This window comes from Molossus molossus, unplaced genomic scaffold (genome assembly GCF_014108415.1).
Source record: "Molossus molossus isolate mMolMol1 unplaced genomic scaffold, mMolMol1.p scaffold_m16_p_10, whole genome shotgun sequence".
Lineage (NCBI taxonomy): Eukaryota > Metazoa > Chordata > Mammalia > Chiroptera > Molossidae > Molossus > Molossus molossus.
Window position 1 is genome coordinate 67,231,633 of NW_023425345.1, and position 144,179 is coordinate 67,375,811.

Sequence of the window (144,179 nt, forward strand, 5' to 3'; positions counted from 1 at the left end):
GTTAAAGTCTCTAATACCCATGTGCTTGGGTAGGGTTCTGAGTTATGAAACTAATATTCAGGAAGTAGAAATTTTTTTCTATGTTAGCTCAAGTGGCTCTTTAGTTACTTGAACTGAAACATGTTGATTTCCATTTGGTGTTTTAGGACTCATTTAAAGGCCTTTGGCATTTACAGGCACTGCACCTCTGCTCTTATTTGAAATGCAGTATGAGTATCATAAAAAACACCAGACATGTACCTTGATGATGACAAATGTGCAAATAAGATGTGTTACTCTTGAGTGTGGGCCAGCATGACAAATTTTTAAAAATTGAAAAAGCTGAAAGGGATCTTAGAATGTATGTAGGCAAATCCTATTGTTTTTTGTTTTTTGTTTTTTTTTAAATATGTTTTTATTGACTTTTTAGTGAGAGAGGGAGAGAGAAAGGGATAAAAACATCAGTGTGCCAGCTGCCTCCTGCACACCCTCTAGTAGGGATCAAGCCCCAAAACTAGGCATGTCTCAACTGGGAATCGAACCAGAACCTCTCAGTCCATGGGATGATGCTCAATCTGCTGAGCCACACTGGCAGGGCCTATTGTTTTTTGGGTTAAGAAAATGAAGCTTATAGGGTTATATTATTTTTCAAAAGTGTCTCAACTAGTTTGTGAGAAAATTAGGCTTAGAGCCCAGGCATCCTAACTTCCAGATCAGGATAAGAGAATCTAGTCTGATTGGAACTCTATTTAGGTCTCTGGCCGTTTTTCTGGTTTTATATCAATACTTTGTTGATTTAATACTTCCGTGATCTCACTGAACTTTAAAATAACCCTACTAAATGGCAGGTGCAAGTTATCATCATTCTTATTTTATATAGGTGATAAAATTGAGGCATGGAGCTTCAGTTACTTCTCCAAGATTACAGAGCTAGTAAATGGAACAGTACTAGGGTCTTCTGAATCCTATTTAATGTGTCTTTCTACAATTAGTCATATCAGGAGAAATCTCAACAGAATAAAAAAACACTTTTGTGTTGCACACCAGTTGGAAGACAAGGGGGACAATCTGATGATGGGAAATGGAATGCCTGAAAAAATAGTAACTAACAGTGTTGCCATAGTAGCAAAACTGAGCAATTACAGGCATTGATGCAAATTTCTTTCAACAAAAAGAATTAAATTCCATGAAAGAAGATAATTTTTGGTCAGTTTTTACATAGTTCCAAAACACCAACTGCACAAGTGCAAGAATGAGTAGATTTGAATTAACATCAGTTTTTGGGTGAGATGTGGGAATTTTCGTTCACTGCAAACAGAATGTGATCCAATGTTATGACACCGCTGCCAAGAAAGCTGATGCATTCCTAGGCTGCACTGATAGAAGATGTATGGAGTAAACTTCACTGGTTATACAAAAGTTGGATCATTATGTTCACATCTTGGTGCCACATTTTAAGAAGGATGATAAAAAGCTAAGCCTCATAGAGAAGGATAACCAGAATGAAAGTCTGGAAGCCATTTCCTCGGAGCAACTTTTGAAGAACTAGGGAACTAATTTGAAAAGAGGGAGAATTAAAGGTTCTTTAAATTTATTCATTCACTCAACAAAAATTTATTGAGTGCCCACTATATGTCAGAGTAGGTAGCGTTTAGGTGACTACAAAGAGCTTGCCAAGTACCTGGATGTGTTGGGGAGCCATGTGGAGGACCTAAGGTAGAGGAGTGACAGTGTCTCAAGGATGTTTTCAAGGATCATTCTGGGAGTTGCGCTGAGAATAGGCTATTGGGGGTGTGGTAGGAGTGGAAGCATGGAGATAAATCAAGAGGTTATTGCAGTAAGTCAGGCAATGGCAGATGTTGTCTGGACAGGGTGGTAGCAGGGGAGGAAAAAAGAAGTAGAATTTGGATATATTTTCAATGTGACATATATTTGTACAAGTGATGAGAAAATATATATATTTTTTTAAATAGGTTAAACTTAATTTAATCTCAGTTTTTTCAGAGGATAACACCAGAACTTATGAGTGGTGTGGGGTAGGGGAATAGGAGCAAGAGGAATCTGCCAGTTGGTAGATCTTTCTTTTTCTTTTCTTTTTTAAAAAGAACAGTTGATAAGATTGCCTTCAGTCTTTTTATTTTTTAATCCTCACCCAAGGATATGCTCATTAATTTTATAGAGAGGGAGGAAGGGGGGGGGGGGGAGAGAGAGAGAGAAAGAAAAAGAGAGAGAGAGAAACCTCAATTCATTGCCTCCCCTACATGCCCCCAACTGGAGATCAAACCTGCAACCTAGGTAAGTGCCTTGACCAAGAATTGAACACACAACCCTTCAGTGTGTGAGACAGTGCTCCAACCAACTGAGCCACACTGGCCAGGGTGGTAGATCTTTCAATGGTAGTGGGAGAAAATGGATGGGGGTTAGGAAGAGCTGGAACATAGCTCTCTTCCTCCAATAGCATATCATTTTGACTCAGTGTCAGTGAGGGAGAAAAAGCTCATAACTGTCCCAAGTATTATAGAATTTCAAATAGTTCATGAAATTAGCAATACAAATTGTAAAACATAAAACTACTATTATAGTTGTTATACAATAGTGTAAAAACAACACAATTTTTAAAAAATATAAAGAGTATAACGAAAGCCTATGCCCTACCACTTGCTTCAGGAGTCACTTAGAGTTACTACTTCCAAGTAGGCTGCATGACCACCACCACCTCACATCCCCTCCTATAATCATTTCTTGTGCTCTGCAGCTCCAAAAGAGAAGAAGAAACTAATAAGAAAATGAACAGCAAGGCTAAATATGGACAAATATTTCTACCTCAAAATGGTCTGATGGGAAAGTAATTGAAATTGAACTCTGAGGACATAAAATCATTCCTATGCCATTTGGGGAAGAATTGGAAATATGGACTGAAAGCAAGACTAACATAAAAGCAAAGGAGCGCTCCAGCTATTAAAAGTATCACAATAATGGGCTCATTTTTTGATACTGAATATTCTTAGTTATTGATAGAAATAATTTGGTATTATCCTGGCTGGTTTGGCTCAGCAGTTATAGCATCGGCTTGGGGACCTAAGGGTCATGAGTTCAATTCCCAGTCAAGGGCACGTACCTGGGTTGCAGGTTCAATCCCTGGCCCTGGTTGGGGTCATACAGGAAGCAGCCAATCGATGTGTCTCTCTCACATTGATGTTTTTCTCTCTCTCTCTCCCCCTCCTTCCCTTCTACTCTATCAAAAATCATGGGAAAAAATCCTCGGATGAGGATTAACAAAAAAATGTAAAAAAGAATAATTCGGTGCTGTAATATAAGCATGAGTTTATGATTCAGTCAGTAATAGTGAGTTAAGCTGCATCATTGTTGTTATACATTTGTATATAAACAGAATTATGTTGTTGATGTAAGAGATAACTTATTGATTCTTTAATATTTATCAACTGTCTTCTATGTGCCAGGCAATGTGTCAGGGATATAATCTTGAACATGACAAACATTATCCCCTGTCCTCAAGTGGTTTATAGTCTGGCTCAGTAGTTCTCAAATGTTAAAGTACTTGAAAATCACCTAAAGAATTTGTTTAAAATGCGATTGGCCAGTTCATTCCACTCTTGCCCCTGCAAGGAATGCTGACTCAGTAGATCAGAGTGAATCCCAGGAATTGATCTTCATTTGAAATAAACTTCCACAGACATCACTTTGAGAAATCCTGCAATGTGGCACAGAGCCACTGAGAAGAGATTAGATTTCCATTAACCTCTGAGGAGCAACAACTATTGACTAGAGTTGGGATGACTACTTACAAATAAGCAGGTATCCTTTGGTGAGAAATATTATTCAGCTGCACTTTTTCAAAGTGTCTGGCCATGTTGGGATAACTTACCCATCAAGAGCATACTGGATCAATCAGACAATTTACTAGGTACTCCAACTTCACCTTCTACCTTGACTTGCCACACGCACTGTATATAGTGGGATATACAATTAACCTGCCCTTAGCTTTTCCCTAGCTGATTTGACCAAGGGTAAATAACTAACCCAGCCAGTAGGTCAAAGATGAATTTTTTTCTCTTTTAGTTATTTGAACTAGTCACTTAATTGTAGAGTAAGCTAAAAGGTCATGAACAGTTGATATGAGATGGTTAAACAGAAACCCAGCAAGAACAAAGAAATATATATGTAGAAAATAGTAGTGGAGTCACAAGAGAGACACAAATATGAAGTAGAATGCTTGACCCCTGAAAGTTCAAAAGAATAATCACAGTTCCTGACATTGCATTTCCCAGTTCCACTTCCCCCAGACAGTCTAATTTTTGTTCTTAATATCTTGAGTATTCTTCCAATAAAACTCTCATTTTTTGAGTAAGCTAAAGTGGATTCTGTCCATTGCAACCAAAGTGTCCCAAATTGACACTTCAGGAAAAAAAAAAGAGCTACCTACCTACTCATTCATACGTAGTGTTTTGGTTAGATTAGAATTGCAAGCAACAGAAACAAACTCTAAGATAATTAAACTGTTGAAGGCTATTGAGGGTACTTACAATTGAGATTAAAGGACCACATTCTGAAATGAATGATAACCAAGGTAACACAAATTGATTTGGAAGCATAAAGTATAGCCACTGTTTCATAACTGAAATGTATAGTTGGCACATGACCTCTGTGCTGAATGACCTCTAACCACTCCTATTCATGCCACATTCTCTCAAGATTAAAAAACTAAAGAGGGCCCAGCTGGTATAGCTCAGTGGTTGAGAATCACCCCATGCACCAGGAGGTCGCTGGTTTGATTCCCTGTCAGGGCACATGCCCAGGTTGCAGGCTCAATCCCCAGTGGGGGACGTGAAGGAGGAGGCTGATTGATGTTTCTTTGTCATGAATGTTTCGCTCTCACTTTCCCTCTCCCTTCTTCTCTCTGAAGCCAATAAACACATATTACAAACAAAACAAAAAACAAAAACAAAAAACCCACAAACTTAAAGGGAAAGTATATGACTAGCCACACCTAGGACACATACCTATGCCTGGTTTTATGAGGGCTACGAAAAGAAGGATGTGCCCTCTCTTTCCAGAGTGGGAAGCAGGCACACAGATCTCTGAAAAATAAGTAGTAAGAGACTGTATGCTTACCCTTAGACAGAAAATAATTACAGAGAGATGATCCTGTATTCAATATAAAAAATAATGTTCTGATGATTAGACAAATGCAATAGCCAAGTTTATGAAATAATGAACTTCCTGTCACTCCAACTGTTCAAGCGAGAGTTAGATAACCATTAGTCAGTAACATTGAGGGGATTTCTAAATTGGATGACAAATGGGCTCAATGACTTGTCTGACTACTTACAGTTCTTAACAGTATATGAAGAAAACACAATAAAAGCCATGTGTCTACATTTCACATCTTGGCTAGTGAGTGCCATTGAGCTACTAAATGCTTTATGAAGTAGATCTGCTTTGAAATTATTCTATTAAAATTTTAAACTGCCCTCCTTATTCCCCTGTCCCTGTATCTCGCTAGTTGTCATTGCTGAGAGACCTTCACCTTGAGCTAAAGGTATAATCTTGCCCTGTGCTTTGGGACCAGATTTAGGGAATAAGAGGCTCACAAGAACCCCAGGATAGAGGTTTACCAACTCAACACACAGGCTGCGTTGCAGCACAGCCTATCCTGACGTTGATGTTCTGGTCCCCTGATAACTAGGGTAGTGCATTGTTGTCTTGTGACAGAGACTTTGTCTGGCACACCTATCTCCCCAAGGACTTAATTTCTGGTCCCTGAACTGCCAGTTGCTCTCTATTTCTGCTGATTAAGGCTTTAATGAATTTCGGTCTTGACTGTATCATGCAGCATTCAATGCTGGAAACAAATACCACTTGAAGTATTTTAAGCAGGAATGGGTTTAATACAGAGAATTAGATAATTACAAAATCACTAGAAGATGGCCCTGCCGGTGTGGCTCAGTGGATTGAGCGTGAACCCATGGACTGAGAGGTCCTGGTTCGATTCCCGGTCAAGGCACATGCCTGTGTTTCGGTCTCAATCCCCAGTGCGGGAGTATGCAGGAGGCAGCTGATCAATGTTTCTCTGTCACATCAATGTTTCTATTTATCTCTCCCTCTCTCTCTTTCTAAAAAATCAGTATTAAAAAATCACTAGAAGGGCTGGAAGATTGAGTCACAAGCTGAGGTCCAGGAACAACTGACCCCTGAATGCCATGAAAAACTGCCCTGCCAGTAACAGGAAGGTAGAGAATCAGGAGTCTGCCACTAGAACTATACATGTCAAAAGCACACAAACAACCCTGGACGGGTGGATCAGTTGGTTGGAGTGTCATGCCATGAACCAAAGGGTTGTGGGTTCGATTCCCAGTCAGAGCATGTACCTGGGTTGCAGGTTCAATCCTGGGTCAGGGTGCATATGAGAGGCAACCTCTCAATGTTTCTCTCTCACATCGATGTTTCTCTCTCTCTCTCCCTTCCTCTCTTTCTAAAATCAATCAATAAATGCAATGTCCTCCAGTGAGGATTAAAAAAAACTCATACAAACGAAACACTGGAGCTGCAATCCAGAGGTCAGGAAACTGGTACTATGGCCACTGCAACTGTCTCTTGAAAGCCATGAGACTACAGAAAAGCCCACAACTGTGTTTGTCATCAATGAACAGGCAAAAGCAGCAGTAAGAAAGCCTCCACTTTAGCTCCGTGTTTTAGAATGTGTGTAGATGCACCTAATGCATCTACTTGGTGGAATTTAATCACACGTAGGACTCTGATGGCAAGGAAGTCCGGAAATTTTAGTATTTTGATTTTCCATCTACTTTAGCCCAGAAAGTCACACTAGAAGGAAGCGGCAGTAGATGCCAAGTGCCGTGTCCAACACATCATGCCCACATCATGCTGGATGTTCTAACCAGTATATTAAAACAAGAAAAATAATGAAAGGCGTGCAGTCAGGAAGGAAGGAGTAAAATTATTTTTATTCACAGATCTTATGATTTATACAAGAAAAATTATCACAAACCTACCAAAAAAAAAAAAAAAAAAAGAAGTCTAGAAGAATTAAGTATCTATATCAAGGTCCAGGATATAAGGTTAATATAAAAAAGTTCAATTGTACTTCTCCATATGAGCAATGAGCCCTTGGAAATTTAAACATTTAAATACCATTTTGCTGGCATTTAGAAAACATGAAATACTCAGTGATGGATTTTATCAAATATGCATAAGATTTGTACACTGAAAACTCTAAAATATTGCTGAGAGAACTGAAAGAAAACCCAATTAAATGGAGAGTTGTATCATATTCACAAATTGGAAGACAATATTAAGAGGTACATCCTCCAGAATGGCCGCCATCAACAAATCATCAAACAACAAGTGTTGGCGAGGGTGTGGAGAAAAGGGGACTCTAGTGCACTGCTGGTGGGAATGCAGACTGGTGCAGCCACTATGAAAAACAATATGGTGTCACCTCAAAAAATTAAAAATTGATCTTCCATTTGACCCAGTGATCCCACTTCTAGGAATATACCCTACGAAGCATAAAACACCAATCAGAAAGAATATATGGACCCCCATCTTTGTAGCAGCACTATTTACAATCGCTAAGATCTGGAAACAGCCCAAGTGTCCATCAGTAGACGAATGGATCCAAAAGCTGTGGTACATATACACAATGGAGTACTACGCAGCGGTAAGAAAGAAAGATCTCTTATCCTTTGAGACTACATGGAGGGACCTTGAAAGTATCATCCTAAGTGAAACAAGCCAAACAGAGAAAGACAAATTTCATACGATCTCACTTATTTGTGGAATATAATGAACATAACAGTTTGAGGAATGGGGTAGTCCCAGAGACACGGAAGCGGGGTACAGACTGACAATCCCCTAAAAAGTGGGGAGGTGGGGGAGGGATGAACCACAGAACTTATACGCATGTATGCATGAACAGTGGACATGGACAACAATCTGGGGAAGGGGCAGGGAGGGAGAGGGAGGAGGGAATCAGTGGGGGAAAAAAGGAGAAACATCTGTAACAAAAATTAATCAATAAAAATAAATAAATAAATAAATAAATAAATAAATAAATAAATAAATAAAGAGGTACATCCTCACCCTAGCCGGTTTCTCAGTGGTTAGTGCATCGGCCCACAGACCAGAGAGTCCTGGGTTCGGTTCCCGCTAGGGGCATGCACCTCAGTTGCAGTTTGTCCCCTGCCCCGGTTGGGGTCATGTGGGTGGCAACCACTCAATGTGTGTCTCACATATCCATGTTTCTCTTTCTTTCTTCCCTCCTCTCTCCCTCCCGCTCTATCTGAAGATAAATGCAAACATGTCTTCGGGTGAGGATAAAATAAATAAATAAATAAATGTACATCCTCCTCAAATTGAAGTTTAAATTCAATGCAAGCACAGTTAAAATCTCAGCAATTAAAAAAAAAAAAAAAAGACATCAATAATTTGATTTAAAAATGTATATGGAAGTGCAAAGGACCAAGTATAGTCAAAGCAATGTTTAAAGAAACACCGCAAATGGCTGACTTACACTAATTGACTTAAAGACTCTTTTGGGTTCCTGGACCTAATTCCAAACTGTGGGGGATGGAGGAGGGGACAGGGATTGGGGGGTCCCACACAAACCAAGTAATTCTCTGGCATCAGCAAGGGTGTCTGAAAATTAACTCAATTCTGACACTGTCTACCCAGAGACAGCATCAGATCCCACACAAAAATAACTCAGTCCCACAAGACTGACACTCTACCCGCCCCCAATACTTCCAACCACTGGCTGTAGATTAGAGGTTCCCAAGATCTCCTCCTTGGGTTTGATTCATTTTCTAGGGTGGTTCACATAACTCAGAAATACATTTCACTTACTAGATCACTGTTTTGTTTTTTTAAAAGGATATAACTCGGGAACAGTTAGATGGATGTGATGCGTAGGGCAAGGTATGGGGAAAGAGTGAGCAACTTCTATGCCTTTTCCAGGGGAGGGACTCTCCCAGGATCTCCGTGTGTGTACCAACCAGGAAGCTCTCCAAATCCCATACTTTGGGGCTTTATGGAGGCTTCATTACATAGGCAGGACTGATTAAATCATTGTTGATTGATTCAGCCTCCAGCCCCTCACTATTGGGAGGAACTGACTGGAAATTGAACCCGAGATCTTTCAGTATACAGGACAACACTCCAACTAACTGAGCCACAATGGCCCGGTCATTCTTTTCACAAATGGTGACAACTATGATATTCATAGGGGGAAAATGAAAAACTGAATCCATCTTTAAAGCATATAAAAATGAATTTGAATGGATTGCAAATACAAACATAAAGCTAAAATAGAATACTTCTAGAAGAAAATATAGGAAAGTTTTCATGACTTTGACATATGCAAAGATTTCTTAGAATACTGCACAGTTTTTAAGATTCAAAGTATTAGCTCTTAACTTCCATATTACTGCCCTAAACCTCTCATTCCAAGAAACCAAAACCCATCACTCTTATCGTTTAACCTTGCCCTAAGCTCTCATTCCAGAAAACCAAAACCCATCACTCCAGTCAGGCGGAACGGAATGGAATGATGGAACCACCCTAACCCACTCAAAACTGTAAACGTTTGCTGGACAAGAAAAACAAGTTTCAGGAGACCCCAGCCCCCGACCAATCAAGAACTGGGGAGACCCCAGGCCCGACCAGTCAGACGACCATGTCGCCTCCGCTGAACGACCACCCCCCAGCCCTGAGTTTAAAAATCCTTGGTCTGTACAAGCCGGTTGCTACTCTCCCATTAGAAGTAGGCCGGCAGGCTGATTCCCAATAAACCTGCGCTCCTGGAGACCCTGCACCGCCTCGTTCCGCCTCGTTCTTACACACAGGGCTCTGGAGTCAAGTAGACTTGTGTTCTGCCACTGATCAAATTTAAGCCTGTAATCTACTTATTTTACTACTCTTAATCCAAGTTCCCTCTTCAGTGGGGCTTTTTATACAATTTAAATGAAATATTGTATATAAAGTATTTAGCACACTGCTTATTACAGAGTATAGACCCACGAAGTAATAGCTATTAATATGAACAAAGGTTTTGGTCACATTCATCGACTTTTGTAAGATTTGCCCAGATTCTAGTCCAATTCTGCAATTTTGAAGGATCCCAGTGAGTAAAAGCAAGATAAAAAAATTGAAGCTAAGAGTTGCATTTTCTTAAGTTGAAGTTCCTAAAGTTCTGGTCATTTTTTTTTTTAAGTGACAAATTGGATGTTATTAAAACTAAAAACTTCTGCTCTTCGAGAACATTAATAAAATAAAAAGGTGCCCTGGCCGGTTTGGCTCAGCGGTTAGAGCATCGGCCTGCAGTCCAGAGAGACCCGGGTTCAGCTCCTGCTAAGGGCACGTACCTCGGTTGCAGTTTGTCCCCGGCCCTGGTTGGGTCGTGCAGGTGGCAACCACTTGAAGTGTCCCTTTCACATTGATGTTTCTCTCTCTCTCTCTCTCTCTCCCTCCTACTCTATCTGAACAAAAAATGGAAAAATATCCTCGGGTGAGGATAAAAAATAATAATAATAAAAAATAAAATAAATAAATAAAAAGGCAATTGGGTTATTTTGTGGTCAATTATATTTTGCCCTATTGAAGAAAAAATAACCCAATTGAAAAATGGGCAAAATATTTGAACAGACACTTGTCAAAAGAAGATATACTAATGGCCAATAAACATATGACTGTAACTCAACATCACTAGCTATTAGATAAATGCGAATTAAAACAACAAAATGCCACTACACACCTCCTATAATGGTTGAAATTCAAAAGGGAGACCGTACCAAGAACTGGCAAGGATGTGAAGTGCCCATTACTTTCCTACATTGCTGGTGGGAATGTGAAATGTCTGTGAGGTCCAGAAGAGCCATCCTAAGATGCGCCTCAGTGGTATGCAGGTTACTTTGAGATAAAGGTGATTTTAACTTCAGGCTAAAGAGAAGCATTTGCCCCATTCCTAACTACCTAGAAAAATTTAAATTAAAGACCATAACAACAGATTATCAGAGATAACTTTTTTTTTTTTTACCTATTTATAGGGCAGGGCATATTTCTATTTACTAAACATCTGTTCTTCTTATCACCCTGCAATGACTCTTCAAAGCCCCCAAGGTGCATTACCTCATCCCTAGCTCAGAATATGATATACTTCAATCCCCCTTTGTATCTCTGAACCTCTGGTACATGTGGGGTCTCTGACTCGCTCATGTATGTGGGGTTCCTGTATGCATAATATTAAATTTGATTTTCTCTTGCCAATCTGCTTTCTGTTGATTTGATTGTTTAATCATCCAAAAAGAACCAGAGGAGGGAAAGGGAAATTTTTTCCCTTCCCCACATGGCACGCCTACTTCGGACTCATATAAAGTTAAACATACATTTACCATATAATCTAGCAATTCTACTCCTAGGTAGTTGTCCAGGAGAAATGAAACATATAACTACACAAAGATTTAAATATGAATGTTAATAATAACTCTATTCATAATGAGCAAAAATCTGGAAACAGAATCTACCAACAGGTGAATGTTAGCAAATTTTAGTGCGACTACTAAAACTGAACTACATTGGAACTACTTCGTAATAAAGAATGAACTACTAATACACATCAATCTGGAGGCATTTCAAAACCTTTTTCTTTTCTTTTAAGCTAAAAAGCTAGACACAGAAGAGTATGCAGTATATAATTCCATTCATTTGACATTTTAAAACAGAAAAAAGTTAATCCATCGTAAAAGAAAGCATAATAATAACATTTGCCTTTAGTGGGGGTGAAGAGAAAGTGACAGCAAAGGAACATGAGTGAACTTTCTTGGGTGATAAACACTTTTACATTTTTGTTAAAGCTTACTTGGCAGTACACTTAAAAGGGTGTGTTTTATTATATGTAAAGTATATAACAATAAAGTTGACTTAAACTGTAAAAACCAAAACTATATAGTATATGTACCTCTGATCATAAAACGAATTCCCAGTTTACACTCCCTCCCAGGAGCACATAACCATATCTTTTTTTCCCTACACTGATATCAACACTGGAGATGATAAATCTTTAAAAATTTAGTTCCATTTTGTTATGCTAAAAAAGGTATCTAATGGACTTGAATTACTCAGATATCAGTGGCTTGTCTGAAATGCTAACTTTTAAAGGGGCAAACAAAGGAAGAGAAAGCAATATGTAAGAGGTGACAACAAAACCTCTTAGAGAGAGTCTCTCTCTCTCTCTCTCTCTCTCTCTCTCTCTCTCTCTCCTGGTTCTCTCCTCTCTCTGAGTCAACACTTTAGAAGCTATTTTTGTTTTTTTCCTTGCCCTGACCAACAATCATTTGAAGGTCAATTGCTAAGTCCTTTATAATAATTCTTGCTTCAGCATCATTTCCCTCCTCCCCATTACTTCTGCCACTTTATTGCATTTGCCCTCTTTCTACTCTATTATAAGCAGACCAACTAAGTCCTTCCTCTAGGCTCTCCTTCCAACCTACTCTCATGTCTGTAGTTCATTTTCTTGAAGCACGTCTCCATTATGGTGCCCACAGCATCAAAACAAGAAACAACAACAACAAATTTCAATGGGCTGCTTACTAAATAAAATCCCAATACCAGCATTCAAGATACTCCAGGATTGGGCTGCGAACTGCATTCCTATACTTATATTCTATTATTTTCTTACATCTACTCAGGCTGTACAGTGTAGTGGCTGAAAGCTGTTATTATTATCTCTGTATTAACAAAAGCAACATGGAAAGCCAAATGTTTTTACATAAGCTGTATGCAAAGAGAAACCTCTGGCACTTCATCAAATATTCAGAAAGACCTCATTCATATGCCACAGATGTTTCTGAGGTCTGGTTTTCTTGCAAAGTACATGTTTCCTTCAGGTCTACCACCATAAAAATGGCATGTGCCTTTTCTGTGTTACTTGGAGACGTATTTAGCTAGTCCATTCTCTAAACAAAGATTCATATACAGAAAATAGCTCTTTGAACTTGAACAAGTCCTTATTTTGCATAGCCAAAGAAACCTTGGTTATGCTTTCAGAATGCTTTTTCTTTGTCTTAAATGATACAATCTGTATTAAGTCCCCCAAATATGAATTGAGGACGCACTGTGAAATATGCAGTACCAATAAGAGCCTACTAAAAAGTAAAAAGTGAGGAGGCAAAGTCCCTGAAGCCTCTTATGATCTGGTGAAAGGTCAAGACAATAAATCCTGAAAATCTTTAACTTAAAGCAAAAATGTTTTCATTGCTACTAGAGGCAAAGTTCTGTAGGGGCTCAAAGAAAGCACATCTGGTGTGCGAATCAGGGCTTTGACAAGGAGAGTAGGTAGGATTAGGACAGGCAGAGATGGTTCAAAAAAGCTTTCTGGGCAGAAGGAATACTAAGGATAAAACCAACGAGTTCAGAAAGTGGTTGGGGTATTCAGGGAGGAATGCCTGCCAGGCTGGGTGATCCATCGTGTCCATAAAGGGGGCAGTTAATGATGTAAGTTAGACCCAGTCGGTAGAAAGCCCGGAGTATCGGGCTGAGGAGTTTAGACATAAGACCAAAGCAAGGAGCCTGTTAGGAAGTACATGATAAAGGCATGATTGGCACAATGTTTGAGGCGGGTTAACCTGTAAGGATAGAAGAAGGGAGAAGTCAGAAACTTAGGAGGAAAACTAGTAGTATAACTCAATACTGGATAAAAGTAATACCTTGGGGGAAGGGAGTCATAAAGAGAAAGGTAAATAGAAGGGGCATTTTAAACAGTTTTTACAGGGCTTAGCAATGTACTAAAGGAGAAGGAAGAGGACTAACTTTGAGCAGCTACATGATGCAGGTACTGGGCTCCACTATCTTGCTGAGGGAATCGGACCAGATAAGAGGAGCAGCAACGGCGTCTCCAAGGTTTCCAGATTGTGGAACGAGGAGAATGGTTGTTCCAGTAAAAGAAATGGAGAGATTAGAAGGTAGTTTAATTTGGATGTGTTGAGCCTGATGTTCTGGTGGAATACTCAGATGGTGATCTTTAATAAAAATTGAAAATAAAAAAAAGGGAGCCCAGGAGCAGTGTCCAGGTAGTTGACACTGGTCTGAAAGTCACCCAGGTAGTAGTGACAGTGAAAGCTGAGGATAAGCTCATCCAAAGTGTGCTTGTGAGGGGAGAAGGGCTCTATGTCAAAGGATAATAATATTGATAATCCTCAGCATCATTAAAAACACTACTGAGTGAGTAGTATCATGCTGAACACTTTTAATGCTTTAGCTCACTGAATTATCACAATAAAGGAATCTGTGAAAGCTATCTTTATGACAAATTATTAATACATAATGTAAAAAATTAATTTTTAGCCTTGGCCGGGTTTGCTCAGTGGTTAGAGTGCTGGCCTGTGGTCCAGAGAGACCCAGGTTCGGTTCCCGCTAAGGGCACATACCTCGGTTGTGGATTGTCTCCGGCCCTGGTTGGGTCGTGCGGGAGGCGGCCACTCGATGTGTCCCTTTCACGTCGATGTTTCTCTCTCTCCTTGCCACTCTGTCTGAACAGAAAATGGAAAAATGTCCTTGGGTGAGGATTAAAAAAAAGTAATAATAATTTTTAGAAGTAGAATCCCAGATAATTTCAAGATGCCAAGGGGTAAAGAGGGGGTCATAGAAGAAATAAGGAAAGAACACCAAAGTTCAGTCTTCTTCAGAGGATGCTGATTCTCTCCAGCTGTTAGTTAGTAAAACAGACACTTCATGTGAATTAAAACATGTTAAAAGGTTATAGTATGTCCTCTCGTCACTACAAGGAAAAACATAGAATGTAAAAGACAAGTGCCTATAAGGTCTTTACAGTTATGAAACTTTATAATCTAACAACATAGCTTCAGAACATACTTTTAATCTGTTAGAAATAGATACGTACAAATCCACAATCGTAGTGAAAGCTATTAACAAATCCTTTTATAAAAGAGGCTGGTTTGGAGGAAGAGGCTTATATGTATGGCAGCCTGAAACACAGAATGAGGCACACCTGCTCACCCATCAGAAACACATCAGAATAGCCGAGGCCTCCTCACAATGGACCCAACGCTATGGCATAATGGAGCCGACCAAAATGTGGGTTTCCTATGACGAGATGGCTCTCGAGGAAAAAAGGGACAACTGAACTATGTTCGTTTCTTTTCTTTTCTTTCTTTCTTTTTTTTTTGTATGTCCATTTCTTATCCTAAGCAGAGAAGTCACTGTCTTCTTTAGGGAAATTTGAGGAGCTGTGCAAAGAAACAGGATACGTAAGAAAAATCTTTCTCATGAAAATCAGAGGAATATAGATGATGTATATCCCAACTAACTGGATCAAAGTATGCTAAGGTTTTGTAGGATACACTCTGCCAGATGACCTTCCTACAGGATTTTAGCAAATCATTCGTACTAACTGCTAAAGAGGTATGAGAGTGGCCAGTTGACGGTACCTTTGACAGGTGTGCCAGCCACTGCCCATTGCCTGTGCAGTTTCTCTTTCCTCTTTTTCTTGTGACAGATTACGATTGGAGGGTGGCAATGTGCACTGCTTATAAATTCTCAGCCTCCCTTGCAACTGGGATGGCTACGTTATACACTTCTTACCTATGAGATGAAAACCAGACATCGGTCCGTGATTCCTAGAAAGTTTTGCTTTCTTAATTTAAATGCCATCTTTCTTCTCCCTTCTTATTCCTGCCTGGGACACAGAAGTGGCGTCTGAAGCTGAAGCATCCGCCTTGTACCCAGAGGGAGAGCCACAGAATGAGAACAAAACAGAACTGTAATCATTCCTTGAAGACATTATTCAGCGGCTACATCACTCCTGCTGCGTCTTCTCTGTGGATCATGCTCTTTATCAACACAAGGGGACATTATTTCTAGTTAATGAATTCAGCTTTGAATTATATATCCTGTATATTTTACATATCTTTCTTTTAAATAACTCGATTTTATTTTTCCATTCCAATCTGAGTTTTGACTTTTTGCTAGAAGAATTAAGCCAATTTACATTTACAACCATAATTCTTACAGCTATGAATTTGGTTGGAAGATGTAGAAATTCATTTTGAATTAGCTTAGGCAAGATGGAAAGTCAATAGCTGCAGACCCGCCGAGCCAGAGGCAGAGGCTTCATGCACCGTTCTTTTGCCCACACATACCTAGCTGTATCTTCAAAGTAAAAAAACAAAAACAAAAAACTCTCATGCAGGCCCAGCCGAACAAGCCCCGGAGGAGGAGTATGATGTTCATAGTTTGCACAGATGCCTACGTGCCTGTGTGCTAGACCGGTTTCCAGGGCTGGGCGGTGGCGGGTGGGGATGGTGCAAGTCTAAAACTGACCCAGCTTAAGTCAGATAGTCACGTCCAGATAATCTAGGCCAGGTAAGTAAGATCATGTCAGATGATGGTATCTCCACTTAGAATCTGTAGTTAGAGGGGGGTGGAGGCGTGGGACTATGCTCAGAAAAATGCAGGTGTACTGTACAGAAAAAGAGGTAAACGACCATTTTAATTGTTGCAGAAACAAAATGTCTTATTTTATACTACCTGGGTTTTAATCCCTTTCCTATTTCAGATATAGACTGTTTAGTTTGTGCTTATTCTCTGCAATATTTAAGAAGGAAAGCATCTTGTTTCAGTAAAACCATTCTTAGACCTTTGTCATCTAATTATTAACATTGAGAGAAACTAAGAACTTTACTCCCCTTTAGGAAAGATGCGAAACCCAGAACTTGAATTTCCCTGGTGAAGCTTCTTCTTTCCCTTCTGTGTTTATTTTTCTCTTTAATTTAGATTGTAGTCATAAACTGCATCATTGTCTTTGTGTTAAATCATTTGTTTCAAGTAACTTTATTTCAAATTTATACACTATTTGTGTAAATTATATTTAGCTCTATGTATTTAACTTACTGCTCTAATCCCTTCAGCTACCACTTTTGTTTTCTTGAATCCAAATCTTTATTAATGTGTTGGGGTTCTGAAGCAGACCATTAGGACATTTATTTGGGAAGACGGTCTGGTTTCTGAGTCCTTGGACACCTAAACATGTCATGCTCTGGCTTTCCCTTGATAATAAATGGCCTAGGTATCTCAGAATGGGTGGAACATCAGCGCCTTTAGTCACTGAGTCATGGTCACTGTGGCAACAAGTAATGAGCAAGAACAAGGTTCTTCTATTTTAGTCCTACTTCATAGACAGATAGGCAGAATTCTTTTGTTGCTTAACAATATCAACAATATCTGACTATATATTTTTATTTTACCATATGTTCATAGAAGATTTTCCTTATTTAACATATATTTGCTGGTTAATTAAGAGGGAATTTGGGAGAGATTTATTTTTTTATTATGCTCTTTTCACCATTTTAGCAGAAGGTGTGAGTAGTTCTGATTCTACAGCTGGGTTTGGCAGCTGCAGGGCATGAGCAAAGAAAAGGAATGTTAGAGTTTCTAAGCTTGGAGTCTGGCAGATAGGTATGGCACAAGTTTGTACACTGATGAGAGTTCAGCCTAGTGTTCAAACCCGAGCTCCACTGGCGAGCTGTGCCCAGAGTCATACTGGGTAGGAAGGCAAATGAAGCTGCAGCAGGTAGATATTCTGAAAGAACAGGGAAATGTGAAGAATTGGATTTATTATTGGACAAACAGTTAAGCTCAGAAGGATACTGTGATCAGAGAGGAAAATGTCAGAATTGGAAATCTCATTGCATCTCAGCTGCTCATATCCCGTAATTCAATGTTTCCAGTTTATCCTACATTCACATTTTATTTGGCCAATGAATGTTTTTACTTTTTTTTTTTTATCCTCACCCGAGGACATTTTTCCATTTTTTATTCAGATAGAGTGGGAGGGAGAGAGAGGAAGTGAGAGAGGGAGAAACATTGACGTGAAGGGACACATCGAGTGGCTGCCACCGGCACAGCCCAACCAGGGCTGGGGACAAACTGCAACCAAAGTACATGCCCTTAGCGGGAACCGAACCCGGGTCTCTCTGGACTGCAGGCCGACGCTCTAACCGCTGAGCCAAATCAGCCAGGGCCATTCACATTTTATTTGAATGCCACAGTCATTATCAGTTTGATGCCATTGGCCCATTATTGGGTTGCCTTTCTTTTAATTGTATACTTTTTAAAATAATTTTTTCTCTGGCTCATGCAAATGTTGTATTTGTTGCTTATTTTACATAAGTTAGATTCCTAACCAGCCTTTTGAGCTTTCTTATCTCCTACTCTAATTAAGAGTCAGGGATAAGATACCCATTTTCCCCTCTAAGAATAATAATGCCACCTCTGTTTTAGCCATCAGCTCTGGTTTTCAAATTTTCATTCTCAATGTAACCAATATGCCAAAAACATTTTGTAATTATGCATATGCAGGAGAACAATGTGTGTCTGCTCTGAAGCAGAGAAGAGTTAAAAGGATAGGCTGATGTTAACTTCGACTTGGTAAACACAGACTTGTTATGCATGACACAGAGCATTCAGGCTGATGAAAAAGCTCTTTATGATTTCCTGATTATATAATTGGGCTTTATAATTGATGTTCTACTACATACCCTGAGAGAGATTTCGTGAACTGCTTAATTGTGGTTGTGACAAAGCCCAAACTCCAACTCTGGTGTTTAAATTCCAAGTCGTGTCCTTTCTACTATTTCATATTGCATCTTTATTTGTGTCTTAGGTGCTCTCAAAGACTGTCACTTCCTTGAGGACAGGCACATTTTAACAGATGGTGTGAGTAGTTCTGATTCTACAGCTGGGTTTGGCAGCTGCAGGGCATGAGCAAAGAAAAGGGATATTAGAGATTTCCTAAGCTTGGAGTCTGGCAGATAGGCTATGGCACGAGTTTGTACACTGATGAGAGTTCAGCCTAGTGTTCAAACAGGAGCTCCACTGGCGAGCTGTGCCCAGAGTCATACTGGGTAGGAAGGCAAATGAAGCTGCAGCAGGTAGATATTCTGAAAGAACAGGGAAATGTGAAGAATTGAATTTATTATTGGACAAACAGTTAAGCTCAGAAGGATACTGTGATCAGAGAGGAAAATGTCAGAATTGGAAATCTCATTGCATCTTAATTGCAATTCCATTGCTAGGATATAATTCTTAAGCACATTTTATTTTATTAAATATAATAGAATTTAAATTAATAAATATAATGCAAATATTTATATTTATATAATATTAAATGTAATAGTAATACTAAAACCTACTGGAAATAAAGGAGAAAAAATTTAAATTGGAATTACAGCTGTGGTTCAAAACATTCTATCAGAAAAGTATAAATATACCAGCAAATCAAATCCGCCTCCAATAATCTATCTATATAGTAATAGTCACTTGAACTACTCTGTTTCCAATTTTCACCTCAATTTGGACCTTATACCAGGCACATCCACACATAATTACAAAATTGAAAACATTCTCTAACTAGATTTTATATCTTAGTCTCACTCAAACATTGCATCTTTAGCATTCCTTAAGTTAGTCAATGTAAGTATGCAGTTAGTCACTCATAACTGCAATAGTTTATCTTCCCCTGTTGTTGAACATGTACTTGTTTCTAGTGTTTTTGCTATTGTAAATTACACTGCAGAGAACATTCTTGCACCTAAGTCTGTGTCTGTATCTTCGATCATTTCCCTGGGATAAATCCCTACAACAGCCAGAATTTTAGCAGGAAATTGCTGGCATACTCAAAGTGTGTATGCCATCATACACACTTTCAATCCAGTGCACATTTCTTCGTTTAATAAAGGAACTAATCACAAGCTGTGTGGGCAGGGTTACGGGAACCAATAAGGAATGGGGAAGTACTGGGGAACTGGCAAACAAGCTGTTGCTATTCCTAGAGCTGAGGGAGAAGGTGGCCGTGGGGGCTATGGTATTTGTGGAACTCAGAGAAAGCCCCAGCCGAGCGATACCAGTTGCCCCACTGTGGCCTTACAGCTGTGCTTCTCAAATTGTGGTCTGTGCACCAGCAGCATCAGCAACACCTGGGAACCTATTAGAAACACAATTCTCAGGCCCTACCCCATCCTACTGAATCAGAAACAAAGCACCCAGATGATTCTGATGTGCTGAAGATTAAGAACCACTGGATTTGAAGAACAAACCACGGATAAAACCATGGAAGCAGGAAGGGAACAGGTGGTGGGAAGTAAATGTCCCCAAATTTCCCTTCTTCTGCCCTCTTGCTCTTTTCAGTGTCTTCATTGGCTAAACCCAACTAGAAGCTAGAAAGCAAGGCAGTCCAGGGATCTATTGCATGGATGACATTGAATAGGATCAAGAGGGGTGGAGCGTGATATGAAGGAACAAAAGAAGAATAAACAGCTCAGTCCCTGAATATAGAAACACTGGATCAAAAATATAAACATTTTTATACACTTTAATAAATATTAGCAACTTATTTTTTATTTTTTTATTATTATTATTATTTTTTTATCCTCACCTGAGGACATTTTTTGATATTTTGTTCAGATAGAGTGGGAAGGAGAGAGAGAAACATCGACGTGAAAGGAACACATTGAGTGGTTGCCACCCGCACGACCCAACCAGGGCCAGAGACAAACTGCAACCGAGGTACGTGCCCTTAGCGGGAACCGAACCCGGGTCTCTCTGGACCGCAGGCCGATGCTCTAACCGCTGAGCCAAACAGGCCAGGGCAGCAACTTATTTTTTATTTAAAAAAACCTCATAAGGCCCTGGCCGGTTTGGCTCAGCGGTTAGAGCGTCGGCCTGCGGTCCGGAGAGACCCGGGTTCGGTTCCCGCTAAGAGCACGTACCTCGGTTGCAGTTTGTCCCCGGCCCTGGTTGGTCGTGCGGGTGGCAGCCACTCGATGTGTCCCTTCACGTCGATGTTTCCCTCTCTCTCTCTTCCTCTCTCTCCCTCCCACTCTACCTGAACAAAAAATGGAAAAATGTCCTCGGGTGAGGATAAAAAAAAAAACAAACAAAACAAAAAACAAAAAAAAAAAACCTCATAAGTACACGCTTTTACCAGCAGTGACTGCCAGTCTGGTGGAATTCTTCCTAACTTTGAGTATGAGTTTGAGAAAAAAGTCCATTCTGATTTTGTAAATTTAAAATGGTATCTCAGTCTTAATTTGCATATGAGATGATTTTTTAAAATATGTTTTTATTGATTTTTTTTAGAGAGAGAAATAGAAACATCGATGTGAGAAACATCAATCAGCTGCTTCCTGCACGCCTCCTACTGGGGATCAAGCCTGCAACCCTGGCATGTGCCCTGACCGGGAATTGAATCGGGACTTCTCAGTCCATGTGACGATGCTTAATCTACTGACCCACACCGGCCAGGCAGAGATGACTTTTCAAATCATATTTATTGCCACTTGCATTCTTCCTGGGTATGATCTATTTATGCCTTTTGCCCACTTTTACATTGGGATGCTATTTTTTTTCTAATTTTAATGCTAGGGTAATTTCTTCTCTCTCTGTCCTATTTGTCACAAGCATTTTTCTCAGATTGTCACTGGTCTTTTATTTTGGATGTATGGAAATTTTACATCATCAGATTTATTATTCTTATTATTTTGCTTGGTTAGCCTTTTCCTCTTTAAAAATTATTTCTTTGGACCTTGATGATGATTCATAACTTGGCTTCTATATCAGTTTCCTATTACTACCTCACAATTGGTGGTTTAAAACAATACAATTTATTATGTTACAGTTCTGGGGGTCAGAAGTCCAAAATGGGTCTCACTGGATACAAATTAAGGTGTAAGCAGGGTGTGTACCATCTGGAGGCTCTAGAGCAGAAACAGTCTCCTTGCCTCTTCCAGCTTCTAGAGGCTGCTTGCATCCTTGGCATGTGGTCCTTTCCTCTCTCTTCAAAGTGCATCCCTCTGAGCTCTGCTTCTGTCATCACATCTTCCGTAATTCAGACTCTCCTGCCTTCCTCTTTTACTTATAAGGACACTTTTGATCACATCAGGCCCACCTGGATAACGCAGGAAAATCTCACCATGCCAAGATAATTTAATCACAATGGCAAAGTTTCTTTTGCCATACAAGGTAACATATCCTCAGGTTTTGGAGATTAGGACATGGGCATCTTTGGGGGCATTATTCTTCCTACTATAGCACCTATTACCCCAATCTAGCCTCCTGCCCAGTATGGTCCAGTGTGGAAACCCACCTAGGCACATTACTCTTACCTCTTCCAAGACATATTTTGTAGGCACTCTTTCCAGAATGACAGTACCTTTTGCTAAGAACCATTTTATCATCCCCCACCCCCACCTTTTTAAAAACCACCCATAGAATATTAAACTATTTTGTTGACAATGTGACCCCATCTTCATAGCTTATTGTCCTTTATATTTACCATTTGGCTGAATCCCATGAACTATTTTGTATATATACAGCTAATTTATTTGTGAAGCTAAATATCTGTCAACTGTCACAGTCTCTTATACTTATGGTAACTTCCAATTTGCATCACACTTAAAGCATAAAGCCTCAATTTTACAGGAGTTCATCATATTCAAATATGCATGATTTAAGAAGTATAACCCTAGTCACTGGAATGAACATTTATTTTTTCATTCACCAACACTGTGCTTAATGTTGAGGATATAAATAAAAATAGGATATCATCTGCCCTGGCCGGTTTGGCTCAGCGGTTAGAGCGTCGACCTGCGGTCCAGAGAGACCCGGGTTCGGTTCCCGCTAAGGGCACGTACCTCGGTTGCAGTTTGTCCCCGGCACTGGTCGGTCATGCGGGTGGCAGCCACTCGATGTGTTCCTTTCACATCGATGTTTCTCTCTCTCTCTCTCTGTTCCTCTCTCTCTCCCTCCCACTCTACCTGAACAAAAAATGGAAAAATGTCCTCGGGTGAGGATAAAAAAAAAAAATAGGATATCATCTTTGTACTCAGGTTAAGAGGCAAACATGATTTCAGTCACCTTTGTCATATGTTTTCAAATAAAAAACAAAATAATAAGTTCATATGTTTGTCTTTTTTCTTAACATGTAGCTCACTGAGTACTTAGAATCCATGTCCTATATGTGTATTAGTATAGGCGTGTTTATAGATGCAGTATATATTCTGAAAAGAGACTGTGGTATAGTGAGTTTATAATAATATAAGTATTATATTGGTTCAAATCTTGGTTCTACCACTTATTTGCTCCTTGATCTTATATGAGTATTTAACTTCTATGAACCTTAGTTTACAGATTTGTAAATTGTGGGTGAGAGTACCTACCTCACTGATACTTTGTAAGGGTTAAATAAGATAACATATGTAAAAGCATTTAGAATAGCCTGGCATATAATCAGTCCTCAAATGTGTGGGTGGGGTCAGAGTGTCAAGTAGAGATGGTTTCCTTATATTGCAGAATGTTTAATAGCACGCACTCTACAGCCAGGATATTTGATTTAAAATCCCAGCTCTACCATTTACTAGCATTTACAAGCTCTGTGACCTTGACTATAAAGTGGGGCTAATAATAATTATTAGAGTCATCACAAAGATGGTATGAGTTATATACTGTAATGCATGTAGCATGCTCAGAAAAGTGCCTGTCAACTGGTAAATGCCATATAATTGTTCACTATAATTAAATAGTTCCCTAAACTTAAAGGTTTCTCAAAATAGGATATCAAGGATATACTAGTTATATTAACTAATATAGTTATATTAATTTTATTAACTAAATATAGTTTCTACAGTGTGATACAATGAAGAGACCGGTGTCCTGGGTTGACCCACATTTATAAGCAATGCTGAATAAGGCATGACTGCTGTGAGCTGGTGTCCTCCTCTGGGAAATGGCAACACTATTCCCTGCCTAACTGCGGATTCTTTTATCATCCACACATTAAGACATGTAAGTAGAAGTTGTACTGCAACCCTGTTTCCCCTCTCCCACAAGACCTTGCGCTCTTCCTTTCCAGCTCCGGTCAGCATCGTCAGCATCGTGGCTCCTGCCAAGAAGGGTGGGAGGAGAAGGGCCGTTTGGCCAGCAACGAGGCAGTGGCCAGAGAACACACCATCAGCATTCACAAGCGCATCCATGGAGTGGGTTTCAAGAGGCGTGCCCCTCGAGCACTCAAGGAGATCCGGAAATTTGCCATGAAGGAGATGGCACTCCAGATGTGCGCACTGACCCCAGGCTGAACGAAGCTGCCTGGGCCGAAGGAGTAAGGGACGTGCCGTACCCGGTGCGCTTGTCCAGAAAACGTAATGAGGAGGAAGATTCACCAAACAAGCTCTGTACATTGGTCACCCATGTACCTGTTACCACTTTCAAAAATCTACAGTTAATGTGGATGAGAACTGACTGTTGATTGTTGAATAAAGTTATAAAATTGCCTTTGGGAAAGAGAAAAAAAAAAAAGAGAAATGTAAGTATCACAGATGACCTAGGTTTAAATCCTGATTACTGGGTATTTTATCTTGAATGAGTCACTGAACCTCTTTTTTTTCTTCCTCTTCATTATCTATGAATGTTTTTAAATGGAGGAAAATAATTTCTATAGCCTGCATCATAGTTCTTCCTAAGATGGGGGGAACTTTTTAATTTAGAAAAATATCTCAGCAGTGAGTTGAAATACAAGTGGAATCTAAGAGCATCTATTAAAAGAGGAAATTTAACTAAACTGTGCTTAATGGAGAAATAAACAGACATTAGGGATGAAAGAAAACATACGAGAAGAAAGCAAGGATAAAAGGGGCATGAGAACATGGCTGGAGGCTGGAATCCGGAGAAAGCTAGCTAGTAGAAATTCGGGGTAAATAAAGAACTTTTAGGAAAGGGCATGTCAAATATTCAAGGCCATGTTTGCATTTCTTCCATGTAAACCCCCTTTTCCTGTCCCAGACGTCACTGAAGTCTAAGGTGTCTGCACTTATCTGTAAGTGGGTAAATGGGGAACAAGGAGTCAGCAGGGGGAGTGTTGCCTACCCCACATTCACTTCTTCCTGACACCGTGTGGATCTCCGAACATCCTAGAAGGACAACAGATTGGATTGCAGGTGGCAGTGAGGAGCACATTGCATGGTGGTCCAGAGCACCACCTCTTCTCTACCATAGCAGAGGGGGAGTGATCTTAAGAGGCTGAGAAACAGTTACAAATACCTTATTTCCTACTGTTGTGGTAAAGATCAACTGTGAAATAGCTCAAATATAGGGTTGTCTAAATAGGGTTGTTTTGTTTTTGGTTTGTTTTTCTCTTCATTGGTTTAACAAAGAGGCATAAAGTGCCCAATAAATGCCAGGCATTATCCTAGGTCCTGGGGATACAGCGGTGAGACAGAACTTTTGGGGGAATGCTGAGATGGGGAGAAGAGAGACTGTTCCGTGCATAAGAAAAAGATTTATCGGCTGGTGATACCTGCCACCAATCGGAATAAAGCAGGGAAGGGAGATTGGGAGTATCAGAGCAGGGCGAGGAGAGGGTATGATTTAAAACAGGGAGGGACAGGAAACCCTTACCCCAAAAATGAACTTAAGGAAAGACCTAAAGAAATGAGGGCGCAAGCTCTGTGGATGGCTGAGAGAAATACATTTCAAGAAGAGGAAATAAGAGATGCCCTGGCCTTGAGCTGGGAGGGGGACTGATGGGCGGGAGGATCAGTGAGGAGCCCGTGTGGCTGGAGGGAAATGAGCCAGGGAAAGTTGAACAAGAGGTCAGAGGGGTAGGGGTGCACGTGCTGGGGAAAGCATGATTGCATAGGCAGAGATTCTGAACCCTGACTGCTCATCAGCATCATCGGAGAGCCAGCTCACATCACCCAACCCTGATGTAATTGGGCTGGGATAGGACATTAGCTTGGGTGGGTTTTAAAAGAGCCCCATGTGATTCCAGTATGCAGCCAGGATTGACGACCACTGACGTAAGCAATGTAAGCAACTGAAAATATTCTTCCTGAGAAGGAAGGGGACTTCCACATGGTTTGAAGCAGAGAAGTAAATAATATGATCGTATGTTCTAATTTAGACTTTACATCCCTGGCTTGAAAATGTATGCCATCCAGTTATATTTAATGTATCATTTAAACCACTTTAAAATCTCTTTTGAAACAGCCAGGGTAAAAATTTAAACAAATATAACTGTGTTCGAGTTAATAAAAGTACCTGGCACATGACAGTTGCTAAATAAACATTAACAATTACCATGTATAAGTGTTTTGTTACAGTCTCATAAAAATATGATATCAAAATTATAACAAAAATGCTGTATGTTTACAGTATATTTGGTAAAATTCTGTTTAATATTATCCTTCATTTTCTAATGGAAAGTTGCTGAATGATACCTAGTGAATCAGAAAAGAATATGCATAGACATATTTTGTCTCTGACTTCTGAATATGAGAATAATAGCTGAATGCTTATCTACAAAACCTTGCCTGGGATTGGAAATAATGCCTATCTGTAATAAACTGTGTGAAACTCCTATAAGAATGATAAATAACAATCATCCTTGTTATTTATCAGGACAGAAGTTAAATGACAAAATTTTTTCTCTACTGAGCTAAATGCCATTTACAGCAATTCTCTGTGAAATGTTTTATTGTCATGTAAATTATATGCCATTCTCAATCTGGCAGTGTACAAATTGCTTCCTCTTTTTTGCTAAAAAAAAAAAAGGAAGAAAGAAAAGAAAAATATTCTGTTAATAATGGAAAACATTCTTTTTTGTTCTGAAGTATTTGAAAAAAAATAGCTGTAAAATGTGAATTTTAATACAGTGTTTCAAATATGTAGTAACTCTGGGAACTCTATAAAACTGAAATCTGCTCAGAGCTTTCGAGAACCTAATATCTACTTTCATTAGGGGAATTATTAACCTTTCCTATTATCCCCAGGTATCATTATATAATACATATAATCATGAGACAAATTAAATGAATAGAAAAAGAAAAAAGGAATTTTGTGGTTTGAGATTGGTAATACAAATTCACAATAGAAGCTATTTTTGTTTCAAAATGGGTAACTGAAATAAGTGATGGGCATATTCAGTCTATACAGAAAAAAACACTTTTAACACATATTTCTCCTCTTTCAGTGTGTAGTGTTTTGTTATGAAAAACGTCAAGCATATTCAAAAGTACAGAGAATAGTATAATGAACTGCCGTATAACCATAATCCAGCTTCAACAATGATCTCTGCTAGTTTTCCTTGCCCTGAAATTAACTTTCTCTGATATTAATAAAGTTTCTCCAGCTTTATTATGAATAGTATCTGCTACCCTTTTACTTGTAACCTACCTGAGTCTTCATATTTAAAATACTTTTTCAAATCGGTAGCACTATTGAGTCTTTCTTTTTTTTAAATCCAATCTAACAACTCTGCTATTGAAATGGAATATTTAGACATTTATAGTTAATATAATTACAGATATGGTGAGGTTTAAGTCTACTATTTTGCCATTTGTTTTCTATTTGTTACATTCTTTCCCCCCTTCTTTTAGATTGTATATTCCATTTTCATCTCCATTATTAGCTTATTAATTATACCTCTTTGTTTTATTTTTTAGTATTTTTTTTCTAGGATTTACAGTATTTAGCTTTAACTTAGTACAGTCTACTTTCAAATAATATTGTACTACGCACATATAATGAGGAACCTTATTGCAATACACTTCTGTTTCCTCCTTCTTATTCTTTGTGCTATTGCTGTTACATCTTTTACTTTAATGTATTATACACTCCCCAATGCATTATTATTTCTTTGGTCTTAAAGAGTCAATTATTTTTAAATAAATTTTTAAAAAGAAAAAAGGTTATTTTGTATTTATCCACATACTTAGCATTTCAGATTTTTATCTGGTATAATTTTGCTTATGTAACTTCCTTTTATATTTCTTATAATGCAGGTCTTCTGATGACAAATATTTTTCAACTTTTGTTTTGGTAATTTTTGTTTCATTTTAATTTATTAAAGGACATTTTTAATGATTATAGAATTCTAGGTTGACTTTTTTTTCTTTCAGTCAGTAAAATCCATTTACTCTGACTTGAATTGTTTCTAAAGAGAAGTCTTAAGCTTCTTTTTCTGTAAGTAATGTGTCTTTTACGCTCTACCTGCTTTAAAAAATGTTCTCTTTATTAACTTGTTTTTAGCAATTTGATTAAGATATGTTTTGGTGTAGTTTTTTGTTGTTGATCATGCTTGGGGTTTTTTGTTTTTTGTGTTTTTTTTTAGTTTCTTGGATCTATGACTTTATAGTTTTCATCTAACGAGGTATTTTAGACATTATTTTTCCAAATATTCTTTTCTTTCCCCTCTACCTACCTCTTTCTGGAACTCCAATTACATATATGTAAGTCTGCTTAATATTGTTTCACAGATCACTGAGGGTCTATTTTTTTCCATCTTTTTTTCCTTCTCTGTGCTGTTGGTTTAGAAAATTTCTAATGCTATATCTTAAAGTTTATTGATTTTTTTTTTCTGTGATACCTAATCTGCTCATAAGACCATTCAGTGAATTTTTCATTTCAGAGATAGCACTTTTCAGTGTAGAAGTACGATGTATCTTTTTTATAGCTGCCATCTCTCTATATTCATGTTTTCCTTTATGCCCTTGAGCATATTTAAAGTAGGTGCCTGAAAGTCCTTATCTGTGAATTCCAGCATTTCTGTCATTTCTTTATCTTTTTCTATCGACTCATTTGCCTTCTAATGTATGTATTATCTTGTTTTTCGCATGCCTAGTAATTTTTTATTGGAAGCTAGACATTATAAATTTAGGTTTTAAATGTCTGAATTTAATTTAAAAAAAATAGTGCTGAATCTTGTTTCAAAGGGAATTAGCTTACTTGCATATTAGCTTGATCCCTCTGAATCTTGTTTTTAAGCTTTGTTAGAGTACATCTAGGGTAGTCTTTACTCTAGAGCATGTTTAACCCTACCATTGAAGGATTATCTTTTTAGGGTTTCTACCAAGTGCCTTGGGTGTTCAAGTTCTCATCACTTGATTGGTGGAACTCAAATGCCTCCTGGCTCTGAGTGAGCTCTGGAAAATGTCCAGTTTATTGTTTGCCAGTAGTTTTTTTAACCAGCCTTCTAAAGTTTCCCGCTATGAGTTTTCAACTCAGTATTTAGAAACAGACTCAAGGGGACTTCTCTGAACACTTCTTCTTGAACTTTTTTTTTTGTCATAATCTCTCCTCAACATCCTTTGCTCCACAAATGTCAGCCTCCTCAATCTCCCCAGCCTCTGTCTCCTCAGAAACTTACCTTGCTCTGCTTATATTCCCTCTCCTTGATCCATAGTCAGGAAAGTGCCTTCAGAAAAAAAAAAAAAAAAAAAAAAAACCAGAGTAATCACTGGGCTTAAATAATTTGTTTTCTCTCTTTTAGGATTTACAAACTTGCGATTCCTATTGTTCAACATCTTAAAACATATGCTTCTTATATTTTCTCCAATTATCTAGTTGTTTGCAATGGGAGGACGAGTCCACTACCAGTTACTTTCAGAGGGAGGTTCAGTAATTATCTACTCATGGCCAATCTTGTTTCTACACCTCCAGCTCCACCCCTACTTTTCCTAAATATGTCACAGAAACTACCAATTTTAAATGGATGGTGGGTGGGAGGATTGCAAACTCAATTGTGAGTAACTACTTGAAGGAGTCCTACTGGAAAGTAGAGTGTGTGCCACAGATGCTAGAATGTGCAGTCTGGGCATCAGTACCTTCGTCTTGCCTTCAAATCTATGGTTCAGCTGACAGTCAATAAAGGTGCATTAAAAATATATATATATTTGAGCCCTGGCCAGTTTGGCTCAGCAGTTAGACCGTTGGTCTGCAGTCCAGAGAGGCCTGGGTACGGTTCCTGCTAAGGGCATGTACCTCGGTTGCAGTTTGTCCCCGGCCCTGGTTGGTCGTGCGGGTGGCAGCCACTCTTTGTGTCCCTTTCATGTCGATGTTTCTCTCTCTCTCTCTCTCTTCCTCTCTCCCTTCCACTCTACCAGAACAAAAAATAAAAAAATAATATATATATTTGAACTCACTACAAAGCAACTTATTACAGTGATATTTATTTAGTTCTTCTTTTAGAAAGCTAGCATACTAGATTTAAATTACAGACTCTCAGCATAGGTATCAATTAATGATTATATTCTTGTTACTTATTTATGTAGCTTAATTGGTTGAATAGCTGTTAGGCAAGAAAATTTAAGGAACTAATAATTAATCATTTTGACACCTATTATTTGGGTATTACCCAAATTAAGGCATTTATTAGTTAATGTTTCTCCCTTAACCATTTTAATTGCTTACAGTAAGTGAACTAAACATTTCTACAAGTTAAAATTTCCCAAAGTAGGTTCAGAAGGCTGCAGAATAAATACTATAAATGGCAAAAAGCCTTTAACACCCTAGCCAAAACACTGACCTATTGTAAACACCTTATAAAAAAGCTAAGAGACGTATTTTCTGTCAATAGAAGTGATATTACAGTACACTTTTCTTCTAGGAATGTAAATGATGTTATTAAGAAAACATTTTTTTATTTCTTAGTAAATTCAGGTGGTAGTATAATATGAGCACTGGTATTTTATTTTATTTTACTTTAGAGGTGTAATACCGGCAATGAACGGGAAAACTTAAGAATTCACAGAATTCTTTCATTTTAGCACAAAACTAGTAAGGTGGTTGTAGTAAAAAAAAAAAAAAAAAAATCAGTAGAATTAAGTGGCTAGGTTTTAATCTTAACTGCCAATAACTTGCCGGTTGAGATGTAGTTCATTTATTGTCATGAATTTTATAAAAAATGTTTTTCTCTCGACATATCTGACCCTAACCACGGGAGAATTATGAGAATGAGTAGTTCAGTCACTAGGGATGTGAACGGTGTTGTGGAGACACGATGTCATCAGAGGTTTCTATGGCCTAGCTAGTTCATTGGTTCTCAACACTGAGACCCAACACTACCATTTTGGGTGTATTTCTTTTGTATTTTATTTGTGTTTCCTCCCACTCCCATGTTTTTAAACATTTAAAAATTAGCTTTGTTTTTGGTGTGCATGTCTATAAAGCTTGACAACTGCATTGAATCACATAATCACAACCACAGTCAAGATTCAGAAAAGTTAACATTTCTCTGCCCCCCTCCCCTCTACCCCACATTCCTTCATGCTGCCCTTTTGTAATAAACCTTCTTGGGAACCCCTAGCCTCTGGCAATCATTGATGTGTGCCCTGTTCTGTAAAGATTTTCCAGAATGTCACATAAATGGAATCGCACAATATATAAACTTTGCAGACTGACCAACGCTGCCTTTTAAAAATAATAGTTATTCTGTTATTCCCACTCTACTATCCTCAAATAGAACCCAAACGTAATATTATCTACTCTGATACATATAATCTCAAAATAATAAATATAATGCTCTAACATATATAAGAAGAGCAAAAAAAATCAACTATAAAATAATATATATTCAAAATGAAAATGGTCGAGCATGGCTATTCTTGAACTTATTAAAGTAATCAGATGCCTGCATCTACTTTAATGAAAAAGTTTGGTTTTAAGGGAAGTAAGAAGATCAGAAAAGTACAGGGAAATGTAAAAAGCAGAGGTGTGATTTTTCCAAAACGTGAATAATTCTTGGTAAAGATCCAAACAAAACCAAATACAATCGTACCTCTCACAGAATCTTACTATTCCCAGTAGTTGCATTTCTGGAAAAGTCAGTGTATATTAAAAACTGTGTGTTTCTATGTAAAATGGAGCTAGGTTTCTAGGTTTATGTAATTATAAATGAGTTTTCATCAGCCTGAATCTCCAGTGGGGTAATAAAAAGATGTGTACACTGTGGGACAATGCATGTGTGGTCCTGTCTCGTGCATTGGAAGATATCTACCATCCCTGGCTTATACCCTGTAAGAGCCTAAGGTACCCTCCAATTATTGTAATAACCAATAATATCCCCACTCATTTCTAAAATGCCTCCTAGTGGGTGGCTGTGGAAACTCACTGGCTAAGATGAAGTAACTCTCATGCCATCCAATCCTCTCATCTGGTATTGTTTACCAATTACCAATTTAATTCTGCACACACCTTCATACCAGGAAAGGGAGGTCTTGGAGCGCTTGAGGTCTTTCGCATTCTAGTCTCCAGAAATATATTCCCCAGAACGGAGATTTAAAAAGTATTATTTTTATTTAACCCAGTTCTGTTTTGAGTTTGCTTAGCCTGAAACAGTCCCTGAGATCCTGATCAATTTGAAAGAAACAAAACTGAGATTTGTCTGTACAAACTTAACTTCCTATTTTGCGTTAACTCTGCCAAGATATTGCCCCCTCAATAAGTCTTACTTTCACAATTAGCTAATCGACCTTGACATTTTAAATGTGTTCTTTTAAAAATTCATGAGTGCACATTTTTAAGGTTACTATGGGCACAAATGGTATTCAATATTTTACTTAAATAAAGCTAGTCACATAATCTGGCATTTTAAAGTTTTGATTATTCCCACAAGTAGAAAGAAAGTGTATCATGTTGAGACAGTCCAGGGAAGGATGCCTCAGGAAACATGAGTATTCTCCAGAATGAGTGCAAGACGGGGGAGGGGAGTGGAAGGGCTGGGAAGAGATTAACCAGAGAACATATATGCATACATGCATCACCCAAGAACACAGACAATAGGATGGGGAAGGTCTGGGTGGGGAGGGGGCTGGGTGAGGAGGACAAAGGGTAGGGGAAGTGAGGGACATCTGCAATAGTGTCAACAATAAAAAAAAAAGAATGAGTGCAAGATAGAAGAATACAATTCTCATTGTGGTTTTCAGTTATCAATAAGGCAACTTCCACAGTATATATTATAAAATTCTTGGTAGAAGTTTTAAATTATAAAAGCTTTTATTTGTGTATGGGAAGAATTTTTTGAGTCACAGCACTCTCTGAGATTCTAGTTGTGACTGCTAGGGTAGCAGGGATGATGAAGCTAGACCTTTGCCCCCATTGTCCATTAACGGGAAAGTTTTTATTGCAATATCCAAAAGGCAAAGCAAAATTTCCTCCCTGGAATACATTATATTAGTGATGAATGTCCAGGGCATCCATGCCATAGAACAGTCTGAGTTAAGAGTAAATTTTTGCAGGCTGCCTGTAGTAAGTTGGAAGAAGTTAGTAATTTATAAAAGGGAACCAACCATAGCCATTTGGATCCAAATATTGCATTGTCTTTTAATGTATATCTAACAGACACTTATGAAATTGCTATTATATTTCAGGCACTTTAAAGCCAGAAGTATTACTTACACTGAATCTGAGTTGAAGTAGCTAAACAAAAAAAGTGACCTCAAATACATGTACTCAATTGACAGGGGTGGGGGTGGCTATGTTGAGTCCACAATTTGCATTCTTTCCATTACACTACAATTCTTCCCAAATGGTACTAAAAGCCTAAAGAAAAAGAGAAATTTTGTGGAGACATAGTAAACATAGTAAACAAGGCTCTAAACAGCATGCAATTCCTTGGTATTCTTGCAAAAACCGAGAGAGGTTTTTATAAAACTTGATTTTATCAAGCTCATTGATAGCTAACCTTTAATAATGCTATTGCAGATTCCAAAGCAGTCATCATTCATGGGGGAACATGACATTTTGCTTGAAAAACAAAAACATATTAAATACCTTTCAAACAAAGAGAAAGAGCTTTACTACTTTTTCTTACTAATACATGTTTATTGTAAAAGATTCAAATAATATAACCAAATGATATAAAGAAAACAGTGAAAATCTGGCGTGACTTTCACTAAAATTTAACCATCTAAAATTAATCACTGGTCATATAACTAGCGTCCAGATATTCACCAAGTATGTTAAGATACATATTCTAAACCACAGTGTATTTATATTGTGATTATACCACAGTCATTCATGCTGTTCTGCAGCTCTTTTTAAAATTTTTATTTAAAATAATGAGGACTTTTTGCCCTGGCAGGTGTGGCTCAGTTGGTTGAGCATTGACTCATGCACGGTGTGGGAGAGGGACTCAGCCCAGGGACCCTGGCAGCTGCCCCTTCAGCTCTCTCCCTGGAGCTACAAACCCCAGTCTCTTCTCATACAACTCTAGTCCACTCCACCTTCCCTCTGCCAGAGCCCTGGGTGAAAGGCTATGAATGAGATTTTGTGTGCTGGCTCTTTAAGAGGCCACTAGGGTGTCTAGTAGACTCCTGTCTCTCCCTGTCAGAGAGAATCCCCATTGATTTTCACAGCCAGATGTAATGTAGGTGCCTCTTCCCGGCTTTGTTGCTCTGGGCTGAGGAGCCTGGAGTGAGGTTGAGATCTCATCTCGGGGGAAACTGCAGCTGAGATATCCCTGTGGATTCTCAGTTGCTACCCAGTCTCAATGGGGCTTCTTTGGTAAATCCTTGGTTAGGATAGCTAGTCTTCAGTTGGTTATTCAGGGCGATTGTTCTACATTTTAGTTGTAATTCCAGTTTGGTCTTGGGAAGAGGTGAGTGTAACTTCCATATATTCTGCTGCTATCTTGGATCCCCTCAACATATACTTTATCTTTTAATGTTTCTTGTATCACTGAACATATAGAATATAGACATATAGATACACATATATAAATATCTAGCTATATGTATACAGAGACCATATAAAGAAAAAGGAAGAAGGAAGGAAGGAAGGAAGGAAGGAAGGAAGGAAGGAAGGAAGGAAGGAAGGAAGGAAGGGGAAAGAGAGAGAGAAAGAGAGAGAGGGAAAGTAAGAAAGAAAGAGAAAGAAAAAGAAAGAAAGAAAGAAAGAAAGAAAGAAAGAAAGAAAGAAAGAAAGAAAGAGAGAGAGAGAGAGAGAGAAAGAGAAAGAAAGAAAGAAAGAAAGAAAGAAAGAAAGAAAGAAAGAAAGAAAGAAAGAAAGAAAGAGAAAGAAAGAGAACACATGTATCTTCTGGTATTTTTCTTAGAAAAATTGCCAGATACTCACTTAAATTTCTTTTTAGAATGTTTGTGAACCATCACATTTAAAATTTTCTTTTCCCAACTGGTATATACATAAATGCCTTCACCCCACCCCTCAGGTCTTGCCATCCCTCAGCCTCACCAGAGAGAGAGACTCGGGAAAGGAGGGAGTGCAGGTCATTTGGCGGAGGGAGCAGTCACATAGATGCCAAAACAACCTTCTCAAAAGGATGGGTGAGGACGCTGGGCGGCTCCTGCTCCAGGCAAAATGGCCTTATCAAAGCGACGTCCAAGTTGTCTTGCTGGTTTTGTGAGGCTCATTCTGAATTACGCTCCTTCATAAAGTACTTCCCTAACTCTTGGAATTTTCCAACGCTTCAGGTGTCTGTGCTCTAGGATGTTCGTGTCTGTGATAACTTTCTGGATGTAGGAATGGGTGAAGGACTAGAACTCAGATTAGTGAGTAAGTCAGCGAGAAGAATCCGGGGAAGGTTCATAATGCTCTGGAGACTTCAGAGGTCAGCGAGCAGAGAAGGGCCCCTTCCACTGCTCTGTTTTGATGGCTTCCCATGCACAAATGAAGGGGCAGCTTCATACATCCCGAGTCAGCTATTCACACCGCCGCTTCCAGATCTCATAAAACACCAGCTACGGGTGGGGCCTTGCAGTTTGCAAAGTGCTTTCAAATGAATTGTGTAGTCATTACTGAAATGATACATTTGTATTCTGAGGTTTTTTTCTTATACATTTGCAGAGTTTCTTTATATAGTCTGGATAAGAGTCCTATATATCCAAGGGTCTTCTCCCACCCTATGACTTCTCTTTTCACTCTCAATGCTTTTGATAAAATGTTCTTAATCTTGCCCTGACCGGTTTGGTTCAGCGGTTAGAGCGCCCGCCTGCGGTCCGGAGAGACCCGGGTTCGGTTCCCGCTAAGGGCATGTACCTTGGTTGCAGTTTGTCCCTGGCCCTGGTTGGTCGTGTGGGTGGCAGCCACTCGATGTGTCCCTTTCACATCGATGTTTCTCTCTCTCTCTCTTCCTCTCTCCCTCCCACTCTGTCTGTACAAAAAATGGAAAAATGTCCTCGGGTGAGGATAAAAAAAAAAAAAATGTTCTTAATCTTTATATAATTCAATTTACCTTTTTTTCCTTTTATGGTTAGTGTTTTTGTGTCCTAATGAAACACCAATATTTTTTATTTCTTTAAAAAATTTTAAAACAAATTTAGTGAAATACAGTTAACACGTATGATTTGGTCCAGCCAGTGTGGCTCAGTGGTGGAGCATCGACCCATGCACCAAGAGGTCGTGGTTCAATTCCTGGTCAGGGCACACGCCCAGGTTATGGGCCCGGTCCCCAGTGGGGGGCACACAGGACGGCCAATCGATGTTCTATCTCATTGATGTTTCTATCTCTCTCTCCCTTTCCTTTCCTCTCTCTCTCAAATCAATAAAGAAAAAAATAATAAAGTGTATGATTTGTTAAAGTTTGGGAAATGATGGACTGTGTACATTACCTAGGCTGTGATGATAGTTTCATGTTTAAGTACATATGTCAGAACATCAATTTTAATAGTTCACTAACATTTCCACCTATGAAGATGTTCTAATTTGTTTTCCATTCTTCTATTTTTTGTTGTTGTTGTTGTTCAGGTGGAGTGGGAGGGAGAGAGAAGAAGAGAGAGAGAGAGAAACATTGATGTAAAAGGGACACATCAAGTGGCTGCCACCCGCACGACCAACCAGGGCCAGGGACAAACCGCAACCGAGGTACATGCCCTTAGCGGGAACCGAACCCGGGTCTCTCGGGACCGCAGGCCGATGCTCTAACCACTGAGCCAAACCGGCCAGGGCTCTATTCCTCTTATTTTTGAGCAACAAAATTGTTTTCCTTTCCCCCCATCATAAAAAGTACCCCTTAAGTGTCAGAGGGGTGCAACAGCATGGATGAACAGGAAATAACGGATCTGGTCTGTGGAAGACAAGATATGTGTTAGGTTGCTTGGCAATACCATCATGTGAGGAAAGAATAGCGAGAGTGCTGCATGGGATGATGAGGAATACTCAGGCTGTGCTGCGCTTCAGTAATGAGCTGTCATGTGCTGTGATGTACCGTTCTCAAGTGATAAAGTATGCAAGCGGCATAGCAAGAGGTGCTGGCTTAGGGTGGTGACAGCTGCCTACTTCGGGAGAAACTGACTGAAGTGGGAAAGAAAGAACCTGTCTCTTCTTAAAAATGGCTTTTAATTACATCTTTAAAAAAAAAAAAAAAACAGAAAATATTTGTGCCGAAAGTGAAATGTATTCTGTAGTTCCAGGTCACAGTCCCCATAGATCACTCCTGGAATTATTTTGGCATGTAACCTTTTAGACGTTTTCCAAGTATAGTTTTGTATACATATAAACTATACACACACACACACACACACACATTGTTTTTTAAAAACAAGACTGCGTTGAAAACAATGCTTGGCTGCTTGCTCTTTTCACTTACTATCTTCTGGCCCCTTTTCCATGCCAGAGTGCTACAGGGGGGCCTGCTCCCCTTCTTCTCAAAACACAGCTCACGGTGCAGCAGGTAGGTCTCAGTCTCAGTCTCAACACCTGTAGTGACCAACACAGCGCTGGCTGAGACCATGGTGCAGAGTGGCTGGCAGAAATGGCACTGACTAGATCCCCCTCTACAGCAGGCCTCTTGCCTTTGTTCCCACACAATGCCTTCCAGCCTCCTTGGCTTCTTTCCCCTGCCTGTCCCATTGCTTCTCTTCCAGGCCACAACTCGGAAGCGATGCAAGTCGAGTCGAGTGAAGAAGGCTCCGTAGAGGAGTGCTGTAACTGTAAGAAGTGGAGAGCATTAGCCCTGTTTGAATGGCAGCCCCTACTCACACCATCACTCACACACATCCCCTTGTAAGGAGGGGATATTGCCAGAGCTCTAGATTTTCCTTGAAAAAAAGAAAAAAAAAGCCATGAGAAGCCAGAAATGGCCTTGGGAAACTAGAAATTCAAATTTTTACGAGAAATCCGCTTTTCAAATGTCAGCAGCTGTTTTGAATGTATCTAGGTATTCATATTTTATTTTTAAAATAAACTATTTTTTAGAATAGCTTTAGATTTACAGAAAAATGGCAAAGATAGTATGGAGAGTTCCCATCTACCCCATACTCAGTTCCCTATTATTAACATTTTAAGTTAGTATGGTATATTTGTCACAATTAACGAGCCAATATTAATACACTATTATTACTAGTTTATTCAGATTTCCTTAGTTTTTATCTAATGTCCCTTTTCTGCTCCAGGAGCCCATCCAGGATAGTATATTACATTAAGCTGTCATGTGTCTTTGGGAGCCTCTTGACTGTGATAGTTTGTCAGACTTCCCTTGTTTTTTATAACATTGACATTTTTGAAGACTACTGGTCAGATACATTGTAGAATGTCCCTCCACTTGGCCTTTTTGATATTTTTCTCATGATTAGACAGAGGTTTTGGGTTTTCAGGAGGATGCCACAAAAGTAAAGTGCCATTCTCATCACATCATATCACGGTACATACTATCAACCTAACTTATCACTGTTGATGTTGACCTTGATCACCTAGATGAGGTAATGTTTGTCAGGTCTGTACATTATAGTTACTCTTTTCTCCTCCTTTCCATACCGAACTCTATGAAAGGAAGTCTCTAGGCACAGCCCACACTTAAGGAGTGAGGAGTTATGCTCCACCTCCTTGAGGGCAATGTCTCTCCATGAATTATCTGGGATTCTTCTCAACACAATCTTCCATAACCTACCTACCTACCTTTTCAGCTGCATCCAGCCATTCCCTCTCTCCCCTACTCCAGGCTCATCATACTGAAGATCTTACTTGCAGATCCTTGATAGTAGCATTCTTTCTCCAGTCTCTTTGTTCCTGCTATTGCCGCTCTCTGTGCGTGGACATACATCCCTGCCTCGTCTCCCTCCCTTGCATGTTCAACTGCCCTTCAACCTTCAAGACTGCTCAAGTACCCTGCACGCTAGGAAGTCCTCCCAGAACACAGTCTGCATTAAGAGACTTTCTTCCGATTTCCAAAATACTCTGTATATGTCCCCATCGTGGTATTTATTCCTATTGTTCATTCTGAGCACTCTTGCCTCTTAGACGGAGAATGCTAGAGCAAGGGCTGTCTTTTTACTCACCTTTGCCCTGTGCCTGTACAGTGCACACATCAGACACTTCGTCAATGTTTTTTTGAATGAATAAACTAAAGAACTTCCAGAATCCCAGATATGAGATTTCTTCTTTGAATTTCCAGTCCATCTGGTTAACAATCACCATATTCTGCCTTATATTATAGTTACTTGGGTTTTTCATGTAGTTTCACGATGTTTTTTACTGCCGTTGTCTTTCTTGTTCTTTCTAGGACAGTGTTTTGCACAGAATAGGCATTTGCTAAATCTCTTTGGAATGAACGAATGAGTTATTAAACAAATAAATGAATCTGCCTGCAAATGTAGTTATGAGAATAAGTTACACAAGGAAAGGAAGAATAATGGACCGGAAAACAAATGGTCAAATTTCCAAACTAAACTAAATTGATTGGTAATACATTATTTCCTAGCACATTCTATCCAAATTTTTATCATGTGCAAATAAATGTCATTATATTTTATTTGAGTGGAGAAATTTAAAAGCACGACTGTATTCTAAGTGGAAAAAAAAAAAAAAGGCCTCTCTCACAGCTCCTTAACAACAGAAAGGAGAGTCAAGCCAGATTTAGTTCTTAGATGGACTTTCCCCGCAAAAAATAACTCTGTTAATCTTGAAAATATCTGGCCGGTGTATAACATATGTTCCTTCCCTTTAAAGATCAAAAGGGTTCAAATCCAAGATTTTTTAAATAGTATTTTTCTCTATAATAAAATATAAGTTTTCTAATTGTACACTGTTGGGGAGAAGTGAACAGAGACCAACCATTCTGGAAGGAAAGATAATTCCTTACAGCAAGATATATTACCATTATTATCAACACCAAATTCAACTGCTGCAGAAGAACCCACTTAGAGGAATTTGAATTAGGAGGAAATTAGTACCTCTTTTTCTCTACCAAAAAAAGACATTTCATGAAGGATTTTTTTTCAATTACCAGTGTTTGGTTAAAATAACCTGTAGAGGGCGTCCTTGCACCAAGAGCCATAGGTACTTGAGCAATACTACGGAAAAAAACGTTCAATTAAAACCACACTTTCTGGAGTCAAAGAAAATGTCTATTGTGTGTGTGAAATTATCTTTAACTGGGAGGAAATTGGCATTACAATACTAAAGTACTTTAAAGATTGTCCAATGTATACGAATACATTATATAAATGAATTTTCTCTGAAATAAAAACTAGTAAAATTTTTGAAAAGCGATTAACTATTTTTAGTTTAAAGGGAGAATAGTTGTGAAGCTTTGGATTCAGACTTAACTATTATTTACTTATCAGTATGAGTATAGCAGCTAAGAGCTTGGGCTTTGAAATCAGAGCGCCTGGGATTTGAACCCTGATTCTGCCACTTACCAGCTAGGTAACCACAGTCAACTTACTGCACCTTTTTGAGTCTTGTTTCCCCACCAATAAAATAGAAATAATTATAGCACCTACGTAAAAGAGTTGTGAGGATTAAGTAAGCACTTCAAATAAAAGTACTTTTAAAATTAAGACACTGCAAGTTCAAATAGTCATAGGCTTATCTAATTCTCTTCAAAGATCAACAATTGTACAGCTGAAAATATTTCATAATTGAAACCGCATATTGTTTTCAGTAACTTCTCATGACCTAACATTTAGTTAATTCATTGTATGCACATGTTCAGCTTCTCTGTTGTTTCTATTTGTTTTTCCCCACTACTCTACAAAACACTGAGTGAAACACCACCCCAGCCCAGACACTCAATCCTTGGGACATTTGTCGCAGCATCTGGGTGCTAAAGAACAAAGAGAAGTAAACAATCGTTTTCTGAGTTTGAACTCTTTCTTTAAAAATAAAATAAAATAAAATAAAGCCCCCAAACCTTTTGCTTCTGTTTTCTTTGCTCATCCAAGGGATTCTGTATGGAGAAAGTTAAATCCTTTCTGCTGGGGTCGGGTGGTGTGTTAGGTTGTAGCTCATTGCCAGCCAACTACTCTTTCCACAGGCAAGGCCAGAGCCTTGGTCTTGTCCTCGAGGCGCCTTGATTTCAAGTACCAGCGCGCGAAACACCAGCAAATATACAGATTATCACAACTTTTTGAAGCCCTAAGGGGTCAGGGACTCCTGTCATCCAGAGCCCAGGGAACTTTTCCTGGCACTACCAGGTTAGCAGAGAGAAGGGCTTCCCCAACTGTTAAATTATCATCCACAATGTCTGACAAGTGCAGAATAAAATTCCTGCGCCTGGAGTCAAACTCAGTGCCAGCACCACTGGACTCTGGAGTCTCAGGTTTTTAATGCATGGGAACTCGCAAAATATCAGGGTAGCGCGAATCAGAGAGGATAGAGTTTGCAGAAAGAAGAATAATAGGAGGAAAGGGAGAAGTGGAAGAATATGTGCCTTCATTTAGCACCAGGGTAGAAATGGGAGTCGTCGTCATCGTCATCATCATCATCATCATCAATATCATCATCGGTGTTCAGTAAAGCCCTGAGATATTAGCTCGCCCCATTTCCCTCTACCCATGCCTCGCTTGGCTGAAGTCACAGGGGAGGGCAGTCCCAGGGGTCCCTACAAAACCTCCGCCCCCAAGCGCCCCTTTGCGCGCGTTAGCTCTCGTCCCACCGCGTAAACGCAGCCTCCGGGGTCCCGCGCCGCGCCGCCCCGCCCCCGCGCGCCCCGCAACGCCCCCCAGTGGCGGCTGGCTGGGCCTCTTCACTCCTCGCACGCACCCCCTCGGCGCCCGCCCTTCCTGCTCTTCCTCTCTCGCTGTATTTAACCCTCTGACTGTTGGTCTCGCCGTGCGTGCTGGCATCTGCTGCTTTGCCAGTCTTGCATCTCTGCTGTCCCTTCTCGCTCCTGCGCCCCTCCTCTTGCCCAGCTCGCGCCGCTCTTTCCCTCTCTCCTCCGCTCTCCCAGGCTCACTCGCACCGAGGGGAAGCTACGCTCCCAGCCGTCTAAGCGGGAACAGCTCCGGCGGAGGAACAACTTCACCGCTGCAGGTTGGGGTAGGTGCGGCAGGAGGAGTTGCAGCGGCGAGAGCCACCAGCGAGGAGCTCCCGAGTAGCATGGCCCAAAGAAGCGCCTTCCCTGCCGCCGCGCTCGGGCTCTGGAGCATCCTCCCGTGTCTGCTGGTGCTGCGGGCAGAGATCGGGCAGCCACGGGAGGAGAGCCTGTACCTGTGGATCGATGCTCACCAGGCGAGAGTGCTCATAGGTAAGGCTCCAGAGCCCAGCACCTTCCTCTGCCTGTGTCTTCTTCACTCTCTTTCCAATTCTTGCATTAAAGAAGGAGGGAGGCTTGCATTTGGTATGTTTTTAAAACTTAATTACCAAGGGAGGTTGCTCCCCCTTCTAATGAGCTATTTTCCATCTGAAAGCATATAAACTTTCTCAAGAAACCTCAGCTGATTTAGTGTCCTGATCATTGCTGTTGCTAGTTTCTACAACCGTCCGTTTTTAGGTGGACCTACCATTTGTTAGCACCAGTTAACTCCACGTCCACTCCTCCTGAAAGCATGTGCCTGTGGGCATCATTCTTATCACATACAGAGGGAAATTAATTGGTACCAAGGCAGGTGCTTTGTGAAAAGTGATGACCCATACTAAGTCTTTGGTGTTCTTCTTGCATGCAGTGCTGATTTGGATTCTTTTAAGTCTACCTAGTTTGATAGTTTTGTTTATTTTTTAAAACCAGGATTTGAAGAAGATATCCTGATTGTTTCAGAGGGGAAAATGGCCCCTTTCACACATGATTTCAGAAAAGCGCAACAGAGAATGCCAGCTATTCCTGTCAATATCCATTCCATGAATTTTACCTGGCAAGCTGCAGGTCAGGTAAGTTCTGATAACCAGAAAGGGTGGAGAAAATTACCCTCAAATATTCCCACTGCCTAATGGCAGGTAGAAATAATATTGTATAGTGTGTAGTCTGAGGGTACATTTTTATAATTTTTAAGAATAATTTCTCATCTGATTTTCAAAGTAAAGAAAGAATTAACTCCTATTTATTTAAACATGTCACATAAATTAAGGATTCCCAAAAGAAAAGGGTAAACAATGTGCCTAAAAGCTCACTATTTTTATAAGACTCTGTCTTCAGGCTTTGAATATAAAGACCTCAGATACCAATATCAATTCTTTCTGTGATTATTACCATTACAATTTAACATAATATTTAAAAGGCTTCCCCACCATAGCATACACTAATCACTTATGACATTTATACTTTACAATCAATTTTAAAGCCTATAAGTATTTTTGACATTGCGCATTTGAAAATATCAATATGTTGAATGTTATTCACTGGAATGATATGAATGCTATATATATTTCTGGTGGAAGTTCACAGACTCAAAAAATGTTATATAAGAACATTTGTAAGATATTGCAGACTATTGACTTTTTTAAAGTTACCATTTAAATACTTTTTATAAGGAAAAAGAAAACTGCAATATATTTTTATAAAGAATGTTTCTTTTTATTTCCTAGCACATTAGCATCTTTTATATGTTACCTTTTGTACAGTTTCAGTATCACATAAATGACCTCTAATCAAATGACCTCTAATGACACATGGTAAGTAATACATTATTTTGCTCATTGGTTAGTAAAATGTGTCTACTATGAAAATCATTGTAATTTTAATTAAAATCACATTTGCAGGTTTTTTAAAATTCTAAAATAACCTAAATGGATATTTTCATGAGCATATGATCCAGAAAAGCACACTTTATAAAAAGTAACTATTTTGAATTGAGAAACCACATTGGTTCCCTTTAATTACCTGTTATAGTACAGGCATGACCATTTCCCTCAGAGCTGTCTCTTTTCCCTCAGATCTATTCTCTCATCTCTCTTTTCTAAAATAGATAAAATCCAAACCCTTTGACACTTCCATTGTTGCAACAACAACAAAAAGAAATGAGAGAGATGTTTCGTGTCCACTGATGTTTGTAGCAAGAAGGCCATCTATTCTGAAACCCCCATTTTGCAGATGATTTCACTGAGGCTCTTACTGCTCTATAGGGAGATTATTGTTTTTCTTCATACAATTCTCTCTTTATAGATACTTTATGGACAATTAAGTTTAGAATATTGTGAAACCAGTAATAAATCAATAAATGACCTTTTTATTATCTTTTTGTTTCACCTGAATCTGTTTACTTGTGTTTGACCAGTATCAGATGGGATCAATATTAATTCTGTGTTTTTAAAAAGAACATTTTCCTTACCTATACTTTTATGGACTCATAAGAACCATTATAAGGTAGCTTGATTTGTACCCCTCCCCAGGTGAAAGGGTTTGGTAACTGTAGGAGAAGCAGAAAATGTCAACAGCTCTTATTTATTTATTATCTACTTATTTATTTTTCATCTGAGTTTGTCTTCCAAAGGTTGGAATTTGAAGCAATGACTTGAATTTGGTTAGCTCCCTTGTTGCTTTATAGCATAGTGTGTGTTTGCAGACATTGGCATACTGTTGAGTACAAAATGGATTGCATGTCAAACAACCTCAGGAATATTTCTTGTAGGAGATTAAAGAAGATGGTAGAACTGACATGGAGATGAAGTGTCTAGCATCTTTTTCTCTCCTGTTTGGGTGTTGATTGCCCATGTGGATTATTTCATTATGAAGGACAATGTCAGCACTTCAATGAAATGATCTAGCCCTCTGTGCTCAATCTGCTCTGGACAGGGTACAACAGGTAACTGTGAAATCTGGCATCTATTTTTCTTAGGGAGGAGGGTAGTGACAGGGTAGAATCTTTACAATGCCAAACAGCAAGATGTTTGGAAATATTATTTAAATTTGACCCATTTTACTCAATAAAGTTGTGTGATTCTAACACCACAGTTTTTGAAATGCATGGAAATTTTGAAGGTGGGAAAAATAATGACTTCAATATGAATTAAATATTTTGAAAGGCATCTCTGGCTAAAGCCAAACCACATCAAAACAACTACATGAAAAATGAAAAATTTATTCCATGATCTAGTTATTTTATCCAAATAATGTCAAACATTTAGGGATTTCAACACAAGCAAAACACATAACTGGTTAATGAAGATTTAAACTTAATATTTAAGTATTTTGGCAATATATGAAGAAAGTTAAAGTAACTTCAGGATCCAAGACCTAGCAGAGGCAATAGGTGTTAATCTACTTCCAATAAATGATTAGGCCGATAACCCAAGATGTTCTTGGGGCCATTTAAAATAACTTTCATGTTCTATTTCAAACAAGAACAAATAAAAATTACAGTGATAGTCATTTCTCCACATCAAGTTGGTCAAGTTTTTTTAAAAGTGTTTTTAACATGTGGAGAATTGTACATACTCATATGCGTCTGGTGCGTGGTAGCCCTTTTGCAGAGCATTTAGAATCTGATGGCAAAAGATTTGGTCCAGACCCTTTGACAGGGAAATTTTACTTCCAGAGGTTCATCCTTAGGAAATAATCATGGATATGAGTAAAAATTTAAGTGCAATACTGTTACTCATTATGTTTTTTATAAAAGTAAAAAGATAGATGGAACCTGGAGGTCCAGGGACAGTGGCAGGAGAATACAACCAGGCGTTAATAAGAATATTCTAGACATCCACTCAGTGCCATGAATGTTCTTGACACATTGTCAGTAGCCCATAACAGCATATTCTTCTGTTTGATTGCATCACAGAAAATATAGGCAGACAAAGGAAAAACACATTTGATACATGTCTGATCCTCTAGGGTGTAAACATCAGCTACATTTGCATATGTTACATCAGTTACATTTGCATATGTTTCTTCCACAATGAACATGCATTGATTTATAATTTAAAAAATTACTTTACATTACATGTGTGTAAAAAGGTGTACTATAGGGTTTTAAGTTGTATGATGTTCTGTATTATAGTTTACGCATGTTTATTATCTAGTATCATTTTTTGTTAAATCCTCACCTGAGGATATTTTTCTATTTATCTTCAGATAGAGTGGGAGGAAGAGAGAGAGAGAGAAAAAAAAACCACTGATGTGAAAGAGACACATCAAATGGTTGCCTCCTGCACAACCCTTACCAGGGCTGGGGATGAACCGCAACCAAGGTTTGGGTCCTTGACCGGAATCGAACCCTCGACTCATTGGTCCATAGCCCGAAGCTCTACCGCTGAGCCAAACCGGCCAGGGCTCTAGTATCATTTTTACACAACCTATCACTCAACAAAGTGATAAAACAAATGGTTTTCATGGCTGATCATAAATATAGATCCCAGAGAATTCTTTAATGCTTATCAGATCATCACCAGTACCTTTTGAGATCCCTGAAAATATGCTTTGGAAGGCTTTTCTGCCTGAAATCAAGTTACCTGACCTCTTCCTCTTCCTGAAATCCTCATTTTCCATGGAAAAACCTGTCTCTACTTTACTGTCCATTTAAAACACTCACTTTCTGTCATGCCCCTTCTCAAGATTTTTCAATGAGAATTTCTACTAAGGAAGCTTAAAGGATTTTTAGTAATTAAGGAAAAATACTCTTTGTTACTATACATAACTTTTAACAGTTGCTATTTTTCAATGAAGCATTCCTTATTCTAAACTTTCCCTGATTTGAGACAGGTAGAGGCCATGAGCAACCATTTTAGTTTTCTAAACTACTCACTAATTAAACATTTTATTTGGAAAATAACCCTTTCTAAACCTAATAGGTTGCCAATAAAATTTTAATGAGAAGTTTTGTTAGACAAATCTGAATTCTAATATTAGGACACCACTGCTGATTTCCATAGGAACCAATTCAGTATAAGGCCAACATTTTTTCATTTATATAGATCATACAATAAATGTGTGTTTAAGAAAATCTTATAAAATTTGTAAAGATCATATAGACTTGTTCTTAATAACTATAATATATTTTATCACCTGCATTACAATGCTAAGGTACTGTGAATCTAGAACCTAGTTAATAGGGCATCTCGCTTTTTTAAAAAATCCTTGTCTGATGATATTTTTTCCATTGATTTTTAGAGAGTGGAAAAGAGGGAGGAAGAGAGAGAGAAACATTGATGTGAGAGAGATACTTCTATTGGTTGCTTTCCACATGTACCCCGACCAGGGCTGGGGATTAAACTTGCAACCCAGGTATGTGCCCTTGACCAGGAGTCAAACCCAAGACCCTTTGGTGTGAGGGCTGGTGCTCTGACCACTTAACACACTGCCCAGGCTAGGGCATCTCGTTTTGTTTTGTTTTGTTTTTTAATTTTAATTTTTTAAATTTATCTTTATTATTGAAAGTATTACAGATGTCTGTCCCCTTTTCCCTTCATTGACACCCCCCTCCCTGCTCCTGCCTTCCCCACACTGTTGTCTGTGTCCACTGGTTATGCATATATGCATATACTTTCTTTGGCTTATCTCTTCCCACTCCCCTCCCCCATTCTCTCTCAGGTCCCTCAGTCTAACAACCAATTAGTACTTCTTAATCCCTTTACATTTTTCACCCATCCCCCAACCCCCCTCACATCTGGCAACCAACAAAAAGTTCTCTGTATCTATGAGTTTGTTTCTGTTCTGCTTGTTCATTTTTTTTTTTTTTTATCCTCACCCAAGGACATTTTTCCATTTTTTGCACAGATAGAGTGGGAGGGAGAGAGAGGAAGAGAGAGAGAGAGGGAAACATCGATGTGAAAGGGACACATCGAGTGGCTGCCACCCGCAGGACCAACCAGGGCTGGGGACAAACTGCAACCGAGGTACATGCCCTTAGTGGGAACCGAACCTGGGTCTCTCCAGACCGCAGGCGGATGCTCTAACCACTGAGCCAAACCGGCCAGGGCTTGTTCATTTTATTTGTAGATTCAATTGTTGATAGATATGTATTTATTGCCATTTTATTTTTCATATTTTTGATCTTCAAGAAGACCCTTCAACATTTCATATAATACTGGTTTGGTGGTGATGAACTCCTTTAGCTTTTTCTTGTCTGGGAAGCTCTTTATATGCCCATCAATTCTAAATAAAAGCTTTGTAGGGTGGAGTAATCTTGATTGAAAGTCCTTGCTTTTCATCACTTTGAATATTTCTTGCCACTCCCTCTGACTAGGGCATCTCTTTTTATGTCAGTGTTTTTAGCAGTGGTAATGGATTTATGCTGAGCCATCTATACTAGTTTCCCAAACTCCTTGTGACCAAATGACTGGATTTCTCAGATGGTTGGCAAGGGCTGGGGTGAAATTGGTATCTGTGAAATAGATATTCTCTGGGTGAAGATAACTGGGCAATATTAACTTCAAACCTACCACCTGGATTACTAGCAAGTTCTAATCACTTGTGCCACCAGATCCAGATCTTAGAATAAGGTTTTTGTCATGTATAGGGGTCAAAATTCTTATCACCACTAGAAGTCAGGGATATAGCTTCACTTTATTCAATTTCAAGATGTTTAAAAACAAAAATCAAAAGTATTACTATGGGTACAGGAAAGGAAGAACAGAATTCTGTGCACTGTCCCAGGGAGGTGGGTGGTCATGTGTATACTGTAGAAGGATGGATTTTATGGGTTAAACTGCAGAAATGTGCTCCTTTGTTTTATGTATAGCCTTTGACAACAGAAAATATTAGATATGCTGAAGATAGAGTGTATCAGTAAAACATTTCCAGCATGTAAGGTTAATTATAAATGTGTTCATAACCCTTGCAAACTCCCTATCAATTAAAAACAAAACTTCCTGAATTATTGAAAACTGCCAGAAATTGTACCAAGAATAATAATACAAAATCAAGGCTAAAGAAAGCTTGAGAACTTTGCCTGGATAGTGGTGTCCTTGTGCATGATTCCTGTCAGTAGTACCCTAATTCAGCTTTAAAATGAGGAAAATTCCATTGGGAAAAAAAAAAGTCACAAACATGCTATTTTTCTGACAACTGACTCACATTTTTTTGCTGATTAAAAAAAAAATAGAATCACTCTATTGTTTCTCGAATATCAACTGGACATATTTCTGTAATATCAACTGGGTAATCCAGTTCTGTCATTAAAATGCCTGTAAAGCCCAGATAGCTTGTTTTTGCAATGTAGTGTTTGATATGATGTAACACTGGTCCCATTAAATAAGCTGCAGTTTGCAGTCTCAGATTTCCCATTAGACTGGTTGAGTTAAGGAGACCTGTATTAAAATACTCTTTCCCCTTCCCTTCTCCCCATGACAAAAATAAAAGAAAAACAATAGTGAATTTAAATTCAAGTACCTCCTCTCCCTCTTCAAAGAAACTGCCAAATACCCTTAAACACCTCCTTTCAACTCTGAAGTTATGGTAACACTTATTATTAGTAGTATTATTTAAATCCCTTAATGTATACTGTCCGCATTTTTTCCTAATGGAGTTATGATTGTTTTGGTAGTTCCAGTCCAAGTGGCTGCATACCTCTGCACTCCTGGGGTTTGCCGGCATACCTTCGCTGTGGTTTTATATCACCAAACGGAGGAAATGCCTTGTTTTTTGACCTCTGTTCCATGGTTTCAAAGTGGGAATGTGAATATGTTTACATACCGTGGGCATGATTTTTTTTTTTTTTAAAGAAGGTACTCATATCAAAAGCGTAGCTTTAAACCTTTCATGTTTAGATTCTGCTATGCGGTGGTGTTTTGCATTGTGGTGTTGTGGACATGCCACTAGGGATCAAAGAGTAATTCTGCAGAGAGCCCATTTCATTTAGCAAAGCAGGCATGTGCCAGCCATCTGTTGTATCTGCTGATAGAAAACAGCAGTAAGTTTCTCAAACTTTTGCCAGAAAAGGGGAGGGGGGCTTTATTGCTTAGAGGAGATGAGTTACAAGGTACCTTGTAAGCAACATCTGGTTCTATAGCGATTTACATGGCATAAATGTAAACTCCACTATGTCTTCCTTACACAGTGGTGTAAAGACGTGTAAACAAACCCTTTACCGCTATCCTTCGTGTTTATTCCTGACTTTAAAATGCTTGCACAAATAAAAATCTTTTAAATGGTTGTGGTGAAGGGAAAGGTATGATATTCAGTAAAGCATTTTGTTTTGGATTAAATTCATTTAATTTAAATGTCCCTGATGAATAGGATGGGTGCTGTGAAGGAAAAGCTCGAGGGATTAAGAGTTTAGTGAAAATGCTTCATCGTGTATCTGGAGCTCTGTCTGATCAGGTCTTCTTTTGCTGCAGTAATTAAGCCAGCTTGCCCCGTTGCCAACATGGGAGTAATTTGGTCACGTTCCCTAAGTGGATGGGGAGCTGTTTTCCTTGCACTGTTTCTGCCTGCCTCAAGCACTCAATCAATAAACACAGACACTGCGTTAGTCACAGATGGGTACTAAGAGGAATAAACATGGTCCTTGCTCTCAGGGAGCTCATAGTCTGGAAAACAAATATTCATCAAACTCACTGAAATAAGGTTGGAAAGTATAGGATTGGCCGAGAGCACAAAGAAGGACCCTCTTCTCCCTGCCTGGAGGAGGAGGAAGGGAGCCAGGAGCTCTTCACTGAGCTCACCGAGCAGGTGTTGTCTGAAGTAATGCCTGAAGGTAGCATAAGCATTCATCACACCAGCAAGGGAGGCAAATGCCTTCCAAGTGGAGGGCTCAGGATGTTCAAGTGCATGGAGGTCTTAAAGGGGAAGGCACATTCTAGGTAATCAAGAGGGGCCTCAGATCTTAAGGGAGAGGTAATGGAAATTCAGTGAGGGGGAATTCAAAGTCAAATGATGGAGAAAGATTCTGGGGGGAAGACAAGAAGACAGAAACAATTCAGGGAGGTTTCTCACTTCTCTGCTGTGAAGAGAATGGACTTAACATTTTGCAAGTTTGTCCCAGGGGTGTATTAAGTCAGTCTTTGGTTTATGTGTTGGTGGGACAGGGGCTTTTCCATAACCATTATTTAGCTCTTCTTTTTTACTAAACTTTTGGAAGTGTTTGTGATGAATTTTTTTTTTTTTTTTTAGATGGAGTGGAAGTGTGGGAGGGAGAGAGAGAAACATCGACGTGAGAGAGACAAATCGATTGGTTGCCTCCCACGCGACTCCAACCAGGACTGGGAATCGAACCTGCAACCCAGATACGTGTCCTTGACCGAGAATTAAACCTGTGACATTCTGGTCCTCGAGCTGACACTCCAACCGCTGAGCCAAACCAGTCTGTGATGATTAATATCAGCTCCAGATTAATTTTTTAGGTGACTAGGACATGGAACTATAAAAATCGCTTTTTTTTTTAGTGCATAGGATTTTATAAAAAGCAATTTAAGCCCTGGCCAGTGTGCTCAGTGGTTAGAGCATTGACCCGTGAACTGAAGGGTCTCGGGTTCAATTACCAGTCAAGGGCAAGTAACTGGGTTGCAGGTTTGATCTCTATCCCTGGTTGGGGGCACATGTGGGAGGCAACCAATTGATGTGTCACTCTCACATTGATGTTTCTCTCTCTTTCTCCTTTCCACTGTCTAAAAAGAATAAATAAATAAATAAATAAATAAATAAATAAATAAATAAATAAATAAGAAAATATCCTTGGGGTGAGGATTAAAAAAAAAGTCAATATAATTTTCCAATGGAACCTAGAACTTTGAACTTAAAGTAAAACAAAGCTTAAATAAGGGAAATAATATGTTAATTTGAAAATGAATTGACTTAGCATCTATTCTGAATTCCTATACTGCTCGTTAAAGTATCATGAAAAGTAAAATAAAGGTATAGAAATTACTTTTGGCTGGGGATCCTTTAGTTTAAATAATCGGAGATTGAACATTAGAAATGGATTTATTTAAAACAAGCTTCAAGCTTCCTTCTTCAAGTATTCTATTTTCCTGCCAAACTATTAATTAAAATTTGAAAGTCACAGGACAATTTCTGTTCTTTCCTGTTTTTCTCAGGTAGACATATGGACGCCCAGCCTTCTGAGCTGTACACTTTGTCTTCTTTTTTAATTTTATGGATTAATCTGATTAAAGAGTGTTAGAAATTTTCAGGCGTCTTTTGAAACCCATTCACCTAAACAGAATATCACAGGGCAGCTGTGTTTGTGAGCCTGGAATGAGAGAGTGAGTTTCTAGCTGGCAACCCTAGAAAGGAGATAAACCCAGTCCTTTCTTAGCTGCGCTGGGCCAGAACTCAGTTCATACCCTGGGGGAAAAACATGATTAAGAACCAATTGCCTACCCTTGAGAAAATTAGAAGCTAATGGGAGAGGCAGATGTATATAAGCAGATCACCTTAATAATTCCTGTTAAGTGGTATTGAAGTACTGAGGCATTGCCGGGTTATAATGAGCGCAGAGAAGTAACTCCAAGCTGAGTCTGATTTGAGTTAGCCAAGCAAAAACCTGGGAGAAGGAATGATTTTTAAAGAATGAAAACAGCTTGAGGCAAGGCATAAAGTCCAGAAGTACATTATTTGGGGAACTAGTACTTTGGTGTGGCTGGAGCGTACATGCAAGGTCCACGAGGCAGAGACTGGGTCCTAAAGGACTTTGTCCAGCATTAAAGCACTTGGGACTTGCTCTATAAGCAATGTTAAGTCAATCCGTGATAAGTGTAACACAGAGAACAATAGGGTCAGAATCACATATTTAGATCAACTTGTCAGCAGGATGGAAAATAGTTTTGAGGGGAGTTGACTGGAAGGGGATTATGAGATACAAGATTAGGGGAGAAGGGAAAACTGGGTTGGGGAAACATTTAGGAGATAAGTCTTGGTGCTAGAATGAAGGAGGGCTTTGTTTCTTCCACTGTCTGCTTTACTAACTTGGCAGTAGTCCTGTTAGCCTTCCTGTCCCCCCACTCTCCAAACTCATCTTCCTGCCTCAGGGCCTTTGCACGTGAAGTTTCCTCCACCTAAATGCACTCCTGCCCGATTTCTGTGTGGTTTGCTCCTGTATTTTCCCCATGTCTGATCAAATGTAACCACATTTAAGAGACTTTCCCCCTCCCTAGCCATTTTGGCTCAGCGATTGAGCGTCAGCCTGTGGACCAGAGAGTCCCGGGTTCAGTTCTTGCTAGAGGTATGTACCACAAAAAAAAAAAAAAGAGAGAGAGAGAAAGAGAGACTTTCCCTGACTTCCCTCTCTAAAACAACCACCCCCTCCCATCACTCAGAGTCTCCTTCCCTACTACCTTTAAAAAAATTTTTTTATGGTACTTAGTATAATAACACTTGATTACATTGATTTTAATTATTTGACTCTCCCATTCAGTGTCAGCTCAGGAGAGCAAGGACTTTGTCCTGCTAAACATGTAATGCTGGCTCCTGGAACAGCTCCTGACACACAATAAGCAGTAGATAGCTGTTTTTTGAATGAATGAATGAATGAATGAATGAATGAATGAATGGATACATGAGGTAGGTCCCATTATTATTCCCATTTGCTAGATAAAGCAACTGAGATGCAGCAGCAAAGGAATCACAGGTAATGAAGTGGCAGAGCTGGAATTCACACCTAGGCAGTTGGGACTCAAACCTAGCCCTCGCTCTGAAAAGTGCTAAATAGAGGTGTGAACACAGTGAACTCTGGAAACACAGAGGAGGAAGCAGCTAATTTTGATGAGGGAATAAGGGGAAGGCTTCACCAGAGAAGATGTAACAGTGGAACCAGGGCTTGAAGGATGCGCTGGAAGCTGTTTGTTCAGCTGAGGCGGGAGTGAGGCCCAGGAGGAAGGGCTGTCCCAGGCAGAGGCGAGGGCGTTGTGAGGGTGCATGCTGGGAGAGGCAGATGGTGCCCGAGTCCGGGGCTTGATGTGTGGAAGGAAGAATACAGGGGGCCAGGCGGGGGAAGGTGAGGCTGGACCCTTGGTAAGGGCCATGGAGAAACACTAGAAACCATAAAAGGTCATGTAGCTCAATTCTTTTATCTATAAGAAAAACAGTTTGGATTACCTCCAAACTCCTCCCAAATTCTAAAATAGTATGATTCTATTTCTTAAGTAAACATCTTCAATCATTTAACATTTATGGTAATATCCTTATACAAATTAGAATATCTATTTCTATGTTTTTATTTTATTTTTCTTGACTTTAGAGAGAGAGGAAGGGAGAGGGAGAGAGAGAGAAACATCGATGAGAGAGAACATCAACTGACCGCCTCCTGCATGCCCCCCACTGGGAAATGGGCCCACAACTTGTGCATGTGCCCTGGCCAGGAATCGAACCGGTGACCTCTTGGTGCATGGATTGACATTCAACCACTGAGCCACACTGGCCGGGCTATTTCTGTTTTTAAAAATCAAGACAGAAAGATTCTTTCTCCAAAATTGTCTTGTCAAATTTAAAGAGAGTCATCTCAGAATACTCCTGTTTTTTCCTATGTTAATAATAATAATCAATACTTACATAATGCATGTGCAGGGCTGGGCACTCTTCTACACACTTTCAGATATTATCTCATCAGATCTGCACAGCAACCCTGAGGTAGGCACTATTTTTATTCCTAATTCATAGATGAGGAAACAAGAACATAAGGAAGTCAAATTACTTGCCCAAGACTTTATAGCTAAGAACGCTTACGTACGTGTTTATTGTACACTTTGGAGTTCTTCCTTTGATAACCTTTTAAGTATCTTTTCATTTAAAAAAAAAAAACAATTCAAAGAACATTTATCAATGCTTAGTATGTCGTAGGTTCTGAGAATACACATTTTAATTGATCTAACTGCCTTCCAGGAATTCATCAGCTAGTGATGAAGACTGTTGCATCAGTAAGGCAATCATAATAACTGTGATGTATTCTCAGGGCCAATACGTACAGTTGGACGAGGTCTTTTGTTGTATAAGGGAACCTGACCAAAACAGCGAGTTCAGCCCAACCAAGTTGAAATCCAGCCCACACTTCACTTGTCAAATCTTTTTTTTTTTTAAATGTGTTTCTATTGATTTTTTAGAGAGAAAGTGTGGGAGAGATAGAAACATCGATGAGAGAGAACATCAGTTGAATGCCTCCAGCATGCCCCTCACTGGGGATCAAGCCCACAACCTGGGCATGTGCCCTGATCAGGATGGAACCAGGACCTCTCAGTCCATGGTATGATGCTCAGTCCACTGAGCCACATCGGCCGAGCCATTTGTCAAATCTTACACCTGGACACAGAGCTTCACAGCTCAGAGGGGACACTTCTACCTAATTTGCACAGAGCCTTCATGTGGGCTAACTGTGGCCCCTATTAAATACCCTAAGAAAAGTCCTATGGGAGCATAAAGCCAGAGAATTTGCCATTGATCAAGTAAATTTACAATTATGTGTATTTTGGAGAAGATATAATAGAGGAGGTAACATCCAAACTGGGTCACAAAAGATGATCAGTAGGCAGAGAGTGGCCAAGGCAGGTGGGGATGAGATGAGCATTCTAGGTATACTGAATGACCCATAGGCAGGTGCACAGGAGTCAGAAGCACTGGTGTAGTTGGAAAATGACAGTTCAGAATGGTTGGACTAGACCTGAATAATACAGATCTAAAAATGTACGTTTGGGAAAATTATGAGAACCTCTGTATGCAATAGTTGACTTGTCTGATAGAAAACGGGGAACCATTGAAAGTTTAAAAGTAGATGGTAATATCATATCTGTGTGAGGATAAGTTTCGTGGCAGATAGAGGGTAAGGATGATGTGCCTGGCGGAGGACTAGGAGCCAAGTAGGAAGTTCTTTAAGACACCGCACGAGATGACAAGGGTGTGAACTAAGACAGCAGTGGGGAGGGAGGAAGGAAAGACTCTAGAGCTGTCTGTCGGTGTGGTAGATGGGACTTAGTGAATGTGGGTATTTTGGAAATGAGATAATAGAGGATGACTCTGAGATGATTGAGCAGATAGTTATGTCTTAACCGAGAAATTGATTATGGGAAATCAATTACAGGAACAGTTTGAGAATCAAAGATAGTGGGATCCATTTAGGAATTGCTGACCATGAATTTCTGCTCAACATACAGACAGACGGTCAAGTCTCAGATGCATTTGAAAATGAGTCTAGAGCTAAGACATAAAATGTAAAATAAAAGTACTGATTTTGGAGACTTTGGATCCTTCTCTTCCTTCTTTTGATCTCAACTTCATACATGTTTATTGAGGGCCTGCCTAATGCCAAACAAAGCCCGTGCTGCAGGCTAACAAGCAAATGTAAACTGTGTATGGCGCTTGCCCTCCAGGAGGTTACAATAATACAATTTTGACTGTGTCGTCGTTGCGGTGTGAACACGGCACTGTGAAAGTGCTGAGGAGGGAGCAGCAACTCTGTTGGGAGAAGAGTGAATTATCTGCACAGAGTTCCTGGTGTTGTTCAGGGTGTAGCCTGAGAAATGTGCACCTAAGACATGCACACTTGGAACAACTTTTTTGCTTAACTTCATGGCTTTTATGTACTTGAGACAGTTTGGCCTGAAGTATTCTGCCTTTCACTTGCGTTTTTTGGAAATGAAGTGACACTATACCACTAGGTGACAGAGCAAGTCAGCTCTCCCAAATTAAACATCTGAAACTACTCTCGGGAAACAGTCTGTGGGAGCAGAAGGTAGGCTTGAATAAGCCTACATGGTATGGCTTGTTAGGATGCCTCGTTTCCAAGGGCTGTTTCAGTATTAGTCATGAACGTGGCATTGGGACAAGTCACATCTGAAGTCAAGTCCAAGTAGGACATCTCCTATTTAAGGCAATAACCAGATGGATCCCCAGTAGACGTGTAAAATTACTCTGTTATTTGGTTTTTGAGTACTTAGTGAAGCGATTTGATTCCTATGATTTGGAAGTTCAGTCAACATTCCTGTTGCCATTTGGAACTTGATTAGGATGTGAGATTATATTTATATTTCTGCCACTTATAGCAGCAGCCAGCAGGTGGCAATGTAAAAGTTACTTCTTTGTGAAATTTTCCAATTTAACATTTTTTTAAAGGCTGTGGGGGTGCTCTCTAAGAGACCCATTTATGGAGTACTGTGATCTTTATGTAACTCATTTCAGTAGACCATTAATATATCCAGTAAATCAGAAAATAAACTTTTTCAAATTCAGTGCCACTGAAAGCATCAAAACTCATCACATGTTGGAGAGTTCATCCTAAGTAACTAAGAATGTGAATGACTTCACTATAGACCAATCACCTGTTTCTTCCTATTAAACAGTTGCTCGATTTCATGCAGGAATCAAGCTTTGAGTTATTTCTGCATGTCCATCTAATTTTTTTCTTTGCCTTCTCTGGCTGTATTTTTAGATAGAATAGCAGAGTTAGAAGAGATCTCAGAGTTCATCTACCCCATCAAGCCCAATCTCTCTCTGAAGCATCCATGAGTTATGCTCAAGGGCAAGGAACTTACTAACCTAACAATTTATTTCATAATTTTGATCCTATTAGCCATAGAAAGTTGTTCTCTATCATGGGTCAACACCTGCTTTCCCAGTGTAACTTGAATATCTCAAGACTACCAGTCTAGTCTGGCCAGTGTGGCGCAGTGGTTGGGCATCGACCCATGTACCAAGAGGTCACCAGTTTGATTCCCAGTCAGGGCACATGCCCAGGTTGTGGACCCAATCCCCAGTGGGGGGCATGCAGGAGGCGGCCAATCGATGTTCTCTCTCATCAATGTTTCTATCTCTCTCTCCGTCTCACTTTTTCTGTTTCTCAAATCAATAAAGAAAAATAAAAACTACCAGTCTATGGACTCACGTTTGGAGAGTCCTACCTTGCATTTATACCCTAAAGTGGGCTGATTCATCACTTCCATTGCTGACATAGGGCCTCTGGTTCATTTACTCCTGCTAGTCCTCTAGCAAAGACCAGCTATTTCCCCGAGTTCTTAGAAGGGCTCTCTACATGCCATCCTGGAGGGAGCATTGACCTCTGCCGCGGCAGTGGGGCCCTGGCGAGGGGCTGCTTCTCCAGGACAGGTGCAGCCTCTCCATGCTCCTAAGCTGTAAGGACTCAAGGGGCCAAGCTGGGCTGTGTTCTCCACAAGCCTAACAGCTTCAGAGCAGCTTGGTGTTCTGTGCAGAAATGAGGAGTCTAGCCCTTTCCTCATTTTGGCATTGAAATTTGTCACTTGGTGTCTAAAGCAGCATGGCTTAAGACCTTGACCCCAACTGAAGACACCAACATTAAGTTTCTGCAACCCATGTCCCCGTAGAAGTTAGGCCTGGTCTTTAGGGCTAGGCCTTAGAAGTTCTCAGTACAAATGTGCATCTCTGCCTCCCATCCCCTCACTCCCCAGGCAACTGCATAAACGAATGCCCTATTAGCAGGTCCCCCAAACCCCATGCATGCCAACGGGTACCGCAGACCACCAGAGACACAGCTGAACCCCAAATCCCAATTGAGGTTTTACTGGAATGCCTAATCACATCTATAATTCCTGGCCTCCATCCCCTCCCTGACCTCTGGAGCCTGTGGGAGTATGGCTTAACCTCTTTTTGGACTGGCAACCAACCCACAGGCATTTGAGGGTAGCTCACATCCCCTTCACACTGTCCTTTCTCTGTGCCAACATGCCCAGTTTCTTCAGCTACTTTACATAAGCAGTTCTGTATTTCTTCCAACTTGACTCCTAAATACTTATCAAATGTATAAAATTGTCAGAGATGAAATATACTGGTAATTGACTCTGATAAGGAAAGAGTTCATTGCTAAATTAGAGCTTGGCTTTCTTACTTCTAGAATTGTGGAATCAGTTACCGGTCTATAAGTCTTGTGTAGTGAAGAAGAATGAGAAGAACAAAGAGGAAAGTCGCTAACACTTACTGAGTATATTCTACTTGCCAGTCATTGTGTTAATCACTTTTCATTGCTATGTAGTTGAATCCTCACAACAACCCTTTGAGAGAAGAACTGCTACTATTCTCATTTCACAAAAAGGGCAACTGGGTCACCAAAAGGTTAAGCAACTTGCCTAAGGTCACACAACTAATGGGTAGAGGGGCCAGGATTTAAACTCGGGTGATTTGACCCCAGAACCTATGGTGAAACTGCAACTTGAACTCTGAAATAGAGATTTTCCTGAGCCTGCCTCTCTGTTATTGAGACATTTCATCTCACGCAGACTGCATGCCATGGAGCAGGGGTTAGGTAAGGACCCTGACCAATAGGAGTGTTCACTGTTCGAGGACATTAAAACAGCACTCTTTACTAAATGTTAGGCCGACTCACTTGACGTTGTCATTTTTATTTTTATTTTATTTTATTATTTTATCCTCACCTGAGGACATTTTTTGTTCAGATAGTATTGGAGGGAGAAAGAGGAAGGGAGAGAGAGAAAAACATCAAAGTGAAAGGGACACATCAGGTGGCTGCCACCTGCATGACCCAACCAGGGCCAGGGACAAACTGCAACCGAGGTACATGCCCTTAGCCGGAACCAAACCCAGGTCTCTCTGGACCGCAGGCCGATGCTCTAACCGCTGAGCCAAACCGGCCAGGGCGACATTGTCATTTTTAGTAGGTCGAATTGGTTGAATTTCATGTGCTTGAAATAAGAATGGACGTTTATTGGACACTTACTGTGTGCCAGCCATTCTCAGTAATTTACACAGATGATCTCTTTTAATATTTGGACCAATTTATTGAGCCGAAGGTACTATTTTTATCTCCATTGGAACATGTAAGAAGACTGAGATGCAGAGAAATTAAGTAACTTGCCCAAGATCATACCTTGGTCACCTGTAGAGCCTGGGTGTGAGCCCTGGCAGTCGTCTGGCAAAGTAGGCATATGTATGTGTATATTATTTCACCTCTGTGTTATAAAAGAGTAGCCGGTCTGTCTATCCAAGTCAGTTTTTAAAGAAGAGTTTCCTTTAGAGAATGAAACATTACAAAATAAATATCACATCATCTTAGTGTAGGTACAGTGCAGAAGCCAGAGAGAACGAATACAAAATCCACTTGACTCCAGGTTGGGGCTGGATGTCTTCGGTTCCCAAAGTTGGATCATTCAACTTACCTGATTTCTTGGATATCTGCAGACTTGAGTTCGGGGTTTTTGAATGTCCTATGTAATCCAGGATTTGAGGGGCCATTTACCTGTGGACTGAGGTAGAGAGTATAAATCAATATAGCTCTCTTGACTTGGAGTAAGAGTTGTCCTCTATTCTGCTCAGAGCGGTGACACCTTCCTGTATTGCACTTAAAAGTTTAAAACATGCTTTCATTTATTTATATTATCTCATAAGGTTCATTGAGCCCTTGCAATAACCATGAAAAAGCATGCATTAGTGAAATTGTAGATAACAAAATATGAGGAATAATTGTATAATTTGCAGTGAGTGGCCTTTTGCCAAAAGTAAAATAATTCAAACCTGATCTTTAATAGCTGTAATGCACAAAAGATTTGTGTGTTTGTGATTTTATAGAAATGCTTTTGCTTTTCAATAAAAATAAATAAGGACCCATTCAACAAATACTGTTTAAATTATAAGGAAACTTTCAGTGGAAAATATAAGTGGATTGCCATTCCATTCCACAGTAAGCATAGAGATAATTACCCTTAGTCTGTTTTCATACTTGGCATCTCAGATATTTTTTTGCCATCAATTCCTTGAGAAACTGGGCATACCCAGGACTCTTCTAGAATGGTATTTACATGATTAGAGAAAGTTTTTCCCCAGTATAAAACACTTCAGGTTCAGAGAGGTGATTGATCCACCCCTTTGAGTGGGACACGGCGCAGGGCTCGGGTGAGACAAGTGAGGTAGTCCGGTGTCTGTGTGGTGCCTCTGTAGGTTTATGTCCTGGGTGCCCTGCTTGCGTTCCCCAAGCCCAGGCCCTGAACATACTGGAGAACACGACGCGTGATGGGTAATCTTATGTGTCCAGACATGTGGTCAAACATTATTCTTGATGTATCTGTGAAGGCCTTTTGAATGTGATTAACATTTGGCTTGGATGGGCCTCACCCGATCAGTTGAAGGCCTGAATAGAACAAAGGCAGACCCTCCCAGGAAGAAGTGAGAACTCCTGTCTGACCACCTACATACCGAAACACTGGCTGTTCTTGGGTCTTGAGCCCGCCTGTTCTGAGACTGGAATTATACCTTTGGCTCTCCTCGTTCCCAGGCCTCTGCACTCTGATCAAACTACACCACTGGCTCCCAGTCCCTAGCTTGTCAACTACAAATCTTGGGACTTGTCAGTCTCAATAATCACATGAAGCAATTCCTTATAATAAATCAATCAATCGCCTATCTATCTATCTATCTATCTATCTATCTATCTATCTATCCTATTGGTTCCTTTCTCTGGAGAACTCTGACTGCTATACCATGTTTTCTGTCTTAGCTGCCTAACAGCGGAAGTTACTATCAAACAGGCAGACGGCAGCAAGGGACCAAATCTAGATCATCTTTAACTCTTGGGGGCCTTGATTTCTTCAAGTACTAAAAGGAAATAATTTGCTGTGTACAGCAGCAGCAAAATGCACTTGCATAATACGTACAAAGTACTTGACACATAGTAGACACTGAAAAAGTAGGGTCTTTTCTTCCCTTTGTATTAATGAGCTGTTAGTGCTAAGTAGGAGCCATGAGTCCAAAGAAGGGGAGTCTGCCAGACCCCAGGCTGGGGAGCATGCTGGCAGGATGCCCAAATTCCACTCTAAGTGATGGAGTCCCATTCTCTGAACTCAGTGTCACACTGAGTTGGCCTGAGGAGACCGGCTTCCGGCCCGGCTCCTACACCATCTATCTGGGATCTCAGACAAGTATTTCATTTTCTTTCTCATCTGCAAACTAAGGAGGTTCCTTTTGGATCTAAAAGGTCTGTGATTTATTATTAGTCATTATCATTTCCGCATTGTTCTTGGTTTTGTGTTTGACTTCAAATCACAGAAAGAAAAATGGCTTGGACAATGGGGTTAATTGTAACAAAAAAATAAAACAAACTTTGGCAGATTAACTTTTCAAAATACCATTTGCCCGAAGAATGCTAATAAAAGCTACTAAAATCTATTTTAGGCAACTTTTATCTGATTTTCCTATTAGCTTGGTTTCAGTCCATTCAATTTGACTAATAAACTGACTTTAGGACTTATCCTCTGAGGCAGGTAAACAGGACAGCTATATTACTAATATTTACCCTTTAAGACTTTCTCCAAATAGTAGCTCCTTTGTAGATACTTAAAACAGTTATTCCTGGCATGGCTCTTTACAAAGAACTGAGGAGTCAACTCTGAGATTTTGTCTTTCTGTTGCAAATTGAGGTTTTTCACATTTTGAGCTGTCTTTGTAGTAATTATAACTTGCGAAACTCATTACTCACTCAGGAACATAAATTGGACTTCATTAGAGTTTGCAATACTTAATTTCCTGGGTATAACTATTTCTTTTTATGAATCCTTACAGACTTTTATTATAAGTTCATTACTTTTTTCCATCATAAACTAGTATACCCCTAAAACTTTTTGAATAATATAGAAAAAGAGAAAGCAGAATGGGAGAAGGTAATTCATGCATAGTTAACACATGTAAAAAAATTTTTAATTTTGGTGCTTTTCCATCTAGTATTTTTCCACTGACGTAACAATTCGTATCCTTTTATTTGTTTGTTTGCTTAAAGACAGTGGCACAGTTTCCCATGTTATTAGATATTCTATAAATGATTTTTTAACGGCTGCACAATATTCTGTAGTTTATTTAAACATTCTCTTATTTAGATTATGTCTTTGGATACTTTTTCACTGTTATAAACAACACTGTGAATAGCAACTTGATGCATAAAACTTTTTCCACATTAGGGTTACTACTTCCTTAGGACTGAGTTCCACAAGTGGAATTTCTGAGTCAAAGCGTCTGATCATTGTACAGACTCTTGGCACGTATGTTATTGCTGCATGGCTTGTAATGGCTACTCCATACTCCCAACAGAATTATACAAGGATGTCCTTTTTGGTATTCTTTTGTGGCTTATTTCTAAACCTTCAAGTGAAACTTTCCAAATGGCACTGATGATTGTCGATTTGTGCCTGCATTTTAAGTTCTGACGGGTTTATCTTAGCAGGAATTTCATACTGTAGGGGGCAGTGGGGGATTAGTAAGTGACTCTCCTCCCTTTCTATACGGGGTTGTTGAGGTCCCTCACGGTACAAAGTTCTGCATGAGGATGATTATTAATTGTGAGCAGAGGACTCTTCAGATAGATATTAATTTATAAACTATATTTCTTGTCCACAAATACAGAACTAATGGGTGATTTCTAAAAAGTGCAGTAATTTTTTTAACATAGCAAGAAAACACATTTTCTAAATTTTAAGTGAATATGAATAAATATTTATGAGTTTCTCTGCACATATCTAGATATTTGTCCAGAAATATTTTAAAATAACAATGATTGAAACATTTTTTGCACATATATTCTTAAAAACTTTTACATGTTTTATACACATATGTAGATATAGTATCTAGAAATATTTTGAAATAACAGTGATCAGAACATTTATTTTTGCACATATATTCTTTATTAAGTAACTTATTTTCTATATTAAGTAACTTATTTTCCCAACACTCAGTGGTGTTTTCTCAGTTTTCATAGGAGCAAGGCAGACAGAGATTAGCAAATAGAGAGTTATTGTCATCAGTGGCTAGCACATAGCACTTTCTAAGAGGAAGAATCCTGTATTTGCTACATTTATCAAAATAAGGGCACTCTGAGCAAATAAACATACTGTATGGGTGTTCTGTAAAAAGGGGAGACATTCATTTGCTAATCAGAGCTCCCAGGGCTGTACCTCCAAGTGGACGAAGGGGAAAGAGTAGATAGATATAGGGACATCTTCAAGAGAAAGTGCTCAGGCAGCCTACGGGCTGGTTTTGCTTGAACCAGCAGTCTTGATATCTGAGTAAATACTCCCCATTTTAGCCTTTGAAGTGTCTGTTAACTTCTGCTGAATATGCTCTCTGTGGAATACAGTGTTTCAGGGGTAACAAAAGCCTGGCAGGTAGACACAAGCCATTGTAGACGGCTGACCTGTCTGCTGCAGAGCACCTTCTGAGCCACCTGAAAGGCAGCAGCCCTCGTGTGCTGCTTCGAGCAACATCTCCTGTGGGGAACACAAGGCAAATGGAAGGGAAATAGGCAGGTCTGATGGAGGGAAATCATGCTCACTCTCAGTGATCTCGTCAATTGGTTATTAAAATGCATCTCTGCATTTTTAAAATATCAGAAATTAATAAAGGCAAAAGTGTGCACCCCAGGATGTCTGTGCAGCAAATTTCCAGGTTTGCGTATGTTTCTGCGATTACTCATTAGGCCTTAGATCACTAAGAGCACAATACTAATATACTGAGACTTTAATACTGAGAACTCACGCTTTACTGAGCCTGATTTTCTACCTAATTATCTATACAGAATGAACTGTATTCTTCACAAATGCTTGGGACTGTATATTAAGCCTCGGATTTGTCAAGGGCTGACTGCACTTAGAATCAGAAACTCTTAGGACGGGAGGAATCGTAGAGATCCCTTCACCCACCTGACTTTTCAGATGGGAAAACCAGGACCTGAGAGGAGGACCAGCTCTCTGAGGATCACTGAGAGGTAGCACCAGAACTGGTGAAAGAGCCCCTATCTTCCGACAGCCAGAGCCAAGCTTTGCACTCTGTTTCAGTCTGAAACAACATCCCCACGTCACAGTTCAACAGTACCGTAAAGTGTGGAAGGAAAGAATTGCCTATAACTTTCTCCCAGAGTGGAGTATAGGAAGTCTGTTGATCTGTTATCCAGTCTAATTCTCTCTCTCTCTCTCTCTCTCTTTGTCTCTCTCTCTCTCTGTAATGTTCAATTTTTTTAAATCTTCACCTGAGGATATTTTTCCGTTGATTTTTAGATACATTGGGAGGGAGGAAGGGAGAGAGAGATGTGAGAGAAGCACAGCCCAGCCGGTGCGGCTCAGTGGTTGAGCGCTGACCCATGCACCAAGAGGTGGCCGGTTTGATTCCTGGTCAGGGCACACGCCCAGGTTGTGGGCCTAATCCCCAGTGGGGGGCATGCAGGAGGCGGCCAATCGATGTTCTCTCTCATCGATGTTTCTCTCTCTCTCTCTCCCTCTCCTTCCTCTCTCTCTAAAATCAATAAAGAGAAAAATTAAAAAGAGAGAGAGAGAGAGAGCGAGGCATATCTATTGGTTGCCTCCCCCATAACCCTTACCAGGGCCAGGGATCAAAACTGCAGCTGAGATATGTGCCTTTGACTGGGAATCAAACCCATGACTCTGGTTCTCAGGCTGATGCTCTAACCGCTGAGTCACACTGCTCAGGGCTAATGTTCAATTTTGAGGTAATAGCTAGATGGGATGGTCATAGGCACTGCAGTCCCAGCTATGATACATTTCTCAAGGCACAGTGCCCAGGATGTGGTAGATATTTAGCAATGGTAGTCCCCCAAATCTCAGGCTAATGTCAGTGTTGGGTCTCATCCTCTCTTTAATTTCAACATTAGCTTGATGGAAGTGGTTGGTAGGGCTGCAGTATGGTATCATGGAAAGTACCCTGAGCCAGTCCCGATGATGGGACTTGGAAATCGGACTTAACCTCCCTGGCCTGCAGTTTCCCTACATGATCTCCTAGAACTTTTCCAGCTCTGAAGTGTCTTGTCCTCATTTTAGCTTAGAGGGTCTTTGTGAAGACGAGCTTGTTCACAGAGCTCTCTGAAATCCCTTCATACGGGATCACAGCAGCATCCAAAGGACCTACACATACAGATTTTTCAATGACAGTTGGAGATTGTTTAATAGTCAGATAATATATATCTTTTAAAATAACATTGTTTTTATGTAACTTTGAAAAGTTGGCCTGACCCTGTTCTAACCTGTTTCTAAGAGCTGTGTTCACAGATTGACTTTGACTTTTATCCACTGTGTGTGGAAGAAAGACACTATGTTAGCACAGCGTGTGCTGGCCCTTATGTTTGGTTGTCCTTTTCTTGATGCATTTTAGAATGTTGGCTCTTTCTTGGAGATGTGTTCTTTCCCTTAGACTCCACCAATCCCAGAATTATAACCCTTCTCCTTTTCCCTCCTTCTTCTATTTAATAAACATGATTTTCCTCATGGTACTTTAATTTTCTTTAATGGTTTCACTCAACATGATGTGGTACAAAAGAAAATTGAGGGAAAACATTAAAGACAGAAATACATGACAGATAATTCCAAGTTGATTAGGCTAATGGGAGAATCATCAATGAATCAACAAACAAGTGTTGGCGAGGGTATGGAGAATAGGGAACCCTCATGCACTGTTGGTGGGAATGCAGACTGGTGCAGCCACTATGGAAACAGTATGGAGTTACCTCAAAATAATAAGAATGAAACTACCTTATGAGCCAGTGATTTCACTTCTGTGTATATATCTGAAGGAACCCAAAACACTATTTTGAAAGAATATATGTACCCCTATGTTTATTGTAGTGTTATTTATAATAGCCAAGATATGGAAGCAACCTATGTGCCCATCAATATACAAGTGGATAACAAAGTAAGTGGTGGTACATATATACAATGGAATATTATTTGGCCATAAGAAAGAATGATGTCGTACCATTTGTGACAGCACAGATAGACCTAGATTGTATTATGCTAAGTGAAATAAGTCATACAGTCATATACAAATACCATATAATTTTATGGTATATATACCATACAAATACGTGGAATCTAAAGAACAATATAAATGAACCAACAAAACAGAAACAGACTCATAGATACAGAGATCATACTGATGGTTGCCAGAGGGGAAGCCGGTTGGGGGACTGGGTGAAGGTGGTTAAGGGATTAATATTATTTTGTGACAGATTGGTAGCCACAAAATAGTTACAGGGATGTAAAGTACAGCCTAGGGGATATAGACAATAACATTGTAATAATTATGTATGGTGCCTGGTGGGTACTTGAAATATCAGGGGGTCCACTTTGTAAAGTATATGATTGTCTAACCACTATGCTGTACACCTGAAACTAACACAACATAATATTAGATGTAAACTGTTACTGAAAAATAAAATCTAAAAAAGAAAGAGTTCTGGCCCTGGCCGGTTTGGCTCAGCGGTTAGAGCATCTGCCTGCGGTCCGGAGAGACCCGGGTTCGGTTCCTGCTAAGGGCATGTACCTTGGTTGCAGTTTGTCCCCGGCCCTGGTTGGTCGTACAGGTGGCAGCCACTCGATGTGTCCCTTTCACATCGATGTTTCCCTCTCTCTCTGTTCCTCTCTCTCCCTCCCACTCTGTCTGTACAAAAAAAAAGGAAAAATGTCCTCGGGTGAGGATAAAAAAAAAAGAAAGAGTTCTGTGGAAATATTTACTCTCTGGGAGGGAGATAATTTAGAAATAATTGTGAATTTGAACTGGGAAGAGTAATACAGAGTAGCATAAACAAATGATAAAGCTTGGGGGTGGAAGAAGTAGAAAAAGAATTAGACAGTGTACTGGTCCAGAGCATGAGAAATGGGGAGGGAATGTTGACAGGGAGGCTACTTGTGAATACAAGTCTTTCTAAAAAAAATTAGAGTTGACATTCAACATTATATTATTTTCAGGTGTACAACACAGTGACTTGACTTACTGTATATCTTACGAAGTGATCACCATGATAAGTCTAGTTACCATCTGTCACCATACGATATTATTGACTGTATTTTCTGTGCAGTATTTTACATCACTATGACTTATTTACTTTATGACTAGAAGTTTGTGTCTCTCCATACACCTCATCTTTTTTACCATGTCCCCCATTGTCCTCTCCTCTGGGAACCATCAGTTTGTTCAAAAACAAAATAAATGAATAAACATAACAAAACAGGAACAGCAAGAGTCTTTTAAGGTCAACCATAGATTAGCAGAGCAAGACAGGATCTCTGCATCTAGCGGGAGCACAGAAGGCAGATCTTAACAGCCTTTCCTAGGAACCAGCCATCATGTCGGCTATCCGGCACTTCAGCATTCTGATGGCTTATACATTATCTCCATCCAGAATCTTCCTTGCTACAATAAAATCTTATTTATTTTTGTTATACCTTTCAGAACTTGAGAATAACAGACAAAAATTTATTTATATCAAAGCAGTACTGATTTTCCAGAGTGATATATAGAAAAGAAACCCATCAAGATCTATAGACAACAATGAACTTGAAAAGGGATCAATCTGAATACTTAATTTTCAAAAACACTTCATAAGGCTTTTTTTTTTTTTTTTCTGGTGGTACGTGCCCTAGCGGGAACCTGGGACTCTCTGTTCCGCAGGCTGACACTCAACCGCTAAGCCAAACTGGCCAATAAGAATTTTTATTTATTTATTTATTTATTTATTTATTTATTTATTTTTATCCTCACCCAAGGACATTATTTTTGTTGTTGTTGTTGTTGTTCAGATTGAGTGGGGGGGAGGAGAGAGAGAGAGAGAGAGAGAGAGAGAGAAACATCGATGTGAAAGGGACACATCAAGTGGCTGCCTCCCGCAAGACCCTTGGGGACGAATTGCAACCAAGGTACGTGACCTTGACCGGAATCGAACCCACAACTCATTGGTCTGCAGGCCAACATTCTAACTGCTTAGCCGAACTGGCCAGGGCTACTGATATTTTCTTAAAGAACAGTCAATCATAGGTGGTCACAAGTTTCATTTCCAGTCAAGGGCATGCACCTGGGTTACAAACTCAGTCCCTGGCCCTGGATGGGGTTATGCGGGAGGCAACCAATCAATGTGTCTCTTTCACATCAATGTTTCTCTCTCTGTCTCTATCCCCCTCTCTCCCTTCCACTCTCTCTAAAAATTAATGGAAAAATATCCTTGGGTGAGGATTAACAACAACAACAACAACAAAAGGCAGTCAGTCAATCTGATCCTTCTCCCCATTGGTGTTACTAGTCTTCTTTGATCATCCCTTCTTTTGTGTGTGTGCAAGACATTTGAAATTACTTTTATAAAGTAAAATCGGATGATTAAAAACAGATTGGTAAATTGTTATTTACCATTGTGTTTGCCTCTGCCTTTAGGAATTATAATAAATAGAGGAGAGATGGGACGAAATATCACATTTTTTATGTAGATGGGCACAATGAGTGAATGGAGTCATAATTAAAGTTTTAATTTGAAAGCTAGTAACACATTTTCATGTGAGAAGTGGCAGCAGCCTCACAAACAGGACTTTAGCAGTGATATTTTGCACTGAGGAATTTAAAGGTATATAAATTTGCTGGAAATTAGCTTTGACAACTCTTAAATATGTTAAAAAAATAAAATAAAAGTCCTGATAACAGGTAACAAAACTGAATCAGGTGGCACTGGGTTGGCCTAGTGACAGCTGTGAGGAGGAGGCCAGGCAGCAGTAACGGCTGCTTTGATGTGGCCCCTTATTACTTACTGGTTTTGGCTTCGTCTGCACATCTCACTGTAAAGATCTGATGTTTAGTCCAAAAAGATTGGGACTAATCTTTTTTGGATACCTTTTATTCTGTCATTAAGTGTTCTTTCAATTCAGACCTCTTTGTCCTCTTAGGTCAGAAAACTTGGGGTGCTTGTTTGTTTGTTTGTTTGTTTGTTTGTTTTTAACTCCTGTGTGCTTGGATTGAGTACTTTTCTTCACAAATATTCTCTTGTAAGCTTACTGCCCTTCTTCCCGAAGTAAACCAATTAAGTTACACTAAACATCTACATTTTAAATTGAGTAATAATGTAATTTAACCGAGAGGGAGAAAGGGGGAGGAGAGAGAACTATATATATACATTTTAGATAATGTAGATAATGACATAATCGCTTCCTCACCAGGTCCCAGTCATCTGAGATCTTCACATGAGAGCACGCCTTTGTTTAATGAGTATGTTTTCCAATTACATTTTTAACAATGGTTTGTTGGAAAAGTCTTTCCTTTTCCCTGATATATTTTTTAAAGCACACGAGCCATGCACTTAAGTAAAAAGTTACTGGCTTTGATTAAATTGCTCTACACAAATGAGTGTCTAATGGATTTGGGGGAAATATTTATCCTTTTAAGCTTTCCAAAAATCCTGCCCATTAGGTACCCACACCCTAACTTAGGGGCCTGAGCAGTTCAAGGCTGACAGTAGCTGTGAAAAGTTTCATAGCCTTTTAAGAAAGTTCAACGGCGATGTTTGGGGAAGAGATATATGTATTATGCAAGACTGCGAGCTAATGCAGAGATTGTTACATATGGAATTCATAAAGGTCCAATTACAGGACCGTCACTGTTTGCCATGGTTTTAACTTATGTAAGTTATTGATTATACTTTCATGAGATCATAATCAAAAGGTTATTCTTTGGTAATGGTGTGTTAGAAGAGCTTTATCCTGAACTTCAAAGCTGTCTTCTGAGCCCCAAGAACAAAGGCTTAGAAGTTTGAACCAGGAGCAGAATCAGTCTGTATGAGTTAACGATGTTCCAGACCATCCAGGAGCTGAATCGACCCATCCACGTGTGTGAACTTCCTCTCATCACATCAGATCAACAGTCATCACTAAAAGATGACAGTTGATTCAGCTTTAATGTGCCTTTTTAAAAAATGAATCAGCCTGACTAACCATGGTGTCTGCTCACATCTGCCCCATAACCGTTTATTTTAACTATAAAGTACTGTCATTCACTGTGCTCTCGGAAGAGAGTGATTATCATTAACTAGGTTCACATCTAGGAAGGGGAATTGCAAGTGCTAAAAAGTTTACAGAAAATAATTCTTAGGAATTAGAAAACTTTATGTAACATACAATAATTAAAAAGTAATAAAGGAGAGTTCAGACTTGTCCTAATATTCTGGCATGTTTTAAGTGGGCAAAATAGGAAGACTGTGAAGTTGGCTAACATTACAATGGAAAAAACACTGCCCCCCTCTTTGGCTCTTAAAATCCTAATAAGGATCTAAGGGCTTAAAACTATTACACACATCCCCAAAATGCCAGTGTATATTGTTATCCAGAGCAATCTTTACTCTGTCACAACAGCCCCACAGACCTACCATACAGGCTGCTTTCTCCCTGGGCCTTTCGATGACTCCTCAGGCAGATCCTGGAATTTCTCTAGTCAGCTGGAGATAATAAACTGTCTGCCGATTACTTTAGTGCTGAGATTATTCTCATTTCAGTAATTAAAATACTCACCTCTCTGTAGTGAAAATTCTGATCTTTATTCATAGTTCAAGCTGTTCTCCACCCCTAGCTGTGGCCTGGAAGGCACCACGGTTGCCTGTTCTCACTAGACCACCTCCTGCTCCTCCAGGGCTGGAAGGCTGTTGTGCAGGTGTGAGGCTTGGAAAAGACACGCAAGAGATAAGAGGCAGGGTACTGATGTCACCCACAGTGTTTAACCCTGGCCCCAGACGATGTTTAAAACTGGATCTTGTTATTAGGGTTCCCTTACTGGGAACACCTGACCCTTTGCCTGTGATAGGGCACATACTCAGAACCACAGCACCTCAGCACTGGGCCTACCACACCCGCCTCCCCGTTATTCCCTGATCACTCCAGGTACCGTTCCACCGGGGGTACTGGGCACTATTTCTTCTGCCAGAGTGCTTTAGTCCCACATTTTTGTTCAGTTATTTACAAGTTTTCTAACACTGATATTCGCCTACCTCTATGTGTATAGAGACTGTTGTGACAAAGACAACAGATAGTATGTTTTTTAAAAAGTACTGGTTTCGGTCAGTAGTATTTATTGCATATGTTGTCTAGTACAAGGTGAGTGCTACAGAAGTCTTAGTCCCTGTCTCTGAGAAACTCTGATGTATCTATAAAAGATAACTTTTAAAACAGTCTCAAAATGATTAAAACTCATTTCCTAATATAATCAAATAACCAGTTAAATTTCCAGCTATCTCTCATATATGTCATACATTTTGAAAGGTCTGTTGATTGGACTGAGATTCCAGAAAAGGTCCACACATTGGTTCATTAGTCTTTCTGGTCTCTTTTAGTCTAAAGGTTTCCCATCTACCTTTCTCTCTCTCTCTCTTTTTTTATTTTTAAATCCTCAACAGAGGATTTTTTTCCATTTATTTCCAAATAGAGTGGGAGGGGGAGAGAGAGAAAGAGAGAGAAACATTAATGTGAGAAGGACACATCGACAGGTCGCCTCCCGCACGACCCCGACCATGGCTGGGGACCGAACCACAACTGAGGTATGTGCCCTTGACTGGAATCAAACCCAGGACTCTGGTCTGAGGGTCAATGCTCTAACCACTGAGTAAAACTGACCAGGGCCTCCCTTATTATTTATTCCTACAAAATGTGTGGAGTTAACTGGGTTTTTGGCTTGTAGAGTTTCCCATTGCCTGGATTTTGCTGATTCCATCTTTGTGAGGGTAGTTTTACTTGTTCTTCTAAATTGCCTGTAAATTAATAGTTCGATAAGACATTTCTAATTTGTTTTAAATCTAAAGAAATAAGGTAATTGCAATTTTGCCTATGTATGCTAACCTGGCCTGTACAATCACATCTGCAGTAGCAGAAAAGGAAAATACTTTTTAGGCTATTTTCACAGCCCCTGCTCTTCTGAATTCTTCTCCCAGTACACCTCGCACGTGGCTGATGCCCTTCAAGACTGTGGGAATCCCCTCGATCACCCTCCTCCAGCCCCAAACACCCAGAAATCCCCAGACTGCGCCTTTCTACCTATGTGTGCTCCCGCTGTCTAGAAACTTCTGCTGCCACTCCCCCCCAATAAGAGGGGGTATTCACTTGTGTATTGATCCTGTTGATGATGACTACCATTTGTTGAATGCTTACTGTGTGCCAGCATTTGCCGCCTACTTTATACATTCTTTATTTTCATCCTCACAATAACGCTATCTAACTGGTGCTGGCCTCTCTCCGGTTCTGTGAGCTTGCCGAAGTGCTGTCAGAGCCTATGCGCCTACTCTTTCTTCTGGTGAAAATGCTGAGCCCTCTCTTTCTCAGGCAAGCCTTTCTGACTCAGGCTAAGTCAAATTACATATTCTCCAAGTCCAGCATACTTCTCCTCTGAAGAACTTTATCACAGTCTTCATTTTTTTTTATCCTCACCCGAGGACATTTTTGCATTTATCTTCAGATAGAGCTGGAGGGAGAGAGGGGGGAAGAGAGAGAGAGAGAGAGAGAGAGAGAGAGAGAGAGAGAAACATCGATGTGAGAGAGACACATCGAGTGGTTGCCACCCACACAACCCCAACCAGGGCTGGGGACAATCCTCAACCGAGGTACGTGCCCTTAGCGGGAACCGAACCTGGGTCTCTCTGGTCCACAGACCGATGCTCTAAGCTCTGAGCCAAACTGGCCAGGGCCACAGTCCTAATTTTATAATTGTTTGATTAATGATCAACTTCCATCTAGTCTGCAAGCCAGACAAGATGTCTCCATAGGACATATACTAGATCTGTTTTTACTCATCTTTGGCATTGTGGGCATACACAATGCCTAGTGCCTGACACACTCAATACATATGTGTTGAAAGAATGAATAAGAGACCAAGACTTTGCCCAAGGCCAGCAAGTAAGTAGTGGAATTAGAATTCAAGCCAAGTTGATCTGACTGTAGTCCAAATTTCATCCCAATTCACCCCTGCCTGTGGACGTTGCTATTTGGACTGTTAACTGTCTCCATGGAGAGTTGGCTCGGGACCAGCCGAGTCTCCTGTGCATGGCCCTGCTATCTTTCATTTCCTGCTGACTTGAGATTGGGATCCTAGTGTCTACTTCTGTCAGCCAAGGCTTCACAAGTATACTCAGCTTTGTTTTTCATTTAATGTCAGAAATTTTATGACTTGGACTAAACATGGTAAGACATGATTTACCTATTTTGTTGGGGTGAGGGGGGTGGATATGACTAATTTGTCTTAAAACTTGTATTCATTTTTTTTTTTTATAAACAGTTTTTCAGCCACAAAGAATATGTTATTCACTGGGGATTCAAATAAAAATAAAGTATCTTCCATAGAGGAAACTTGAATGGGGAAGACAAATAAATAGATTGTTACTATAAGTACAGTAGTAAAGATAAGGAAAAGAACAGGAAAGAAGCATCTGGAGCAGGAAAGCTGTACAAAGAGGTGACATTTCACCTGAGCCTGGAAAGGGGAGTCAGTTTTGCAGGGAGTAGACTGTCCAGGCACAGAGTGTGGATCAGGGTTCATGAGAGAGCGAGGTGGTTCAGTGGACTCAAAGCTTGCCGTGGCTGCATCAGGGACTTCTGAGGGAAGACATGAGAGAAGAGGCAGGTGGTGGGCAGAGCCAGATACAAAGCTGTAACTAAATTCTTCTCTGTGATTAGAAACTATTGAGGATCGTAAGTGGAAGGAGTGATATGGTCAAGTGGGCATTTAGGAAGAAAAACTGAATGATGGTGTAGATTGAAGGGGATAAATCTTTAAAAAAAAATTTTAACTTTCAGTTATAGTTTACATTCAATATTATTTTGTATTAGTTTCAGGTGTATAGTATAATGGTTAGACAATGATACACTTTGTATAGTGTCCACCCCGCACCACAATAATTTCAGTACCTACCTGGCACCGTGCATAATTATTACAATATAATTGACTATATTCCCTATGCTGTACTTTATATCCCTGTGACTATTTTGTAACTTCCAACTTGTATTTCCAAAAGGAGGGGATAAATCTTGAGGTTAAGAGTTAATAGGGAGATACTTTAAGGGGAAATTACAGAAACATGGATGAGAAATGTCTGAATTTTGGTAGTAACAGTAGGAAGGAAAAGAAGGGAACAGATTTGAGGAACCAATGAGAGTTCGTGGAGAGGTTTGGTAAAATAAATGTTCATCTAGAAAGACTGCCAAGCTTATGTCTTGGGCGATCAGGTATATAGTACGTGCTTTCTAAAGAAAGATAAGTGAACAGGTTCATTGGGAAGAGGATGAGTTTGTTTCAGACATGTGAAGTCCAAGGGGGAGATGTCTGGTAGACAGCTGTGGATACGCACCTAGAGCTCAGAAGAAGGGTGAAAACTGGAGATACAAATGGGAGGTCACTGGAATGTAGGTGTGACTTGAAGTCACAGAAACAGATAAGATACCCCAAGAACAGCAGAGGCAAGAAGAGCAGACCGGAAGTTGTTTCCTGGAACCATCAATATTTAAGGCAATGGTTCTTTTAACAGCTTTTGTCACGGATTCCTTTCAGAATGTGATGAAAGAGCCAAGGGCTGCTGTCCTTCGAGTCATACACATGTGAACACAAAAGCTATGGATTCTCCAAGGGTGTATGGGGCCCACATTCAGAATCTGCAAGGTGCCGTTATATAAAGAGAAGCACACGAAGATCATTAGAGAAAGACTGATCTGAGAAGGAAAAGGAAAACTCAAAGAGACTGTTGTTGCAATATATAGGTAAAAAAAGAAGAGAAAGAGAAGTTTACTGTAATAAAAATTTCACAGAATACAGAAGAGATTAGGTGGAAAAGTGTTCAATGGATTTAACAACTTGGACGTCATCAGTGATCTTTTAATTAATTAATTAATTAATTTATTTATTTTTAATCCTCACTCAAGGATATTTTTCTCTTTATCTTCAGATTGAGTAGGAGGGAGAGAGAGAGAGAGAAACATTGATGTGAGAGGGACACATCGACTGGTTGCCTCCCTCATGACCCCATCCAGGGCTGGGAATGAACCAAAACCGAGGTACATGCCCTTGACCGGAATCGAACCCGTGACTCATTGGTCCGTGGGCTGATGCTCTACCACTGAGTCAAACGGGCCAGGGCATCAGTGACCTTTTATAAAAACATAATGGTAGTAAAGCCATACTGCAGTAAGCTGAAGACTTATGGGCAAGAAAACTGAGGTCGTGATTATAGACTCCTCTGGAAGCATTGTAATGCCAGGAAGGAAAATAGCCTGGTAGAGAGAGAGTTGGGTCCTTAACCTTTTCTTCACATTCATATATATGAGGGAAGATGACATTATTTAAGGAACCAATCTCAGAGGTTATGGGAAGGAAGCAGGACCAAATGCGGATGTGGCCTCTTCAGAGGAGGATGGAGGAGAACTTGAGAGACTGCACATCGAGCGATCTCAGTTTTCTTTGAGCTCATCAGTTGAGTGAAGAAAGCAGGAATGGGTGGAGGACTTTGGGGAATCTGTAGAGTTGCTGTGTGTAGGAGAAGGAGAGACTAGTGATGTTCAAAAGAATTGTTCAGGGGCATGAGGGGGCAATTGAAATTGGTCATGTCCTCAGATCACACATTTTCATCCTCGGTATTCTCCGGGGAATTTGCTTCAGGTCCGTGTCAGTTTCTCTTTTTCTTAAGGAGAATGAATGGTGCATGTATGAGTAACAATTTTAAAACAGTAAATATCTAGAGCTTAGAAAATAAAAAAGGCTAATTTTGTGTGCTATAGGTTCTAAACAATGGCTTCTCTGAAGTATAAAAACAATTTATAGTGATGACTGTTAGTTGAATTTTCTGTTAGTAAGACTTGTTCCCTAAATTTTAGACTGAAAATCTGTAACTATGAAGTTACAGACTTATTATTATTTTTTGCTTGGCTCTTGGATAGGAGCAGGACAATTGTTCGCTGGATATATCTTGTAATGTAGTATTCTGATATATGAAATTGCCATTATATGAGCAAAGAAGTCAAATTAAGGCATATCTCATAACCTTTACCAAAGTAGTTAAATGCCATTTTTCAAAACATAAAGTTAAGGGGGAAAGTCTATTTTTTTCTGGTTTTCATCAAAAAAGTAAGTTAATACTGTCCATGTGGATTCAATTTCATATATATATATATATATATATATATATATATATATATAAAATCAAGGAATTTCAGATAACTACCTGAAGCTAAAACTAAGAAAAATATGACCTAATGTACATCCTTTGAAGGCCATCACTGGGAATATCTCGTGCTATTTCTATGACAGTTGAAAATGTTCACTTACCTTTTATCAATAGAGTAAAATTATACCCCTACAGATAATTATATATTATAAAGAACTCTGAAAGAAATGGGACACGGATTTTGGTTTGAGCTATGTGTATGTCCTACCCAAACTTATGTCCTACATTTTATAAATGTCATTTTGTGTTTTAAAATGTGATGTGCTGAAATACACCACCATGTGACTTGCATGAAGGAAGAGAGAACAAGGGCTGAGATACTGATGCAGAATAAATGTACTACATGAGCTATAAGCGTAATTGCTCAGTTTTTAAATTTTTGTTAAAGAAACAGCTCTTGGTACATTCTCTCCCCCAACCCTTAAAAATGAATACCCAAAGACTGCTACTTCTGAAGATATAAGAAATATTCAAATATGAATCTTGAGATGAGAAGAAAAAATAGAAAAGGTATTCTTTTTTCTTTTTCAGACCTGAACCTTCCTCTCTCATCTCTTCCAGAACACCTGCACTCATTAGCTCTCTCATATTCTCCAATAGTGATTGCGTCTGAGTTTCCAGGGGAGACTTCCAGCTGTGTTCTCAAGATCCTCCACACTGTTTCTTTCCCACACCTTCTGTTTGGATTGTCCCTGGTCCCAAAAGTGCCGGCTGAACCACTTGCAATACAGTTTTCTTTCCTTGGTCCCTTACCCCACCCAATATTGCCCAGTACAGTGCCCAGTTGTTCGGTTGGCACTGACCCACCACTTTGTAATGGTTGAATGAGAGCAGGCTGCCTGTGAGAAGGAGCCACTTGTCCCAGAAGCCTTAAGGAATAACGAGGAATGACGTTTGCAGAAGTCCCTCTGCTGCCACATTGCCCTTTTCACGGCACATTTTGGCAGCCTGGGGAAAGCAGTGTGCTGAGCAGGGACTATATTTTATTTGGAGCTTACTTTGTGTTTATCCTGCTAATCCTTTCTTTCAGTCTTATAAGAACTTAAAGAAAACGTTTCCATGCCCCGATGCTTTGGTTTTCTATTTCCCTGTGACCCTTCCCTCAACGTTTAAAAATAAAAAAGCATAGCTTTGAATTTTATCTAATTTTGAATTCATATCTAATATGAATGCATTGCTTTCATATCGTAGAAGAGAGTGGCTAGCCAATGGTTTGTCAGACATCCTGGTCTGTTTCTGGTTTGCATGAGCAACGGTGATTCCAAACCGTAAGAGGAAAAAATGGAAATGTTTTAGATATTTCAGATTTAAGGGAAGCCAAACCGTGTGATCTCCTGCCAGTCTTAGTTTACAAAACTCTCATTCTGGATGTGTTTCCTTGGACTTTCAGTTTTAATATTACCATTATATTCCAATAACTCCACTCCCTCCACCCAGCCCTCTGACTGTGGTCTAATGTGTATGAAAATGATGATAGAAGAGAAGAAGTAGGCCGATTGAGGCTCTCTCTTTAAGCCTTGTTCATTTAAATGTCGATTTAAGCCAAGACTGGTGAAATAATTAAATAACTACTCTGCAAGAGAGGTATTTTTCCTTTTTGTTTCTGAAACATTTTTCTTAAAGCCAGTGTTAAAAGAAGTTAGGAAAAAGTCGTCGTTGATATTGCACAGTTTCCGAGTGATATTGCAATTACATATTGTAATTCACAGAAGGCAAACTTTATATAAATGTATATAGTTTTATAAAATGTATAAACTTTTAAAACTGTATGTTACATAAAATTATAATTATATGTAACTTGTGGAAGGAGGCTCAAGGGGGTAATAGGGACCCGAAGAGCATCAGACAAAGCCATGTTTCAGAACCGGACCTTGTTCACACTACCTGCTTACATTCTTTCTGGGAGCCTCATTGCCGAGGTGTTGTCCCGGAACAAGTATAAAACAGTTACAAACTGCACACAGATTGGCTGGATATCAAATGTCAATGCTCCTTTGCTTGCTCTTTTTTTCAAAAATGTCCTCTGTTCTCTATGCATGTTGTGACTGGCCACACAGCAAAGTGAAAGAGATGGACCTGCCGTATCGTATGACCCAGCAATTCCACTTCTGGGAATATATTCTAAGAATCCGGAAACACTAATTTGAAAGAATATATGCACCCCTATGTAAATAGCAGCATTATTTACAATAGCCAAGATCTGGAAGCAGTCCAAGTGCCCATCAGTAGACAAGTGGATTAAAATCTGTGGTACATTTACACAGGGGAATACTCCTCGGCCGTAAAAAAGGAGGAAATCTTACCTTTTGTGACAGCATGGAGGGTCCTGTAGAGCACCATGCTAAGTGAGAGAAGCCAGTCAGAAAAAGACAAATATCATATGATTTCACTTACATGTGGAATCTAATAAACAAAATAAACTAACAAAAAAATAGAATAATAGGTACATAGATTAGACTGACAGCTGTCAGAAAGGGGGGGTGCAGTTGGAGGGCTGGGTGAAAAAGGTGAAGGAATTAAAACACACACACAGACAACAGCGTGGTGATTGTCAGAGGGCAGGCGGGTCTGAGGGGGAGGCGGAAGAGGGCAGGCGGGTCTGAGGGGGAGGCGGAAGAGGGCAGGCGGGTCTGAGGGGGAGGCGGAAGAGGGCAGGTGGGTCTGAGGGGGAGGCGGAAGAGGGCAGGTGGGTCTGAGGGGGAGGCGGAAGAGGGCAAGGGGTGAATAAATGGTGGCGGGAAGAGACTGTGGGTGGTGAGCGCACAATGCAGTGTGTAGATGAAGTGTTATAGAATTGCACACGTGAAACCTGTGTGGTTTTATTAACCAATATCACCCCAATAAATTATATATCTATATCTATATCTATATCTATATCTATATCTATATATATATATATAGAGAGAGAGAGAGAGAGAGAGAATATTTTGACCCATCAAAGTAACTTAATAATTGCCGAGACAGAAAAGCTGCTGCCTGTCGGTGGAATCAGAGCTAATGCCATTTCACTACAACATGTTCAGCAAGACCCTGGCTTATGCATCTGGATGTTTCTCGGTAGATCATTCATTCATCCAGCAAATACCTATTCAATACCTTGCTTGTGCACCATGCTACATGACTGCCCAATAGAGTGTTGGGAAAAAAATGCAGCCTCATCCTTAGTCACAAAGAATTCAAAATGTATATGATGATACATGACCTATGCCTATGCAAAGCTTAATAATAATGCATGATGGTATATGTTTGAGGGTTGAGCTGATTTAAGTCCTCTCACAGGTCAGTATAGATAAAAACACTGGAATCATGGCTATGGTATATTCAGAGCAGGCCAGTTGAGATGCTGCAGAGAGGACCCCTGTTGGAGAATAGTAATCTAAGGAACAAAATAAATGAACAAACAAAACTGAAAAAGTTTTACAGACACAGAGAGTGGACTTATGGTTGCCAGAGGGAGAGGGTTGCAGAACTGAATGAAAGAGGTGAAGAGATTAAGAAGTACATATTGGTAGTTACAAATAGCCACAGGGATGTAAAGTGCAGCATAGGGAATATAGTCGATAATATTGCGATAACTATGTATACCAGGTGAGTACTGGAAATGTCAGGGAGAACGCTTTGTGAGGTACACGATTGTCTAACCACTATGCTGTACACCTGAAACCAATACAAAATAATGTTGAAAGTAAATTGTAATTGAACAATTAAATTTTTTTAAAAAAGAAGAAGAAATAAAATTAGGAGCCAGACTGCAGGACACTTAACAGGCTAAAGCCATTATCTTGGAGCTAAAGGGAAACAGGAAAAGATTGTGATGTGGCAAAAGCGATGTTTTAATTAGTTACATTGGTTTATATTATGGCAGATATTTTAAAGAGGAAGGCAAGACAGAAAGCTCACAAAATGTTATAATAATGCCAATATGAGGAGACAAAAGCTGGGTTAGGATGGAAGCAGTGGGAATAAGAGAAAGGACAGAATCAAAGATAGCTAATGAGAAAAGATAAGATGTTGGCGTCTGACAATCAGCAGAGGAGGTAGAGGCAAGAAACAGTAACAACTCTGAGGTTCAGTAACTTTGTTATTGGGAAAAAAATGATAATACTCTTAACAGATATAAAGAAATCAGGAGGGGAAGCTGGTTTGGAGAAATCATGAATTAGGGTCCGTGAAGTAAGCACAGCCATGAGACAGTGTGAATGGTTCGCACTGAGCATCACTGTCCGAAAGGAAACATTCCGTCTGTGACCGTGCACGAATTTTATGACAGAATATAAAGAGAGAAGAGCTGAGGCCCGAGTCTTAGCCATTCTCTACAATCATGAGCTGAGAGGAGGAGAGTTAATGAGGAAATGTAGGAAAATCAAGACCTGGGAGGAGAGTCAGCAGAGTGTCACAGAATCCAAGGATAATGAGTTTTGAGTTTGAAGGATGAAATTTTGCAGAGAGGTGACAAGAAGAATGCTAAGGAAGAATGTGAGATCCGGCGATTTTTGGTCTAGACATTCAGGCGTCAGATGATTTTAAGCATTGGGCATGCTTATACGTTCTGTTTGGGACTTGAACATTAAACTATTTTCCTTTCTTGGTTATTTCAGTAGATTTCTTCTCTCCTTCCCACACAGTGTAGGAACTATTCTACATCCCCTTAGTAATTCTCATACTCCATGCCCTGCTACTCTGGACACACTGCTATGCTGCAAACATAGTAGGTTGTTGTGAGAATGAAATGAACAGTGACTTGAGTATAGGAAACACTCAACAAGTTACTTCTAAAGTTTTAAATTTTAAGGCATGTGTATGTTTTGTATCTCTAAACCACCTGAAATTTTCTTTGGGACAAATATGATACCTTTATTGGTTTAGTGTTTTCCCATGAACACTTAGGTCAGCATCAGGATACACAAAGTTAAAGTAGGTTTGAGAGCCTCTCTGAGAGCCTTCATGGTTTTATGAAGAACCTTTGATTCTTAATTCAGAGGATCCTGCAATTATTGTGCTTATTAGATTAAGTATACACCATAAACCCAGAACTTCAAAGGTGGAAAAGAAATACTGGATTTTCTCCATTCCTCCCAATGGTTAATGCAATTCTCTGTTTTCTCTCTCCATGTCTACCCCCCAAACGAGTGCCAGAGTGAAGGCCTAATGAGTTGTCCCATTTTGCTGTTTAAATGATATCTTCCTCATTTCTGGAAGGAACGGCCTCAATATTCAGCCAAGTCTCTTAGAAGCAAGTTAAATGGCTTCCAGCACTCCTCTCTTGATAAAACTTTTATACTTCTCCATGAAAAGAAAATTTACTGCACGCAAACCAGGCCAGCAAGATTTTTCAGCAATTTAATTTAGAAGTGAATTATTCTCCTGAATAGACCCATTCTTTGTTTGACTACAAGGCAATCTTTCATGTGTTTCCCAAATAAACACCCTCCTTGTCTCTACCTGAGTTTCCACTAGTGTCATTTAATGAAACAAAATGTACTTTTTCCTAATGGAGTTTTCATGCTCTCCAATTTGCCACCTCCCTAGAACAGTTCATGCTCTGACTTCCTTTTATCTAAGTCATAAATCTACAATTGGTGAAACTTGTTCCCAAGCTTTAAGGCTGGCTCCCTGTCCTCTTTGGCATAGAATTTAGGTTTTATTCGACCCCAAATAAGTTTTTCCAGTGGAGAGGTTTGTGACTAAGGATATTTATTATATTATAAATAAAGTAAAAACAGGGAGTCCTGTCTACAAGTTAGACCATGACATCACAAATCTATTGCTTATTTCATCAGCCATTTTCTATGACTTTGAGGAAAATATTTAAAACTTTAAGTTAAATGAGGAATATATTTGATCTCTGCCTCATGGTGATGATTATCTATAAAAATATTTACATAGTATTGGTGTTTTTGGTAGATCAAAGCGTTGGTCAATTTCTAAGTAGTTTTCGAGTTGGAATTTTTACTAAGTCAATGAAAACAATACGTGAAAAAAAAAACTTTTTAAAAAATATACCACATATAAAGAAAATTATGTATTTCAGAGATTATAGAAACACTATCATCTTCAATAAGATAAGCAAACCAAAAAAGGTGCCTCTTGCAACTGCCTTTCGTTGATAGGATGCAAGTAAGAAACTCTTAGAACCAGTTCTTGACCTGTCTTATAGTCTTGGAACTGCAGTAGAAAAACCATGATGTTTACTGATTCCCAAAGAGATCACAGGGACACCCTAAAACCTCTGTAGTGTGAAATTTATTATTGATAAGATCAGAGTATTGGCTGTCCAGAGAAGTCCATAGCCTCAATGCATCATGTTGAGCAGTCGTGCCAACACTAAGTGTAAACTCTGATACTGAATAGAGTGGATTTCATGCTTCCCAGCCTACTTCATGTGGCCATACTCAACAGCTACAGCAGGAGAGCCGAATGCTCTATGGCAGCAATATTTAACCAATGTGCTACAAGAATTTTTAAAACATGCAATACCTGACTATTTAGTCAGGGGCACTGACCTCTTTTCCCTTAGATTGTCAAATAAAAAGACAACAACCAGCAACACAACAATAGCTGTTCAGTGTGAATAAATCAAAATTATACCCATTTTTTTGGTCAGAGCAGCAAAAAATAGAATTTTAGTAATTAGTTTATGTGCACCATGAGATTTAAAAAAAAAAAGGTGGAAAATCACTACTCTATGGAATTGTTTCTGTACTCTGAGTAAAATTCCTTCAGTTCTATATTCTTTGAACACCATCAAAAGTTTTTGGAATAGACATTCAGAAGCTACTTTAATAGTGAGTATTGTTTTCTGGAAGTGCACTTTCAAGGAGACATGAAAAAGTTTTAAATGAGATTGTTACATGAGCACAGTCTCACTAAATAGAAGTCAAAGAAAAATATTTCATCTCTATGATCAGACAATTATACAAATATCATCAGGCACTTAGAACTGAAAGCAGGTGCATGATTAATATTTGTTTTTAAATAAATGTATTTATTTCACTATAGAAGGTAGAGAACCACATGCATAAAATTTGAAAGAAAGAAAAGAAAAAAAACAGTTATTAATCCTACACAATCATTGTTTTAATCTTTATCTAATATTTCATTCTTCTACTTATTCATACATAAAGTGATTTTTAAAACTTACCGAGGTACAAATAGACAATGGAATACTACTCAGTCATAAGAAAAGATGGAATACTGCCATTAGTGACTACATGGATACATCTTGAAGATATCATGCTAAGCAAAATAAATCAGATGGAAAAGGGCAAGAACCTTCTTATTTCACTCATATTTGGGATATAAAACAGAAAGCAACAAATGAACAGACGAAACAAAAAAAAACCCATAGACACAGACGACAGTACGAAGGTTACCAGAGGGGAACGGGGATGGGGGGAGGTTGGAAGGTAAAGGGGGCCAGACATATATATGGTGATAGAAGGAGATTAGACTTTGGATGGTGAGCACACAATGCAATATACAGATTACATGTTATAGAATTGTACACTTGAAACTTATATAATATTATTAATGAATGCCACCCCAATAAAATTTTAAAACATATTAAATTATATTCATTTTTATCAATATAATTTTAAATATACCACCCATATAAACATAGATCTGATTTTATAATGTGATAAAGCTAGAGGATATAATTATGGAGTAGCAAATGATAAGGGTATTAGAGGATATTGGAAGCAATATAGCCACTGAAATGCTTTATTTTCAAAGTGTTTGCATTCCATCCATGTCATTCTTTTCCATTGTTATATGTAATGCTGATACAAATGTTTAGAATAAGTCCTGGCACATGGTATGTGTACATGGATGCTTGCTGTGTCAATGTCTCTAATTGTTATTAATAGAAATAATCCAAAGCTATTAATTATAAGTGCAACCAGTACTCAATCTCTCCATAATATCAACTAGAATATGTTTTGGAACAAAATTTTAAATGACAAATGTTATCAGTAAAGTGTAAAGGGGAGTGTAGCTGGGAGAAGTCATTTAAAATATCAGAATTCTTGAGAAGCTAAGTAGTAGTCCACTTTTAATAGTCGTTCATTTTCCTTCGGGGACAGCAATCCTGTTCTCTTTTAAAGGAATTCATTTCAAATTGAATTACCTTTCCTGACAACACTGCTGCACCAGACTTCTTACAATCTTCTGCCTTCCTTTAGGCAGGATAGGAATTTCTTGTCTTATGACCCTTTATCCTCAGAGCCCTCCTAGTGAATACATTTATTTTATTTGTTTTATCCTCACCCGGGGACATTTTTTGCCATTTTTTGTTCAGATAGAGTGGGAGGGAGAGAGAGAGAGAGAAACATCGACGTGAAAGGGACACATCGAGTGGCTGCCACCCGCACGACCAACCAGGGCCGGGGACAAACTGCAACCAAGGTACGTGCCCTTAGCGGGAACCGAACCCTGGTCTCTCTGGACTGCAGGCCCGATGCTCTAACTGCTGACTGAGCCTAACCGGCCAGAGCCTAGTGAATACATTTAAAAAATTAATTTATGAACCTCTTCCCCTCCTGGGGAACCCTTCAGAGTGGTCTTCTGCATCACAGCTAGAATGCAAAGAAGGGGCAGCAGTGAGAACTTGGCCAGTGATGGCGCTCCATTTGGCCCAGTGGAACCAGGAAGTGCTTTTACCTCACTGCATGTGTGGACAATGTCCCTGTAGCAACTGAAATCACCCCTTTGCATTATCATCCTCATTTGATGGCCTTAAAGCCTAACACAATTGATGCTGTCATTTAAAGAGAAAGCTGTGTGAATGTCTGTGTATCTCTTAATCTTGTCTATGTTGGAAGATAAATTTTATACCACACACAAGAAAGGCCATATTTTTTTAACCTCTTTCTAGCCCATGTTCATGTAATTAATTTCATTTATTAACCCATCCAAATTCTGGTTATGTCTACAGATAACTGCAGAACCAGTCTACTCTCATTTTAGCATCTGCCCTATATATTGATTGTTCTGTATTCCTAAGCGAGAACATACTGTTCCCATTCCAAACTCTTTTAAAAACCCAGTTAAGAATCATTTAAGAATCAAAGATAAAGTTCTACAGTGAGATTATGCATCACTATTTCCAATATCTCATGCTTGTTCAAGTAGCAGGTACCATTTTTTCAACTAGACTTAGTGGGAAAATGAAAATGTTTCCAATGTAATGTTTTATGGCTTGTTTTCCTATTATGGTGATGAATTTTGCATTTTTAAGCTTTTCTCTTCATAATTAAGTTGAGACCTTAAATATAAACCTCTCTAAGGGAATGGTACAGAAAAATGTTAACAGCAAAAATCATTAAATTATGAACTTTAATATCTTCTTTTGTCAATAAATTTCTGCTTTAATTACTCCTTATTTATCATTACAGCTTTCCAAATTCTGATCAGAAGAGTCACTGCACACTTGAAAAGAATAAAGAATTAACCAAGAAGTTGAGATGTATTTTTCTAAGGACTAGTTGATTGTTTTGACATCACTTATTTTCTTAGGAGCATTTTTTTTTTTTTCAGTCCTTTTTAAAAACAGCAACTAGCCTGGCCGGTGTGGCTCAGTAGTTGAGTGTTGACCTATGCACCAAGAGGTTACTGGTTCGATTCCCAGTCAGGGCACATGCCCAGGTTGTGGACCAGATCCCCAGTGGGGGGCATGCAGGAGGTGGCCAGTCAATGTTCTCTCTCATCGATGTTTCTATTTCTATCTCCCTCTCCCTCTCCCTTTAAAAATCAATAAAGAACAAAATATTTTAAAAAATAAAATAAATAATATTGTTTAAGCTAAAAGTCTACCTTGTGGATGTTTTGGATAAATGTTATTAATGTTTTTAAAAGATCATGTCTCTCCAAACAGAGAGTCTCATTCTAGAGCTCTAAAACCCAGAAGGGTGAATTATGCCGACACAATATTTAGCTACTGTGTGCTCCAGAGTTCCTGTAGTGCAAAATGTCACTCTCCCATCAAAGGGATGATGAATTGAGAAGTGCCTTCTCACTCCCTGTGGTTTCCATGGTACTGACTGGCAATGCCTTTTGTTGTAGGCAGAATACTTCTATGAATTCCTGTCCTTGCGCTCTCTGGATAAAGGCATCATGGCAGATCCAACCGTCAATGTCCCTCTGCTGGGAACAGTGCCTCACAAGGCATCAGGTGGGTGGTCTTTGCCTCAGAGAAAGGTTTACCCTTAAAATGTAATGATGATGGGAATCATATTTAAGATCCAGATGTCACTCATTAGAGGGATTATGGAATATTTTCCTGAAGAGATGACTTGGTTTTAGGGCAGCTCAGTTGTTATGTCTTTATACCCTTTGGGCAAAAAATTAGGATGGGAGTGAAGAAATGGCAGCTTTATAAATTCCTAAGCAACTCTAGGTAGCCCCAGTTCACAGAATTCCAGATTTAAATCAAGGAAGAAAGCCCCCGCATGAGCTGTAGCTGGCCAGTGCGTGTGGGCTAACGCGTGCACAGAAATGCGGCAACGGCGCTAAGTGATGGGGGCCAGCGGGTGCGTGAAGACAGCGCCCCAGAGTGAGCATTGCACAGCAGTCCCCTTCATCTGTGGTTTTGCGGGCTGTGGTTTCAGTTACCCATGGACCGCTGTGGTCCAAAAATGTTAAATGGAAAATTTCAGAAAGAAACAAGTTACAAATTTTAACTTGAGCGCTGTTCTGAGTAGTGTGATGAAATCTCAAGCTGCCCCTCTGTGAATCATCCCTTTGTCCACAGGCATATGCACGCTGTATATGCTGCCCACCCATCTCAGTGACCAGCTTGTCTGTCACAGTGCTTGTGCGCAAGTTCCCCTTATTTTACTCAATAAGGGCCCAAAGCCCAAGAGTAGTGATGCTGGCCATTCGGATGTGCCACAGAGAAGCCGCAAAGTGCTTCCTTTGAGTGAAAAGATGAGCACAGTAAGTCATTTTGACAGAGAAACCACATTTATATAACTTTTATTACAGTATATTACTGTAGTTGTTCTATTTCATTACATTTATTGTTCTTAATCTCTTACTGTGCCTAATTGATAAGCTTTATCATAGGAATGTATGTATAAAAAAATAGTATATATAGGTTTTGGTACTGTCTGTGGTTTCAGACATCCACTGGGGGTTTTAGCAATGTGTCCCTCACAGAGAAGGGGGGGGGGGTGCTGTATTAAAAAGGAATTTTTCATATGAAAAAAAGTGGAAGAAATGGGTTTAGTCTTTCAGATCTTATTCTTATTTGCTAAGAAAATAATAGTATGTGATATTTAGTTAGAGCTTTTAATTTACAAAGTGCCCATTCATGCATTATCCCATTTGAGTTCTGGGAGGCAGTGAAGGCCAGAATTACAGCTCCATTCTACAATTAGAAAATTAAGGTTTCTCAAAGTTATACATTCATAATGAGCAGTGGAGCTGAGACTAGAACCCAGGTTGTATGACTTTTAGAAAAATACAGATATTAACATGTTAACATGTTCAAATATTTTCATCTACTGTAGTCTTTTTTCTATGAACATATATTTTTCATAATTGTAGTAAAATTATATATTTGGTTTTGCAGCATGACTTTTTTGCTAGTGTCATTTGAACATAAGCATTTTCCTATGTCATAGATTTTTCCAAAAGTTGTTTTCAATGCCCTTATAATTTTCCATTGTATGAACATACCATCATCTATTTGCCCATTCCTTTATTGTGTGTTACTTAGACTGTTTTCAGGGTTTGGATCTAGAAATATCACAATACACATCCTTTTTAAGTAACAGATAGTCACGCGGCGGGAGTTCCGTGTTTTTATTCAACACAACTGCCAACACAAGGCCCAGCACAGAGCAGGCATTCAGAAAATACTTGTGTGTGTGTGTGTGTGTGTGTGTGTGTGTGTGTGTGTGTGTGTTTTATCCTCACCCGAGGACATTTTTGCATTTATCTTCATTCAGAGTGGGAGGGAGGAAGAGAGAGAGAAACATTGATGTGAGAGAGACACTTCGACTGGTTGCCACCCACACAACCCCAACTGGGGATGGGGACAAACTGCAACTGAGGTACATGCCCTCAGCGGGAGCTGAACCTGGGCCTCTCCGGTCCGCAGGCCAATGCTCTAACCACTGAGCAAAACTGGCCAGGGCCAGAAAATACTTGTTGATGAATGTGTGTATCACACTCTTGGTGCTCATCTCATCATTCTGGTAAAATAGATTCTTAGAAGTAGAATTATTATGTCAAAGAATATGAACTGTGGTTCTTTTCAAAAGGCTCTTAGAAAAAATTGTCAAAGTGCAATTACTTTCCACAAAGGTTGCACCCATTGAGCCCTGGCTAGCAGCACGGAAGAGTGCCTGGCTTACTGTGTGTAACCTCGTCCACGTGGGCTATTAATCTTCTTAATTACTTTGCTGACTTAAAAAGTGAAAAGTGGTTTCTCAGTGTTCTTTTAATTTGACTTTTTAAAATTTCTATTGAGGTAGGACATTTTCTTTTATCTATTAGACAATGTAAAAAAATGTCTGTGTTCCAGGCTCATTTTCATGTTGAAATAATAGTGTTGTTATTGATTTGCAAAGCTCCCTATATGCTAAGTATATTTACCCCTTATTGCAGTGCTTTTCTTTTTTATAGAATTTATTGGGTAACATTGGTTAATAAAATTATAGGCTTCAAGTGTACAAGTCTATAATACGTGATCTGTATATTGTATTGCATGTTCACCACTGCAAATCATACCTTCTTCCATCAACATTTATCCCCCCATTATCCTCTTATACCCCCTCCTCTCCTCCTTCTCCCTCTGGTAATCATCGTACTGTTTTCTGTGTCTATGAGTTTTTTGGTTTTTGTTTGCTTAATCTCTTCACCCTTTACACCCAGCCCTGCATTACCTCCCCTCTGACAGCTGTCAGTCTGCGCTCTATGAGTTTGTTTCTATTTTGTTTGTTAGTTTATTTTATTCATTAGAATTTACATATGAGTGAAATCATATGGCACTTGTCTTTCTCTGACTGGCTTATTTTACTTAGCATGATGCTCTCCAGGCCCATCTATGTTGTCACAAAGGGTAAGATTTCCTTCTTTTTATGGCTAAGTAGTATTCCATTGTGTACATATACCACTCTTTTTTATCCACTCATCTACTGATGGGCACTTGGGCTGCTTCCAGATCTTGGCTATTGTAAATAACACTGCAATGAACATAGGGATGCATATATTCTTTTGAATTCGTGCAATTCTTTTTAATTTATTATTTATATATTTTTGAGGGAATGGATTTGTAGGAGCTTTAAAATTCTATGTGGTCAAACCTATCTTTTGTGTTTTTTAAATTACTTTTATGCTTGGAAAAGGATTCCTGTTCTAAAGAGTCGTTAAGTGATAACTTACACATGCGTCTAGTGTTTTATAAAAATGTGTTTGGCAATATTGTGAGATGAGGCTGTACCCTGAATTATTTTTCTGAGTCATCAATTTTACCAGTTTGAGAGGTTGAATCAATTCAAGATATGCTCTTGATTTCATATTAACTTCTTTTATAAATAGGGGTTGTTTTAGAGCATACTGTTTGTTCTAACACTGTAATATTTGTAGTTTTATAATATTTTTAAATGATAGCCTAGCCTTGTTAAAAATGTATTATTTTGTTGAGAGTATTACAAATGTATAACCTTTTTAAAAAGTTAGTGTTATTGCCCTGGCCGGTTTGGCTCAGCGGTTAGAGCGTCAGCCTGCGGTCCTGAGAGACCCGGGTTCAGTTCCCGCTAAGGGCACGTACCTCGGTTGCAGTTTGTCCCCGGCCCTGGTTGGGTTGTGCGGGTGGCAGCCACTCGATGTGTCCCTTTCACATCGATGTTTCTCTCTCTCTCTGTGTTCCTCTCTCTCCCTCCCACTCTACCTGAACAAAAAATGGAAAAATGTCCTCGGGTGAGGATAAAAAAACAAACAAAACAATCCCTAAGGATTGTTCTAATAAAAAAAAAAAGAAAAAAAAAAAAAGTTAGTGTTATTCTAGAGAGATGTTAGACTAATTTTGTCAGATGTCAAATGAAGATCTCATTAGGAGCTAATTTAAATCTATTAAATAGTCAGGAAGTCAGGCACCCTTACAAAGTCCATTTTCAGTTTGCAGTTACCTGCTATTTCCGATGGCTCGGTATTGCCACATCCCAGCACAGGAGTTGGGAACTGAATAAGCCGGAGTTTTCCCAATATCCTAGCACAAGTGCCAGTGTGAGAGCAGACAGGAGGAGTGAATTTGAGTTTCTTTTGGGGCATCCCAGAGCTGCAGTTTGACTAGCAGCCTCCCAGAGGATCTGCTTCCAATCTAGATGGGCCTGAGGTTCCAGGAGGCCCATGTGAACGAATGAGGCCTGAGGTTCTCGAGATCCATTAGCCCATGATTTTTAGCCACAGGGAGATGGATATCCCAGAGACAGAAACATGAGTATCCCATCCCAGAGACATGGTATCCATCTCAGAGAAACGGGTATCCCAGTTCCACTCAGACAGCATTGCTGGGGCTTTACTACACCACAGACACAGAAGACACTCTGGACACCGAGTTCTCAGAATAGGCCATGTCACATGTCTTACACCATGTTCCTTTTTAGTCAGAGATCATTTTCTATAAAGTTTTTCTTGATTAAATATTTTGCAACTGCCAGGAATAAAGCTAATACATACCATGTTTCTAAATTTTCAATTATATTTTTTAAATTTTCCCTTTGTCTTTCTCTGATTAAAGGAATATACACTCACTGTAGCCCATTACAATGCACAATAAATTAATTACACAGTTATACCTGTTCAACTTCCAGTGTCTTGAATTTCATTTTCCAATAATTTGACTTCCTAATTTATGCTTGTATCTTAAATCTTATCAGCTTTATACACTTATTGTTTGTAGTAAAATAAAGTTTACTGAAAGTTTACTTCTTAGAATACTGAAACAATAAGAGTTTGAACATATGATGTGAGAATATTTTAACAGATGATCTTTAGATACAACGTCATATTCTAATAGTTCAGAATCTTTATAAGTAATAAAATTTAGAGAAAAAAAATGGATGATGCTTTGGGCAAGGAGATTTGAAAAAGAACAAGCGTTCCTGGACCAGGTGATTTGTGTGTGTGTGCGTGCATGCGCGTGCAGACACACACACACTTTGCATGTGCAACTCCTCCCCCACACAATAGGTTTTGGAGGCAGATGTAGGATTTGTTTGCAAAAAATGCAGGTGCAAGAAGTTTATGGGAATTTCAGCCCATTGCAGGGCAGTTATTCATTAGCCTCATTAGCTCAGTCCCACAGTAGGAGCAGTGAGGGTACCTTGAATTATTAAAAAGTAACCAAATCAGTGTGTCTTTGCTCCTAAGCATTCAGGTAGTGTTCATTATTCTACTGGTCTATTTTATACCCCCAAGCTGCTAAGCTGTTCTTTTATCCCACAGACTGCTTATACGCCAAAACATTGAAAAAGAAAACTCTTGATCTTTAACAGTTATGAAGTGCCTGCCTTCTGGCATCTGAAAAGAACAAAAACAGGAAATACAAACTGCAGGGTGGTTCCGTAAAATTACTGAGTTGGATAACAAAAAACATAAAGTTTCCATAAAGCCCAGGGTTTGCCTCTTTGAACAGTCTGTCTCTGTCATACCATGAAACCAGCCGAGCAGTGGTGTTTCTCAGTCAAGACTTTCAGGAATCCAACGTCTAGAAACTTTTATATAGGTGCTAAGGCTGGAAGGACCATCTTCTCGGTGACCCAGCTATCAGCAGAAAGTGAAGCCCAGAAGAGGTGCTCAGTGTTTGCTGTCAGCACAGAGCCCTGATGACTCCTTGTGTGGGATGGTTTATCATCACGGAGCAGCGTATCATCATGTGGTGTTGAGAATGAACTCTCCCACCTTTCTTACCTTTTCCCCTGTGGGGCAGTGGCTTGGGTGACCAGAGACTGAGGCTGTATGAGCACCGTGCCATCTTGGTGGGGAAGAGGTATTTAGTCAGAATAGGTTTGCTGTTTACTTCTGTATACGAGTTCGTTTACATGCAATCAATTGCACATCTGTGTGTACTGGAATGCTATGGGAGTTACGTTCCATTTGCTTTAGTTTTCTGAGTTGTCTTAATTTACCTCCGTTTCTATTATACAACCCAGACTGCACTGGATTTTACAGCATCTAGCCTAATTTCATCCAGCTTTTGGTAAAAGTGGCTCTCTACTAATGTGCTTATTGCCACAAAAGTTCAATGTAACTTTCACATTTCTGTTATTCCTTGGAAGCAGAGACTATGCTTTTTCGGCTTTCAGTGTCTTTTTCTTTGTACGTGTGTTTTTCTGAGTGCACGTTGTTAATATCCTATTCTCTATACTCCACTGTCGATGGTGAATTTTTGTCTCTTTCTGTGTGTGTGTGTGCATGTGTATATGTGCAAGTGTGTGCCTGTGTGTATAAAGGTATATGGGTGTGTCTCTCATAAGGTATATCTTTGTGTCTGTCAGTGCCTAGGTTGTGACAGACAAATATTAGATGCTGAGATTACAAAAGCAAATAAGATATGGTCCTTGCCTTTAAAAATCTCATGTCTAGCAAAGGATGCAGAATCATAATTTAATCATGATATTATAATGCAATCAGAGAGAGGTGTTTGTGACATATGTAAGTGAAATGGCATAGGCAGGGGGTTTTGAGAAGGCTACAGAGAGTAAATGCAGTCTAATGCGCATCTGGAAAGGTGAATGGAAGCACACTGCACAGAAAAGAGGAGAAAGAACACTCCACGGAGCAGGGTGGGTGTGCAGAGTCAGGCGCTGTGGGTGTGTGCCACATCTTTGGGAACTGAAAGGAATCTAGTCGGGGTAGAACACAGTTTTCACAAAAGTCACTTACTGGATGAGGCTAACATATATACCACTCACAAAAATTAAAGACTTAAATGTACAACATGAAACTCCTAGAATAAATCTCCTTGACACGGGTCTTTTGGACATCACACCTAGAGCACAAGCAAAAAAATTAAAAAGTGGGACTACATCAAATTAAACAGCTCCTGCACAGCAACGGAAACCATCAACAAAGTGCAAAGAAAACCTATGGAATGGGAATAAATATCTGCCAACCATATGTCTGATGAGGGGTTAATATCCAAAATGTATAAAGGATTCATACAACTCTAGTAAAAAGAAAATAATTTAAAGATGGGCGAAGAACCCGAGTAGATATTTCTCCAAAGAAGATGTATGAAAGGTCAGCAGGTACATGAAACGATGCTCAACATCACCAGCCATCAGGTAAACACAAATTAAAACCACAATGAGACAGCTCACGCCTGTACAATGGCTGTTATCAAAAGACAAGAGACAGCAAATGATGGCACAGATGTGGAGAAAAAGGCTCATTTCTGCACTGTTGGTAGGAATGTAAGCTAGTACAGCTAGCATGGAAAACAGTATGGAGGTTCCTAAAAAAATTAAAAATAGAACTATCATATGATCCAGCAATTTGACTTCTAGGAATATATCCAAAGGAAATTAAAACACTAACTCAAAAAGATATTCGCACCCATGTGTTTATAGCAGCATTATTTACAATAGCTAAGCCACAGAAACAACCTAAGTCTTCATCAATGAATGGAGATTTTGCTAGATTTTTTAATGATTAAAATATTTTACTATCACGAAATGTCTTCAAAGTAAACCACTGAAAACACCAAAAAGAGCAGGGGTTTTCATTTGTCTTCCTCACTAAAGTATCTTCAGGGTTTAGAAGAGTGACTGGCACATAGTAATTACTCAATAAATATTCATTGAATAGATGAACCCTTTGTATTTTGACTCAAATTTGTATTTAATCATTTAGAGGGAAAATTCATCTTGAAAATCCTAAAGAAAGTTACTTATGGTGTGTTTTCATCCTTAAAGTTTCTATTGCATTTTGCATCCTTGTTTTTCTCTCCTGGGATTGTTGAAAGCCATATTTCTTTAGAACCACAGGCCAGGGAACTCTCTGTGCATCTCTTCACTTTGACTGACTTAGAGGCCATGTTAGCAAATCACACACTTCCCCGCAAGCTCTCCAAACCCTCTAGAAGCGCCCCCAGATGGCTGGAGCATGTGAACATGCAGTCATACCTTAACCACATTTGTAAATGGTTTGCTTTCAGCACATCTGAACATATGGATGCACTAGTAATTGTTCTTAGCAATGCTGATAAATAGAAACAAAGTGTTTACCTACAAACATCTCTTTCATACCAAGATTCTGAAAGCTACAACTTAAGAGCCTTTTTGAAAGAATTAGACGGGCTACACAGTGGAGGCTGAATAAGGTCCAGGAAAAAGATACACCTGGAATGTAATAGTTTGGATGATGATATGTGATGAGGAAGATTCTAAAAGTTCTTTCTTGAAGTATCCTTCCTTTCAGGTTCTTCCATCTGTTTATACCTCAGGGCAATTATTGACCTACCCATCCATGCAAAGGATTCATGAGAACAGGCTTGATTCAAAAGAACCGCTGAGCTAAAGCCAATCTATGGTGATGGAAGATTTGCCTTTGGGTGGTGGGTACACAATGCAATATATAGATGATGCATCATGGGATTATACACTTGGAAGCTAGATAATTTTATTAACCAATGTCACCCCAGTAAATTTAATTTAAAATAATAATCAAACCCAAAAAAATATCATGAGATATATAAATAAAATTTTATAATTGAACAAAATAAAAAATATAAAAGTGTTAACAGTTGAAAGAAATTATTTGGCCCTGGCTGGTTTGGCTCAGCGGTTAGAGCATTGGCCTGTGGTCCAGTGAGACCCGGGTTCAGTTTCTGCTAAGGGCATGTACCTTGGTTGCAGTTTGTCCCCGGCCCTGGTTGGTCGTGCGGGTGGCAGCCACTTGATCTGTCCCTTTCACGTCGATGTTTCTCTCTCTCTCTCTTCCTCTCTCTCCCTCCCACTCTATCTGAACAAAAAATGGAAAAATGTCCTTGAGTGAGGATAAAAAAAGAAAGAAATTATTTGTCAACTCCTTTGCTTCCCTCTGAAATGGAAATCCCTACAATGGGTTTTTGTATTTCGTCAATTGGCATTTTCACATATAAGATTTCATTAAGCCAAGGTTTTCAATGGGGATATACAACTTTAATTTGGAACTTCAGACACAAGTTTGTTTTTCTCTCTCTTTTTATTTTTGTTAAAATGTCTGTCTGTCTTTTTCATCATGTAGCTGATTATTTGCAATGTTGACATCTTAAGATCCAGGAGAGCGGGGGATCCGTGTTGTTGTGAGACTGGCACCGTAATGAACACTGACAAGGCCAAAACCTTGAGAGGAGTATTTGGTTGCCAAAGCACGTTAAGAAGATTGTATGACCAGCTTGTGTGCAGTGCCTTATGGAAAAGCGCAGACCAATTTCCAGCTCATTTTTTCTTATAAACCTAGGAGAAAGGTTTATGAAAACTCTAAAGGAAAAGGATTTTTCTTGGCTTGGTATAATTTTCCCAAACTTGGCAGTAACTATTACCTGCCATACAAAAATAAAATGAAGCAAAATTTCATGTGTATACCTATTAGCAATATTTTTTCCATTTGTAAGGAAGAACTAAAGTCTAGTGGATCAGCTACATCAGTCCCAGTAGATAGGTTATGATAATCAAGGGGATTTTAGAAATTTACATAATCAGTCCCTCAGCCAATGATGTGAGCCAATTCCTACCCAATAATTTATGGGCATTCCATGATTGGTGGCCTTCTCGCCCTCTCTGTATAGTAACATTGTTAGTTCCTAAGTCAACACCTACATACCCCAAGTGATCACTAGACTCATAAAACAGAAGTGGCCTCCTCTTTAGGAACCTAAACCATTAGATATAAGGCTGGCATGAGATTATTTTATCACACCAAACTCTCTTCTAGATTCCCCAAGACATGGACACTTCTTAATATTAACAAATAAACTGAGAAAAGATGAACTTCATTAACTCAGCCCAATGATTGGAGTCTAGTTTAAATTGTAGAATGTTTCCGAAGAAGGTCTTTTGTCACTTTCAAGTGCACAGATTAAAAACAGACTAGTAGGGTATTGCTTATAGGGTTTTACTTAATGGATTCTGAAATGTTGATTTTTAGCTGTTTTTTTTTTGGATTATATGGAGGCTGGTGAAGATGCCCATAAATTTCTTCCCCTGATAATTAATCTATGCTGCCTATTTGTACTTTAATTTTCAGAGAAAAATCTTTTCAGGATAGTACAAGCCAGACTATAAACAAAATATCCCCAATTCCATATTAGTAGGGTAATTTATTCTCCACCCAGCAACATGTACAAGTTTTGTAGAGAATACCCACATGATCAAAACACACACCCTATTCCAGTGGAGATACAAGAATATCAGATAATGAAATGTGAACACTGTTGCTTTGTTCTTTGTTTCTCTTACCAAGATTTCTGTAAAACTGGAGTGGCCTGGATAAACTGTTCCTCAATACTTTCTTCCTCTTTAGTTGTTCAAGTTGGTTTCCCGTGCCTTGGAAAACAAGATGGAGTGGCAGCATTCGAAGTGAATGTGATTGTGATGAATTCTGAAGGCAACGCCATCCTACAGACGCCTCAAAACGCCATCTTCTTTAAAACGTGTCAACAAGGTAATCGGTGATGGTGATTCAAGAGAACACTCCTAAGGCTTCCAGGTGCGATTTGGGTCAAAAATTATAGGTAGGTAGGTAGACAGATGAGTTTTTGTGTAGTTGTAATCACACCAATGGGAGGAGAGGGTGATACACACAGGGGCCAGTAATGGTACTAAAAAAGACTTCCTATGCTTTGACCCACTCATAATTCTAGGAACTCTAACAGCCCCTTCAAAATGCCCTGTCTTCTACCTCTCTCCTTCCCCTCTTCCAACACTGTCTTTGGGAGTCTCCAGGGGTATCTCACCTATGGTCATGATTCCCCCTCTTTTCTTGTTCTGGATCCTCATAGCAAGGTTGACAGTCATTACCAGCAACTGCCACCTGTCAATGCAACACTCCCCACCCCCCTGCACAAAGCTTGGTGCTGCTTCCTTCCCTGGAGGACAGGATGCCACCGTCATGCCAGCGATCTCTGCCAGGCAAAGGCATCTCACCACCACACCCTACCTAGATGCTCATTTAAGCATGAAGATCTGGCTCCTTTCCCATCCTGATACAAGATTTTCCAGCATAGATTTTTCCCCCCAGCATACAATTTAAGCTCTGGAAACTTTCAGTGCTGTTAAGATGTACCAAGAGATCATTCCACCCTCTGAAAGTGAATATTGGGGGCACTGTCATTCATTCTATTTCAGCATAAATTATAGTAGATTGATAGGTGGGGATGCAGGAAGAATAAGGCTTGTTTTGCCTTCTTTCATGAGCTCCCCACTATTGGAAGTAAGACTGAGAGATGCAAAATCTCAGAAGATTTAGCGAAGTACACATGGGATAGAGAGAATGTGGTAGAAGTATTGGTGTTCAATAAATTATGATCATTAGTGCACTGGGGGAAAATGACCACTACCTCTTCATGCTCCCGTAAGTCTCCCAACATGATTTCCGAGTGTCCACTTACTCTTGTTTCTCTGTGGTGAAGCCGAATGCCCAGGAGGATGCCGAAACGGAGGGCTTTGTAATGAGAGACGTGTCTGTGAATGTCCCGATGGCTTCTACGGGCCTCACTGTGAGAAAGGTAAACACGCTTCCTTTGCTTGCTCCCTAACGAAGTGGATGTCACACAGGAGCCCCACATGAATTTTTTTTTAATCCTCACCCGAGGATATGCTTTTTTTATTTATATAGAGAGAAACATTGATGTGAGGAGAAACATCTCTTGGTTGCCTCCCATATGTGCTCTGCCTGGGGATCGAATCCACCACCTTTTGGTGCATGAGATGATACTCCAACCAACTGAGCTATCCAGCCAGGGCCCCACATGTATTTTTTAACACATCCCTTGAAATTATTTTTCTGGTAATGCTATAATGATTGGTGAAATCTTTAAAAAGCCACAGAAGAACTATTGGAAAGTATTTCTTCTCGGAGTGGTTTTCTGTTAAATACAAATATGTGGTGACAGAGTCAGAGAACTTTGGCACAATGTCTACATTCTTTGTGGCCACTGTCCTCCCCAACCCACCCCCCACCGCCAAAATTAACTATTATATACACTATGCTTTGACATTATCTTATAAAAGTTTTGAGGGTTTTCCCCCCTCTACTTAAATTGTTTTAAAAGCCAGTATTATGATTAATTAGAAAGTTTCTATTCCAATTAAAAGTAGTTAAATTCACAATTAAGCCTGGCCAGTGTGGTTCAGTGGATTGAATGTCATCACATGGACTGAGAGGTCCTGGTTTGATTCCCGGTCAAGGCACACGCCTGGGTTGCGGACTCAACCTCCAATACAGGGCATGCAGGAGGCAGCTGATCAATGTTTCTCTCTCACATCAATGTTTCTATCTCTCTTCCCCACCAAAAAACCAATAAAAATATTTAAAAATAATAATAAAAATAATAATAAATTCACAATTAAGTTTACACTTGAGTTATGACATTGCTATAAGGCAAAAAAAAAAAAAGGATGAATATCATTTGTGTAGTGAGTACATCTATTTAAGTGAAATCACTGTATGGAAATTATATGAAAAAAAGAGATAAATAAGAAAATGTGTATTAACCACAAGATACTTAAATACTAAGAGTTATTTGACCAAATAATAAAAATAGTTTTTATTTTCAAGAAATAAGAATTTTTGTCTTGTTGGTATTTATTTTGGAATTAGAAAATCAAGGAAATAGAGCAGAAATTTTTTTTTACAGTCTTAAGACCTCATCTTAGTTGAAATAATTATTCTGGGCAAATTTTGATCAGCCATTCAAATGGAACAATTCCAAAATTCTCTTCCATGAAATTGGTTACAAAATAGTCTGATATGAACAAAAAGGTCTGATTTACAGCACAAAAGTGATTTTTAATATAGAGAACTCTAAAGAGTGACCATTTTTTTAGTCAGCCACAAGGCTTATAAGTTTAGTTGTGTTATATTATTGACATTTCTAAAATGCTCCTGCCCCAAAACTCTATTTGGCTTTAATCAGAGCTCTGTTTCCCTACTAGCCCTTTGCACACCACGATGTATGAATGGCGGGCTTTGTGTTACTCCTGGCTTCTGCATCTGCCCACCTGGATTCTATGGAGTCAATTGTGATAAAGGTAACAGGTTTTTGTTTTGTTTTTAAGAACAAGGTTCTTGCCCTGGCTGGTTTGGCTGAGCAGTTAGAGCATCGGCCCACTGACCATAGAGTCATGGGTTCAATTCTGGTCAAGGGCATGAACCTCAGTTGCGGTTCGGTCTCCAGCCCTGGGTGGGATCGTGCGGGAGGCAATCAATCAATGTGTCTCTCTCACATTGATGTTTCTCTCCCTCTCTCTCTCTCCCTCCCACTCTGACTGAAGATAAATGGAGAAATATCCTCAGGTGAGGATTAAAAAAATAAAAAAACAAAGTTCTTATTGCTTCTTAAATGTTTAATAAAAGATATATATTTAATATATTATCACTCTTCATAACAAGTGCTGTAAGCAGGTTTGTATCACTTAGCTGGCTGCTGTAATAACTTTAACCTCAACTCTCAATGTAGCTTAACAGAGTAGAAGTTTGTTTTCACTCACAGAATGTTCCTGCGCAGGAATACCTACCTGTTCAGTGGGCGGGGCAGCTTTGTTCCATGCAGTGTCTCAGGGACCCAGGAGCCTTCTTTTTGTGGTCCTGTCTAGAGCTTTGGAGCTCTTTGGGTCCAGCCAATAAACAGACAAAGAGAGATCAGAGTAGCCACTGCTTAAAAATAACACACACACACACACACACACACAAACACACACACACACACCTGGCTTAGAAGTGACCCACAAAACTTCGATACCTATTTCATAGGTAAGAATTAGCTCTGTGGTTCTACCTGGATGCAGGCAAGAGAAATATTATCCCTGGATGGACAGCTGTCTTCCACTGACAGCTTTATTGGAGGGGAACCTGGATTTTTGTGAACTAGTTGTCCCTGCCACATGGGTTTTGGTAGGTCCTAATCAGTTTTATGGGTGACCTTTTAAGATGGAAATGAAACAACCTGCTCCAAATCGCCTGACCTAGAAGTTCACTGACTCCCAATTCAAAGTTCTGTTTACAGAACACATCCCTGCGCGAGTGGGTTCCTCCTTCCTATAATGCAGCAGCACAGCCAGATTTTCCTCTTAGTGGATTCAAACTTGGCCCTAAACTATTACTGAAGGATTCATACTCCTTACAAGATACCTCTCCATTTTGCCCCATTCATATCTTTTATGGAAAAATTAATATCCTGCAAAGTGTATGCATTTTATTTATTTATTTTTTTTGTTCAGGTAGAGTGGAAGAGAGAGAGAGGAACAGAGAGAGAGAGAGAAACTTCGATGTGAAAGCAACACATCGAGTGGCTGCCACCCGCACAACCAACCAGGGCCGGGGACAAACTGCAACCGAGGTACGCGCCCTTAGCGGGAAGCAAACCCGGGTCTCTCAGGACCGCAGGCCAACGCTCTAACCGCTGAGCCAAACCGGCCAGGGCCAAAGTGTATGCATTTTAATGAAATTGTCCTTGTGTCAAAAAGCATAGTTGCATGAGTAGAGCACTATTTAAAAAAATAAATATATGCTTGAAATAAAATCAGTGTTATTTTTCAAAAATATTTCTTTAGTGATAATGCAGTTAATACCAATTAAGACGAAAATGAGTAGCTTTTTATTTTTATTTTTTTATTTTTTTTTTATCCTCACCTGAGGACATTTTTTCATTTTTTGTTCAGATAGAGGGAGAGAGAGAGAGAGAGAGAGAAACATCAACATGAAAGGGACACATCGAGTGGCTGCCACCCGCAAGACCAACCAGGGCTGGGGACAAACTGCAACCAAGGTACATGCCCTTAGTGGGAACTGAACCTGGGTCTCTCTGGACCGCAGGCTGACACTCTAACCGCTGAGCCAAACCGGCCAGGGCATGAGCAGCTTTTTAAAAAAGAAAAAAGAAAGAAAGAAAGAAAGGCTAAAGGAAAGAGTCCTTAGCATGAGTCAGAATAATAATTTTAGCTGCCTGCTCTTTTCTGATACTGAGTACTTTCATACAATTATCTGATTTTATTCCCAACAACCTTTTGAGATGTGTCAGATTTTATCCATCACATTCCCAAATAAATGAAGTGTATAGAGCTCGAGCAGCTTGATTCAAATTCACATCCTTCACTGCACCGCGTTGACAGTCTACCTGTTTCAGGTCTGGTTCCTCCATGAGTCACTCTGGTTCTGAGCAAATAATCTTCATCTCTGTGGGTCATGCTTTCCCCATTTCAGCAACCCCTGAACCCCATATCCCATAGTTAATGGAGATAATATGTGAGACCATCTCTCCCTTTTATTTTTTAAATAATCTTTTAAAAGTAAAGCATTGGATTAAAAACATTTTGAAAAATGTGTATTCATAAAGAGTAAGCAGCAATGACCCTGATAATAATTAACAGCCAGTGGGTAAAATTCTTCATTGTGAATCTGTTTTTTCACTTGTCTAAATTTAGCATTCGGCATCTCTGCTATTCCAAAATCGGACATTTCTTGAAGCAGAATTAAATTCATGTTACATTGCAACTATGGGGAGATAAAGCAAATCCTTCAGAGATTTGGATGAAGAACTCGGGTCTTTACGGGTTTAAGAGGACATGTGTGAGGCCTGCCTAGATGTGACTGTCACTGGCGTAGCTTCCACAGGGCAGTGTCAACGGCGTTGTTTTTCTGTGGCGTGGGTTCACGCACACTACATGATCCCGGTTGAAGGAAAATACCCGTCTGTATTCCAGTATGTTTTACATTTGGTAATATTTTACCTTTTAGATGAAAAATTTTCCTCCAAATAATTTTTAAAATTCTTTTAGAAAGTCTGTTGGAATTTTATTTGGTCTCACTGGAGACCTGGGAATGTTAAAAAACACAATTTTTTTTTTTTTTACTACCTCAACAAAAAATGCTTTTTTTGTCCAAGAGGGAGTGTAGAGCTTCTGAAAAATGGTTTAATGACTGTCATGGAGCTAGACCTGAGCACTACATATTTAAAGAGACATTAAAGATAAATTTTCATTGGCTCTTGGGACATCAGACACAAACTTCGGAACTGAGTGGGTAAGCATGGGCCTAGCGTACCCTCAGTGCCTATGAAAGTCACTTAGTGTCTGTGGCTCATTTTTCTGGTCAAGAACGATCACACAGCAGAAATGTAGATGAGTTTGGTCAGGACAGTAAAATGTTATGCAAATACTAAGAGTGTGGCCAAATTCTATAACCAACTTGAAAGTCATATTCTATAACTTGCAAATAAGCTCTCAGGTTCACTGCATCCTACATGTTAATAAGGAACAGTGTCCAGAGGGCTGCAGCCAAGCGGGCACTGATCCCGATGTTTTCACATCTTATTATCCCCAGGAGAAACCAGGGCAAGTGGGGAGACAGGACACACAGACACAACTGTCCGGTCCTAACAACACTGGCACCAAGTAGCAAAGAGAAAACTCAAAGAGCCAGTTCTCCTAAATCCATTCTATATCCTAAATCCTATACCCAAACGCTGCTGCGCCCCCACTCACTGCCCCCCATCCCCACCTCTACCTTAGGAGGCTTGATTTTGCCAAAACAATGACATCATCGTCGTAAGCTGGGAGATACTTAGGATTTTAAACAAAAACCTTTCTCATTTAAGAAGCCTGATAGTCATAGAACATTCTGATTGGACTTCCTTTCCACAAAGAAAGTACACACGTAACTTTTGGATTTCCTTTCTGATTTTTCCTACTGGAAGCTTATTCGGTTTTTGTTCGTCTATAGCCAATTTTGGCTGATTTTATATAGGACAAGAACAAATAAGCCATATAACTGGAATTGCTGAGAATCTGAGAATCCAAGCTTTTATTTATCGAATGAGCCAACTTGTCTATTTTTAGATACTTGCTCTCCTCTGTCCCCATTTTTGTCCTCCCTCTAGTTTAGGTGCCGTCAAGTTCTAGACGCTGACACCAAGAGAGGGTTTAGTGTGACACACACAGTGGATTTTTACCTGGATGGTGCAGTGAATTGGACTCCCACAATAGCATCTGAGTTCTTCATCCTTCTGGCTCACGCCGCTGCCGCTCCCCTGCAGGCTCTTTTCCTGAGTACAATTATCCTTTCTTCCAAACATCATAAAAGTCAATTTAAAAAATCCCTTTTACATAAGATGAATCTTTGTTCTTACTCTGAAAAAAAATGTTGCTTTCTCCTCTGTCGGATCCTAATACTTGGGACTTCTCTTCCTTTTACCCAATTCAACTTGGAAAATTCTCTCCGTTTTCCTCTTCCTTCAGCTTAAAAAACTTTGGGAGGGTTTCCATGGAGTATTGTGGAAGTAGGACATCACTTCTCTTAGACATTGCATTTCCCCCCTCACTACTGCAAACAGCTTTTTAGGTGAATCTGGCTTGAGAACCTAAGTGAGGAGCTTTACAAAGCATCCACTGGGTGACCCCTTAACCGGAGAGGAGGGCGACACGAGTTGGGTTTGGGTAGGGTGAGGGCTGAAGATGTAGTCCAAACAGATTTCTTTGAAGGGTTATGTTTTATCTTTAGAAGTCATGCAAAATGTCTAGAATCCATATAACTTCATGTTTGTTTTAATATGAAAACAATGTTTTAAATTCTAAAAATTAAATTGCGAGGGGGTTATAGGGTTCTCCTTATAAGGGCATGCATGCTTATAAGAAAACTTAAAAAAATATTTTCTTACACACTGTGCCTCTTTTCACTAAGCTGTAACCCCTCAGGGTGGGTACTGTATAATGTGTATGGTATCCTATTATGTTGTTGGAATCTGCAAATGGTCAGGCGATTGGTTCCAATGCCTGAATTTATAAAGTGGCTTATTTTACTACATAAGTAAATGGGCGAGAAGCAAATGCCTCCAAAGTATCACTTAACTTTAAGTGAAGTGTTTTGTTTTGTTTGTTTGTTTGTTTGTTTAAAGATTTACCCTACTGTCTAATGCAATAACCTGTTATTCATTCTAACAGCAAACTGCTCAACTACGTGCTTTAATGGAGGGACCTGCTTCTACCCTGGGAAGTGTGTTTGCCCTCCAGGACTAGAGGGAGAACAGTGTGAAATAAGTGAGTATTGACCTTCTGCATTCTCTTTGATTTTAGAAACTCCATCTAACCCCTCTATTTTACCAGTGAGCAAACTGAGGTCCAGGGACAATAAATCGCCTGTCCAAGGTCTCAGGCCAGGGGTTTCTTTTCACTAGATTCAGCCCCCGTTCATTTGACTAAAGGTGGGGCAAAGAGTGACATAGCCCAGCTCAGATGACTCAGAGCAAATGCTCTCTGACTCAGTTGTCTGGGTTTGGGTTATTCAGCAGGTGGCACTGCATTGTTCTTGTGGTGATTTTGTCCCCTTCTCATTGTCCAGCGCTCATAGTTTCAGCCTAGAGATGTAGACCACAGCCTGGGGGCAGCTGGAATTTGCTCACATAGAGTTCTTCCTCTGCTGCTCACTGCCAGATTCCCCAAACTAGCCTGAGCCAAGTAACCCATCTAAGAGAAAAGAATGGAATCAAGAAAAAGGAAAAAAAAGGGTGCACAGCAATAAAGAACAGACTAATAGCACACACAACCCCATGAATAACTTGCACAGATGCTAAGTCAAGGGAGCTAGACACAAAAGAGTGCATGCTGCGTGATTCCGATTGTATGAAGTTCAAGAACAGGCAAAACTTAACGGATGACGGTGGAAACCAGAATAATGGTTGGGGGCACAAAGGAACTTTATGGGCTGCCAGAAATGTTCTATATTTTGATTGATGAAGTGTCACATGAGTGTTTTATTTATGGAAAAAAATAGTTGAGCTGTAAATGTACGATCAGGTCATGTTATGCCTTCACTATATATTTGTCATGCTCCAGTACAAAAAAAAGTAAAAATTTACAGGTGGAATGTGGTAGATAATCACTGTTTTGGGAATCAGGACATTGACTACGTGTCCGGGCTTTGCCACCCACCACCCATGTAACGCTCAGCAAGTCACTGAAGTTCTCTCTTAAACTCAGGAATGAGCCAGCCCCATTCCAGATTGCTCGATGATCCAAAAGGCAGGTAACTTCACAGCTCTGCTCAGGAAGGTGCCAACGCAACGCGAGCACATCTGCCGAGGGGCCGTGTCCCTGCCTCTCTGGAGGTTCTGGAACACAGCATTTTCATTCCCAGCTGCACTGTGTCTGTGAAACACCACCGTGTTTGGTACAACCATCGTTTCTAAAGTTGTGGGTTCAAAATTGAATAATACTGACTTCCTATTTTAACTTTCAACCTCTAATTTATTTGTGGGCTTTTGTACTTTAATGAGTACTCGATGAAGTAACCATTTTTTATAGAGTTCAAATGAAATACCTCTGAAGTTTCCATAGAACATGTAATTAATTGTCAGGATGTGGTTTCTGCTCTTATTAGTTACCCGGCCCCGATACAGATATCTGTGCACTCACTCCCCTCAATTTTCTCCCTGGACTTGCTCTCAGACTTTGCGTAGTTAGTTGGTTCATGTTTATGAATCTTTGTTTATGGGCTCATTTCTCTTCGTGTAAGTGTGCCCTTTCATGCCCTTAGGTTTACAGCCTTTCCATTGGCAAGACAATGTTTTCTATTTCTTTTTTTCCCCTGACTGCACCAAAAAGCGGGCCTTTGAAAGCTCCTGATTATCCCTATCACAGGTCCTACCCAAATCCTTTTAGGAAGTTTTTGTTTCTGTTGCAGGAACCACATTACCAGAAAAAGGTGGAATTGGGTCTTGAGTAGAAAAGTACCTCTGGTGTAATAGAGACAAAAAGTTGAATTGTGTATTCTTTTTTTATTTTGAATGATAACCTGTGCTTTTATGAGATATATCAGAAAATAAAGGAGAAATTAAGGAAAATTCAAAAGCAAACGAAATCACTTCCAACGATAATGACTGCTTTACAATCTTTTGTAATTCTTTGAATTCTGGAATATTCTCTCATAACTGGACCACTGTTGAAACAGTTCCTCGAGCTATATAATGCTAATTATTTTACGTATTCTTATTTTTAAATTGAGATAGAATTCATATGCTGTAAAATTTACCATTATAAACTATGCAGTTCAGTATATTCACAAAATCATGCAGCACTTAATCTAATACCAAAACATGTCATCACCCTCAAAAGAGACCCTGTACCCATTAACGGTCACTTCTTTTTTTTTCCTCACCCGAGGATATTTTTCCATTTTTTGTACAGATAGAGTGGGAGGGAGAGAGAGAGGAAGGGAGAGAGAGACAGAAACATCGACGTGAAGGGACACATCGAGTGGCTGCCACCCGCACGACCAACCAGGGCCGGGGACAAACTGCAACCGAAGTACATGCCCTTAGCGGGAACCGAACCCGGGTCTTTCCGGACCACAGGCCGACGCTCTAACCGCTGAGCCAAACCGGCCAGGGCAGCGGTCACTTCTCATGTCCCCCTTCTCAAGACCCTAAAAACCACTAACCTACTTTCTTTGTCTTTAGATATTCTTATATCTATTCATATAAGTAGAATCATATAACAGATGGCCATTTTTGTCTGACTTCTTTCACTTAGCATGATGTTTTCAAGGTTCACCCATGTTGTGGTATATATCATTGCTGGATAATATTCCATTGTATGGATATACCAACCTCAATTTGTTCACCCATTCATCAGCTGGTGGACATTTGGTTGTTTCCACTTTGGAATTATGAAAAATGTTGCTATGAACATCTGTGTACAAGTTTTTGTGTGAGCATACATTGGGTTTGTACCCAGGAGTGGAATTGCCAGACTGTGTTAACCTATATTTAATTTTATGAGGAACCGCCAAACTATTTTCCAAAGAGATTATACCCCTTTACATTCCCACCAGTAACGTTCAAGGGCTCCATTTTCTCCAGATCCTTGCCAACACTTGCTATTTATTGTCTTTTTTGAATGAAAATATGTATTTTGATGTTATTTACATTTTCTTTTTTTGGCCTCTATTAAGATTGATATCCTCTCAAAACTTCATTCTGACTTGATTATGAGACACTTGCAGATTAATAAATAAGACTATGATTCGTGGTATCTGGATGTAATATACATTTATTGTGATTTAAGGTTTATAGATTTCCCTACAATTATTAATGAAACTTCAATTAAAAAGATCACACAAATTATTTAATACTATACAGTAAATGGGTTTTTAAAATAACTTAATGAGTTCTTCTTATTATAAAAGCTCTCTGTAAAACTTTAAGATATTGAATGAAACAATTATATCTCACCCATAATCCTAAGACCCAGAGATGATGGTTGTTGGTACTTATTGAAAACCTTTTTAGTCTTTTACTATGTGAAGAACAGTAGCAAATTGAAGTCGTCCCACAATCCAGTGGGTGAAGGAAGTTAAATGTCTTTATTTTGTCAATTCTTTCTGTCTTTGTTCTCACTGGACTCGTCCACCTATAGTAGTAAAAACGCGAACTGTTTGAACTTAGTTAATCTGTTTGTCTTCTGGCAATCCTTGGCCTGTTTTAGGTCATCTCTCAAGCTGACTCAGTTTCCCACTGTCTAATGGATATAATTGGGCTGCATAATATTTTCGGGAAAAAGAAGTCACTATTAAAGGCACTATGAGACTCTGAATTTTAAAACAATCAATCTTTAGTCCTCTTTTCTGCCATATATTGTCCCACATCTTGCTTACTTGAAAAAACCTCAATGCATTGCAGAACACTGTGACATGATCCAATTTTGTGCATATGATGGAGTCAGATTTTTTAATGCAAATAGAAATTCAGAGTTAGGCATTCCTTTTCTTTAGGTAAGGTTAGGGCCTTGACCAAATGGCAAATGCTATTCTTTGTATCCAAACCTAGTAAAAAGGACCATATTGGATTTTTAATGGTCAACGATAAGGTAGTATTCTATTATTAAGGTTGTTTTAATAATTAAGGTTGTTCTTGTTTCTGGAACGCCCCATGCATCAGAAAAACCTAAAGGTCTAATTTGAGGTTGTTGAGAGACTCTAACATCTCAATAGTAAGTCTACACTGTGTCCACCATGACCAAATGCTGCTTTGTTTGATTTACATATGAAGAAAATCCGTTTGGATAAGTACAAGGAAAAGTAAAGTGTGTTTTTAGCAAAATGATTTTCATAACAGAATTCACTTCATGTTTGTCAAGCACAGTGTTTGCTGGTAAATATATAGTAGTTCCCTTCTTTTGAAACTTCTTTTGACCATAAAACGAAGAGCTTAAAGAATGAAAGGTGGGTTGTTTTAGGATAAAGCTTTCGTTTCTTCTCCTTATGTACTGAGGCCTTTGTAATGAGCATTCGGCTAAAGTGGAACAGAAAAAGGACAATAACAAAAAATATATCTCCAAACTCCTCCCCTACCAAAACCTATTGGCTGTTTGCTCTCTTTGCAACACCACCGTGCAGATACAGGATGTGATTTCAGCTCTGGGTGGAAAAACCCTTCTCATCTACATCTTCAAAAAAGTTAGCTTTAAGAAGGCAAATTCTATATTGCAGAGGAAGAATAAGTCGCTTCTGGAGTAAGAAGAAAATTATGGTATAGTTTTTATATCTAAGGCCCTATTCCAGTTCTAAAATCCTGTGATTCAAAGATCTGTGAAAACATTAGCAATGCCCATTTGGCTTACAGGTAAAAGAAGGAATGATGCATTATTAGGATCTGAGACATTCCGGAAAATGCATAGGTGTGGTATCAGGTACCGTTTGTGCCCCACCTGACATCTTCTCAGCCAGCCTTTCACTCCAGCCACTGCTACGACAACCTGACGGCACCTCATCCTAGCTGTCCACACTGCTCTCGCTTTCCACGCAGACTCCTCTGGGTCCTAAAAAATGCAGCCTATACTCACACAGTTGAAGAATAGAAACAAAAGGAAGTTATCCCAGGGGAGATGGGTGCTGATGAAAAATGCTCCCCTCTCCTTTCTTTGAAAAGGACTTGAAGGTGCCATCCACAGGGCTCCTCAGAAGGACGCAGCAGGATAGACTCGCTGCCACAGCGATGACCCACTCACAAATATACTTTTGTGTTGACTTTCCTTCCGGTTCACTCTTCCATCCTCCCACTCCTGTTTGCAACTAAACTATCTGCCTGCAAGCCCCGCTTTCTGGAGAACCCTAGGCGCAGACAGATGTCATCAGGTACAGGTGTAGGCCTGCTTTCAGAAAAAGTGACACTCAAGAACCAGAACTCAGGCGAAAGATCATTTATAGAGTCTTTAGTGTATCTTAAATTACAGATGCTTATGAATCAGTTAAGACATTATTCTGTTTATTAAAACAGACTGTAAATATAGCATTTGGCAACACATTTATTGTGGAAGATACATATTCAAAATTATAAGTAAAAATACTAGCCTGTTTGTTCAAAAAGTGAAATTCAAACACCATCAAAGCCAGATTAAACCTGAAATCAGTGGAAATAATCGCTATTTAATAGCTTTATCCTCTCAAAGCCTTGCAGTTTCTTTGAAAAATGTAATTACCTCTGAACGAAGAAGCACTGAGTTCCTTGCTTGTTTGCATTCTTCTGTTTCAGGCAAATGCCCACAACCCTGTCGAAATGGAGGTAAATGCATTGGTAAGAGCAAATGTAAGTGCTCCAAAGGTTACCAAGGAGACCTTTGTTCAAAGCGTAAGTACCCCATACACAATCGGTCTGGGTGTGGGAAAGTGAACGTAGCCGTGGTCTTATACTACATCTGTACCTACTGAACATTTCCTAGGCCTCATAATGAACCTTTCTTCATTGGCATATATGTTTCCTTTATGTAGACTAAAGACGTCGTATGAAATTCACACGTGTATAAAAAGTTAGACACATTCACACACACAAATGAACTTTTTAACCCTTAGGAGTTTTCTTAAGGGAAATAAACTTCCACTGCCCAGCAGTTTCCAAAGTCCTGCAGAGAGTCTTTTGTGAATGAGAAGCATCCAGCTTAGTTTAAAATCACCCTCAGGACTTTCTCAATAAGTTCCAAACCAACTTGTAGCTGAAGATTGATTTATTAAAAAAAAAAAAATTAGGGGATGAAGCCAAAACTAACACATTCTAAAGAACTGTAAGAAAAACAGCTGTGTAATTCTGTTGAAAAATGAAAGCTCAGGAAACATTCTTTTTATCTCCTTGGATTCTAGCTGTCTGCGAGCCTGGCTGCGGGACACATGGAACCTGCCATGAACCCAACAAATGCCAATGTCAGGAAGGCTGGCATGGAAGGCACTGCAATAAAAGTGAGTGGGAGCCATCTGGGGAGCCAGGCTCTTGCACATCCGTTTCTTGGCTCCAAAGACTAAAAGACAACTCATAACCCAGCCTGCTTTCCACTTCATTAAAAGCAACTTCTTCTCTGCCTCTTCTCTGCCATGCTTCTTCCTGCTGCCCACAGCTCCCCACACTTCCAGTCTAAGCTCTAGAGTGTAAAGAGAATGCCTCATTGTGAAATATCACATCTGTAAAATATCACCACAAATATTTTCTAGAATAAATTAGTAAAACAGGTAGATTTGGTAATACAGTCTATTAAGTATGAAAGCATTGACAGCCAAAAGTAAGATTTTAAATCAAATGTGGGATTAGTATCTACGTGGTCTGATTTTATCACTCCAGATTTATCAACTAGCATATAAAACATGAAGAGTTTTGCTCTTTAAAAATCTTTAAATTGTATGGATATGGTATGTTTTAAATGAGTTCTTTTGAGGGAAAGAAAGGGTCTATGAAGTATGAAAGAGATACTATGATGGAGTTGCATTTTTTCAAGTTTATTATCAAAAACGAACTAGCTGCCCTGGCTGGTGTGGCTCATTTGGTTGGTGCGTCCTCCCATATACCGAGAGGTTGCAGGTTTGAGTCCCAGTCAGGGCACAAACCCAGGTTATGGGTTAGATCCTGAGTCAGGCTGTGTGTGGAAGGCAACCCATAGATGTTTCACTCTCACATCAATGTTTCTCTCTCTAGCTCCCTCTCCCTTCCTCTCTCTCTAAGATCGAAAAAAGCATGTCCTCAGTTGAAGATTTAAAAAAACCCAAAAAACAAAAAACTAGCTACTGAGACAATAAGCTACTGGCCTATTTAATACACAAAATGAGACTTGCTTAATGCAATCGTTTCACTTTGATTGACATCTTCTCTGTGCTAAGCGTGAATCTGGACACCGGGGACACACCAGTGAACAGACAGAAAAGGCTGTGCCTGGTGGAGCCCAGGTTCTAGTGGGAGGGACAGGAAATTTGCATGTGAGCCAAAGAAACACCGCAGTTTCCGTACAGCCAACAGCTGGAGCTCGGTCTCCCGAGCTGGGCCCACGGTCTTCTGCTCAGCTCGAGGACAGGAAGCCTGCGCTCCTACCCCTCGCCGTGACAGGAGCCCACGCTGTGTCCAGCGCAGCGGTTTTCACCTTTTGCATCTCATGGCACAGAAACTCATTGCTAAAATTCTGCAGCACACCAAAAATATATTTTTTGCCTGACAGAAAAAGTAGGTATCATTTTTATTCATTCACTCCGGATGGCTATTATTATGTTGGATATTGTAATTTTTTTTTTTTAATTTGACTTTCTAAGGGAAAAGAGATCAGTGCCCCTGACTAAATCGTCAAATATTGCATGTTTTAAAAATTCTTGTAGCACACCAGTTGAAAATCACTGGTCTATCACATTTTGTCTCCAAAATAATGGATACAACTGAACACGTCATTGACATGTCAGATGTTTTCCTAGATCAAAGGTCTCCAAAGGGTGATGGATTCAGCCCTGTGAATGAGGAAATGATCAGTAAGGGTGCTGAGGAAAATTACAATTAATAGTTTTAAAATGTATTTTATATTAGTCTATTTATATTAGTATAAATACATAGGTAACATAAATATTTACATTTGTATTTTTCAGGCTTGAATTTCTTATTTTTGTGCATATTTTAAAATGATCGCATTTTATTATTCTCATGTATATATAATACATTTAAATGTAGGTATACATGTTTATATACTTATTTTAAAGTAGTTGGGTCTGGGCTAGGCTACACTAATGCACTGATTTCATTCTTTCCCCTACTGAATGGATTGGATGGTAGACTGAATTGGCTTCAGGTGTGCAGAGCTTAACACGAAAGGTGGCTCCTCTGGAAAAAGCCCTTCTCCCAGGTGGTAATGGCTGAATGGTATCGATGTTAGGACATATGTACCAGGAAACCTTCTCTGGACTAAAAGACCTACAGAAGACTAAACATCTCCAGAGTTATTTTGGAAAAGAGTAAACCAAACCCTATGTTCTGCCCTCAATGGGATACAAACCATGAGGCTTGTCCCAAAGTCAGAGTGCCTTTGCCGAAGTCGTAGGAATGAGGTCAGACCACACCCCCCAGGATTCTCCTACCAAGGTCTTCCGGGACTCCAGTCTGGAGCCTGGTGACCCCTGGGAGTGATGGGAGGGCAGCACGAGGGCCAGTTCCTGCTGACACTCCTGGTCACTCTTCCCATAAGGCAAGTTAGGGGCCATGGTGGAGTATAGAGGAGCAATCCGGGCAGGACTTCCAACCCCAAATAGCACCCCCACTTGTAGGCCATGCTGCTGAAAGCTCTGTGTCAGTGCGCCCCCTTCAGACCAAGAAGATGCCCTGGTGCTTGATTAAAATTCTAACGTTTTCTGGGAGAGGCCACCCAGCCATTTTGTACATTAGCTAGGAGAATCGGGCTGAAAGAACGAGGTTTATTCTGTCTAGAGGGAGGTGACAAGGAAGCTCTAAGGCACAGAGTTCTTTTATGAACAGATTCCCAGTGGGGTGACACTTGGGAGGTCCCAGGCACCCAGACATCTCAGTGGGGAGGAGGATACTGGAGACAGACTTCTCTGCTTAGTCTCACCCTCACCAGCAGGGAGGTTTGGGCTTCATGGGTGGCAGGGTGAGCAGCAGGGTAGGGATTTACTCCAGCACATTGTTGCCTCATGTTTTGGCTGTTCCATGAGCTACTAGCCTACATACTGACAATTCAAAGCAACACATTCAGGCACAAAGTATTCTGTTCTCAGTACTTACTTAATGGCATGCTTGCACTTGAAAACCACGAGGAACAAATGACATGCTGAACTTGACTCTAATGCACAGGAAGATGGAGGCAGATTTTTACAATGTGATTGCTGTCTTAGATCCGTGTTAGGAAATCCGTAGGAATGAGTCTGCTCCAGCGCCTCCAAAGTTCACAAGTAGGAGGAAGGGAGGTCTCAGCTGTGGAACTCAGTGCTTCGCTCTACTTAACAACAGCTGAGCTGGTAGATAGACGCCCACCTTGACTAAACGCAAATCCCCACTGATAAGGAGTCAGTTTAAATCACAACCCTTTCTCTAAATATGCAACGGAAGTCCTTAATTCTTACAAAATTCCTATTCTGTGTAAGTGCAATAGCCACACCTGATCACGTGGTCTATATGAAGCGTGGAGGTTGCTCTACTGAACAATATAATCGAGGCTAGTTTTGCAATGCAGTGAAAAGCATCAGTGATCAAATCCACTGCAAAAGTATCCCTTACATTTGAGACATCAGTGCTAGATCCTTCCCAGCCCTTGGGTGGAGAAATCCTTCTATCCAAACACATTCATCCAAACTTTGCATCAGGGATTTCTGCATGGCCAAAACACATAGTGAGTCAGACATTCCGTGGAAGCCAGAGTTGATGGAGTTAGTGACATGGGTATCTTTTAACAGAGATTTTGAACCTCTAACATCTCTTTCTTCAGGTAGCTTTTTGTGGTTGCTGTGGCCTTTCACTCTGGGTTGAAAAGGGAAAATGGATTTCATTTGAATGGTTAATAATGAATCTAAAGAGCCTGTTTTTGTAGTTTCTTTTCTTTTAAGCCGCGAATAATTTTGCAGGGTACGGAGCCAGCCTCATGCATGCCCTGAGGCCAGCGGGCGCCGGGCTCCGGCAGCACACGCCTTCACCGAAAAAGGCCGAGGAGCCGCAGGATCCACCTGAATCCAATTACATCTGGTGAACTCCGACATCTGAAACGTTTTAAGTTACACCAAGTTCATAGCCTTTGTTAACCTTTCATGTGTTGAGTGTTCAAATAATGTTCATTACAGTTAAGAATACTGGCCTGAATTTTATTAGCTTCATTATAAATCACTGAGCTGATATTTACTCTTCCTTTTAAGTTTTCTAAGTGCGTCTGTAGCATGACGGTATAGATTTTCTAGTTTCAGTGCTTTGGGACAGATTTTATATTATGGCAGTTGATCAGGTTAACATTTTGTCTTTTCAGTGTGTAGTTCACAGGTAATTTCCAAAATCACAATGCGTTCCTGGTGTCAAAGGGCTGGGTGTACGTTAGAGAAGGTAAATGGAACAAATAAGCATAACTCTCAAGAGTTTGGATGAAGCAGTTAATTGTGCTGAAGTTACAGCATTTCAAATTTTATTGTCATGTATTTAGACATTTGTCACATTTTTAATTGCCCTTCTTTTTAAACTCCCAATACAATATATTTTGACCTTACCATGATTCCAGAGAAATGATCATTAAAAAATAATACTAATAATAACACTGTGGTGGTGGCATTTAAACAATATAATATATTGTAAACACAATAAAATAGGGAATATAATGTATGAACTTTTGGCATTGGCTTGAAGCAATATAATATATTGTAAACAAAACACAGCTCTTACATAATAAACATTTTATACTGTTTGTATGTATAAAATAAAGGTGCTGCTTTAGTTTTCACAGTGGCGTGTGGAGTGGTCTTTGTTTGTGCTCTCTTATGGAAATCAAGTTGCTTGCAGTTGAGCAGCGGTTGAAACTGCAGCACCCTTAGGAAGACAAGCTGTTCGTGCTCAGACCCTGCCCTGCTCTGAGCCTGGCCTCCCGCTCCAGCTGCCCCTGCCGCTCCCAGAGCCCTGTGCTCCCTGCCTGCCGCGCTCCCGTGTAGGTCGTCTCTCTGCTCAGTCGTCATGTCTTTCAAGAGGTTTTCTCTAACTAGACCGTGTCACATATCGTAGGCGACTTTCTAAAGATGTCAGAATGTCGCAAATGAAAAGTGCTATTATTGATGAAAAACCTGTTGATTCCCACAAACATTATATGTGTTATCTTACACTCCTCTGAGGCGGGTATTGTACACTTTTACCGATAAGAAAACTGCGTCATGATGACTTGGGGCACTTACCCAAGACCACACCTGGTAGGGTATGGGCTCCAATAATAGGGACAGGTTTCAATCCGTGGTGACCGAGCTTTAGGCTCTGCTGTTCTTTCTCCTTCCTTTCTCAGCAAATGTTGTGGAAGACAACTCTCCACACACCCTAGGTAGCAACTTTCCAACATATATATATTTTTTTATCCTCACCGAGGACATTTTTTTTTTTTTGATATTTTGTTCAGATAGAGTGGGAGGGGGAGAGAGAGAGAGAAACATCGATGTGAAGGGGACACATCGAGTGGCTGCCACCCACACAACCAACCAGGGCCGGGGACAAACTGCAACCGAGGTATGTGCCCTTAGCGGGAACCGAACCCAGGTCTCTCCGGACCGCAGGCCGACGCTCTAACCGCTGAGCCAAACCGGCCAGGGCCCCAACATATTTTATTCTCCTCATTCCCCTAAGGAAATGTGAACTTTAGTTTGTACATATTCTAAAGTCTACAAGTTTTTTTATACTAGGGAGTGGCAATGATCACCTGTGTGATTTAGGGAAATGTCTGTTACAGGAAGCGGGCAAGGGAGAGGCTGGAAGCAGAATGTACACACCTTGTTATGGTGCTAGACCTCGGCAGTCTTTCTCCTCTAACCAGCCAGAGCCCAGGGTGTCAGCCTGTTGTCACGCTGAGCTCGCAGAACAGACCAGGAGCCAGGGAGCTAATCTTGGCATCCTAACATGCGAACCAACTTATTTAATTAAGACTTTTAAGTAAAAATCCATTTGCATGATAATGAGGATCTAAGTGGCAGAAAGGTAAATTTGGGGGTAGGACATTTATATAGTGCTGAGTTTATTCTAAGCCCTTTCCTTGTATTAACTCATAGATGAAAAATAGAGTGATGGGAAGTTAGACCGGAGGCAGAGTGACAAACTGCAATAGACTAGATTGGTCATCCCTAGACCATTCTGCTTGCATACCCCACGAGAAATCATTGAGCACGTAGTCCTATGTATATATGACTACTGTTTGTTTACATATATAACTATCAATACATGCATTAGAAAAGACAGAAATGTTAAAATAAAGAGATAAAAATATAAAGAGCTCTAATATTTTCTTCACTTATCCAAAAGTTGGTGGTGTGTACCCGCTAGAGTACGCATATACACCATAAGAGACCTCAGGTAAAGGGGAGAGATACCAGAATCTGAAGTGATGTTAGTGTCAGAGAGGAGAGTTTGGACTCAAGAGAGTTCACATCTAAGTAGGGAACTAGATGACTGACTGAATACAGGGGTTAAGAAGGGAGAGCACCTGGACAGCGATGCTAATGACTAGGGAGGAGTAGTGTGGGTTTCCAGAGATGTGAGTTGAGTCTTGAAGATGTTGACTGCCTCTAGGATATCTTGATGGAAAATGTTTTGGAAATATAGTTAGGAGGTTAGGCTAATAATTTATTAAGTATTAGTTATACTATAAATGAATACTACTAATTATACATTGAATTACTTTTAATTATATATATATACATATCATGTATGCGTGTGTGTGTGTATAAAATAGCTTTGGTGAGGTGCAGTAGGGTTCACTTGTGTTTTGTTGTGTGTTTAGACTCCACACACAGCGAACATCCTTGCTGCTTACCTATATATATATTTTTTTGTATAACAGGGCAGACTTTACGCTTTGGCAAATTGATTGGGCACTTCACCCCTCCCCTCCTGCCATAACATGTGTATTCTAAGTTTTCATCCAAGACACAAGACACACCCTTTAGTTACTTTGTCAATTTATATAGAATCACAACAGTGGAGGTCAGCTCTTGAAACAAAGGCCACTCGTCTGAGACATGAAATAATTGTTATTATTCATATGAAGTTACCATAGCAGAGGAAGAGGAGGAAGAGAAAGAGGAGGAGGAGAATATTTATATAAAACACCTCTAAACAATAATTTAAAAGTTAAAGTAGTAAGGAGTGAAGGCAGTCTGAGAAGACATATACATTTGGCAAGATAAAATAAGTAGGAAGATGAGATGAAAAGAAATAAAGGTTAGACCACAGAATGGGTCCAGGAGGGGACCCCTGCACTCTTGTGAGAGGTGGACCGTATTTTAGCTCATGCTCCACTCCAGCCCCCTCAAACCGGAAACCAGGACTCACTTTAAGTCCCAAAGACCATAAACACAAAAACTAACTAGTTGCTCAGAAGAAGTTAAACTATACGAAGAACTAACATTTGGGCTGGATCAAGACATATAGGTGTGTGGGAAACCTGCTTTTTGGCTTCCCTTCTCTATCTGATAGTCTTTAAAATATTTTTTCCATGTTTATTTATGAAAGAACTACTGAATAAATGGTTAAAAATGTACAAATGGTGGCTGACAGAGTTCAGCTTTTTATCCACCATCTCGGGCAATTTGTCTCTGACCCAAATATTCTGTGCCCCACCCAGCAACAAAACTCTTCCGTTAAATCCAGCCAAGCTACTGAGAGGGAAGTTCACTAGGCATATTGCTACTTGAGCATGCTCCTTAAGAGAAATTCTCAACACCTCCCCATGTGGCTTCTCAAAGTATTCCCTTCAACTGCACACAGTACCCCTTCTAAAGAAGTCTGGGGAACTCAATTTTTGCCCATCTCATTCCAAGTCCAGTGAGCCTTGTAACATAATTGTAGCTTGATACACTTAGGCATAGCCCAGGCGAGCAAGCCCTTATTCTGCTCTAATTGAGAGCAGAGAGCAGGGTCCCCCGTGGGTTCTCGTAAAGAGGTAAGAGTGCCGTGTGATCACCATGCTCTCGGTAACAGAGTAATAACAGATAGGGCTGTTCCCATCTTCTTGAAAAAGGCACAAATCATCACAGTGACGTGCTGTTTAATAAAAGCATTTCTACCAAAGTAGGGGAGGGGACGGGGATACCGTAAGGTGAGCAATTTTTAAATTGGGTAAATGAGAAACATGGCCATTTCAGAAGAATTTCATGAAGCAATAAAAAGGAAAGAAAACAAATGACTGTCCAAGGACAGGAGTGTCGTCGTCATAATTTTTAGACAGTTTATGCAAGTGGTACAAATATAAAAGTTTAATAAAGCATATTGAATAAATGTCCTCCATATGGCTTACTATACAAAATAGAAACCATATTCAGGAAACTGACATCATAAAACAAAGTATTCAGGTGTTTGGTAAGGTTTCTTAAAATTCTAATGTAAACTCCAAATGTAAATCGATTTTGCACCTGTTTACCGGTTTATTGTCAGTGAGAGTCTAAACTTCGCAGATGAAGAATAATTTGTTCTAAGCATTGGCACTGCACGGGTTTCCCTGAGCAGCGTATTTCCCGTCCTAACCATGTCCAACTTGTACAACTGTTGAAACTACTGGGCATTTCTCAAAAGTCCAAACCAAGAAAAAGCTACTCTGAAATGACCAATGATCCCCCAAATCCACAGGAGGGTCTGTCAGACTGGACTCACTGTGGGCTGAACACCAGCTTCCTGCTCCAGTGGACATGACGCTGGACAGTCCGGCCTTGAGCGGGGTCCCGAGGCCGGATTGGGGGCCATGGCTGGGACAGAAGAGCAAGAGGAGAGCAGAGAGCCTTGGACAGCTGTAACCCAGGACAACGACCAGCTATATAATTTGAGGGACCCAAAGCAAAGTTTAAACATGGGACTCCTTGTTCAAAAAGTTATTAAGAATTTCAAGATGGAGACAACAGGGCATTAAGCCAAGTCAGTCTTCCTCGTGCAGGGCCCTGTGTGGCTGCACAGGTCGCATACCCATGACGCTGGCCTTGTCCGGGAGCAAGTTCTTAGGTGCGCGTACAGGCAGTTTAGGGAAAAGCTTCTGCCTCTCTTTAAGCACTGGGCTCTTCCTTTGCCCTTCCCTCTCTCAGCTCCAGCCCCATGGCAGACTGTCAGGACCCAAGCCTTGAGAATAGAAGGATCATTAGCCATCAGACCTGCTGAGTCAGTGAGCATTTGCTGAATTTCTCCTGCTATTCACATCGCAAATGCAAAGATAGGAGAGAGTAAGAGGGCAAATCAAGGGGACAAAATTTATCGCTTTATGCTTCAGTCCAGGCAGGTTCTTTGAACCCCCGTTCCTGCTGAAGAAAGAAAGAACTTGTAGCTTTAAGTTTATCGCTCACAAGGGAAAGATATTTTTCAGAATTCTGTGAACAATTCATTTTAACCGAAAAAGATAATCGTGGGTCATTCCAACTTCTAACTGCTGTTTTTTATTAGGAGACAGTAAGGCAGAAACCTGGTTGGAGCTGGGATCTTAAACCTTGTGACAGAAGTTAAGTTCCTCTCCACCCATGGAAGCTTGATTTAATGAAGAGCCTGATGATACACTCCAGAAACCCCAAAGGCAACTGTCCCCAAAAACAAATTCGTTTTGCCTCACTTCGAGGAAACACCCCAAACTAAAAGGCAATTCTGTGATCTTTTTCCGACTTTGTAAAGATGAATACGGGCTCAGAGTTCGCCGTTGCGCCTACAACACAACGTGCTTTGGGAAGGAGCAAAGACTGCCTCTGCGGAAGCCAGCCAGCCACGGGCTCCTGTCCACTGGGCACCTTGTTCAATAACGAATCCTTGGCTTGTGTCACAAGAGCTAAACCCTACCGGAGTTTTAAAGCTGCTCTGCTTTTCAGTCACTTGGATAGTCTGCCCTGGCTTGTTTATTTGGATTACGTACTGCTTTGTTTCTAAACCAAAACCAGACTTGAGAAGGCTTCAGAGCAACGAGCCGAGGGGAGCCTGAAGGCTCCACACTTGAGCCACCCTTGAAGTGATGTGAACACAGGTTATTCCATGACAGCTTGTCTCCCTCTAAATGGCTAAAAACCTACTAAAGGAAATTACTACAGCAGTTGCGCCTTTAGAAGAAAAAAAAAAAAAGACCTTTGAAATGGACCATCAGGTTGCAATGGAAGCACGTGGTAGCTCCCCTGGCTGTGCCAAGCGTCCTGGCTTTTACCCGTGTGCCAGCCCGAAACCGAGATCTCAGGGAGGTGCCTCAGAGCCCAGCGGAGGGGAGTTACAGGACACCCAGCACCGTGGCTTTCCGGCAACGAGCACCAGCTCCACACAGAAGTAGCATTCCAAAGCTTTTAGAGAACCGTTCTGTGGAAATTCTGGTTCACAGCGTCTCTGTGAGGGGTTATTCGTTCAAAGGAGACCCCGAGCGCAGGGCTTGAAGATCACAGAACAATTCAGAAGTGGTAATAAACCCGGTGTGGGGATTCCAGAATCATGTCCTGGAGAACACTAGTTTGCTCAAGATGTTGATAGGTGTTGTATGAAAACAAGATTCTGGGGTCAAATAAGTCTAAGAGAGGGAGACTTCCACTAAGTGCGGGCGATGCCTTTACAGTAGCACCACTCAGAGCCTTTCCTGTGCTACTGCGCCTCGAACATCGGAGCGCAAACACGCAGCCATGCCCCGTGGGCTTGATCAAAGAGAACTTCTTTCCCTAAAGCACTTTCCAGGGATAAAGTTCCACTCCTCGGGGAACACAGCTCCAGAATAGACCGAAGGCTCTGAAGCTGGGTCTTTACGACATTCGATTTTTCCTTTAAAATGTTTAATGTTACCTATCTGAAGTGACCTCAAGGAAAATGGAAGCCTGTGATTTGCAACACAAAGCACCTCTGTTTTAAATAGTAAATCCATTGGTTTTAGGTAATTTGTTTATTTTTCCCCTACGTATTAACATTGTTGAAAACATTTCTTAAAATGATGACTTTCCATGTATTTGGAGATCAACCAGGCATGCTAACCTAATCTCAGCTTAATTACCATACACCAGGGTACACATACATGAAGAAAATTTACTTGTAATAAGTAAAAAGAAATAAGTTTAAAACCTTCCAACTTAATAGGAAACAGGGTGGAGATGGAAATGATACCCTCTTGTTCTCTCATAAATCTGTGTCATGGGGTCTCGTACAAAGCAGACTCGAATAGATGCTCATTGGATTGGTTCATTCAAAAAACTAATAACTATATTATTCCCTTTTCCTAAAATTCCAGACTCATATAATCACCTGCCAACTCTTCTTGGATCCTGAACTCCAACAGAGAAAATCACATATTCAACAGTGCCTCTGGGTTTCTCTAGGAGACGACCTCTCATAGAAGGTGTGCAGCTCGCTCCAGCCGACTCTTCCGCGTGGGGATGGTTTCTTCACCAGCCAAAACGCGGCCAGCCTTGGCCTTGCTGCTAAGGTAACAAGGATACGGCCACGGAGGTTATCACTAAAACATTGTCTTTCATACAGCGATTCGTGGTTTTTTTGATCTCTGAAAGACCTTAGGACAGACTTCAGTAATTAGATACCTGCTGTCACATAGCAGTCTAACAAGATTACAGGTTAGTCTTGGGTCTCATGTCACGTGTGATAAATGTAAAGGTAAGGCCATCATCTGGAGAAACACAGTTTATAACATACACTCTGATAACAACCTCTCCGGGACTCCCAAAATATGATGGTAACTACTTCATAAGGTTAATGAAGGCACAACAGGCAATGTGCAGGGATTGGCACACACCAAATAGTACCCAATAAATGATTGTGCTAATGGTGGTTATCATTCTTTAAACATAAAGAAAAAGAAGAGGAAAGATAAACAGCCAATAATCATTTGAAAGGACATTCAATCTCCGTAGTTAGCAATTAGGTAACTGCTAATTTAAACCAAAATGGGATACCATTTTTTAGTTACTCCAGCACAGTACCAAGGGTTAGAAAAAATGTGAAGCAACAGGGGTACCCGTCCGCTGCTAGTGAGGACATAAACTGATACAACTGAGTTGGAAAAGAGTTTCACATTACCTTGAGAAGTTGAGCATACACATCTTCTGTGACCCAGCAATTTTACCCCCAGGTACATACTCTAGATAGATTTTGCATATCATACCTCGGGAATCATAAGCAAGAATGTTTGTTGTCGTGTTGTTTATAATACCAAAGAATTAGAAACCACCCAACTATCCATCAACAGATGCTGGATGAATAAATGGTGGTATATAAACACAAGAGAATACTGTACAGCAGTAAAAACTAATGAGCTACATTGGTGAATTTTAGAAATGCAATGTTGAAATACAGAAGACTACACATAGTATGATTTCATTTTCATGCCATTTGGGGATGCAGACACACACACACACACACACACACACACACATAACCAAAAACAATGGCTTTTTGTGTGTGTGTGAAATTGCTGAGGAATAAGATTGGGAGATACCCATGGGGTTTCAAAAAATTGGTGACATCCTATTTCTGAAGCTCGGTGGTAGGTTCAAGAGTGTTTATTTTATTCCTCTAAAAATATTATCTGGCATGTACAAATTATTTCTAATGAAAATAAAAATAAATTTGAATATTCACAACAAAAAAATCAATAAGGAATATGATCAGGTAATCCCCAAAAGAAGAGATGTCAGTGATTAATAAACTGATTCTTAAATCTTCAAATTTACTAGAAATCAAATAGTTGTAAAAATTTTTAGTGTCATTTTTTTTAAATGAGCAGCATTTTTCATCAATCAGATAGGCAAAGATATTTTAAAAATAATACTTTTTAAAAAATAAAATAATACTTAATGCGCATGTTAATGCAATGAGGTGGACATAGTTATACTCTGCAGCGAAAAGTGTATAAAGTCAGACAACTTTCTAAAAAGCTATTTAATGCCACATATCAAGAAGACTTACATTTGTTCTTTCAACTCAGTATCAAAAAATATGTAGTCAAAGATTTAGACTCAATACAGCATTGTTCACAGCAGCCAAAAAATGCAAAACATTGATCCATTCATTTGACAAATATTTGTTGAGCACCTACTAAGTGCCCCAAAGTGTTTTGGGCACCTGCAATACATTGGCGAACAAAATTAACAAAAATATCTACCCTCATGGAATTTACATTATAAAGGGAAGAGTAGATAATAAATAGTAAACTTGGTAAATAACCAGTAAAATAGTGCATGAGAAAATAATAGGTGCTGTGGGGGGAAAAAAACCCTCAGAGCAAGATAAGGGAGATCAGAAATGGCTGGAGGCAAGATGGAGAGAAGCAGGTTGCCTCATTAAGCAGATAATACTTGAGCAAAGATTTGAAGGGGGTGAGATATCTGGGTAGTGGGTCTTTGGGCATTCTAGGCAGAGGGAACAGTTGATGCAAAGGCCAGGGGGTACAAGCCTGTCTGGAAATCAGAGCAACAGTAGGAAATCTAGTGTACCTGAAGTGGCCTGGGCAGCGAAAGGAATAAGGAGATGAATACAGAGACCAGAGAGGTAAGGGTTGGGGCAGTTGTGAAGGGCCTCAAAGGACTTAAGTTTTTACTCTTAGCAAAACAGGAAGCTCTTGCAGGGTTTGGACCAGGGGGCTGTGATGTGATATATTTTTAAAGAATCCAAATGTTCAAACAATAGGGAAACAATCAAATAAATTACAGTAAATCTTGTGCTTGTTCCTCATAGAAGCTCAGAAGATATAGAACGAATAGATATAATGGAATATTATATAACTACTAAAGTTATAACTTCAAAGAATATTCAGTGACAAAGAAAAATGCTTATCATACACAGTAAATGAAAATAATCTGATTTTTAAAATTACATGTAAGTATGGCTCTAATTTTGGATAGATAGATAGATAGATAGATAGACAGACAATAGAAAAAGAAAGAGATAAAAACCATAATAAAATACCATCAAATATGAAATGGTTTTAAGTAAGTACTAAAATTATTGGTGTTTTAATAGTATTTGTTATACTTTTGAATTTTCTATAATGTATTACTTTTATAATCAGAACAACAAATATAATTTTTTAAATACTTACCGTAACTACATAATATCCTTTATGACTTTTATGGTAAATGTCAGAAAATATGTTCATTGATCAAAATTATTATTTTCTGGGTTTTCGGGAAAATAGAAGGAATTTTATATTCATTGGCTGAATTTAGCAGCAGGCAGCCTGCAGTTCATCAGTGTGGCTGTCACCAGTAGTTCAATAAATCTATTGGAATCACTACAGAAGAATTTCTAATGGGATCATGGAAACAATTTGGCTGGTAAAAAACAAATGATTAAAAAGTCATTACATTATCTACACAGGCAGGAGAATTGCCTAATTTAATCACGAAAGTCACTACAAAAGACCAAAATAATTACAGTGTAAATGGATACCCAAAATAAGGGAATCATTTGATTTTAATGATACCTTGAGAGAAAATTAGAGGTGCAGGGTGAGTTTGCCAGAACCATGTAAAACAGCTCATTAGCACCCTCATTGGATGCAATTGACTGCTCATTTGGATCTGAGGCGTCCCAACCCCCTCCTGGGAGCTCCTTCTGGTTAATTTCATTTTGGTGTCTGGGTCTGATGTCTTCAAATGCCTGAGTCGCACTAAGGCATGCCGAGGACAGGTTTCCCATGAGATGCATCTTTTAAGTTCCTACAAGGCTCAATTTTTAGCAGGATTTCAGCCTTCTGTAGCCAAGAACATGTTGAACCACCATAAAAAAAAGGGGGGGGGGAGTAATTTGGTTCATGGGGTATATGGTGTGATGAACAAAAAATAATCTTAAAGAGAACCAAAAGTGAGATTCCCACAAAACATTTGAAAAGCTCCCAAAAATGTACTTTCCCTTCCTAAAGGGAAGGTTCCATGTCTACTATTTCCTGAGGAGCTGGAAATACAACTCCTTTCCTTGTAAACCTAACCTTCAAATCCAACATCTTACCTAGCAAAGTGGCTGCAGAATTAAATTGTTGCTCATTTATTTAATCATGTAACAGATATTTACTGAGTTTGTACCATATGCCAAGTTTAAAGATGAATGAGTCTCTGCGTTAAGAAGTGAATGGTTTAGGAGGGAGAGCAGATACTTTATTAGCCTTCTGTAGAGCAGAGGGTGCTGTGGGAACACAATGAAGAGGCGTGAGCTAGGGTGGGTAAGTTTCCTTCTACAGGAAATGCCTCAAGTAAATTCCTAAACAAGTTAGACAGGTGGAAAGGGGGGTGATGGGATAGTTTTTATAGTGTCTGACATAAAACATTCCACAAATAAGCCTGAAACTGCTGGATTTTATTGTTATTGCTGCTGTTTTATTTTTATAAAAACAGCTTTTCCCTCTAATTGTAAATGTAATGCATGCTAAGCACAAAGTTCTTATATTTCATTAGTCAGAGATAATAAATCTTACACTCCAAAGGGTCTTAATCTGGGTTTTAACCTGCAAGTAGGATCATCTCACTTTTTTTTTTTTTTTTTTCAAAACAGCCAGGATTCTTATAGGAAAAGTTAATTGAAACAGAAAGCATCAAGTTTTTATATTCAATTCCCTCTTTTGAATAAAGAAGCAATAAATTCTCTTCCTGCAGAGCGAGGTGAGCCTTTGGAGCTACTGGAATCTCATTACGAGTACAGATCCAGGAATTCCCAGTCCTCCCCTGACCACCACCTTCCTCATCACAATGATATACTCATAGAAAATAACAGACAAACTGGAACAAAATCCCACTTTACTAGCATCCATGCAAGTCCCAATACCCCAGCTCAGGGCTTGTTTGGATGTGGAAGTTTAAATAGGACTTCTTGTTTTCTTTGTCCATTTCCTCCAAAATCTAAATAATGTTCAAGATTTTCAAAAGAAAGAAGCTGGGACAAAGAGAGAGAGTGAGGGAGAGAGAGATAGAAATTATAAATTCTACAAAGCATCTGTTTTCTAGTTTATCTGCCCAGATTTTTTTTTTTAAAGATGTATTATTTAGGGTATCACTTGTTGCTGTAACTAAAACCCCCACAAATTTAGAAACTTATCTAGATAAGTTCATTTCTAGTGGGTACTCACCTGGTGGTGAGCAGTTTTCCTCCACATAGTGACTCAGGGGCCCAGGCTCCTTCTATCTTCAAGCTCTTCCTCTGGATTGTGGTATTTTTAAAAATCATAGTCCACAGTATATTAACTTATATTAATATATAAATTTATATTAATTTTGATTCATTTTTTAGATAATGAGGGGAAGAGGTTTAGTTAATAAGAGAGGAGGCGAGCCCTGGCCAGTTTGGCTCAGCGGTTAGAGCGTCAGCCTGCGGTCCGCAGAGACCCGGGTTCGGTTCCCGCTAAGGGCACGTACTTCGGTTGCAGTTTGTCCCCGGCCCTGGTTGGTCGTGCGGGTGGCAGCCACTCGATGTGTCCCTTCACATCGATGTTTCTCTCTCTCTCTCCCTTCCTCTCTCTCCCTCCCGCTCTATCTGTACAAAAAATGGAAAAATGTCCTCGGGTGAGGATAAAAAAAAAAAAAAAAAAGAGAGGAGGCGACATGATAGAATAGGAAGGATGAAGGTTGAAAGGCATAAATAATACTAATCCCTAATGTTGCCCAAGTGCTGACTCTGTGACAAGTTCTACTCCAAATGCTTTGCCTTCATGAACTTGTTCAGTCCTCAGAACAGCCTATAAAACTCCTGAATACAGCCCAGCCTGTGTGGCTCAGTAGACTGAGCATCCTCCAATGGACTGAGAGGTCCCAGCTCCATTCTCGGATGGGGCACATGCCTGGGTTGTGAACTCAATCCCCGGGATCCCTGGTAGTGGACATGCAGGAGGCAGCCAATAGATGTTTCTCTTTCATATTGATGCTTCTATCTCTCTCTACCTTTTCCTCTCTCCAAAAAAAAAAAAAAATCAATAAAAACATATTGAAAAAAAAAATCTCCTAAATACAGGCAGTTGGCTTCAGAACCTATGCTCTTAATAAACAAATAGAAAAAAAGCAACTTGGAAGTAATGAAAACTATCCAAAAGAAAATAATTATTAAAGAGAGATAAAAGAATATACTGTATCCATGAAACAAGAATGTTGTCTATAAACATAAACATTCAAAGAACCAAAAAGAGGAGTTTTTGAAAAATAAATTCCCAAATATAGAATCTGTAGACCAAGCTGCCCCTCTCCTTAGCTTCGTTCCAGTCCCTGCCCACTTTGACTTCTGTTTTTGATGCTAGAGTGATCTTGGAAAGTGTAAGGGACATTTCTTGTTTTATTGTCTTTTGCTCTGCAACTGATTTGTTCCCCAAATATTCAAAGCTTAAGGGTTAAAAAAAATACCTTTCTGGTGATGCTTTCAGATAAATTGTTAAGGGCACTAACCAGAAATAAAATTTTAATTAGATTAGGGCAATCTTGTCAGCATGCTTTAAGCCTAACATAACAAAACTGCAAATATTTTAAGTTAGTATGAACTAAATACTTGCTGTATTTTCTTCATTATCTTTATTTATTGGCCAAGAAAAATATTAATGTTTGTAAGAAACTTCTTATCACCTACATGATTATCTTTTATTGCGTAATCAAAGTTTATCATTTGTATTTCTAAAATAAACTCATCAGCAACACATAAAAAAAGAAAAAAAAGAACCTATGCTTTTAACCATTACAGGTTATTCTTTCTCTAAATGGGTTAGAAACCAGAGTCTACCCTTTAAAATCTATGCATACTTACACAAGTTCCTTAATTTCTCAGAGCATGCCTCCCAATCAATAAAAGTGGTTGTTATTAAGATTAAATAATGTGAGGTCAATGACATCATAATGGGTGCTCAGGAAATATTAATTAATTCATTGAAATACTTTAAAGCTCTATATTCAAAGCACTGTGCTAAACACTGGGTTATTCAATTCTGATAAAATTTATGTCTTCAAGGAGCTTAAAATCTAGTGGAAAACAGCCATTAAATAAACAATTGTATGAGTAACTATAACTGGGTAAGCTCTATAACAAGTTTAGGGTGATGGACTCAATCTTATTCAGAGGCAGGATGATTCATAGCAATGCTTAAGTAAAGTTCAGAAAAATGGTTAGGAATCCCATTTTTATTTATGTGTAGGCTTAAAAGAAAAGAAACTAATAAGAACTAATGAGGCCACTACTATGAACTTATTATTCTGTGTTTTTTCATGACTGTTATTATTGATTACTAGAAATCTTATCTTATTTCTGAATCTTTTAAAAATAGGACATATTACCAATTACTTTATTTCTTATTAAATGTATTACAATGACTTTGTTGATAAGCAATTATTTAAAATTTAGGGAAAGTTACAGAAAAGAATGGGACCCTCTGGCGAACCAGCACAAAACTCCAAGAGAACTTTGGGTCTTGGGAAGGATGTTGATAATGACATTACTACTGATGTTTTTGTCTTAGGCCCCTGGATTAAGCATCTCAACTAAGAAAAGAGGCCCCAAAACTGGCCTCAAACTCCTAGGAATGCTCTCAGGTGGGCAGAGTCTTTCTGAGGTGAAGGAAAGACCAAGGACCCTGGAAACGACAGGGCGATGAGGCGGGGGTGCTGGGAAGGCTGCGGACTGGGATGCCCTCCAGACCAGCCCTGGGGGTAATGAAAACGGAATCCAACTCCGTCCTCTTCCTGCCTCTCTCCACAACAAAAATATGGACAGGTTCTTGGGTGTGACCAGATCCCTGTGTAGAAGGAAGGGTGGCAAATCGGGTTCCAGTGATTCTCTTGATCAGTAGCTTCAAATTAAAAATAGTCTTCTGTCCTCACTAAAATTGTTACCCACATCTTCAACCTTATGGATTAGCCCAGGGTTACTTGAAATTGTAATAAGATTTGCATGGTAAACACTTTTCTGAAAACTGTGACGCAAAAAAAAAAAAAAAAAAAATCAGGTATTTCTCCTTATTGGTCTGAAAGTATATCTTTCTCAGTTATAAGTAAAAAGATATGGGTGAACTATCTAAATAATATATAATAGCCCTGGCCGGTTTGGCTCAGCGGTTAGAGCGTCGGCCTGCGGTCCTGAGAGACCCGGGTTCGGTTCCCACTAAGGGCATGTACCTCGGTTGCAGTTTGTCCCCGGCCCTGGTCGGTTGTGCAGGTGGCAGCCACTCGATGTGTCCCTTTCACATCGATGTTTCTCTCTCTCTCTCTGTTCCTCTCTCTCCCTCCCACTCTACCTGAACAAAAAATGGAAAAATGTCCTCGGGTGAGGATAAAAAATAAATAGATAAATAAATAATATATAATAAACCATTAAAACAATTATGTTGAATACGTTTTTCTGGGCCAAAAGTTAGGAGAAGGCTCTCCTTCCCCCACTCCCCCGTCTCCTTCCTTGCTCTTTTCTTTCTTTCCTGAAGAATTCAGTCCTAAAGCCATTGGGTGGGTGAACCAAGATGGGCATCCGCACTGGCAGTAGGAGAGGGAAGGGAGCTGCAGGGCTCAGAGCAGTGTCGGAGTCCAGGTGATAAGAAGGTCCATGCATGGAGACGGCTACACCAGGGTGTCAGCGCACAGAGGAGGTAAGAAGGGAGCCACACGCAGGACGGCCCAGCACACAGAGTGCCAGGGTGGGCAGCACAGGTGGCCAGAGACCGAGCAGGTGAGCAGGGTGCCCAACAGGTGGTGGTTCAGCATGGATGTCAGAGCCCAGCCAGGGTGAGGAAATGCCGCATGGAAGGGTGACCCAGTGGAGGGTGAGCCCCAGCATGGTGTGATGGTGACCACACAGAGGAGGGGATGGCAGAGGAGAAGGGAGATCAGTTATGTTCAAAGAGATAGATCAAATAAGCATACATTAGAAATAATAATGTCTCTCATGGCCAGAAAAAGAAACTATGGATATGAGCCTGGTAATGTTGGTGTTGGAATAGAATCGAAGGTATGCTCTGGCTGGTGTTGCTCAGCGATTAGAGCATCAGCCATGCACCAAAAGGTCTCAGGTTAGATTCTCGGTCAAGGGCATGTACCTGGGATGCAGGTTCAAATCCCAGCCACATTTGGGCATGAGCGGGAGGCAACCACTATGCGTCTTTCACATTGATGTTTCTCTCTCTCTCTTTCCCCTTCCCACCCTCCCTTCTACTGTCTCTTAAAAAAAAGGGAGCCCTGGCTGGTTTGGCTCAGCAGTAGAGCGTTAGCCTGTGGACCAATGAATCTCAGATTCAATTCCAGCCAAGGGCATGTACCTCAGTTGTGGTTTGTCCCTGGCACTAGTCAGGGTAGTGCGGGAGGCAACCAGTCGATGTGTCTCTCCCACATTGATGTTTCTCTCTCTCTCTCTCTCTCTCTCTCTCTCTCTCTCTCTCTCTCTCTCCCTCTTTCTCTCCCTCCCACTCTATCTGAAGATAAATAGAAAAATATCCTCCAGTGAGGGTTAAAAAAATAAATCTTTAAAAAAAAATCAAGAGAAAAAAATATCCTTGGGTGAGGATTAACAAAATTTTTAAAAAAGAATCAAAGGTATGGATGTAAACTCATAGTTTTCCATAGTCAAAGCTAGTCACAGAAATAAAGGGGTGTGTGTGTGTGTGTGTGTGTGTGTGTGTGTTGTTCCTTAGAGAGATGGCTCATTCTCAGCTGGCATACAGAAAATACAAGATGAGCCTGGAATAGCTTATGCCAGGAAACAAAGAAGTACTCAAAGAATGATGAAGATTTGTCAAAAGGACACAGAAGCCAACTTGAAGGGGGTACATTGACCAAATTGAGGGACAATTAGAGCATCTAAAGACATAATGATAGCAATGCATCATACATAGCCCACTAAATAAATAGGAAGGAAACCATGAGCCCATACAAACTCAATAAATGAATAAACTAAAAGTTTCATGATGAATGGAATATTTACATAGTTTCAAATTGCCTTCCCCCCAAATAACTATAATTTTAAGTAACTAGACGGTGGAGAAACCAGGCACACACCACCCTAATCAAGCAATCAAAGTGAACATTACCAGTCATGGGACAAATTAAAATCCTGTGCAACTGATAGGATGCAATGAGAGAAACAGGCCTCACTTCTGCGGTTTCGCTGCCAAAAATGAATAACCAAAATCTAATCACGAGACAACAAAGAAGCCCACATTGAGGGAGAGTCTACTAAATAACCGGTCTGTAATCTTGCAAAGTGTGAAGGTCACGAAAGTCAAGGAAAGATGGAAGAACTGCTGCCGAGAAAAGGAAACCGAACAGACACGATGGATGACTCGGTGCAGTCAACACAATGGTGAGCCGGCTCCCGGCGGATCGAGGGCATTACCGGGACAGGCGGCGCAGCCCGAGTGGAGACTGAACTGGCGGTCGTGAGACTTCTCTGCTAATTGCCTGGGTCTGAGGGTGTGCTGTGGCCACGTAGGGAAAAGTCCTTGTTGTGTACAATGCACATGGAAATGTTCAGGGAGGAGGGGCGTCGGGTGGGCAATGTAGTCTCAAATCATCCAGAAGAAATGTTTTTATACCACAGTTGCTGCCTTTCTGTAAGTTTATGATTGTATAAGAGAAATTTTAAGTATTGTTTAAATACCAGGACAAGTGTGTCCTGTGGTGACCATGGAGTGCCTGACTGCGAGGCTCTCCTGGAAATGTCGGGGTGTCTGGCTGTTCTATCAGCTGCCGGCCAGACAGAATCTTGGGGGGCAGTTCTGTTTTTTCCAAGGGCAGCTGGGCTTTTCTGCCTGTCTGCTTTTCTCTCTACCACGGGGCTCTTGCCCCCGATGAGTGGCATTTTTCATTAGCATGGTTGCCAGGCTTGAAAATCCATCCGATGCTAAACAGACCTTAAAACACCAACAGGCCAGGCCCCTGTCCTTTGGGTGTCCTGGAGGGAGCAGCACTGAGCTTTGCCGCCAGCAGACATCTGTCAGCTTCTCACGTCTGCAGGACGACACAGGTCTGTGCCAGGATATCAGAGGAAAGCCACACCTTCCTTTTTTCACTGAACAAATATTAAGCACTTATCATGAGGCAAATGTGGTGTCCAAAGTAGGGGATGGAGTTGTGCGTAAAAACACAATCTCTCCTCACGGAAAGAACAAGGGCACTCTTCAAACACGACTTTAAGAAATTGAACGGTAACATACAAACACAAAGTACACAAATCCTAACTGTACCGCTCAGTGACTTTTCACAAACCAAACATCCCTGTGTAAGCAGTACCCGCATCAAGAAAAGGAACTTTAGCAGCACCAGGAGCATGTTTCTAAGCCCACACTCCTCCCGACCCGGGCTTGGTTTAGCCAGAAGCAGTTCACTTCTAAAGGAGATTTAAAGGAGGAAAACTATAGAGCGATCACGTTGTAAGTTGCACAAACGTCTAATCACTGGATTGTACGCCCGAAACAAATATAATATTGTACATCAACTGTCATTGGAAAAAAAAACGTTTAAAAATTAAAAGTAAAAATTTTAAAACAAAGGAGGAAAATGAAGTACTATTAGTTCTTCCAGAACAGAGTTTTTTATCCTGGGGACCAGGGACATACAATGCTAAGCTCGTTTCCTTGTGCAGTGACCTGTTCTGCTTCTCCAGGGTGCTGGAGTTGCTGATTAGTGGGTAACAGTCTGAGCCTTGCCTGGTAGGGACCTTGACAATAATTCCCATAGGAAAGAGTTTGGGCAGAGCTGCCAAATTCGGTTGCCAGCAGGGGTCCCCTGCTAACATCCAGCCTGTCCCTTTTGTCAGACAAGATGCAACGTGGCGGATACTGCATTTGCTCATCTCCCACAAAGGCCTTGTGGCCACTCCGAGCGTGTGAGCTGTTTGGGCTGGGAAAGTGAGTGAAGAGGTGGAGTGAGCTTTATCCGTGGATCCAATGGGCAGGCAATTCACGGGCTTGCATGATTCTTGGGTGTCCCCCAAGAAGCCCAGCCCCTGCTTCTTTCACAGGAGGCCACAAGGGATGCCCCCCACAGTCCCTGGTGGCACCGCTCCCCTGGGACTGCTGGCTTCTGGGTCAGTATATTCCACTTGTGTGTCAGAGACGGTTAACTCAATGGCTCTTTCATTTGTGTAACATGAAGGCCCGTAGAGCTCACGAGGAAGCAGGTGTATATCCTCAGTGAGGCCACTTAAAGTATCTCTAGTTTTCTTTCTTGTTTTTTTTAAGAAATTTTGAGCACTAGGAGGCTGTTGAACCCAGAAGCTGAGCCCAGTCACCCCGAGGGTTGCCCAGGAGAAGGTCCGCTCCTGATGGTGGCTGGAGTCTCTCCTCACCAATCCCTTCCTCCCCTCCTCTTCCTTTTGCTCATTTTGGTCAGACCTTCCTTTTCCCTTTCTCTTCCCTTTTCCTCTCACTCTACCATTGTTTTTACGGGTTCTACTTGAATCTCATCACTTCAGTCGTAGGCAAAACAGAAAGAAAGGAAGAAGATGTTTTCCCAGAAGAAAGGTCGGAAGGAGAAGACTCACGTGGATGGCAATGGATGCCGTGGGCATATAGCAAATAAAAGCTAGAGACACTTATTGCTGTTTTAAGGAAACAAAAATGTCTCCTCTGCCCTCTTAAGGTCTCCAGTTGGATTTACGAATTTAACCGGCATAAGATAGATTAACAGGAGAAAAGCACACGCATTTTAATTATTATTTTACATGCACATTGGAGCCCTCACAAGAAAAACGAAAACCCAAAGCAGCAGCTAGAGTGCAATGCTTACACATTAAGTTGGACAGGAGGAGTGATTGTGAAAATGTGACCAGACAAAGGGGCTTGAGCTGGGGGAGTCGGTTGTGGAGAAGTGACCGGAAAGATAAGAAGGAGCAACAGTTCTGCTCGCACACATTTCTCCTGGCCGCCACTCCTCATTCCTGGTGACAAGAACATTTCTTTCCTCCTGGTACATGGAGGACATCTTCCACATGGGAGTCATCTCTGGCTTTCAGAAAGAAAGAAGAAGGTCAGAGGGCCCTTCTTGCATCTGCTGTTTTCAGAGTGCTTTTAACTCATAAGAATGAATATGCCTGAGCAGCACATTTTGGGGTGGTGTATTCTGAAGTCTTCACTATATAGGAAATGGTCTACATGAGGTTTTCCCTTTAAAGAGAATTTTGAGAAAGTTGCCAGAAGGGATGACTAAGAGCTATGCCCACGGGGAGGAATAAGGTAAATTTAAAGCTATAGAAGGTTAAAGTTGAGGGCATTTACAGAATTTAGAGGGTTTTGAAAGGTCCTCCACCCCCACACCTTCATTTATGGATCGGAAGCAGATCCAGAGATGCTCTCTGACTTGCCTGAGGTCCCGTGAGTGGTCAGCGGTGGGAACCCACACCTCCAGTCTCTCCAAACAGTGCTCTTTCCCTTGCGATCGTTCTTGTAAATTGGAAAAAAAACAAACAAACACAAACCAACTTCATCCTAGGTGTCCCACTTTGGCAAGCTCCAGCAAGTTGAGAAATTAAGAGTTACAGTATTATTTGCAAAAGCATCCATCAGAACTTATTCCAGCCTTCAGAAGCACAACACAAAGGCATCCTCTCCCTTACTACCTTAAATTATGGGCAGCACATTCAGTGAGGTTTCCCTAACTCACTTGTTTTGGAAGTGTTGAAACTTTTCTGAGGAGCCCAATCTTTTTGTCTTCCTGTGGTTTGTTTGAAATTCATTCCCCCCTTTCATCCCCTATAATCCCTTTCTCTCTCTCCCCCTTCTCCACCCTTCCACCCCACCCCAGTCCCATGTCAAATCTGAAGGATCTTAAAGAGAAATATCACAGTCACTAAGGACTTATCATCACCAAGATTGATCCCATATGGTGTCAGATGAAGAGTGAGGCCACAGCCTTGTGACTCCACAGGGACAATGCGGGGACACGGCTGCCTTTGCTCTTCATCCCCCATCTGCGAGGAGCTGGCCTGCGAGAACTGAGGAGGTCCACTCCCCTGGCCTCAGCCGAGTTTCCAGCCATGCTTTTTTCATTTCTTCAACTCCATTTCAAGAGCAGCAGAATTCAGAGGTTTGAAAGGCAGACAAAAACACATTTCATGTGATCCCATGCCTGCAGAATTCACGCTCCCATTTACCTTTGAGCTCTTGCCTATTTTTACTAATTCAATTGTTCCTTTTGTGTCTATAAATTATATTTGGGTTTTTTGTTGTTGTTTTGTTTTGTTTTCCTCTAGTGCGTTTAGTTTCCAGGATGGAAGAAATCTCATCTCAGACTCTAATTACAGCCCCGGCACTGATCTGTCTGTCCTTTGTTTCCAAGATGTTTGAGGAGTTGTCTCACTGAGTTCTTCACTTCAGTGTCAGTGGAGGTTTCCAGAAGCTTCTTCCATTAGCCGTGCGTTGATCTGGAATCTGACTGTCTCCCCAAGGCAACGTGCCACAGGAGGCAGGGACCGCAGAGAGCAGCTGGGAGATTCAGGCGAGGACGGCCCCAGCCACCCGCTCGGACATCATTCTCACGGCATATTCCTTCCCGAAGCATCTTGTCCTCAACTACACAATGGCAACTATTTATAAATGTTTGAAGTTTTTCTCTTTTAGAGAAAGAGGTGACTTACTGTTTGGTTTCTTCGCATGGTCTTCGTTTGGCCGGCTGTGTTCGGAGAAGCACACAGCCAGGCTTTCCTGGCTGAAGAAGGAAGGTCTGTCTGGCTCCACGAACTGCCTGCCCAGTCACCCCGCATCACAGCGCACGCCAGCGGTCACACTATTGAAGAGACAGCCAGAAGTGGACACGAAAGGGAGAGGACACATAACAGCAGTTCTGCTCTGGTAAACTGCTTCATGGCATTCAAGGGAGAAAGACAAACAACTCAAACTACAACCTTAAAACGCGGTCAGCAAGAAACAGACTGCCCACCGGGGGCCTGTGGAACTTGGTTCCGAGGCAAAGTGCAATTATACACTGAAGTGCTGAGTTATGGAAGGCCAGGCGGGGGTGGACGAGAACAGGCACCCTGGCCCTACAGTGTGCAGCTCCGAACGAGATTCATCCTGTACGTGATGGACTTGCCACATGTTGAGGACTTACTTTAATTCCATAAATTCTTTCCTTCCCTCTACCCCCTCCCCCCAAATTGTAATTGTGGTGATGGGAAAATGTCTGTAACAATTTTAGCATGTGTGAGATTACCCAAGAGGTGTATCATATTTAGAAGTTTTCAGAATTTCATTAATCCACCTTCTAGGAAGGTGATACTTTACAGATTGCACTGTTTACCCTACAAAGATGGACAGCTAATTCTTAACAGACACCGAAGAGCAGGCCCTTGTTTTGCAACATGTTCCTCTCATTCTTCAGTTATTCAAACACCGAAAAGTAACTTATTAGATGTTCAGCTCCTGGCTTTGCATCCAGATCCCCCTCCGAAAACAACTAATTTCCGCTTGAATCAAGTTTATGTAAGATGGGATTTAGGGCCAGACATCATATTAACTGACTGGACAGGAGTGGCACCTGTTAATTTCTCTTTGTTATATTTACTACACACTTCATTTCAAAGATATAAAATATATGTCACCAAGTTGAAGCATCTTTGCAGGGCATACCAGGCAAATTTCTGCAATGAATTTTCAGGAATGACCATTTACAGCTGTCTCCTTTACCTAAATATTAAATAAGAATGCCACTCTTTGGTTAGGCAAAAACATCTGTTACCCATGAGTCCCTGTGTTTTCGAGCTAAACGCCGTTGTTAACCTGAGGACCTTTTCCTCGCCTGGAATGTGATCGCTGAGTGTGTTACCGAATGAAGGCACAGCACTAAATGAGCATCTTCTTGTGGGGATCAGACTCTTTGAGGCTCTACCAACAAAACAAGCATAGATCTGAATTTAAACTGCAAATGTTTCACCATGATTCAGAACTAGGTGCCACCACTGTCCGAAATTTAGAGATACAGAGAACTGCCAATGGGAATTTAGCCCATCACCTTGTCACTAGATTGAACCATGCTCAAGTAATACTCCACAAGTGTTTTAAATTTAAAAAGAAAAAGGCTCAGTCATTATTGGGTGCTTCCAGTGCTGGCAAAAAAAAAAAAGAAGTATTAAACATGTCTTGGCTAAAGGAGCTAAAACTTTGATGGTAAAACAAGCGATATACAATGATTACAAATGATCACACGACCCTGCTCCATTTTCATAAGTCCTCTCACTTCAGTGACCAGTGTTCCTTCTCCTGCCTCCCTCTGCTGCAGGCCTGCTGGTGTCCTAGCTGTGCGACGGTCACACTCCCTCCTTAGGGCAGCTGCTATTCCCTCCGCCCAGAACTCTCATCCCCAGATGTCCAGTTGGCCAGCTCGGCACCTCCTTCAATCATTTGTGCAATCTCACCTTCTGAATGGGGCCTACTTGACCACTCTGTTTATTGTTGTTTTTTAATCCTCACCCAAGGATATTTTTCCATTGACTTTTTCTACATAGAGTGGAAGGGAGGGGGAGAGAGAGAGACATCGATGTGAGAAAGACACATCGATTGGTTGCCTCCCGAATGACCCAGAAAAGGGCTGGGGATCAAACCTGCAACCAAGGTACATACCCTTGACCGAGAATCAAACCCGTGACTCTTTGCTGGCCACTTATTTAAAACTGCAACCTGCCCTCCAGTCCCACACTCCTCATTTCACCTCCTCTGCCCTTCTTTTTTTTTTTTTTTAAGTAACATTTATGATCTTCAACTAGTCTATATAATTTACTTATTTTCTATGTCTAATTATTTTCTTATTTTACTTATTTTCTTATTTACTTATTTTCTTCCCCACCCCTCCTACTAGGATATAAACTCTACAAAGACAGGAGTCTTTGTCTTGATCTCTGGTATATCCTGAGTGTATAGAGTAGAGTCCAGTACATTTTAGGTGTCCCTTAAATAGTTGTCGAATATATAAGCAAATGGCCCAAGGAAGCAGAGGCATATCGAAGATGATCATAGAGGAGGAAAGAATATGTCTCGTAGCCAACAAGGAGCGTGAGCTCCTCCCTTGCTGGGGACAGCTTTTGAGGAAAAGAAAGGGAGCAAAGCAGAGAGGTCAAACCAGAGGGAAAGAACTGGGGGGGGGGGGGGGCTGGGATATAGGGCTTTAACACTCTTTTTAAAGATTTTGAACCATACACCTCTGCCTTCAACGGGACGTGATAGCTCTGATTCTACAAATTCCAGGCGAATTTGGAAGGAGGAATGAGCTTGCTTTTAGTTGGCTTCTCCACAGTGGGCTTAGCCCCCAGCTCGGTTTCCAGGACAATAGCAGCCGGGCTTAGACCTCTAAATAGCATATTGGAGGGAAATCTGACCTGTCCATGAAAGAGAATTTACACATATGTCCAGGTGCCACCCAGGGACCCTTCAACCTACCAGTTGGCAAGCTCCGTCTCCACACACAGAGGGCTTCTAACCAGTGTTTAAACACCAACTTTCAGTCCAGGGTCATCAGTTATGTAGGAAAGTCTTTCGTGTGAACGCCCGAGTCTAAAACAAATAAACAGAAAAAAAAGAACAGACAAAACAGAGAGATAATGAAGGGAACAAAATAAAATATTTTAAAAATCTTAAAATTTGTATCTAAGAGAGATGAGACAATACTGTGCCCTTGAAACAAGAGGGAGTAAGGGCGGAGGGAAGGAAGGAAGGAAGGAAGGAAGGAAGGAAGGAAGGAAGGAAGGAAGGAAGGAAGGAAGGAAGGAAGGAAAGAAGGAAAACTTTTATCTAAGTTACTGAGATTAAAGTGAGAGGATGAAATGTCATCACCTGTGCACAACCAAAACCATATCCCACAAGCTTGAATTAGTGTGTGTGTGTGTGTATTTGAGATATATATATATAATGGAATACTACTCAGCCATAAATAAGAATGAAATCTTACCATTTGGACAACATGGATGGACCTAGAGGGTATTTTGCTAAGTAAAATATGTCAGACAAAGGAAGACAAACACCATATGATTTCACTTATATGTGAAATCTAAAATAATGAAACCAAGCAGAAACAGGCTCATATACAGAGAACACACTGATGGTTGCCAGAGCAGAGGTGGGGGGTGGGAAAGGGCAAAAAAGGTGAAGGGGACTGAGAGGTATAAACTTCTAGTTATAAAATAATTAAGTCACAGGGATGTGATGTACAGCTCAGGGAATATAGTCAATGATATCATAATAAGTTTGTATGGTGACAAAAGGTTACTAGGCTTTGTGGTAATCACATTATAAGGTATATAAATGTCTAATCACTATGTTGTACACCTGAAACTAATGTAATATTGTATGTGAAAAATATTTTAATTAAAATAAATAAAAGTATAAAAAATTTTAAAGAGATTCATTAGTATGCACAATTACCCTATACTATTTGTAAAGAGTGTAAGACTGAAGAAAAATTAACAAAAAGTGGCTCATTCATGTCACATTAAGCTGCAAAAGAAATATGTAGCATTTGGCAACATGGAAACCAGTGATGAACTTGATGAGAGCAGCTTTGGCAGAATGGTGGGAATGGAAGGCGACTGGAATGAACTGAGGGAAGGATGTTAAGAAGGAACAGCACGCCTAAAAAATACAAAATCTCAAATGAGTGGTATGTTGACAAGGAAGGAGAATAGTTTGACACTATGTTGTGTTGATGAGGTCTTTGGTTTATTTTTTGGTGTATGTGTTGTTTTGGGGGGTGGTTGTTTAGTTAGTTAGTTAGTTTGTTTGTTTGGATGCCTTAAAGTCACCATCTGTTCTAATAGCAACAGGAAGTTATGTTCAAGTTTGTCCACGGAGAAACTGAGTAAAGCCTCTTATGTCACCGGTATCCTAGGCCCTTTCATGGAACAGTCCAGCATCGTGGAAATTTGTTTTGGAGCTCAAACATGGGAACCAGTGCGGAATTTATATAGCAATGATTCCTATGTCTGCAAACCACTGACAAAAGTCACTTTGGGGGTGGGGCTTCAATTTTGTCATCTGGACGAGGCCATCAATATTGGCCTTTTCAGGTTTTTTTGGTCTTGTTTTTATTTTTGTTTTACTATATGGATTTTAGAGAGAGAGGAAAAAAAATTGATGTGAGAGAGAAAGTTTGATTGGCTGCCTCCGGTAAACACCCTAACTGAGTAGCAGACCTGCAACCTGGGTATGTGCCCTGACCTGACCGGAAATCAAACCGAGACCTTTCGGTGCACAGGACGACGTTCAACCAACTGAACCACAGCAGCCAGAGCTCAGAGTTTCTGGTGTGGATGTCAGAGACCAAGTGGTAAGCTGCATCTTTCATGTCATCTTCCCCCACCACAACCCCCAACCCCCCAAAGATACCAATAGAACTAAATACCTGTAAATGCAGGGAGATTCTTTCTCTCCATTGAATCATCTTTTTTCTTTTGCCTAACCTAGGCTTCCTTTTTCTAACCTAGGCTGGTCAGAGCTCAGTCACTTTGGTGTGAATTGAGATACTTGTGGCATGAACCTGATGAGAAGTCCAACATGTATTTTTTCTAGAGAACTATAAAAATAAACAAACACTGCCCTGGCCAGTTTGGCTCAGCGGTTAGAGCGTCGGCCTGCGGTCCGGAGAGACCCGGGTTCGGTTCCCGCTAAGGGCATGTACCTCGGTTGCAGTTTGTCCCCGGCCCTGGTTGGTCGTGCGGGTGGCAGCCACTCGATGTGTCCCTTCACGTCGATGTTTCTCACTCTCTCTCCCTTCCTCTCTCTCCCTCCCACTCTATCTGTACAAAAAATGGAAAAATATCCTCGGGTGAGGATAAAAAAACAAAAAACAAACACTAAATCAGCAATGATGATATTAAGCAAGCTGACTATCACAGAAATTTTTTTTCTAAGCAATACTAAATTGCTATGAACTCTCATTCAGGATTTTTGATCTATAGAACAAAGCAGAACGCACTGAGACAATTCAGGATTTTATGCAATGATAATTTGTTCAATCTTGTTGGGACATAAAAGTAAATTGCAACTGCCAATTTTCCTACCTATTGTTGATGCAGTGGAAACCCATTTTCAGATTGACTGAGACAAGAATGATTTAGGGAAAAGTCACAAACAATTTTTCCCAAATCCTGGCTTTATAAGTGGAAAAAATCATTTGGGTCAGCAATACATATCAAAAGCATTTAACATATTTATATTTTTAAACTGATAATTTCATTCCAAGGAAATAATCATTGCACTGAGCAAAATTTAGTTTCAAAGATGTTCTCTGAAAGAACTGTCAATAACTGCAAAAATCAGAAACAGTTTTAATGTTAAGCTGTGAAAATGCTGACTGAATACATTTTGATGGGATGGAATGCCATTTTGAGCCTTCTGGATTTCTCTTCTAAATACCCTTTTTTTCTCACTACTTCATCTTTTTGTTCTACTTTGGGGGAGATTTTCTCAACCTCACCTTCGAACTCTCCTGTTAAATTTTTTATTTCTACTGTTAGATATTTTATTTCCAAAATTTGTTCTTATTCTCTGATTATTCTTTTAAAAATAGTGCCCTTGTCTTGTTTCAAGGGTACAATATCTTCTTATCTCCCTTAGATATTAATTTTAGGGTTTTGTTTTTTTTTTTAGTTTTCTTTTGCTCCCTTTATTATTTTTATTTCTTCCGTTCTTTTAATCTGTTTGTTTTAGATTGTGACTGTCACACGAAAGACTTTCCTACATACCTGATGACCCTGGACTGAAAGTTGGTGTTTAAACACTGGTTAGAAGCCCTCTGTGAGTGGAGACAGAGCTTGCCAACTGGTAGATGTTGAAGGGTCCCTGGGTGGCACCTGGAATACGTGTAAATTCTCTTTCATAGACAGGTCAGATTTCCCTCCAATATGCTGTTTAGAAGTTCAAGCCTGGCTGCTGTTTTCCTGGGAACCAAGTTGGGAGCTCAGAATTTTACCATTAACCTTGATGACTTTTAAGTGTTCCCTATTTTTATTTTTTTAAAATATTTTTTCTTGCCTGGCTGGTTTGGCTCAGTGGTTGAGCATCGACCCATGCACCAAGAGGTCACTAGTTTGATTCCCAGTCAGGGCACATGCCCAGGTTGTGGGCCCGATCCCCAGTGGGGGTCATGCAGGAGGTAGCCAATCAAGGTTCTCTCTCATCAATGTTTCTATCTCTCTCTCCCTCTCCCTCTCTCTCTAAAATCAATAAAGGGAAAAAAAATTTTAAATATTTATATTCATTAATTACAGAGAGAGGAAAGGAGAGAGAAAAAGAGAGACATCGATGAGAGAGAACATTGATTGGCCGCCCCCTCCACTGGAAATTGGGCCCACAACCTGGGTATGCGCCCTGACCAGGAATCAAACTGGCGACCTCTTGGTGCATGGGTCAACGCTCAACCAGTGAGCCACACTGGGCTTGTTTATTATTTTAGTATGATTCTTTACCACCCCTGGTCTCTAATGTACCTGGTGTTTCTGAGTCTAAAGACCTCTCCCCCTGCCCTGGCCAATTTGGCTCAGTGGTTAAAGTGTCAGCCCGTGGACCAATGAGTCGCGCGTTTGATTCTGGTCAAAGGCACGTACCTCAGTTGTAGTTCGGCCCCTGGCCCTGGCTGGGGTCATGCGGGAGGCAACCAGTTGATGTGTCTCTTTCACATTGATGTTTCTCTTTCTCTCTCTCCCCCTCCCACTGTATCTGAAGATGAATGAAAAAATATCCTTGAGTGAGTCTTAAAAAAAAAAAAAAAAAGACCTCTCCCCAAAGTAAATGTCCCATCTTATGCCAAAATGAGGGTGGAATAGTTGTTTAGATGCACAGGTGAGAAGATCTGGAGTTCTAAACACTCTTTTTAGGGATTTTATGCCATGGACTTCTACCTTCCATGGAAAGCAATAGCTCTGATATCACAGGGGAATTTGGCAGGAGGAACAGCTTCCCTTTAGTAAGCTTCCTGGCTGTGGACTTAGTTTTCAGCCTTCTCTGGTTTGCTAAGTGAGTTATTTTACCAGACAGCTATTGTCAGGTAAAAAATTCAGTGACTTAACAACAATCCTTTTTGATCATGCATGAGTCTATTGACCAGCTGCATGATCCATGATCCATTTGCTTTCATCTGAGCTTCCTTAGGCATCTGCCATCCGGTGCAAGCCTGGAAGGCAGTTCTGCCAAGTCTTGGCTGCGTTCACTCGACAGGGACAACCGGGCTGGCTTTGTTCTGGCCCACCTAGTCCTTCATCCTTCGTCAGATTGGTTCAGAATTGTTCAGGGCAGAGGCAGGGGTTCCTAGATTCAGAGCAGAAACACACAGGCCTTTTGAGGC

The 144,179-nt window shown here is 40.0% G+C and overlaps 1 protein-coding gene and 1 pseudogene across 1 annotated transcript; both read left to right on the forward strand.

The window, feature by feature from the left end:
* Positions 1–23,775: 23,775 nt before the first annotated feature.
* Positions 23,776–24,328, forward strand: LOC118623734 (annotated as a pseudogene).
* A 17,634-nt stretch (positions 24,329–41,962) lies between these two features.
* WIF1 (WNT inhibitory factor 1) lies at positions 41,963–115,723 on the forward strand. The gene is made up of 10 exons (XM_036252129.1): positions 41,963–42,277; positions 42,758–42,897; positions 86,859–86,967; positions 97,311–97,451; positions 98,419–98,514; positions 99,944–100,039; positions 104,945–105,040; positions 110,530–110,625; positions 111,132–111,227; positions 114,867–115,723. Exons 1-10 carry the CDS (start codon positions 42,130–42,132, stop codon positions 114,986–114,988), a joined length of 1,140 nt encoding a protein of 379 aa, XP_036108022.1. The 5' UTR covers positions 41,963–42,129; the 3' UTR covers positions 114,989–115,723.
* Positions 115,724–144,179: the final 28,456 nt, after the last annotated feature.

What these genes read in the sequence shown, in the direction of transcription:
- WIF1 (XM_036252129.1), top strand. Translation starts at nt 42,130, where the DNA reads ATGGCCCAAAGAAGCGCCTTCCCTGCCGCCGCGCTCGGGCTCTGGAGC. An exon ending in AGTGCCTCACAAGGCATCAG is followed by an intron (nt 86,968 to 97,310) that starts GTGGGTGGTCTT and finishes CTTCCTCTTTAG; the next exon opens with TTGTTCAAGTTGGTTTCCCG. An exon ending in TGGAGTCAATTGTGATAAAG is followed by an intron (nt 100,040 to 104,944) that starts GTAACAGGTTTT and finishes TCATTCTAACAG; the next exon opens with CAAACTGCTCAACTACGTGC.